Here is a 144179-nt window from a genome sequence, read left to right on the forward strand (position 1 = left end):
CTCAAATATGCAGTCATCTTCTTTCTCTGCAGCCTCTTGATGGGTGGACTGTACAGTCCAATGGAAGTTATGCCCTATACCAGAGGTCATCAACCATGTCCTCAGGGCCCACTAACAGGCCTGGTTTGCAAAAACCATGTGGCCCCTAAGGCTGCATTCACACGTAGGTCGTTCGGTCGTTTTTTCCGGCATTTTTTTTCGGCGTTTTGTCGCGCGTATTCATGCTTATTTGCGCATTTGCATACAGCGTCGTCTGACGTTTTTGTACTTCAACGTTTTTCATTTTAGCCGATAGGAAAAATGATCATCTTTTCATCACTTGTTGCTATGTTGGTAGATTTTTTTTATCTTCTGCCTGGGTGAAATGTTCTATTGATTAAAGCGACAAAACGCCCGTAGCAAACGCTCGTTGTCGCGCTAGTCGCTTGAATCGAGCGTTTCCATTACTTTCTATGGGAAATAGAAACGCTCAAAAATGCCCAAACCGCCCGATTCGCGCAAAAAAAAAGGGTCCGGAACTTGTTTGAGCTTTAGGCGTTCAGTGTCAGGCGTTTTGGAGTGGAGATGTGAACCACGTATTTTTTCCTCTCTAGCGTTTTTGAGCGTCGTGCTTCAGGCGACAAAACGCTCAGGTGTGAATGCAGCCTTAGGGTCACCACATTAGAATCTGACCGTAATATAAGCACCTTTCTAAACTATCCAATCGGTTTGCACTATTAAGGCAGGCCCTTGTACTACACAGTTGTAGAGCTAAAGGAGGTTGTACAATCAGTTTTTAACGTGTGGTGTATTTTATGTACACATCCTAACATAAGATACAGTGCATTTTTTTTGTATAGACCGCTCCATCTCCAGGCCAATAGAAGAGCTAATTCATATAAGGGACTACTCCGTGACTTCTATTTCATGAATGGTGTATAAAAAGTGCTTGCATTTATTTTCAAATTTGTCCAAGAAGAGTGACAATCTCTTTTGGATACTGAATAGATTTTTGTTTTCAATAATCGAGCCATCAAGCCTCTTTCTGTTATAAATGTCTTGTATTCAAGAGACCTGATGACCATTCATTAATCATAAATACTCAAAACCTTTCAAAATAATAACATTTGTGTACCCTTTGAGTGAAATGTAATCAGTAAATAATAATGAAAAGTGCAACATTATGATTACCTTCAGAGTCGGTTAGACAACTAATGCAAATGGAGAAGATTGGGCCGAGATTTTCTGTACATTTTGTAAACAATCAAAAATCAATGACAGTTATGTTCTTATTAAAAAGAACACAACACAATAGCATCAGTGCAGCCAGCCTTTGCCCTCAACCTACCCTTGTTTGGCTAGACATCTAAATGCTATTCATAAATGATCCTTCCATTCTCAATCTATACAACTGCTCCTCCAAGTGGTGAAATAGTGTATAACATCTTTTAAAGCATGCATTTATTTTATAGTGGGTATCCTTTGTTATGAATTAAAGGACTGCAGCACCTACAAATCCATCCTCCTGACTCCTCTAAGTTAAAAGTCATCAACCCTCTCCTGCCAAACTGCTAACTTTCAGAGCCACAGCCTTCTCTGATCTTTAAAAAATTGGCCAAACATCTCTTCACCTCTGGCCCCATTGATTGAATGGAGTTGATGAACAAGGCTCTCCACTGTATAGCTCTATTCAAGTCAATGGGGACACAGTGTGCAGGTGCAGCCAACGCTAAAAAGATTTTTGATTTTATATACAGTAAAACCTTGGATTGCGAGCATAATTCGTTCCAGAAATAGGCTTGGAATCCAAAGCACTTGTATATCAAAGCAAATTTCCCCATAAGAAATAATGGAAAACTCAAATGATTCGTTCCACAATCATTTATTCATAAGTCCTTAAGTTTATAGTCCATATAAAAAGATTATAGCAATGTGATAGGTTGTGTAACCATAAAATGTCCATCCACAAATGGAAGCCTCCACAAGGGGATTAGAAGAAAAATCCAGCAGGAGCTACAGAGTATAAAAGTGAAAAGAGGCGCCTCTAAGTGTAGCAATATATGGCTAAATGTTGTACCTTCATTAAATGTAACCATATTGCTACACTTAGAGCAGGGGTGTCAAACTCAATTTCATTGTGGGCCGCATCAGCATTATAATTGCCCTCAAAAGGTCCTGTCGTATCTGTAAGATTAGATGTCCAGCGCATCCCCTCCCCTTTACATTAGATGTCAAGAGCCACCCCACCATCAGAAGGTGAGTCCCCCACTCTCCCGTACATCACAGTGCACCCCCCTTACCTTATTACATTATGCTGCTGCTGGGAAGATGGATGCATTACTTGAAAGCAGAAAGTACAGGGTCTAGAGAAGGACTAGAGGAGAGCTGGAGCTCTCCTGCGGCTGCAGGAGAGGTGCGAGGGCTACATGAAATGGCTTTGAGGGCCGGATCCTGTGACTTGGAGGCACCTCTCTTCTCTTTTATACTCATTTGTGACATGATGCTACTTGTATATCAAGAGATATATGTAGGCTGGCTTCACACTACTGCAGCTGCAATTTGATGAAATTTTCAGTGAAATTATGTGGTGTGAATTCATTGCGTTTACCAGATTTTGTTGTGATTTTGATGCAATTTTCATGCCTCTGCATTTTTGGTTTTGACCAATGATATGAATATATGCTGTGACAAGTAAAAAAAAACCCCACTGAAATCGCATCAAAACTGCATCAAATCTTATATGTGTTTTTTTTTTCTTGTGAATCCAGAATCACGCTGGAATCGCATCATAGTACTACAAGGCCCTTTTCCAAAATCGCTCTGTGGTGAGTTGCGTTGATGTGAATGGATGCCATTGAAAACAATGTGACTTCCATTGTCATGCGATTCTGTCTGACTCAAGTCGCATCTGAAATTGCACTAGGGGTAACCAGACCTGCAACTGTTCAGCTAGGTACCAGGTCAGATAACTACGCCAAGGTGGAGACCTCCCTTTTGTCTTAAGCCTCATACACACGATCGGACTTCCAACTGACTTTTCCATGGATTTTGCTCCAAAGGGTGTTGGGCGTGAACTTGGTATGCATACACACTGCAGGACTTTTTCCGTCAACAAACACGAACGTAGTGACGTACTATGTGTTTTTTTTGCTCTTTACCGCCATCCTTTGGGCAACTTCTGCTATTGTTGTCTGATCTTTTGCATTGGTTCTGAGCATGCGTGTTTGTACTTTGGACTTGTGTACACACGGATTAGCCGACGTAGGTCATTTGTTGCCGGAAAGTTTGTCTGTTCACACAGCGAACATTTGTCCGATGAAAACACGAAAAAGTTTGTTCGATGGAGCGTACACACAGTCGGATTGTCTGCAAAAAAGATCCATTGGAGGTTTGTTGTCAAAAAGTCAGATCGTGTGTATGGGCCTTAATACTAAATTAAAGGTATAGTCTTTTTAAAAAAAAAATGATATAAAAATATGCTCATTCTACTTTTTGATTAATTCATACAACGTGGTCGCTGGCCTACGGATTGAGCAGTGAGGGAGCAGCAGCACACAATGAGGTCATCTCTCTGCTCCGTTTAATTTCCCCTGCAAACAAACCCATTGTTAGGCCTCGTACACACGGTACGAAAATCAGAAGAGAAAAGTCTGAAGATGAGCTGTCTGCGAATTTTCAGATAGTGCGGTGAATTCGACAGACAATTTGACTTTTACATCAGACAAAAGCTGCATATGCAGGCTATAAAACTTTTGTCCGATGTGAACTTAACGGCTGATTTTCGGATGGTCAGTACACAAATCCGTCACACAAAAGTTAAAGTACAGACGCATGATCGGAATTAAGGAACAACTGGTCTGTAAACGAATGTTCGTAATCTAGAATTAAAACCTGTAAACATACACTAAGTTAAAAAAATAAATTGAAAAAAACCTTGGCCCACAAACTATGCAATAAATGGGTAATCACATAATGTAAATAGTGCAAAAAAATCTACATAAATCTGTGCACACACGAAAAAAGTCCAAATAACAGGAACAGAAAAGAGAAAATTGCATTGAATTGATTGAAAGTTGAGAAGTAATTCCACCGCCACCAGGATGATAAAGGGAAGGTAACTCCTTGAGGAATACACCAGAGTAAAATGGACACCCTTACCAGATGTGGTGGACCTCCTATAGTGGCAAGGTCATTGGCACCTGCAGATATAATCCTCTGCAGGGTCTTGCTGAATCCCAGATATGGGTGTCTCCCGCTCCTACCTCACCATGTCAGTTTTCTGTGTTGTAAGGAGAGGATCCTTCCTTCTGATAGAATGTTGGACTCACTCTCGGACTTAAAACAGACGTGTAGGAAAAAAAAAAAGGAATACTCCAGATAGTGTGTTATCCTTAAAACACTACACGGTTTATTCATAAAAACTTGTGGATTACAAGAATTGGTATACAAAAATTGAGTTTAAAATTGCCAGCAATAAAATACAAAAGACTGCGAACGCCCGTGCTTCCGGGGTCACGTAAAGCGTGATGACATCAGTGTGTAGCTCCGCCCTGACATGTTTCGTCACACGTGATGTTTTCAGAGGGTGCCCTTCACTTTTAGCGCAGTATAGGCCCCCTCCCCCTTTGCATTGTAATCTAGAATTAACATTCGTGACGCAGTAATTGATGAAATGTCAAATTTCTCATCTTCTTTAATGGGATAATAATGAAGCTGCTTTGCATTTAGTTTAGCATTTACTCAAGGGAGCCGAATACAAATGCACGCCACACTTTTCACATATTTATTTGTAAAACATTTTAAAAAAACATGTATAATTTACCTTCCACTTCACAATTATGTGGCACTTCGTGCTGGTCTATCACATAAAATCCCAATAAAATACATTTACATTTTTGGTTGTAACATAACAAAATGTGGAAAATTTCAAGGGGTATGAATACTTTTTCAAGGCACTGTAACTGTGTGTTGTTTATCTCTGTCTACAGTTCAACTTTAACACTTTTTACATTATTCACTATCTAGTTATCTCTGTTTCTGGTATCATAAAACTGCAGAAACCTGTACTAAGAGAATTAGAAAGACTGCCATTGCTGTCCTCTCTCTACAAGTACCAGGATCTGTCTTGACCAGGAGCAAGTATGAATAACTTTGCTTTTACTGGCTGAATGCTTGGTCTGGGTCAGCGACTCAGCAAGACAGCCAGGCAACTGCCATGTCAGAAAAAGCAGCTTTCCTTTATTATAAAAAGAGGTCTTCTGACTTTCATGCATGCACCACTTTCCTTCTAAAACTGCTGTGCCAAGGTTTTCAATGTGGCGCTGCTGTTTGCACTGTTCAGTTCATTGTACTTTGAAGTAAAGATGACAGAACAAATCTAGTTGATTTTAAGAAGACTTGCTTTTATAATATAATAGGATGGGGTAGTTGTAAGCGTGCAACCATGACAGTGATGTAACAATTGTTTTTTATGTGCAGTGAAAACATAGAAAGTAACCCTCAAGAAGTTCATGGCAGTTTATCTTCTGTTGATATAGTGACATCTGGTGGCTACACTTGGCAAAACATTCTTACCAGTAGTTACTTGGGAAGTGATATATTTATTACAGGTATTTATATTACAGGTACTTATATAGCATCATCAATTTATGCAGTGCTTTACATATACTCGCACCGGCCACTTTATTAGGTACGCCTGCTCAATTGCTTGGTAACAGAAATTGCTAAGCAGCCAATCATACGGCAGCAACTCAATGCATTTAGGCATCTATTTTTTAGAAGAAAGTTAGGCATCTAAATGTGGTGAAGTTCCAACTGAACATCAGACTAGAGAAAAAAGGGGATTTAAGTGACTGTGAACGTGTCATGGTTGTTGGTGCCAGACGGGCTGGTCTGAGTATTTCAAAATGTGCTGATCTACTGTGATTTTCACGCAAAATCATCTCTTAGGTTTACACAGAATGGCCCGAAAATGGTCCAGTGCGAGGCAGTTGTGTGGACGAAAATGCCTTATTGATGTAAGAGGAGAATGGGCAGACTGGTTTGAGATGATAGAAAGCAAGCAGTAACTCAAATAACCATTCGTTAAAACCAAGGTATGCAGAATACCATCACTGAACACACAACACATCGAACCTTGAAGCAGATGGGCTACAGCAGAAGAAGACCACACCAGGTGCCACTCATGTCAGCTAAGAACAGGAAACTGATGATACAATGCGCACAGGATCACCAAAATTGGACAATAGAAGATTGGAAAAATGTTGCCTGGTCTGATAAATCTCGATTTTCAGCTGTGACAATCAGATTATAGGGTCAGAATTTGGTGTAAACATGAAAGCATGGATCCATCCTGCCTTGTATCGATGGTTCAGGCAGGTGGTGGTGTAATGGTGTGGGGGATATTTTCTTGGCACACTTTGGGCCCCCAGTATCAATTGAGCATCGTTTAACCACTTGCAACCAGTTATACTGCGGCAAGTTGGCTCGGCTGTACGAATGGGCGTAGCTGTACGTCGGGCAAGTTCGCGGCTTTCTGTGGGCGCCATTTGGCCAGTGGGGGAGCTAATCAGCGGGTCCAGCGGACATGGATGTCCGCCAACCGCCGCAATTGTTCCCTGCAGAGACGGGGGATCTGCCGAAGAAAAAACAATGCAGATCTCTGTTCTGAGAGGGTATCACAGAGATCTTGTCTTTCTGCTATGCAGGGAACACAGTTAACTCATTGATTGCCCTTAATGTTAACCCCTTCCCTGCCAGTGTCATTAGTACAATGTCAGTGCAAATTTTCAGCACTGATCACTGTAATAGTCTCACTGGCTCCCAAAAAAGTGTAAAAAAATGGCAGTTAGGTGTCCGATCTGTCAGTCGAAGGATGGAAACAGAAACCAGCATCCGTGCTCCATGTGGATAAAGAGCTATAAGTGAAGAGGGAGTGACATTCCTTCACACCAGAGAGAATTTTGCTCCACACCTCGTGAAAGTAAGTATATTCTGTTTACCAGCTGCCCGTGACCACTGAAAAATGTTCTCACCAAGCGCAGGGAATTGGGTTTCCCCAGAAACCTTATTGCTTGCTGGAATCTCCACTGTTCACATGGAAAAAATATAAAACCGGAATCAGCTTGTAATCGAATCCAACGAGTAGCGGAATCACTACAAGCTTAACATCCTGGTTAGCTTGTGTGTCAACCTCTTGGGAGATATAGAGTTATGCCGTCACCGTCCTAGGCTTCACCCTATGACAGTGACATCATCACCGATGCACATTATGACATTACCTTGCAGGTAAGAAAAGAAAAAACAAAAAGTTCAGTGGTTTACAACCACTTTAAACGCCACGGCTTACCTAGTATTGTTGCTGACCATATCCATCCCTTTATGACTACAGTGTACCCATCTTTTAGTGGCTCCTTCCACCAGGATAATGCACCATATCACAGAGCTCAACTCATAACGATATGGATGATCGAGTTTGGGGGTGAGGAACCTGACTGGCCTGCACAGAGACCTGACCTCAACCCAATAGAACACATTTAGGATGAATTAGATCGGAGACTGTGAGCCAGGCCTTCTAGTCCACATCAGTGCCTGACCTCACAAATTTGCTTCTGGAAGTATGGTCAAACAATCCCATAGACCAGTGATAGCAAACCTTTTTTTTTGAGCCCGAATGCCCAAACTGCAACACAAAATCAACGTATTTATTTCAAAGTGCCAACACTGCAATTAAACATAAATAATGAGGTTTTATTTTAGAAGACTGCTTTGGCAGATTTAAGCAGCTAAATATATTCAAGGTTTCACTATAATAAAAAGGTGTGAAAGAGTTAATTTCCTTTTTAGAAAGCAGTCACAGTCACAGCCTGAGTAAAAGGCCTGTCTCCTGCCAGCAATCTGTTGAAGCAGTGGTCTCTATGCAGATGTCAGAAACACCGCCTGCTCATTCAGAGTTAGTGCTCTCCAATCAGCAGGGAGCATGAGCTTTTGTAGGTGTGACATAGTAGGGTGTGTTAGACCTCTGCAGAAAAAAAATAGGATTTTATGCTCACCGTAAAATCTCTTTCTCTGAGTTAATGGATGGACACAGCCTTAATCTTGACATAGTGGGAATAGCCTATCTATCTTTAGGAGTGACTAGGTCCCACTGACTATATCCCCTCAACCTGCACCAAGCAATTCAGTTCGTAGCAAGCAGTACAGACAAAGGGGGGTGGGTGCTGTATCCATCCATGAACTCAGAGAAAGAGATTTTTCGGTGAGCATAAAATCCTATTTTCTCTTTTGTTCATGGATGGACCTTAATATTGACATTGTGGGACGTCCCAAAGCAGTGTCAAAATGAGGGGTGGGAAGCATAAAAATAAACTTCACCCCAAAACAGAGCTCCTCCACTGAGGAGTTGTAACTCTTAACAGCCACCTGCAAAACTTTGCGGCCGAAGAAGCATCCGAAGATGCACTCACATCAACTTGTAAAGTTTAGTGAAAGTGTGGCCGGGCGACCAGGTCGCCGCCTTACACACCTGGGAAACAGACACTAGATGTCAGAAACCCCAAGAGGCACCATTGCCCTAGTCGAATGCATCGTGATAGGGAGTCGCCCGACCCTTTATGGCATAAGCTTGATCAGGATCTGTCGGGTCCACCTCAAAATGGTTGGCGATGAGACTGCTGGGCCCTTCTTGGGACCAGCCACCGAAACAAACAATGAGTCTGAACTCCGGAACGGAGCAGTAACAGACAAGTATCTTCTTGGAGCTCGGACAGCGTCCAAGGAATGCCACGTCGTCTCCTTAGGATTCGACGGATGAGGACACAAGTATGGCAGTACAATGTCTTCCTTGAGATGGAAGGTCGAAATGACCTTAGGAAGAAAAAAGGCTGCGCATGCAGCACCACCTTATCCTTATGGAAGATCAATAGGGGGCCTTTCATGACAAGGCTGCCAGCTCAGAATCCGTCTTAACTGACATAACAGCCAGCAAAAGGACCACTTTCTGAGAAAGTGTCAACAAGGGAACTTCCCTAATGTTCTCAAACGGTGGTTTCTGAGGCACCTAGAGGTCATGCCGTTAAGGCCATTGACTGTAAGCAGGATCCCGTATGGGACCTTGCGACAGCAGGTACTCTCGTAGTGGTAGACGACAAGGGACGTCTGCTATTCAAATCCCTGCAGGGGTAGTGGAGGACATTCTGCTGTTTGGACATTCCTTTACTCCATCATCATCCCTAGACACATCACCGAGGTAACATAATCATGCCGTCCCAATCTAACCAGCGGCTCCTGAGGGGGTAGCGCTACACATGGGGGCTCGTCCGCAATACCGCTGTTACCACTAGCAATGGAACTATGAGTTATTTCATTATTGAGAGCAAGGAATTGTCATGTGTCGAACTGTGTGGTGAAGAAGGAGTTAACCTCAGGTAACCAAAGTCTGGGCGTACGTGCAGCGGAGTGCGTGCCTGCTCCTTGCTAAGAGTAGATCTGTGGAATTTCTGATCAGAAGTGGGATTTTTGAATACAAGTGATGAGTTAAAAACCAGGATTTGCTGTTAGCTGCTTTTAACTGTTTGTGCTTGAAAGTGTTGAATTGTTTGTCTTATTTCTCTGACACTTTTTAAACAGCTTTCTTTTTTTTCTTTCTGCTAATTAAGGGGAGTGTTTAATTGGTAACAGGTGAGTATATAAGTGTCTGTAAAAACTCCATAAGAGCTGGCTCCTTGCTAAGAGTAGATCTGTGGAATTTCTGATCAGAAGTGGGATTTTTGAATACAAGTGATGAGTTAAAAACCAGGAGTTTAAAACAAGAGTTAAGACAGGAGTCTTCTAAAACTGTAAGTAACTTCTTAAACTTCCTACAAGTAACTGGGAAATGAGTGCTAGCAGGGTTGAAGGGCTTGCTCAGTGCACAGTGTGTCACATGTATGCAAAATTGGTGCAACAGCTCCAAGATGGATACCGCTGTGACAGATGTGAGCAGGTTGCCCTTCTGGAAGCTCGTATTAGAGATCTGGAGGAGCAAGTTGCAACACTGGGTAGAAATGACAACCTTGAAAGGGGTTCTCTGCTCGCTGAGCAGGTGGTCAGTAAGGTTGATGTGGAGGGTGGAGGGGCAAGTCAGGATTATCAGATAGGGAGATGGGTTAATGTAGCTAGAGGGAGTGGAAGGGGCGTGCAGAAAGGGAAGGCCAGTCCTGTATTTGTGCATCAAAACAAATTTGCCAATTTGGGTGATGATGTGGAGGTGGCAAACACAGAGGTGGCAGCCCTAGATGTTACTGCTACCCCTAACAGCCGGGAGAGCAACCCATCTAGTAGAGGTGGGGAGTGGAGTGCAGGTAGGCCTAGACAGTTGGTGGTAATAGGGGATTCTATAATCAGAAGGACTGATAGAATAATTTGTCGCCAGGATCGCTTCAACCGAATGGTTTGCTGTCTCCCTGGTGCCAGGGTTCGGCATGTGGTGGACCGGGTGGATAAATTACTGGGAGGGGCTGGGCATGACCCAGCTGTCTTGGTCCACGTTGGAACCAATGACAGTATACATGGAAGGTGGAGGCTCCTTAAGAATCAATTTAAAGAACTAGGCTGCAAGATGAAGGGAAGGACCTCCAAGGTGATATTCTCTGAAATATTGCCTGTGCCATGCGCAACACAGGAAAGGCAGGGGGAGATTAGAGAGCTGAATGCATGGCTAAAGACCTGGTGTAGGAAGGAGGGATTTGGGTTTCTAGAGCACTGGGATGACTTTTCATTGGGGTGCAACCTATATGCTAAGGACGGTTTGCACTTGAATAGAAGGGGGTCTGCTGTGCTAGGGGAGAGGTTTATGGGAATGCTGGAGGAGTATTTAAACTAGGATTGAGGGGGGAGGGTGAACTAGAATTACATCGGGTACACAGGTCAGCTAGGGGTCAGACATTAATGGAGAGTGGAATGGGGATAGATGGGGGGAGGGTCATGGCAGGTGACAAGAAAGTTCCCATGTTGCAAACAGCCATTGGAAATAATAGTGCCATTTGTACTACTATAAATTATATGAAAAACACTAGAGAAAAATGTAACAATACATTTAAGTGTTTGTTCACCAATGCCAGAAGTCTGCCAAGCAAAACAGGTGAGTTGGAAGCTCTGGTGCATGAGGAGAGCTATGATGTAATCGGTATTGCTGAAACTTGGCTTCAATCCTCACATGACTGGGCTATTAATATTCCTGGCTATGCTCTCTTTCGGAAAGACAGGGTAAAAAGGAAAGGTGGAGGGGTCTGTCTCTATGTGAGAAGTGACCTCAAAGCAAGCGTGAAAGAGAACCTGGTTGATGGAGAGTGTGATGAGGCTGAAGCATTATGGGTGGAACTGCATACAGATGTGCGTAGTTCAAAATTAATCATTGGAGTTTGTTATAAACCACCCAATGTTAATGAGGAGGTGGAGACTCGGCTCCTTGCACAGATGGAAAGGGCTGCAAGGGCTGGGACGGTGATAATAATGGGGGATTTTAACTACCCAGAAATTGACTGGATTAATGGCACTTCTGGGACAGTTAAAGGACAACAATTTAAAAACCTATTGCAGGACAATTTTATGGTGCAGTTTATTGAGGCCCCAACTAGGAATGATGCTCTGTTGGACCTGATAATCTCAAACCATGCAGAGCTTATTACTAATGTTCAGATAAAGGAACACCTGGGTAGCAGTGATCATAACATGATTTCATTTAATGTTAACTATAAGCAGGAAATACATACAGGAAATATTAAAACACTAAATTTTAAGAGAGCAAATTTTCCAAGGATGAGGGCTGCTCTCCAGGACTTGGACTGGGAGGGACTATTGACACAGATGAACACAGAACAGAAATGGGAATTTTTCAAAAAGACTGTGTGGAACCTCACTGCAAAGTATGTTCCCATGGGCAATAAGTTTAAAAGGCTAAAAATAAAACCTATGTGGCTCACGGGCAAAGTTAAAAAAGCTATAAACAATAAGAAAGTAGCTTTTAAAAAATATAAAAATGAAGGAACACTAGTGTTGTTTAAATGTTACAAAGAATATAACAGGATATGTAAAAAGGAAATCAAGGATGCAAAAATTCAAAATGAACGACAGATTGCAAAAGATAGTAGGACAAACCCCAAAAAATTCTTTAAATATATTAATAGTAAAAAGGTGAAGTCTGAGCATGTAGGCCCCTTACAAAATAATCTAGAGTGGGTGACTGGGGACAAAGAGAAGGCAAATTTATTAAATGCTTTCTTCAGCTCTGTGTATACAATGGAGCATGGGGGAGCTCATGTCCAAAATGGGGGTGGGAGTGACACAGCCCCAAATCCACAATGGCTCAAAAGTGATATGGTCCAGAAATATTTAGACAGAATAAAGGTGGATAAAGCACCTGGACCAGATGGCATCCACCCACGGATCCTAGGTGAGTTGAGCTCTGTCATTTCAAAGCCACTGTATCTAATATTTAGGGACTCATTAATGACCGGAATAGTACCACTGGATTGGCGTAGAGCCAATGTGGTGCCTATATTTAAAAAGGGAACAAAGTCTTTACCAAGTAACTATAGACCTGTTAGTCTAACTTCTATAGTTGGGAAGATACTGGAACGTTTAATAAAAGACCACATTGATGAGTTCTTGCAGGAAAAAAACTATTTAAGCAGCAGACAACATGGATTCATGAAAGACAGAAGTTGTCAGACAAACCTGATTTCCTTTTATGAAGAGGTAAGTAAAACCCTGAACAGAGGCGTGGCTGTGGACGTGATATATTTGGATTTTGCAAAAGCGTTCGATACAGTTCCGCACACACGGCTCATGTGTAAGGTAAGGTCTACAGGATTGGATATATCAGTTTGTAAATGGATAGAAAATTGTCTGAAAGCCAGAATTCAGAGAGTCGTGGTTAATGATTCTTACTCTGAATGGTCCAATGTTATCAGTGGTGTACCCCAAGGTTCAGTGCTGGGACCCTTACTTTTCAATATATTTATAAATGATATTGGTTCTGAGATCAAAAGTAACATTTCTGTCTTTGCAGATGACACCAAGCTATGCAGTGGAATAACGTCCTTACAGGATGTCTCCAATTTACAAGCCGACCTCAATGCTCTGTCTAATTGGGCGACTGAGTGGCAGATGAGGTTTAATGTTGATAAATGTAAAGTTATGCACTTGGGGGCTAAGAATATGCATGCATCATACATACTAGGGGGAGTACAACTGGGGGGATCTGTAGTGGAGAAGGATCTGGGGGTTTTAGTTGATCATAAGCTCAATAATGGCATGCAATGCCAAGCTGCGGTTTCCAAAGCGAGCAAAGTCCTTTCTTGTATTAAGAGAGGTATGGACTCCAGAGACAGAGATATAATTTTGCCCCTGTACAAATCATTAGTAAGACCTCATCTGGAATATGCAGTTCAGTTTTGGGCACCAGTTCTCAAAAAGGATATCGGAGAACTGGAGAAAGTGCAGAGAAGAGCAACCAAACTGATAAGAGGCATGGAGGAGCTCAGCTATGAGGAAAGATTAGAAGAACTAAATCTATTCACTCTTGAGAAGAGGAGAATTAGGGGGGATATGATCAACATGTACAAATATATAAGAGGTCCATACAGTGTACTTGGTGTTGAGTTATTCACTTTACGGTCAACACTGAGGACAAGGGGGCACTCTTTACGTCTAGAGGAAAAGAGATTTCACCTCCAAATACGGAAAGGTTTTTCACAGTAAGAGCTGTGAAAATGTGGAACAGACTCCCTCCAGAGGTGGTTCTGGCCAGCTCAGTAGATTGCTTTAAGAAAGGCCTGGATTCTTTCCTAAATGTACATAAAATAACTGAGTACTAAGATTTGTAGGTAAAGTTGATCCAGGGTAAATCCGATTGCCTCTCGGGGGATCAGGAAGGAATTTTTTCCCCTGCTGTAGCAAATTGGATCATGCTCTGCTGGGGTTTTTTGCCTTCCTCTGGATCAACTGTGGGTATGGAGTTGGGTGTATGGGATTGTATTGTGTTTTTTATTTTGTTTGTTTATTTTTTTGTGGTTGAACTGGATGGACTTGTGTCTTTTTTCAACCTGACTAACTATGTAACTATGTAACGTGTCCAGACAAGTCCTTCGAGTGGGAGGAGTTACCCACCCCTGCGTGAGACGTAGGGCGAAGTTTCGCGCCAAACCAGCAATTGCTACCCGCCTGCGAGAGAGAGACCACGTGTGAGATGTCCGCTCCCTCGTTGCCGTTAGTAGCTTCCCAGCGATTGAGACCCCCAATGACTGCCCCGGGAGTCTCCACCATGTCTGCTATTACCGGAGTACCCCTCACTGACACGGGGATCTGTATGAAGACGGATGGCAAGTTTGTTCTCTACACCATTGGAGGCCTTAGGACTGTCCTGCCCTCATTGTACGGAGCTGGCCGTATGGATCCTGCCTTTTGCCCGGTGCCATAAATGCCGGGCCTACCTTTTTCAAGTCCAGCCACCCACTGAGGCTCCTCGGGAGTACCAGGTGGACTGGATCTCCGGGACTGTAACCGCGGAGGAGGAGACCCCATGGCCGGAACCCTCCCCGTCTGTGGAGATCATTGAGCCAGAGGCTATTGACGCTGAAGTTTTCACTGTCTCGTCCACTCTGACTTTGCTTTCCGCTACCTCGCCATCTCGCTGTACCTGAGGCCACCCCTGTTAATGTAGTCTCGGTGTGGCGTGCTATTCCCTGTGAGGGCCCTACACACGTCTCCCGCGGCCGCGGTCGAGACCTGTCTGCCCGTCATCCGGATTGGCCTACCGTCCCGCCCAAGACATCCAACTACCTACCTGCGGAGGAGTACAATTCATCCGAGTTGGAGTCCTTGTCGGATGACGGAGAGATGGAACACTGGTTCGAGCCAATGTTCCCGGAGTCCCAAGGCTATGGGGGATTTTGGGCCGTCTGGGCCAGAATAAGTGCTCAGGCCGGAGTGCACCGAGTGTGTCCAGCATTCCGAACCAGAGCGTTCCACACACATCATACCCGTGCATCCCGCAGCTGACCTGGGGAGTTGGTGAGTCTGTTCCTGTTTCTTCTTCTCTCACCAACCCCATTCCCCCTACCGTGCCTGTACTCAGACGGGCACCTGACGCTATCGTGCTGCCGGGACTCGGAGATCCTCGGGGGTTGCCTAAGTTGGCCCGTCTTCAGCGGGTTGTGATGCGCAGAGTTGCTGCCAAATTATGGGTGGGAGTACCCGTATGTGCCCCCTGCTCTTCTCTGGCAAATAGACCAGGAGAGAAAAAGGTGGCATCGAGATGCCGTCTGGGAACGTCTGAAGGTCCCAGAGAAGGAGCGTGAGACGACGTACGCTCTCGTTTGTGTTGAAAGACTGTCTTAGAGGGTGGAGCCCAGGACGCTACATCTTTTGCGACCGAGTGGTCTTGAAATGCCCTGGGACAGATGATCAGGTCTTTTCTGTCGCCTCTACAAATGCAAGAGGTGACATTGTCTCACTGCCTGACCCACGGTTTTACCGATAGGCCTCATGCCTGTATTTCCATGCCTGCTGCATTTTAAGAAGACTTGGACAAGAGTTGTTACCCCTATTCGAGTTGTGTTTGATTTTTCTTTTCCTTTTTCCCACCGGATCCACATTTTGGCGTATGTGCAGAACTTCGGGCTGGGTTTCTTTTAGTTATTTAGAATAGGGTCTTGCCAGTTTCTTCACAGCATTGGAAAAAAAATTCAGCGAAGGAAATGCCATCTTTTACATTTCTCTTCTCCTACTTTACATTCTGAAATTAATGTTGGACTACTGTGTAGTACCAGCGCACTGGCCACAAGGGGAAGTGTTCTCTAACTTTTTTTTTTCTCTCTATCACTGTATATATGTACATTGTTTTTTTTTTTCTCTCGCAATTCAGAGAAGGAAAATTGGAGGTGTATAGCACTTACTGATGTCTCCCGAAATTTCACACTTGACTCTAAGTGTGCAGTTTCAGTTCTGACCTGAGAGTTTGTACATAGGAATATCTAACATAGGAGGGTATATATATATATATATATATATATTTTTTTGCTTGTGTATATGTTCTTTGTGGTTTTTTTTACAGGTTGTGCTATCAACGCTGTCGGAGACTGGGGCAGATTAGATAGATAGGGCCTTGTAATGTCATAATCCTTATTGTAGTGTTGTGTAATACCATAGTTCTTACTGTAATATTCAATGAAGCTAATATCTGTTTCTCCAAGTTTAAGTATTTATTTTCCAACTTTTCTATTGCTTTTGCGCAGAATCAGGCCGGCACTCAGGCTTGAATGCCTTTAGGACACTGGGGACAGTGTCATTTCGAATGTGGGGAGAGGTGTTCGACGGACCCGAGTGACACCCGTCGGCGCACTCGAGAATCTGGGCCCTGGTGTTTGCCTTCAGTTCCTCACAGGAAAGTCCTGCCTTTGTTAATAAAGTTTCTTATTGAACAACATAAAGTTTTTACCTCAGTTACAGAAGCCATTTTAGTTCTTTTTTTTTTTACCACGTCAGCTTTTAACCAAGCACTAGAGACCAGCTCATAGTTTTATGCTTGCCTTTGTCTCTGTTTACAGTTTTGCATCATCTCTGGTGTTATGCATTATCTTTGTTTACCTTTTTTTTTTTTTTTCCGTTGACAAAGTATTTATTTCTTAAAGGGGATTCGATAGTGACCTCGCTTTACTGAGGTCTAACCAAGATCGGGCCCCCAACACAGAGTAAAAATTTACACCCCAACCCACGCCCCCCCCCCCCCCCCCCCCCCAGGCTCTCAGGGCTCTATTAACGTTGTGATAGAGTTGATTCCGTATTTGTTTTTATTATTATATTTTACGGGTTATGGTGTTCCTTTCTATGGGGATACATGATTGTTTGGGTCTAGGCTCGCTATATTCTCCACTTGTTAATCAACATACTCTAAATTTTTCCGCATAGCTCAATGATTTTTTATATTCTCGACACTTTTTCCATTTTTCCCTAAAGTCTTTATTCATCTCAACAACCCTCTCCTTTAACTCTTCCATCCTATGAGTTTCCGCTACTGCGTCAATCCATTCCCATACCTGCGGGCTTTCAACTTCCTGCCACCTTTTGGGTATAAGCCTTTTCGCAGCATTAAGCAGGTGGGGTGTGAGTGATTGCCTATACCTTTTGATTCCCTCTTGAGTACCATGGAAGAGGACAGCCCAGGGATCTTTTTTAATCTCATTCCCTGTGACCTCTTTTATTGGACTCAAAATAAGATCCCAATACTTTTGAATTTTCGGGCAGGTCCACCACAGATGGGCCATCGTTCCCCTTTCTGGGCAACCTCGCCAACATTCAGCAGACTGGCCGGTCTTAAACCTGCTAATTTTGTCAGGTGTGGTGTACCAGCCAGAAATACATTAATAGTTTGTCTTGGCGGTTCTCATGTCGACTGCAGATCAATGGGTCAATTGCATCAACCTTTCAAACGTGTTTTTCCCTCTATCTATACCCAACTCCCTTTCCCATTTCTATTTCTATTTGTTTTTATTTCAAAAGGTTTTTTTAAAAACATACACAATTCACATTAAATTACATTTATGTTAAATTTATACAAAAAAATTTCATCTTTAAATACACTCAACATAACTTAAATATACATGACAACATTAAAGACAACATTCTCGATTTGGGTCTATCTTACACCTTTTTATCTTTCTCCCTCTCCTTTATCTTCCCTCTTTTCTTATACTTTCCCTCCATCCTCCAAAAAAAAAAAAAAAAAAAAAGGGGGGGGGGGAGGGAGGAGGAATTAAATACTACGTGTATCTTTATCCTCTTCTCCCTTTTGTGACACCTATCAAAATATCTTTATGTGTTTTTATTTTATATTTATCCCCAGTGATTAAACCCATTTATTTTTATTTTCCCTTCCTTTCCCTTCCTCTTAAGGGGGAAAAGTTAGTTAACCTTTCTCTCCTTCAAGTCCACTCGTGTGATAAAAAAAAAAAAAAAAAAAAAGGTGGGGGGGGGGGGAGGAATTAAATACTACGTGTATCTTCATCCTCTTCTCCCTTTCGTGATACCTATCTAAATATCTTTATGTGTTTTATTTTATATTTATCCTCAGTGACTAAATCCATTTATTTTTATTTTCCCTACCTTTCCCTTCCTCTTAAAGGGGGAAAGTTTAATTAACATTTCTCCCCTTCTAATCCACTTGTAAAAAAAAAAAAAAAAAAAAAAAAAAGGGGGGGGGGGGGGGAGAGAGGAATTAAATACTTCATGTATCTCTATCCTCTTCTCCCTTTCGTGATACCTATCAAATTTCTTTATGTGTTTAACTTTATATTTATTCCCAGTGACTAGATCCATTTATTTTCATTTCCTCTTCCTTTCCTCTTAAGGGGGAAAATTTAACTAACATTTCTCCCCTTTAAATCCACTCGTGCAAAAAAAAAAAAAAAGGGGGGGAGGGGGGGGGGGAGGAAAGGGAGGGAGGGAAAGAAAAAAGAGAAGAAAAGTCATTAATATTAATAAAGGAAAACCTTTAGGGAGTGACCTCCCTCTCTCTCCAGAGGTACTAAACCCACATGCATACCTACATCCTATCTTCCCTGCTCATAAGATCTTGATAGAGCTGTGATTGCTTAAAGTCCACCCAGCCTCTCCAGATCCCTGCTTCTCTCTGGTTTATTTCCCAGTGCTGATCTTCCTCCATGTTTCTAACTTTTTCGACTTCCTTTAACCATTCTTGTATTGACGGGGCCTGTTTTTCCTTCCATTTTTTCGGAATCAATAATTTTGTTATATTTAGTAAAATAGGCACAATTGATGTTTTATATTTTTTCCTGGGTATGGTTGTTACATGGAACAAACACTGCCAGGGCTCCAAAATAATCTCTACTTTACTAATCTCTTTTATTATTTCTCATATTTGTTTCCAGTATTGTTGGATTTTGGGGCACTGCCACCAGATATGGGCATGGGTTCCCACCTCCCCACACTCCCTCCAACACAGGGGTGAGACCTGGGGGTTTATCTTATGTAGTTTTGCTGGGACGTAGTACCACTTAACCAATAATTTAAAATTAATTTCTTTTATCCGGGTATTTATTGATGTTGAGTGTACATAATCTACCACTTTATTTCTCATATTTTCTGATACTATTTGGTTTAATTCCCTTTCCCAACTTCTTGTTGGGCATATAGCTCCAACTTCCTGTTGTATTATCAGAAGCTTATAGATGGTTGAGATTCCGTAACCCCCTGTGTCCGTTTGATCCACTAGTTTTTCCCATACATTTAATTCACCAGTCCCCCTGAGTGGTCTAGGAAGGGAGTCTAGAAAATGTTGCAATTGTTTATATCTCCAGACCTCCCAAGGGGAGGGCCCATATATTTCACGGAGTTCACTTAGTGAGCAAAAGACATTCCCCTTCATTACATCCCTCAATCTTAAATAGGGTGCTGTAGTCCATCTTAGAAATAATTTGTTGTCCTTCCCCGGAGGGAAGTAGTTGTTTCCCGTTAAGGGCATTAAGGGACTATTTTGTTGTAACTGTGAACCTTTGGCTAGTTTGTCCCAGGTGTTAAAAACCACCGAAGTAATTGGTGCCACTGCTTCCGTCATCCCTCTAAACTGCCTCGGGATCCAGAGAATCTGCCCCAACATTACTTTAGAAATGTTCTCTTCCAAATCTACCCATTTTTTAATTTTTCTCCCCTGGGAAGCACATGCCCAATCTATCGCTCGCCTCAAGATCGCCGCCTCGTGATATTTTTCAAAGTCGGGGAAAAAGACCCCCCCTTTTCTTTAGTCTTTGTTAGTATCCGAAAAGCAATACGATTTTTTTTATTATTCCATACAAATCTCTGTATTACTGATCGTAGTGTTTTAAAGAAGGTCCCAGGAATATCTATTGGTAAACTCTGAAAAATATATAGGGCCCTTGGGAGGATCATCATTTTGACTACATTTATTCGTCCGAACCATGATAGTCTATGGGCAGGGTATCCTTTGAGTTCACTATTAATATTATTCAGCAGGGATATATAATTATCTTGGTATAAATCTGTATTTGATTTTGATAGTAACACCCCTAGATATTTCAACCCCTTTGTCTTCCACTTGAATGGGTACACTCTCTGAAGGTCCCTACTGTGATTTGTTGGTACCGAGATATTCAAGATTTCTGTCTTATCCATATTCACTTTTAGATTTGATACTAAACTGTATTTTCCCACTTCCTCCAAAGTTTTTGGGAGAGTTTGTTCAGGGTTTCTTAGATATATTATAATATCATCTGCAAAAGCTGATATTTTGTATTCTTGTCCCCCCACCTCTATCCCCTGAATTTCTTGGTTAGTTCTTATCGAAGTCAAAAATGGTTCCAAAGACAACACAAAGAGCAGGGGGGACAATGGACAACCCTGTCGCGTCCCATTAAAAAGCCTGAAGCTTTCAGATAAGGTCCCATTAACTTGAATTTGCGCCGTTGGAATAGAATATAGGGCCCCTATCCATTTAATCATTTGTGGGCCTAAACCATATTTCTTTAAAGTCTGTAGCATAAAATCCCAGTCTAGTCTATCAAAGGCCTTCTCGGCATCTATTGATAGAAACAAGGCTGGTCTTCTGCATTTTTTGGCTTCGTGTATTAAGAGAATAGTTTTTAAGATATTGTCTCGAGTCTCTCTACCCGGTACAAAGCCTGCTTGATCTTCCTCTATGAGATCTGGCATAAAGGGTTTTAGTCTTTCGGCCAATATCCTCGCATAAATTTTCATATCCTCGTTAATTAAAGATATTGGCCTAAAACTAGAACACATTGTGGGATCTTTTCCCTCTTTTGCTAAGAGGGATATATAGGCACCAAGGGCTTCTCCCCGTATTTTCTGTCCTTCCCCTATTGAATTCATATATCGGTGAAAATGTGGGCACAGGATATCAACAAATGTCCTATAATATAAAGATGTGTAACCATCAGGGCCGGGGCTTTTTCCCAATCTACTGTTTTTTATGGCCAGCTCTATTTCTTCTCTTGTAATATTTTTATCTAATCCTTTTGAGTCATCTTCAGTTATCTCTGGTAACTTAATTCCCCTTAAGTATTTATTTATTTTATCTTTTCTATCTTGGATATCCCCTGGATCCTGTACGTCATTTACTTTATATAATTGTTGGTAATATTCCATAAAAATCTTACTAATATCTCTGGTGGAATGTTTGATTTCTCCCAGTTTATTTTTAATCTTAGCTATATAATTTGGTTTTCTCCTGGGTTTAATCTGTCCTGCCAACATTTTCCCTGGTTTATTGCCCCATTTATACTGTTTTTTAGCCATTTTATTAAAAATAAGTTTAGTCTCTAATTGTAACATATCTCTCAGGGCTTCCCTTTTTTCCAGCAGTTTATTCAGTACGTCTTTATCATTTATTTTTTTATGTTTCTGTTCTAAGTCCTGAATATCCTGTAATAATTGTTGTTTTTGTGCTGTCCAGATTTTTTTCCTCTTTGCTCCCTCTGCAATCAATCTCCCCCTCACATATACCTTATGTGCTTCCCATAGAACAGATGGAGCAATATTCTCTATGTTGTTCTCTATAAAAAAGAAATTCATTTCCCTTCCCAAATCCTCTACTATACTATGATTATCCAGAAGTGTTTCGTCCAGCCTCCAAGATCCTTGCCTTTCCGGTACATCTTCCAGCTCTAGGCTGATTATGACCGGTGCATGATCAGAGAGGGTGATCGACTTCACCTCTGCCTTTTTCAATCCCTCTAATAACAAATGGTCTAAAAAAATGTAATCTATTCTTGAATATGAAGAATGCACCTGGGAGAAGTAAGTAAAGTCCTTCCCTTTTGGGTACAGGACTCTCCAGGCATCTACCAGGTGCTGCTGATGTAATTTTTGTTTAACTGACCTTAGATGTTTACCCTCTGATCGAAGAGAGATGGGTTGGGTATCTAAGCATGGATCAAACACAAAGTTTAAATCCCCCGCCATGATCACTTTTCCCTCCCTAAAATTCTCTAGCCTTTTCAGTACATTTCTTAAAAATAAACTAGGATGAACATTAGGGCAATAAATATTTACCAGCGTGTATACCTTATTAAATAGGTAACCTTTTACAAACAAAAATCTCCCCTCCGGGTCTGATTCCATCGCTTTTAAAATAAATGGGGTGTTCCTATCAAAACCTATGGCCACTCCTCTAGATCTCTTGTCCGAGGAGTAACCATGCATCCACATTGGAAAACCAATAGTATTCAGTCCTACCTTGGTGGAGTGTTTAAAGTGGGTTTCTTGCAAGAAGACGACATTTGCTGTCCAACTTTTTAATTCTTGCAGTATTTGATGTCGTTTACTAGGGTTGTTTAGACCTCTGACATTATAACTAATTATTTTTAGAGGGGTCATTTCTCAAATATAAGCAATATTTTCCTATTGAGGGATTAGCTCTTTTATTTCTATCCGGGTTGACCCAATCGACTAACAACATATAAACAAAAATTACTAAACTACACATTCCTCCTTCCCAATATCCCCTCCCTCCCCCCTACATTGAATATCAATGTCATATCCCATCCGGCTGTCGCCAAAGACAGGCGTCCAACTGGTTGGGGTTGGCTCCTAGGGGTCTCAGTATGACCTGCCGGTCGCCGGGTCCTCATCCCCGCTACGGGAATGGTCCACGGAGACCGGCAGAGCATAAGCCATCCCACCGTTCCCTCACCCAGAGGACACTCCCTTACTCCCACCCCCACCTGCAGAAAACTAACATCCATTCATTTTTTATTCCTTTATTTAACCCCTTTGTTAATCACTTAAAGAATAGATAGAACTCTAGACCCTCACCCACGGCTGCTCTCTCAATTGTTTCCACTCTGGGGCTTTTCTTTCCCAATTTTCAATTTGTGGTACTGGTATATCCAGTTTACCACAAAAACTTTTTAAATCTTCTGGAAATCGCAGTATGGCTGAAATCCCCTGGTTATCTACCGTTAAACAAGCTGGGAATCCCCATCGGTAAACAATTTTTTTCTCCTGTAGTAGTTTTACCAGGGGCTTTAATGCCCTCCTGCGAGCCAGGGTCTCTTGTGATAAATCTGTAAAGACCAGGATCTCTGTACTCATATATTTCACCGGTTCTGATCCTCTCAGTCCCTGTACAACTTCCTGTTTTACCTTAAAATCCAGAAACCTTGCTATTACATCTCTTGCTATACCTGTTGGTGGGTTAGTTAATCTTTGGACTCTGTGTATTCTTTCAAAATTAATCGGTGCTGTTGCTTCTCTCTTTAAGATTTTATTAAACAATTCGAGGATCGTGGTCTCTAGCTTACTATTGTCTACTGATTCCGGCAGACCACGTATCCTCAAATTGTTACGTCTATTCCGATTCTCTTGATCCTCTAATTTATACCGGATATTTCTCATTTCAACCCAATCTGAATCGATTCTTTCCCTTAGTTCCAGAATCGCATCTTTATGTTCGTCTAGATGGGCTTCTGATTCTTCCACTCTATGTAAAACGTTTTGTATATCTGTTCGAGTAGCACTCAGTTCTCTTTTAATCATGCCCTCTAAGTGGGCCATCATTTCCACCATATCCTGCTTTGTCGGTAGTGCCTGAAGCTTATCTATATCTTTTTCCATCTTTTTTTGTAGTGGATCATGTTGTATTCCTATATCCGTATCCTTCCCCTGTACTTCTGCTAACTGAGTTATTACCTCTGGGGTTGCTACTCCTTGGTCCTCCCTCTGGTCTAATTGTCCCGGAACCAGATATGATTTTATAGAATTACTACTGTCAATTGGGTTTGTTTTTCCTCCCCTTCTCCCCCTTCCCCCCATCCTTCTACCTTCTCTAGAGTTACTAGGGCTTGTTTGAAGTATTGAATTTTAATTCCAATTTAGATCTCGCTTCTCCTTAGAAAACTCTCGGACACTTTAAGGCCTCCTCCTAATAAAGGGGGGACAATGGGGGGGGGACAGTTGGCGGAAATAGAAGGCAATAGAGTGGTATTTACCACTTACAATTTTTATACTTTTCACACCCTTCTACTTTAAATCTTAAATAAATATTAGATGTCCTCGTTATTACATACACACTGAGAAAAGGCGGAAAAAATTGACAGACCGCCCTCCCCTATCCACCTCTATCTCCTCTGTATTCAAATCTCAATGTCCGTTCCAAAAAAAAAAAAAAAGGGGGGGGGAGACAGAGGGGGGAGATGCGGATTACTTGCCACAAAAGTCCCTGTGCGATTTTTAGTCAAACCAACATTCCAACAATAGCATTATTTACCCCCAAGAGAAGATATCCCTTTAAATTACCAGTTACCAATGATACCAATGATTACAATAATTGTCTGTATTTTGAGGGCTGGATCTAGCACCTCAAAAAAAAAAAAAAAAAAAAGGGGGGGGGAAAGCAAAAAGGGGGGGGGGGGGTGGGAACTCCAACCTCCAAGCCTCCGGACGGTCACTTTTCAATATTCAATATGTCCCATATGTATGTGTGATCATTTAGAAACTCTCATTCAGCGGTACATAGGAGATATAGCTAAAGAATCAAGTAGTTCCTGAAGAGTCCAAAAAAGAAAATAAAAAGAAAAAAAAAATTTTTTTCTCCTCTTATACTTTATAATGCTTAAGTCATGCTGTGTCTTTATAGCTTTATATTTTGTACAATATCCTTTTCCCCGTCCAGCTTACCCCTCGGCTGCTGCCCGATCTTATCCTTCTTTCCTTGTCTTCTCACGCTGTGAGTCACGCTGTGAGTCTTAAGATACAATCTGCCTTGTTCAAGCTCTCGTCTCCTTGTTCCTCCTCACAATACAAGCAGACGGGACTCCTCCTTCACCCAGCCATGTGACACATCCACCGGCCAATGGGAGGGTTCAGTTCTCGATGCGTCCTGCACACCCCGGACCTCGAAGCGGGGTACACAACGGGTCACACGGGGTACACAGAGGACACAGAGGGCACGGAGTCACAGGATATGCAGCTAAACAGCCCAGGGGACTGGCATCCGAGCACCGGACCACCAGGACGGAGCAGCGAGACAGCGGGGTAGAGTAGCAAAGCAGCAGCAAAGCAGCGGAGACAGCAGCAGAGCGCCAGGCAGCACAATGCAGCACGGTATGTCACAAACAACCCGGACAGGGGTGTACAGTTTTTACTGCTTTTCTTCCCAGGTTTCCAGTCCTATTTCACAGCTGATCGATAGCAGTAACAAAAGCCAGGATAGTATTGGTAATGGTAACGATGAGAGCGGGCGTGGAAACAGCTGAGGATAAGACTATAGTGATAGTGGTATTAGTAACAGCTCAGCTCAGCTCAGCGGCGAAAACAGCAAGACAGCGGCATCAGCAGCATCAGGAGAATAACAGGATTAGCATTAGCATTAGCATTAGCAGGACGTTAGCGGGACGTTGGCCGGCAGACAGAGCGAGACCCAGCTAAGAGGAACAGCCGCATATGAGGGTCAAACATCGGCATAGGCAGGCAGGTCAGGCATACCAATTGTGCTTAGCAGCTATTACATGTCCACTTCAGGGAGAGACGGCGAGACTCACGGCCTCTCACACTTTGGCGCCATAGTGTGGCTCCTCCCCCTCTCTTTTCCCCTTTCCCATTTCTGAGCAAAATAGGGTTCACCCCGTGCATCCATCTTTATAAGTAATTTATATAATTTTGAAACAGTACCCTTTGAGTTCTTAGTTTTAAATAATTTCTCTAAAGGTGTCAACTCCTCACCCGTCCGTAATGGGCGGGGGAGGTGACGCACAAAATGATATAGCTGAGAATACCGGCACCTGTCAAGATTCCAGATATCGGTACGAGATTTCAACTCTTCATAGGTCCTGATTTCACCATCTTTTATTATATCCCCCAGGTGTAATTCATTTTTTCTAATCCAGTTGCCCCCAATTTTTTTTCCCCCTGGTGCAAAATATGCGTTATCTTTTAAATTGATTAGTGGAGAATTAAATTTCATGTTCAGTTGTGCCAGTGTCCTATCCCACACTCTAAAAGTGTCTCGTGTTAAATCAAAAACATTATTACTTAAAGCTCTAAATTGTGCCGGTATCCAAATTATACTACTTAATTGTGCCTTAGCTTGTGCTTTTTCTATTTGAACCCATCTCTTCCCTTGTCTATCCCTGGCCCATTCTACCACTCGGGACAGAACCGCTGCGTTATGATATTTCCTTATGTCAGGCACAGCCAGACCCCCCAGTTGCTTATCTTGTTTTAAAATTGAAAGAGAAATCCTATGTTTTTTATTTTTCCACACATAATTCAAAAGTAATGAGTTTAAGATTCTGAAGTATTGTTGGGGGTAAGGCTATAGGAATCAATTGGAATTTATAGAGTATTTTAGGTACAAGAATAATTTTGTACGGTATTTATACGTTCAATCCAGGAGATAGGCCTATTTATTATTTTTTTTATGTCATTTTTAATCTCATTTAGCAAGGGTACGAAGTTTATTTTATAGATCTTCTTTACAGAATTGGCTAGTTTAATGCCAAGGTATTTTAATAATTTTGTCGGGGGAAAATCACAGCACCCTTTCAACATCCTCTCTTCTTTTTTGTTTACATTTATATTTAAAATTTCAGATTTTGTTACGTTTATCTTGAAATTTGAGATGGCGCCATATTGTGACAGTACCTTAGTTAACTTGGGGATTGTATTTAAGGGATTAGTAACCTAAAATAGGATATCATCGGCAAAAGCCGACAATTTATGTTCTTCCCCCTCCACTTTGACTGTTAATATCGGGGTCATTGCGGATGGTAGCTAATAATGGTTCTATAGACAGGATAAAAAGGAGGGGAGACAGAGGACACCCCTGTCTTGTCCCGTTCTTCATTTCGAAAGACTCCAAGAGTTAGCCTTGATTTTAATCTTTGCAGAGGGATGATGGTAGAGTGATTTAATCCATCCAATCAACCTCTGCCCTAACCCCATCGCTTCAAGGGTTTGCATCATGAGTCCCCAGTCTACCCTGTCAAATGCTTTTTCGGCATCCACTGACAGGAATAGACCTGAGGACCCATTCTCCCTTATTTTCTGGAGTAGGAGAAGTGCTCTTATCCCGTTGTCTTTGCCTTCTCTATCGGGGACGAACCCCACCTGGTCAGGATGGACCAATAAGTGTATAACCTCTTTTAACCGCTCTGCTAAAATTTTAGCAAAAAGCTTAATGTCGGCGTTTAACATCGAAATTGGTCTATACCCTGAGCAGAGTGAGCCGTCCTTCCCCTCTTTTAAAATTACTGTTATCGCAGCGGCAAGTGCCTCCTTACTCGTATCGAACTCAGACCCGAGGCCATTAAAGTATTTACACAATTTTGGTATTAGAATACTACAGAATTTTTTATAATAAAGTACGGTAAATCCGTCGGGGCCTGGGCTTTTCCCACCTGCTGTATTTTTCAAGGCATTTTTGATTTCCTCCTCCGTTATTGGTCTGTCAAGGCTTAATCTATCAATGTCCCCAATCTTTGACAGTCCTGCCTTTTTCTAAGAAGTCTCGGGTTTTAGCCTCTTTTTCTCCTGTTTGCCACCTTTTCTGGCTGATCGTATATATCTCTTCGTAATAGTTTTTAAATGTTTCTGCGATCATCTTATTAGTGTATACCAACTCCCCATTTTTCCCTTTAATTCTCTCAATATAGTTTCTAGTTTTCTTTTTTTTAACCATTTTAGCAAGATGTTTGCTGGGTTTATTTCCCCAAAGGTATCTCTCTCTGTCAATGCTGTTTAAGCTTTTCTTTGCTTCCTGTTCTAAAATTGCCTTAAGTTCATCTCTCTTGAACGTTAAATTGAGGTATGTCTCTTTTAATCCCCGTTCTTTATGTTTTTGTTCCAGTTTCGCTATTTCTTTAACCAAAGAGTTAAACTTCCTATTTCTCTCTTTTTTAACCCTTGCGCCCTCGGAAATTAGTATTCCTCTGATATACACTTTATGTGTTTCCCAGAGAGTGGCACTTAAAATCCCTTCTGTGTCATTTGCTGAGAAAAATTGTTTAAGTTCCTCTTCCACCCTTCTAGCCCCTTCCTCATCTCTTATCAGCTCTTCATTTAAATGCCACGGGGGATGTTGATTCACTTGTGATTCACCGATGTCTTGATTTTCATCGTTATCGGGGCGTGATCCGATATAGTCATAATTTCGATCCCAGTTCCCGTGACCTTTTCTAATACCTTGTGATCAACCAAAATATAATCTAACCTAGAGTACTGTATGTACCATGAGGAGGAGAGAAGAACGTGTAATCAAATGTATTTGGGTGTTGGGCCCTCCATACATCTACCAGCTGACAAATTCAATCCTGCATCTTACGCTTTAGCTGTTTAAGCTGAACGTTACTTGTCTTCTTCACTCGGGACGTACTGTCGACACTCGGATTCATACACAAGTTAAGATCCCCCATCAGGATCATATGGCCCTCCGCACAATTTTTTAACTTTCCAAGGATTCGCTCAACATAGGAGATTGAGTTTGTATTAGGGGCATAGATGTTTGCTAGTGTATATACAGTATTATCTAGTTTCCCTTTCAGGAATAAGTACCTTCCTTCCGGGTCAGTCAGTCTCGCCTCTAGGGTGAACCCTGTCCCTCTCGCAAACCCAATCGCCACACCCTTGGCACGTTTAGATATAGAATACCCATAATACCACGTTGGAAACATGTGAGAGTATAGTTTAATATTTGAATCTAAAGGCAAATGGGACTCCTGTAAGAAGACTACGTGCGCTCTATATCGATTAATCTCTTCTAGGATCTTGTGTCTTTTTCCCGCGGAATTTAACCCTTTGACATTGTATGACAAAAACGTTATCTCAGCCATAACGTCCTATTCGACTACATACACATTGTTTACTTTTAGAGTCCCTGAGAGCCCCCTTCCCATTCCCATCCCCGTTACCCACCTCCCGCTGCCCCCCCCACCCACACCCCCCCTCCTAGGCCTAGACCTGGCCTCTGAACCGTGGATGGTCTTGTGACCCATTTTCCTCCGGTTCTCTTGTCATGAGGTAGGCCGTGGACCGCACCAACCCCCTCGCCAGATCCCCTTAGAGAGGGGGGCCTGAGGATCAAGGGAGAAGGTCCCACCTCCCCCCACCGCCCCCGTCACCCGCCCACACTTCCCCACACCCCTCTAATCCTGTCTAAACAGATCATTACATTAGGCTCTACTCTATCCATTCAGGTAATTCTAACACCGGTGTCATGGATCTTGAGATATTAAAGTGTTTCTACTTGACATCTGTTACACAGGAGAGGGACATTCAATGCAAGGACACCGGCTATTGAAATGCTAAGTGGAACCAGCTAGAGAAATACCTTTTATTGTGCTCTGCAGGCTAAGAGCGGGTGTCGGAGACACTCCGTCTGGCTAAAAACTATGGATTGAAGGTTAATTGAATCTAGAATGTATGTGTGAAGATGTATGTGTTTATTGTTCTAAAGGTCAGAAGCCTCCTGTCAGCTGTATTGAATTAGCATTCTATTGTCTAAAGCAATGTAACCTCTCAGAGGTAGTAATTAAGTAGACCGGGTTATTGTGTACATTGATTACCCCCTGGGGCTTCTGTCTCAATACACAAGTCTTTCTATCCAAGCTATTGGACCAATCCCTGTTGACAATTTCAAGTCCTCATTTGCATGGTCGAGTGAAGACTGGATATACTTTACAATTGACCAATAGGAAAGCGGTTGTTGGGAGTGGGATGTTCCAAAATTCTGTATAAAAGTGTGCTGTGTACTTGAAAATAAAGAGTCCTGCTTGAACTTACATACAGCCTGCCTGGTGTTTGTTCTTAATGGGTCTGAATGGCACATAGCTGTAGTTCGGACCCCGGAACCTTGGATGACTGGACCATCAGACGCTGCAATCTGCAAGCTGACTCACTGGGGGCAAGAGGAGTGTCGGGAGAGCAGAACCGGGCGAGAAAGGATCTCGTCACAACCGGGATCCCTAGTTTATGGCAGAATGCTTCGAGATCTTCAGGGAATGTTAATCTGGCCGAAATGGCATCTTTCTTCCCAATAAGACAAGCAGGGAAGCCCCATTGGTATTCGATCTCTAATGATCGCAACTGTACTTGAAGCGGTTTCAATTGCCTCCTTCGCGCCAAAGTTTCCCAGGCCAAGTCTGTAAAGATCCGAATTTCTGTTCCATTGTAACTCAGTGGAGGTTTGCGTCTTAGGCTTGACCAGATTTCGGCTTTATCTTCGTAAAATCTGAATCTGACTATAATGTCCCTTGGCCATTCACTCTCACGATTCTTTGCCCTTCCTATACGGTGGACTCGCTCAATTTTAAGATGATCCTCGGTATCTTTTCCCAACATGGGAATAAAGAGGGTGTTCATAATGTCCCTCAGATTTTCCCCTCTTTCTTCTTTGAGCGGATTCTTAAATTTTTTCTCCTTTTACGGTTTTCCTGATCTTCTAAACGATACTGTAACCTCCTCTGATTTTGTTTAATTACGAGATATTGCTCTTTTAATTGATTCAATTCCAACGCTTATTGTTCCACCTTTGCCTCCGACTCCTCGACCCGTGTCAGGAGATGGCCTATGTCCACTCTCAACATACTGATTTCAGTTTTAATTGATTCCTCCAGTTTCCTAAGCATAACGCTCATTTCTCCCTTTGATGGGGCTTGAGTATCTGTCCTTGATTCCTCCATATGGCTCGTATCTTGTTCCCCCCTCTGTTGAAGTGTCAGTATTAAAGGGGATTGGTTCCCCAACTCCTTTTTTAGCCGTCCCCTTTTTTCTTTTTTTTTTACGGTGCCCCGACTTTTCGCAAACCCTTCCTGTGTCAAATATTGTCTTATAGTCGTGGAGGCAGCTTTATCCTTAGGGGCCTTCGGGGCGGCCCCCCTCGTAATCTTACTCATATTATCTTTTTTCCTGGCTCTTATACGTTTCCCCAGTTTTGAAAATAGTTGAGGGTAGATTGAGTGTGAACCAGTAGGGTGTTCCAATGCCCCCCAAATTTACATTGTCCCCCTTTGGGATCCAACGGGCTTACTACCACTCTAATTGGGAGATATCAGAATGCTAATCCCACCCCCAAGAGCCAGAGTAACTCCCGTCTAGGGGGGGGGGGCGCTTCTCTGCTCACGGCCTCCGGGGCTCCCAACCTAGAGACAGAACTCTCACCCCAAAGTCTCTTGTCCTCTGGCCTTAGCTCTCTGTTATAGACAATATTTCCCCATATTGCCCGGCAAGATTACAGCTTCCAGTCCGTAGTATATTGAGGGGGTAACCGTAAGGGGGAGGGAGAGAGATGCAGGGAAGAGGGGCATAGAGAAGAACCCAGTCCTACCCCCTACCTCTCATCTCTCCTCACACCAGTCCTCTAGTCCCTGCATATATGCAGGCTTTTTCTAGCTCCAAATGTAATAACGGATGTAGATACGAGCCGAGGGGGAAGCAAAAACACAGAACCAAACAATAAATTAGAGCGCAGCCAAATGTTGGTGATCCTCGTGTATTATACCAGCATGGAGAGTTAATTGAGGCTCATCTCTCCTAACACAGCCCTGGGCTTAGGGTGGTAAGCGCAGACCATACCAAGCCCAGGGAACAAAAAAACACAGTTTTACCAGCCTGGAGTTGTACTGATAGAGGCGTCTGACCTATATCACATCTCCCATTTATCCATCTATGAGAACATTTCTGAAGTATATAAGTTGGCCACAGAGACATCAAAGAAAGGAAAAAAAAAGAGCAAAATCGTCCATCCACAGTGAGAAGCTGTTTGATTTATAAAGTTCAAATCGTTCTTACCATCTGCTGATCTAATATTCATATTCTTATCAGAGGGAGTTGGACCTTGGTATAGGTCACAGTATTCCTACAGGGCCATACTAAGGTTACCTGAGCCGCCCGAGACGCGGTGCGGGGATGTGGTTCCGAGGGTGCAGTGAGAGCGTGCCGCTCCTTAGCTACTTGAAGTATCCATCCGTCGCCGCTAACATCGTAGCTCGGGAGTCGCTCCAGACGGCGGCGGAAGGGGGGCGAGGATTACCGCGGGGTCCCTCCAGGTAGGCGAATGGTCCGTCAGACGTAGCAGCCGCTCTCGCCATGCTGACACACCGCTGGCTTGCCGTCTGTCCTACGGAACGCTCCATCCTCCCGACCTCCAGCGTGGCGCGGTCCTCACCTTCCCTCAGCGTGCGCGCGTCACATGCCGCACGTCAGCGTGAGTATTAAGAAGCCATTTTAGTTCTGATGCAGATAACTGAAGATCTTCAAATTTGCCTCTAGATACACAAATGCCTGTAAGTCTATTTATTATTTCCTAAAGTTCATTTTACACTTGGACTGCACTGTTATGTGTTTTGATATATGATTTAAATATAAGCTTTCTGTATAGTAATATTTAATGTTGTATGTATTGCAAAGTGTCACATGTTAAACATATTGTAATTCTAAGTTTCTCTCATTGTATTGCAGTTTACAGAACTATTAATAGTAGTAAATTTCATTTTAGAATAAAACACAATGCTATTTCTGTCTGTTTTGTTAACTGGATGCCAGCTAAGGGATAGTAGGAGAGCACAGAGCCCTTAGGATGAACAAAAGTGAGTTCATTGCTCACAACAGTAAAATGTAGGGGGACAGGGCACAGGACACCCTAGGGCAGTACTACTGCCGACTACAAAAACAAAACAGCCAAGTAGAGACCGCAATACAGAACAAGGGCCTTGGGCCTGCACCCACATTCTGTATCTATGTAGCAACAGCTTTCTCCCTATAGCAATCCAAAACTTTATGCAGCTGTTCCTCACACATCCACTCCAGACTGAGGTCTGAGTGGGAGGATCCCAATCACTTGACCTCCCCAAATATTTATACTCTCTCCCAGCATGCTCAAAATACTACTGATTGGCTGAGAGAAATTTGCATGTTCATAGCTTTACTGCAGCTCATCATACTAATGCCAAAGGTAATAGTGCCACCTACTTACAACAGGGAGGAACCACAGCCACTCCAGGCTTAGGAGAAAACCCAAATGAACAAATACTACAAATCAGCCAGGTTAACTACAAACTAGCACAACTAAATTTACTGATAGCCCCTGTTTAAGACTAGGCTTCTACAATTGCAAGTGGCTTCCTTTCTGCACACTAACCACAGTGGGGGGTGCTTGTTTAGCACCTCCCCAATTCATAGAATACATTGTATTCTTTTTATTCTAATGAGTGCAAGGCATTCTCAGATAGGACGAGATGGAGACGGGTGTCTATGTCACAATATTCACCTCCTCCAATCAGAGAAACAGGAATTACAACCATGCAAAGGAAAATATTTTTGTTTTATGAGTGAATAATGTAACTGTTGTGTACAGACCTTGCTCTTCATATACACAAAGGCTTACCTGTTCATTAAATCATGGAGGAGATATACAAGACAAATTAGGTAAACTGATCCTGTTTATTAGGAAATTCAATTGTGCAAACAGTATTTAACCTCCAAACACAAAGTACATCATTAATTACATCTTATGCCGCGTACACACGACCGTTTTTCATGACGTGAAAAATTCAATTTTTTAAAATGGTCATTAAAAATGATCGTGCGTGGGCTCCAGAGCATTTTCTCAATGAGAAAAATAGGCATTAAAAATTTAGAACATGCTCTAAATTTTTTGCGTAGTTTTTCACGTTGTCGTTTTTCACATCGTGAAAAACGGTCATGTGTAGGCTTTAACGACGTGAAAAAAACGTGCATGCACAGAAGCAAGTTATGAGACGGGAGCTCATAACTGGTAAAACTAGCGTTTGTAATGGAGATAGCACATTCGTCACGCTGTAACCGACTGAAAAGACGAAGACTGAAAAGCGCAAAGTGTCTTAACCAAACTTTTACTAACACGAAATCAGCAAAAGCAGCCCAAAGGGTGACGCCATCTGAATAGAACTTCCCCTTTATAGTGCCGTCGTACGTGTTGTACGTCACAGCGCTTTGCTCGAGCATTTTTTTTCACGATCGTGTGTAGGCAAGGCAGGCTTGACAAGAATCACGGCGAAAAAAAAAAATTCTAGGACATTAAAAATGGTCGTGTGTACGCGGCATTACAGTGCATTATTTGACACTGGAGAAGGATGAGGTATTTGAGGATCATGTCACAGTAGAAATAGAAAGGGGTTGATTTACCAAAGGCAAATAGACTGTGCACATTGCAAAGTGCAGTTGCGCTCTGCAAGAGCAGTTGCTCCAGAGCTTAGTAAATGAGCAGAAGCTTTACTGATTTCCATCATCCAATCATGTGCAAGCAACAATGCATTTTCTTTTTCTTTTTTCCTTCCACTGATATATATCGGTATAATTTGCAAAGTGAAGCTTTACCTCATTTACTGAGCTCTGGAGCAATTGCACTTGAAGAGTGCAACAGTACCTTGCAATGTGCACAGCAGTGGGGCCGGTGCTAAATATTTCGGGGGAGACATACGGCAGACGTGAAGGCGGCGATCGCCGCAAGCACCCCCACCCCACATTAGATGTATGAGAACACGGCGACGATCCACCGCCCCCCCGTGGGAGACTGACCTTAACTTAGAAAGCAGGGGGAAGGAAGAGCTGGGCTGCTGCTTCTCCTCCCGGCTTAACAGGAAGTGTGTCCTGAGACCCGATTGCCCTGGCCAATTGGGTCTCAGGTAGTGAAAGAAAAATGAAGTGTGGTGGTAATGGCGCTGCTCTGCGGTGATGTAAAGCACAAACCAGCGTGTAAAGTGAAGCGTGCTGTTATACTTTGATTATGGTAATCTTCAATGTCAAGTATCTTGTTAAAAAGTGTAGTGTGACAGGTTTTATAACCCAAATCAATCAGTGTATAGTGTATAGAATGACTTGTGCTAATACATATCAGTGGTTAATATAAAACATTCAATCAATCAATTTAAAGTGACATGTGCTTTTGAAAAATCATATGTGGTACACTAAACGTTAATGAGTTAATATTCAAATCCTAATCTATAACAAACCAAAAAAAAAAAGCAACAAAAATTATAAACAACAAAAAAAACAAAAACAAAACAAAATAGTCCTTCAAAATTAAACCAGGTGACTTATTTCCTCTTGGTGCCTGGTGAGTTAATAAACTTTTGAAAGTGCAAAGCGCTTCGATCCATGCTCTTGTAAAATACTCCTACCAGAGAGCTCTCCCCACTAGGGGGTGTTGCACTTTCACAGCCTTAGTACTGCTTACTGGAACAGACCTCCAATGCTAAAAAAATAAACAAAACTCCATAGTGTAATAACGTTTAAAGTGGTTGCAAACCCACTTTTCAAAAAAAAAAACACCTGCAAGACAAAGGCATAATGAGCTAGTATGCATATCATACTAGCTCATTATGTAATAATCACCTAAGACCAAAGCCCATGTAACCATCCTTGTACACCGCTCGGGCGGCCGACATCTCTCCTGGGGGTTACTTCTGGGTATCGCGGCTCCGGCACTGTGATTGGCCGGAGCCGCGATGACGTCACTTCCGCGCATGCATGCGGGAGCCGTCAGTCACGGCACAATCGCCGTTTCTAAAGTCCGACTGCCCGGTAGAAATCGGTCACCCGTCATTATTGTAAATATCTCCTAAACCGTGGAGGTTTAGGAGATATTTCAAGCACCTACAGGTAAGCCTTAATCTAGGTTTACCTGTAGGTAAAAGTGGTTGTAAAGGGTTAACAACCACTTTAAAACTGTTTTAATTCCCATGCCATGTTGTTTTCCTCCTGCTGTTACTTATCATGGCTCCTCTGTCCATCTTTGTCACTTCCTTTCTAATTATTTCAAATTGTCCTTTCTTACTTTCAATAGATTTTTATTTTTCATCACAGAAGATAAACATAAAACATAATATGGGCACCACAAAAAACAAGACATTTAACATCGTAAAAGGGTGGGATGTAAAACAAGGTATCAGCAACAAGGCCCTATCATGTTTTTCAAGGCGCCAACGTGGGCCTCATGAGAGAAAATTTAGTCATTACCCCTGGCTAGTCGGTATTTAAGTAGTTAAGGAATCAATTGGTCGAGGGGGCAATACCCGATCCGGACACCCCTAATGGGATCATCCTTTGCCAAGGCCAGGCCTCCCCCTCACCAACGTACAACCCGCCCCAAAGTCTCCTAGCAAACAAATAGGCAGAGATAAAGTTGGCTTCAGCGCACCTCTGACTCGTTATTACGAAGGCTGCAAGGCCTGGGTAATAAATGTAGGGGGGGAAAGAAAGTGAAAGGGGGTAAAAAAAGAGAAGGATAGGAAAAGGAGTGCGTGCCTGACATTAGCTTGAGGATTGAGGGTGGTCAGAGTGAACCCCAGTTATGAGGGAGATTCCACGGAAAGCAGCCCAAGGTTCCCACACCGTTTCAAATTTGTGGGTTGTATCCGACAAGATGCTCGCTAATTTTTCTTGGGTCATAATCCATGAAGTCGTGCGCTGTACTGCTATAATGGATATCCTTGGCTGCTTCCATGCCATAGCAATACTGAGTTTTGCCCCAAGGAGCATAAAGTGGATCAGCTTCTGTTTAGGCTTGGAGATATGTGGGATATGGGCATTTAGGAGGGCGACAGTCCCAGACCTGGGGACCGAGCACTCAGTGACCTTGTAAATTAGGTTAAAGATTCCCTTCTAGACTGGTCGGATTCTGGGACATTCCCACCAGACGTGCACCATCAAGCCCAAGAGTTGGCATCCCCTAAAGCAACTTGGATCTGCTGATGGGTAGATGGACGCAAGTCTGGTGGAAGTCATGTACCATCTTGTGAGTACTTTTAAATTTGCTTCCATCATGGATATGTTTAGAATGCCCCCGGAATGATTTAGAGCATGCCGCTTGACAGATCTCCAGGTCCCATTTGTGTTGGACATTGGCCTTCCATGCTGTCAGGTGGATTTATCTGTCGGGCGGGTGAGTGATGAGTAGATTATTGAGATGCCTCCCCTTTGCCCCTAATTTTCCTTTTTTTCATATCCTTACTCAGCTAATCTCTGTAATAAAACTTTGGATTGTCATAATCTTTTTGGTTTCTTCAGTTCCTATATATCCTCATAAACTGTCCTTTGTTTTTGTTTTGGATCGTGGAACGCAGAGGAAGCATTACTTCCCACCTTTACACTGCGCAATTGATTTTAATACATGGTAAGTGCATACCCTTATTTTGCATGGGAAAGAAAACAGATTTAATAGGATTGTATTAAGTGTGGTATGTCAATTTTTGATCAGGGTCATTTGGGTAGTTTCTGTTATCAATTATAAATTAAAAGGAGTAAACACAGTTGATAGATAATAAATTGCTTCAGCCAAACACTAACCATGAGTGAAAGAAAAGTTTTTGTGTTATCATTCATATTCTCTGAAAAATGGCAACAAAATCATAAATTCTGCCAGGGTATGTAAACTTATCAACTGTATGTGCTTTGAAGAGCACTACAGGTAAATGGGAAAAAAAACATGGTGATCCTGTTACTAAATTTCCTGTAAAAGAAAAAGTGACTCTGTTACTAATTAAAATTTAAATGAAAATTTAAAAAAATAAAAAATAAATCCACAGAAGAGGACATTTACCGTATTTATCTTGCTATAACGCGCCCCGGCGTATAGCGCGCACCCCTGAACTTGAAGGAAAATTCCTGAAAAAATAAATATTTACAGTTTGGATGCCCCTCGTCGGTGTCTTGCCCATCGTCCATCGCGTCCTGCCCATTGTCCATCGGCGGACTCGTCCGGTCCGGCGTCCTTCTGCGGCCATCGTGGTGTCCTCCCCGCTCGATCCCCGCTTCCCGCGCTGTGTTTGAACCACTGCGCCGACATATTTTTTCTGTTGTGGGATGTAGGGGCTGGGAGGCCAAATCTTAACAGAGAGACAAGACATCGGACAGACTAACATGAAATGTACACTGTACTAATATGAGAACTAAGATAGGTGTACCATCACATGAATGGGAAATATAAAACTCATATACTAATAATAAACAATAAGTCCATGTGTGCAACAATAAATGGGCAATATTCTTCTTCTGTATAATCCAATCACTGTGACTTCCTAAAGTGCAAAAGTGCTTCAATATAAGTGCTTCACCCGAAGTGGTAATTCTAAACGCTCATCATATGGGGTGTCTTTAGGACCTCCAATATGTTCATCCAAGAATCACACGGCAAACAGCATCTATTGATAGATGTGCCAACTTTCCAATCCAATCGATAATGGCATATGGTATAGGTGTTCCTTAGATTAAGCTCATCTCCCAATCATCTGCAAATATTAGCTCCTCCTAATAGAGCCACAAAAAGGCATAGATATTGTAGTAACATCTTTTAATCTTATAAAATGCAGCACTTACTTACATTCATGTGCAGTGTAAGATACAGCAGGATAGCGAAAGCAGCTTAAAGGAGAGCAGAAGGAAATGGCCATTTCCTGATGACGTTTAAACTTGTGTTTCGCCGCGTTTTGTTTACAGGCGTTTTTAATTTTTGGCTATTTGAAAAAATATATATACAGTTGAAACGGTATATGGGGTGTGGGTGCTTTGGGGTGCCCTGCCCCCCCCACCCCAAAGCACCTTGTCCCCATGTTGATGAGGACAAGGGCCTCTTCCCAACAACCCTGGCCATTGGTTGTCGGGGTCTGCGGGCAGGGGGCTTATGGGAATCTGGGAGCCTCCTTTAATAAGGGGGCCCTCAGATCCCGGCCCCCCACCCTATGTGATTGAGTATGGGGTACATTGTACCCCTACCCATTCACCTGGAGGAAAAGTGTCAAGAAAAAAAACACACTACACAGGTTTTTAACCACTTGCCGTCGCCGCACCGTCATAATACGTCCACAAGGTGGCTCTCCTAGGCGAGATCACGTATTATGACGTCCTACCTTTTAGCCGCCACTAGGGGCGCACGCGCGCGCCCCCCGCTCGCCCCCGACTCCCGTGCGTGTGCCCGGCGGGCGCGATCGCCGCCGGGCACACGCGATCGCTCGGTACAGAGCGGGGAACGGGAGCTGTGTGTGTAAACACACAGCTCTCGTTCCTGTCAGCAGGGGAAATGCTTTTCTTCGGTTCATACACTGTATGAACCGAGGATCAGTGTTTCCCCTAGTGAGGCCACCCCCCCCCACAGTAAGAACACACCCAGGCATACTTAACCCCTTCCCCGCCCCCTAGTGTTAACCCCTTCACTGCCAGTGGCATTTTTATAGTAATCTAATGCATTTTTATAGCACTGATCGCTATAAAAATGCCAATGGTCCCAAAAATGTGTCAAAAATGTCCGAAGTGTCCGCCATAATGTCGCAATACCGAAAAAAAAATCGCTGATCGCCGCCATTACTAGTAAAAAAAATATTAATAAAAATGCCATAAAAATACCCCCTATTTTGTAAACGCTATAACTTTTGCGCAAACCAATCAATAAACGCTTATTGCGATTTTTTTTTTACGAAAAATATGTAGAAGAATACGTATCGGCCTAAACTGAGGAAAAAAAATGTTTTTTTATATATTTTTGGGGGATATTTATTACAGCAAAAAGTAAAAAATATTCATTTTTTTTCAAAATTGTCGTTCTATTTTTGTTTATAGCGCAAAAAATAAAAAACGCAGAGGTGATCAAATACCACCAAAAGAAAGCTCTATTTGTGGGAAAAAAAGGACGCCAATTTTGTTTGGGAGCCACGTCGCACGACCGCGCAATTGTCTGTTAAAGCGACGCAGTCCCGAATCGCAAAAAGTACTCTGGTCTTTGGGCAGCAATATGGTCCGGGGGGTAAGTGGTTAAAGTCATTTATTAGGCAGCTCCGGGGGTCTTCTTCCGACTTCGGGACTATCCAGCCTCTTCTCCTGCTCTCCGGGGGCCTTATCCGCGCTCTCTGGTGCTTTCTGCCGGGCTCCTCCGCTATCTTCTTCCAGCTTTTTTACTAGCGGTGGCCCGGTCTTCCCCGTTATCTTCTTCCCTCTTCTCTTGTCCCAATGTTGACATGACGCTCTCTCCCACTGTTATGCAGTGTGCGTGGTGCGCAATGATTTATATAGGCATGAGGCGTGGTCACCGGGTGATGTCACCCGGTGACCCCACCTCTTATGATGTCACAGTCCTGGGGCATGATGGGACTGTGACGTCATAAGAGACCATGCCCCATGCCTATATAAATCATTGTGCACCACGCACACAGCTGAAGAGAGCGTTGTGTCAACATCTGGACAAAAGAAGAGGGAAGACCGCTAGTAAAAGAGCTGGAAGAAGATAGCCGAGGAGCCCGACAGAAGGCAGAAAGCACCGTATAGCGTTGAGAAGGCATCGGAGAGCGGGAGAAGAGGCTGTAGAGTCCGAAGACCTCCAAAGTCGGAAGAGACCCCCAGAGCTGCCTAATAAATGACTTTAAAAACCTGTGTAGTGTTTTTTTCCTTGACACTTTTCCTCCAGGTGAATGCGTAGGGGTACGATGTACCCTATACTCATTCACATAGGGTGGGTGCCAGGATCTGGGGGCCCCCTTATTAAAGGGGGCTCCCAGATTCAAATAAGCCCCCCTCCCGCAGACCCCGACAACCAACGGCCAGGGTTGTTGGGAAGAGGCCCTTATCCTCATCAACATGGGGACAAGGTGCTTTGGGGTGGTGGGCTGCAGGGCGCCCCAAAGCACCTATCCCCCATGTTGAGGGCATGCGGCCTGGTACGGTTCAGGAGGGGGGGCTCTCTCGTCCCCACCCGCTTTCCTGACCGGCTGGGCTGCGTGCTCGGATAAGGGTCTGGTATGGATTTGGGGGGACCCTCACACAGTTTTTTCGGTGAAGGGGTTCCCCTTTAAATCCATACCTGACCCAAGTGCCTGGTATGCTCTTGGAGGGGGAACCCATGCCGGTTTTTTATTTAAAATTTGGCGTGGAGTTCCCCCTCAAGATCAGCAGAGCACAAGTCGCATGCCAAAGTCGGAGCATGCAAGACGGCATTCCGACTTTGATCCGACTTCAATGATATTCAATGGGCTGAAGTAGGATCAAAGTTGGACCACAGTAGTACAGGGAGCATTTTCAAAGTTGGTCCGACATGTGTCAGACCAGTTAAGACAGCTCCCATAGGGAAACATTGATTTTCACACATCATGCGGCATGAGCTCCCAATGTCGGAGCGTTTGTCAGACCAGTGTGAACCCGGCCTCAAACAAGTAGGAAATCATATCAGCTGCTGACTTTGATTGTGATCTGGACTCTTCTTTAAATTGACCAGATCATATGCCCAAACTTGATCCAAACCAGCACCTTCTGTGCATGTCGGCTGCCATTCTGATAATGGGAATCTGCAGACAATCACTCGGGTATCTTCAGGAAGCTCTGCAGATAACTTCTTCTCCAGCTCCTCCACCTTCAGAGACGAGGGCCAGATTGCACAATGTTACAGGAACAAGAACATGTCAGGGAAAATAATAATTAATATGCTATAATAATAGGAAATGTATAAGGCACACAATAAAGTTGAAAAAATTCACATCAGTATCTACAGAGGCAACATTCTTAACCTATGCCAACTAGGGATGAACCGAACACCCCCCCCGGTGTTTAATAATACTTAAAGTGAAACAATAAAAATGAAATATTCCTTTTAAATATCGTGCCTGGGGGTCCCCTTTGTCTGCTTGTAAAGTGGTGCATCTTTCTCAAAACTACGTGGGGTCCCCCCCAATATCCATACTAGGCCCTTCAGGTCTGGTATGGATTTTAAGGGGAACTCCTTCCCAAAAAAATAAAAAATGGCGTGGGGTCCACCACAAAATCCATACCAGACCCTTATCTGAGCAAGCAGCCATTGCAATACACTGCCACTAACTAACCTGCTTGCCTAATCTAGCTCAATATACAGTGCCTTGCAAAAGTATTCCCCCCCCCCCCCCCCCCCCCCCCCCTTGGCGCCAGTGTACCTTTAAAAGGTCAGAAGCTGCAATAGTACATTGCTGTTTGATCTGCATCTTGTAGTGATATAAATGTGTATAGTGGAGTCCGGTTAGATAATTGATATTTAGATATTAGTATGATGACTGTAAATGTGTTGTTCTGCAGCAACACATAGGCTCTCCAGAGAGTGCATTTTATTGACTTCCAATACAGAATAAAGTCCAAAGTCCACAGACGATACAAAATCTAACAGAGCATATAATTCAAATCTCTTCCTAGACCTGTGCCATATTTCTCAGAGAATACATAGGGAATATATTCTGATCACTTCCAGACCAACATATATTCATACAGAGAATACATAGGGAATATTATTCTCTGAGTGACAAGGCTCACCTCCAAGATTATATTCTCTATCCACTGAATAGCTGAACAATTTGATTGTCCGTCTTTGATCTACATCCTGTCTTTCAGAGTGACAGGTAATGACCCCAGCCGGAGTCACTAATTAGTATGCATCCTTGCATACTAATAAGCTCCCTCTAATAAGTAATTAGATTACATGTGGCCTGAGTAATAGTTTGATTGGTTTGATGTGTAAAATAGACCCATCCTGTCTCTTTGCCTATTGACAATCGACAAGCGTCTTTTGATGTGTAACATGCAGGGCCATCTTAATAGCATCATGGGCCCCTGGGCAAAGTAATGCTATGGGGCCCCTACAAGCCTGACCCAATTTACGCACCTACTCTCAAGAATTAAAGTACAATATTTCTACTTTACAGCGTGTCACTTGCCACTGTCACCTGCCCCCAGATTCAGCGTGTCACTTGCCACCGTCACCTGTCATCAAATTCAGCATGTCACTTGCCACCATCACCCGTCATCAAATTCAGCGTGTCACTTGCCAGCGTCACCTGTCATCAAATTCAGCATGTCACTTGCCACCATCATCAAATTCAGCGTGTCACTTGCCGCCGTCACCTGTCATCAAATTCAGCATGTCACTTGCCACCATCACCCGTCATCAAATTCAGCGTGTCACTTGCCACCGTCACCTGTCATCAAATTCAGCGTGTCACTTACCATCCATCCCCTTTCACCAGATTCAGCGTGTCACTTACCATGCATCCCGTCACCAGATTCAGCGTGTCACTTGCCACTGGTTCCTTGTCACCAGATTCAGTGTGTCACTTGCCACGTCGCCTGTCACCAGATGCAGATTGTCACTTGCCAAGTCACCTGCCACACATTGCGGATTGTCACTTGCCACATGTTGCCACATGGGGAGCTGACAGAGAACATGGGGGTTTGGCAGAGAGGAGGGGGGTCTGGCAGAGAAGATGGGGGGTCTGGCAGAGAAAATGGGGGGTCTGGCAGAGAGGAGGGGGGGTCTGGCAGAGAGAAGAGGGGGGGTCTGACAGAGAGAAGAGGGGGGGTCTGGCAGAGAGAAGAGGGGGGGTCTGGCAGAGAGGAGGGGGGGTTTGGCAGAGAGGAGGGGGGGTTTGGCAGAGAGGAGGGGGGGTCTGGCAGAGAGGAGGGGGGGGGGGTCTGGCAGAGAGAAGAGGGGGTCTGGCAGGGAGGAGGGGGGTGGGAAGAGAAGATGAGGACTTGATAGAGGAGAGGGGGTGTCATGGCACTTCTGGAGTGGGGGAAGAACTTTTTACCTGCTGTGCTGGACTCCTGTTTTAAAAGATTTCTGTTTCCTGCTGACATCTGCTGCTATTTCACCCCAGCTTTCTCCTGGTCTCCCCCAGCTGCCGCTGCGTCTCCCTTGGTAGCAGCGCTGTGCATGTGAAGAGGGTTACCCAGGCAACCAGGACGCCTGCCAATCAGGACTCGGCGAGCCCCTCTGTGCCCCTCCGGGCCCAGCCGGTACAGCCTTCAGCCCACTATACTGCTTATACTGCCCTCGGGGCACCTTGCCAGGACTTACAGCCACCATCCTGTTGCGTAACCAAGATACAAAGGTAAATTGCATTATGACTTTAGTCAACTACGATTGTTGAATAATCACATGACCCTACTACCCTTGCACATCTCCACCCTCTGTGCCTCTGAAGGCATAGGGAAAGTTAGATGCCCCACTACGGCACAAACAAGTAACCGGAGAGTCATGCCAAAATCAGTCGATCTCTTACATCTAGCACACCTTAACGTACGGTCAGCCTGGAAAAACCGACACGACATAGAATCTTTAGTTTCTCGGTTGCATCCTCATATTATATCTATCACCGAAACATGGTTCAAAGCCGACTATGTTTGGAGGACATGCTACCAGAGGGTTACAACATTATCACTAAAAACCGCCCAGGCTCCCGCAGGGGTGGCGGGGTCGCACTCATTTTCGACCAATCCATTGCATGTACCGAACTATCCATCCCCTATGCTTCCTCCTTTGAAGCGCTGGCTACCCGATGCCTGATCGATAACAACAACAGTGTCCTCCTCCTTACCATTTACCACCCTCCAGGTTTAGGAGATGCCACTTTTATTGCAGACTTCAACGCCTACATTCTACAGGCACTAACCCTGGCCGACAGGATTGTAGTCTAAGGCGATCTAAACTATTGGATGGAATGTCCCTCGGCCTCCAACGCCAACCTCCTTCTACAGGATATGACGGAACTTGGTTTTTCCCAACTTGTCAATTGACCCACACATAACAAAGGCCATCAGCTCGACGTCTTATTCACATTAAACTGCGCCTATGAGGATCTTACTATCACCGACATTCCCTGGAATTTGTCCCACGCTCCCCTATGTCAAAAAAAAACAATGACTTCAGGCCCCCCTAGTCGAAATCTGAAAAAGATTACCACAAATTTATTTTCCCGAACTTATCAAAAACAGCACGTTTTGTCAACCCGCCTGGACCGCAAAGAAGCCACGCTGGACGACTCAGAACGGGACACAAACTCGCTGGAAAAGGCTATTTCACTATTCGAACAAAAACTAACTACTACACTTAACATCCTAGCTCCTCTGACTATCCATAGAAACAGACCTAGACTTACAAAATCTAGACCCTGGTATAACGATTCTCTCCATCTCAATAAAACCATCTGCCGTCGTCAAGAAAGAAAATGGCTTAAAACCAGATCTACCAAAGATCTTGCGGCATATAAAATTGTTAGTAAAAGCTATGCTAAAAGTATTTGTTCAGCAAAACGAACGTTCCTCCAGACACAGATTAGGAAAGCAAACAACAAGCAATCTGAATTGTTCAAAGTTATGAAGGAACTTTGTGCCCCTAAAAGATTCCAGCCACACATTGTGCCATCCCAAGAGCTATGTAACAACATCTCGTTGGGATTCTCGAGCAAAGTATCAAGACTCCTCACGCAATGCGCCAACAACTCTTTAGGCCTCCCCAATCAAGCCCCTCTTAACACGAATCACTGCCCAAAAAAACTTTTTAGTTTCGAATTGGTAAAGACCCACGACCTGGAAGCCTTGATTTTGAAATTAAAAACTACTTACTACCCCGGAGAAGTCTGCCCTGCTTGGCTCATTCAGGAGAACTTACACACCATTATTGATGATTTACGCTACCTAGTCAACCACTCACTCCAACATGGGATTGTTCCAACAACTCTAAAACACGGCTTTCTGACTCCACTTCTAAAAAAAGCCGTCTTGGACTCGACCGACACTAACAACTTCCGACCCATTTCAGCTTCTCATTTTTTAGCTAGAGTTATCGAAAGATTGGCTCTTCTCCAGCTCCAAACTCATTGTGAGGATGGCCTGCTCTTCCACGATCTACAGTCGGGCTTCCGCCCTGGGAGGGGAACCGAGCTGGTAGCTTTGTCCACTCGAGAGAAGCTCCTTAACGGGGTGGATGCGGGCGGGTCGGCAGCCCTGGTGCTGCTCGACCTGTCTGCAGCCTTTGACACCGTGGATCACTCCATCCTGCTATCCAGACTCGAGTCCTCTTTCGGGCTGGGAGATACTGCCCTTGCTTGGTTCCGTGATTTTTTAACAGCTCGCACCCACCAAGTTAAGATGGGCTCTTTTCTATCCCCGATTACCACAGTGGAGAATGGGGTCCCTCAGGGATCAGCCCTGTCCCCCATTCTCTTCAACATTTATCTTAGGCCTTTACCTGACATTATTGCTAAACATGGTCTCTGGTTCCATTTGTACGCGGACGACGTCCAGGTGGTAGCCGATGATCTAACTTACCCTGACATGCCCTTAAGATTGGCCAATTGTCTGCGCGACATTTACCACTGGATGACCATCAACAAACTGTGCCTCAATGGTAACAAAACAGAGGTCATGATAGTTGGAAAAGGCAAGACCGACTTTCTTCAAATTGGCCCACTGAGTTGGGCTTGACACCAAATCCGAAAGATAAGGTGACGGTCCTGGGGGTTATCCTTGACGAAAAACTAAGTATGATTCCCCAGGTTAGACAATCGGTTTCGAGAACCTCCCATTTTCTACGACTTATCCGCAAGGCAAAACATCTCCTGACCCAAGACCAGAGGAAAGACTTAGTCCAGGCACTATGTATTGCTCGCCTTGACGTTTCAAATGGAGTCCTACTAGGCATTCCAATGAAATGGTCTAAGAAACTGCAGCTGGTGCAGAATCAAGCAGCCAGGCTTATCTACAATCTCCAAAAGCAAGACCATATCAGCCCTGTGCTCAAAGAACTTCACTGGCTCCCTGTTACAAAACGTGCCGATTTTAAAATACTCTGTCTGATCTACAGGGGCTACCACCAGCTGGGCCCACAGTTCCTATCAGATCTGACTCCACACTATATACCTAGACGCTGTCTTCGATCAGCCGACAAAGCTCTACTCATTGGCAATACTGACAGGCTAATTTCTATAATAGGAAAACGGATTGGCTCCGCGGGGGCGACTCTCTGGAACCAAATCCCGCTTAACATTCGCATCTCCCGAAGCCTATATACGTTCAGGAAGAAGCTGAAGACCTGGCTATTCTGCCAAGCATTTCAATCCTAGGCCAATTTTTCTTGGCTGATTTCTTGTCTTTTTCTCCCTTCTCTTTTATTTATGCTCCCCTCGCCAGAACATCCGGGCTATTTTGTCACAAAGCGCTGGTATTTTGTCACCGACCGGTGGTATATGCGCGCTTCCCAAACAAATAGTAATAAATAAAAATAAATAAAGAAGGGGGAGTGTGCTACTTTACTGATCGACGATATGCACATAAGGGGTGGGGGGGATCCGACGATGGGGGACTCTGGATCGCTCACCACTGACTGAAGGCATGGGGTGCTGGTGGCGGGAGAGCATCAGTTCAATCCAGCCACAGGAATGAGCGGGCGATGGGGGGGATCAATGACACCACAGGAGGGCGCGGAGAGTTAGTGCTGCTGTCAGCCGCAGCACTCTGAAACGTACGAGACCGCATCCAGCCCCGGGGGGGGGGGCGGGGGGGTGATGGAGAGCTGCAGTGTGCAGGTACTTCCCACACTGGCTGGAGCCCGGGCAGCTTGTACAGGTGGCAACCGCCACAACCCCATCTCTCACCCGCATTATCGGGGGGGAGACTCGGGAGGCAATTTGTCGGGCTCTGGGGCCCCAGGTGAATGTGGGGCCCCGGGCTGTGCCCAGTCGTGCCCACTCAGTAAGATGGCCCTGGTAACATGTAATTACAGGTTTGATGTGTAAATATAGATCCATCCTGGACCCCTGCACATTGACAATCGACAAGCCTCTTTTGATGTGTAAAATTCTGGACTGAAATCTGGCCTGGTCAATTTTGGACTTATAACACAGCTCTGTACCAGTAACCCGTGTATCCGTCTACTGATTACCTATGTCTGACTACCCGCTGTCTCCATTCCTGAACTTCAGCTTGCCTTTGACCCTGCTTAACCTCCTGTTGTTACCTGCTGCCAAACCTTGCCTGTTATCTGACCACGCTTCAGCCTGCTGTATTAATTACCTGATTACCTGCTCCGACCCGGCTTGTCTGACTCTGCTACTGCCTGCTGCTTTTGCTCTGTGTTGCTACTGAATCTGACCTAGCTTGTCTCACCATGCTCCAACTAGCTACTGATTCTGCCAGCTCATAAGATCACTGACCTGGAACCGCCCTGATGCCTGCAGTCCTAGCCATCCCTGAAGGGTCACCGTCCTGCTTCTGTGACAGCTGCTGCAACTGTTCCAGGCGCTCTCAAGCTCACTGTCCCCACTCCAGTGACTCCTGAGCCAGGGCTGTAAGAGAGGTCTCCTCCTACTAAAGTCAGGCTCAATTATTGGCCCTCACACAAGCTGTGAAAGGTCTACAAGAGGGCTATGTCAGGTTGGAAGGAAAAGTTCAGAGCCTCGCTGACCCTGGTAATGTGGCCTCTGCATCCTCTGCCAGGCCTTTACAGACTGCCACCTCTCCTTCAGTTGTGATGCTTCCACCTGAACCTAGAGTCCCTGTTCCTGAGAAGTTCGCATGGGGACCAAACGAAATTCCGGGCCTTCCGCAAAGCATGACATTTTGAGTTAGTGAAAAGGCATGTGGGAGACTCCCAAAATGTATGGAGGAAGGTGTCTGATGAGACTAAAATGTTACTTTGTCTGGCGCAAACCCAACACATCACATCACCCAATGATCACCATCCCCACAGTAAAACATGGTGGTGGCAGCATCATGCTGTGGGGATATACTTTTGCAAGGCACTGTAAATCAAAAAGTCCACAAAGTGAAAATGCTTTATAACAAGTCAAAGAGAAGTCCTCTAAAAATGTCACTTCCCAGTGCAGCAACACAAATGTATAAAGTGACTTCAGTGCTCATCCCTCACCAATACGTACTCACCAGAATGCCACTGATAAACAGCATTAGATATCAATCCAATATAGAGAAATTCCCAGCAGCCATTCGATTAGTCCTCCAGATAGACAGTGCTCAATCAAGGGGAATCAATGATGGCCGCTGAACTGAGCCTTGGATACGGTGGTGTGATGTCAATATGTATGGCCCCTGCCAGAGCGCTTCATGCGCATACGCGTCTTCAGTGGATACGCCTGAAGCCGTATCCACTGAAGGCGTAGGCATATCCCCTGAGGACGCGCATGCACATGAAAAGCATTGGGAGGGGCCTTTACGCGCTGACGTCACGCCGCCATATCCATGGCTCGATTCAGTGACTATCAAAGTTTCCCCTTGATTGAGCACTGTCTATCTAGAGGACTGATCGAATGGCTACTGGGAATTCCTCTATATTGGATTAATACCCAATGCTGTTTGGAATTCTGGTGAGTGCATATTAGTGAAGGGATGAGCACTGGAGTCACTTTAAATTCAAGAGCACTAGAGTCACTTTATAGATTTGTGTTGCTACACCTTTAGAGAACTTTTCTTTGATTTATTAGAACACATATTTAGCTAGATTTTTTTATATTTATGGGATTTTTTTATGAACACGTTAGGCCTCGTGTACACAGGGCAGTTGAAAACCTCTTCTAAACCCTGGAAACTGACAGCTGATAAACGACAGTGAAAAACCTCAGTTTAACAGCTTACACACTGAGTTTAGCAAAAGTTATCAGTAGTTGAGGTTAGAAGCTTTTTTTAAAGATAACCTCAGGAGACCCTCCCAAATGTCCACAATGCAGGGATTAAAGTATTAACTATTTCAGCCATTTTGTGAGAAGAGAGAGCAGTGTGATTTAACTATGGAGTCTCTCTCTCTCTCTCTGCCCGTCTCTCTCTCTCTCTCTGCTGTCTGTTTCTCTCTGCCTGTCTCTCTCTCTGCCTCTCTCTCTCTCTCTCTTTCTGCCTCTTTCTCTCTCTCTCTCTCTCTCTCTCTCTCTCTCTCTCTCTCTCTCTCTCTCTCTCTCTCTCTCTCTCTCTGCCTCTTTCACTCTCTCTTTCTGCCTCTCTCTCTCTTTCTGCCTCTCTCTCTTTCTGCCTCTTTCTGTGCCTGTCTCTCTCTCTGTGCCTGTCTCTCTCTCTGCTGGTCTCTTTCTCTGTCTGTCTCTCTCTCTGTCTGTCTCACCCACTTACCCCCTTGCAGACAACAGCATGTGGTGAAAATTGTGTTTCTCCCATATCTTATATGTTCCTCTTTAGGAACACTTATAAACTAAAATGTGGCTAATCTCAGGTTACAGCTTTTACACGAGTTTACAAGCAGTTACAAGCATTTGGCATTTCAAATGCCTCTAATGTACACGGGACACTGCTAAACGTACGTTCAGAGGCAGTTGGATGCTATTTTCAACTGCTTCTGAACTCATTCAATGTTCTCCTATGACCATGTACACAGTCTCGTTTATTGCCATTTTTAGGCAGTTGGGATTAACAGCGTTTCTTTGAAAGCAAAAAAATGGGTTCAGACGCAGAATATTTCCACGTTTCAGACACAAAGCGTGACTAAACGCGGTAACCCGCGTTTAGCAGTGTTTTTGTTTATAGGCGTTTTTCTTTTTGGCTATGCTAATGCATAGCCAAACGTGGCATGTAAACACGGCAAAACTGCCTTTTTAAACGTGGGTTACTATCTGTCAAGTTTAATCATTTAGGAGCAGTTGTAAAAACGTCCTGTGTACATGGAGCCTAAACACAGCTTCTGAACGCATTTTTTTGGGTTCCAGAAAAAAACTCTAAACTCAACTGCCTAGAAACGACTATAAACAACCCTGTGTACATATACTGATAAGATAACATAGAGGAGAGTTCAGGGGCAGTTAAAAAAGGCCTTACCCATGTGCATGATGTTTTGATAATACATTTTTTTTCCACGTCTATGTTTGGTATATGATTGTTAAATATTTTTAGAGCTGCACTTTTTACATTTTTTATTGTTTATTTGGTTGGCCATCTTTTGTGCTAGCAGCTCTGCCTTGCAAGCGTTCACTGATTTCTTAACACTGTAATTTCCATTCTTTAAACTGACAAATGGCAAGAAAAAACAAAAACATTATATATTGTGCCCTATACATAATTATGTAGTATGCTTCTGCTGAGTTTTCCTTAAAAAATGGTTTTGATTGTTTAAAAATTGTTTGGAAAACAAACAAGCATACAGTATTACCGCTACAAAATAAATGACTGCGAGTAGCTGTTCCAAGCATTTGTACTGCTTTGCAGGTACATTAATCTGTGCAGAGTAATATATTTTGAGAATGAACAACATGCAGCATATGACACAACAATGTAATTGCATTTCCAAAGTTAAGTTGAGGGTTCATTTTGTGCTTGTAAACGACCTGTTACGCACAATTAGAGTTTTCGGTGCAGGACATAAAGTGAACGAAGGACAGAAATGAACGTTTCATGCGCATACCGATGTGGATGGAAGAGATTGGAGGTAATAAAAAATAATGTCATTCTAGCCCAGACCACAGCTGACTCTAATCAGAACACGGGTTGTATCGGCCTTGCTTACACTCTCTATTATTGTAATTTTCCTCCAGGAGGGGTTAATCGAGGACACAAGTGTTATTTTTGTTTCTTTTCAAACAAAGAGTGGTACTCACCACACTTGGGGCCAGGAACACCAACACATTTTTGTATTTTGAAAGGTCCGCCTACAAAATAAATGTTTAGCATATATTAACTTGTGAAAAGGACCGGTAACCTTATTGTAGTCATAAATATTCATAAGAGAATCACGAAGGGTGGACTAGACAATGATATTTATTATGACGTTTTTAAGTTTGTAAACAGTGAAATTAGGACTGCCCAAACCTATGGACTCACTTCCTGTATGTAAATTATCTTGAGAGCATTAAAAAGTTGGGTTAAGAAAGTGGTAAGAATAACAAACTTGTGATCTGCTGAGAATGTAGGGTAAAAGTTGTAAAAAGAATTTGTGAAAAGTTAAAAAAACAAGTGAAGAAGAAAGATTGGCTAATGCTTGGGGGTGGCGGGGGCGGTAGGGATAGCCAATGAGTGTAACTGCTTCACACACATTAATCCCTTTGTTCTCCCTGGGGCAGAATGTGGCCCTTTGCTTGCCTGTATCTGACCCTTGAGGCCCCGTACACACGACCGAGTTTCTCGGCAGAAGTCAGCAATAAACTCGATCGGAGCCGTATTCTGCCGAGAAACCCGGTCGTGTGTACACTTTTGGCCGAGGAAACTGACGAGGATCTCGTCGGGCCAAATAGAGAACATGTTCTCTATTTCCTCGTTAGTCAGTGAGGAAACTTGGCTCGCCGAGATCCTCGGCGGCTTCACAAGGAACTCGACGAGCAAACCGATGTGTTTTGCCCGTCGAGTTTCTCGGACGTGTGTACGGGGCCTCAGGCTTTATTCCTTTCACTGACATAAACAATGGGCACTATTCCTCCCACTGGCACTGACACCAACTATTGCTCCCCTAATACCAAAGATTGGGCATTGTTTACCCCCACTGGACACGGTATGGCCCCCCTAAAGTCTTGAGTACAGTAAATCGGCCCTTTCTTTAAAAATATCCCTGCTCTAGCATATGAAGTATTCTACAGGTGTTTAGTTACTGCAGATTAGGAAGCGGCAAATGTGGGCAAACCGAAAGAGGTTTAGTATTAGACTGCCAAACCTATTAATCTGAAAAAGCAGCTATATAAAAAAGACACAAATTTGTAACTGTATTTATCAATATGACCCAAGTGTAAGAGATATCGGAGCTGCTCAGTATAGAGGTGCAGTCCAAAGCCAACCCATGGGAGTGCTGGTCAGGATGATACACACCCTAGTCAGCTGCTCTCCATCTACTCATTAGCACTTGTATGCCTCTACTGAGGAAACTAGAAAAATTTAGTTAGGACCACAGGAATGCAGAGAGCCTTGTAAGCGGCCTGTGGCTTATCCATATATTTGCAAATGTGTGCAACCAATCCTCTGCTTTTAACATACTAAGTTAGACAGCTGAATTCGGCTTGCAATTTGGTTGGTAAGTTTGAGCCTGGTTATTACGCTATACAACTTTATTTATTTACTTATACATACTGTTTGCATCAACACGCATCTCATTTAAAGTCCCAACCCTTTCTTTCTTTCAATTTTCAGGGACATCCACATGCCTCATTTAAAGTCCCAAATCCAGTTCCATGTTTATCAATAGGGATGGAGATGCGGTTTTGATGCTTATACATTTACCCTTATGCGTTTTTTCCAGTGCTCTTTATTGCTACACCAATTTTAGATGGAGGCTGGCTGGTGACACACACCCCTTGTCACCTGCTCTCCATCTACTCATTAGCACTTGTATGCCTCTACTGAGGAAACTAGAAAAGTTTAGTTAGGACCACAGGAATGCAGAGAGCCTTGTAAGCAGCCTGTGGCTTATCCATATATTTGCAAATGTGTGCAACCAATCCTCTGCTTTTAACATACTAAGTTAGATAGCTGAATTCGGCTTGCAATTTGGTTGGTAAGTTTGAGCCTGGTTATTACTAGTGTTGAGCAGAATACGCCATATTCGATTTCGCGATATATCTCGAATATATAGTCGAATATTCGAGATATATTCGCTAAATTCTAATATTCGTGATATTTTATCGAAATGAAATGATTGCGAATTTTCGCTATTGCGAATGCGAAAATAATTGCGAAATTTCGATAACTGCGGTAGGAGCACTCTGGCTCAGAATATTCGTGATATTTTATGGAAATTTCGCAAAATGCGAATGCGATATTGATGGCGAAATTTCGACAACAGCGCTAGGAGCACTCTGATTGGCTCAGAATATTCGTGATATTTTACAATACAAAATAATTGCGAATATTCGGCAAATGCGGAAGGAGCACTCTGATTGGCTCAGAATATTCTTGATATTTTACAATACAAAATAATTGCGAATATTTGGCAAATGCGGAAGGAGCACTCTGATTGGCTCAGAATATTCTTGATATTTTACAATACAAAATAATTGCGAATATTCGGCAAATGCGGAAGGAGCACTCTGATTGGCTCAGAATATCAAACACCTTGAAGATTGAACACGTTCATGCTGCATGCTTTGGACTTTTTTTCACTTCACATATCAAAGACATTTTTATGAAAGATTATTTTTCTATTATTGGGACTATATTTCTTTATATATTTGTTTCACTGTGTATTTCACAAGTTATTTGCGCTTGCTTATTTTATAATTTGCCCACATGTCTTGTCACTAGACATATTTTTTATTCTTGTAGAGCGACTCCATTTTCTGTCTTGTATTAATTTATGTTGTATAAAATTTTTGAGTTGCTGCTGTATTCTCCCCTTTTTTTAAGGTATGCGCAATTTTTTCCTTCTTACAAAAAAAAATAATATCAAACATACAAATATTCATAACAGAAACATACACAAAGCCCCCCCTTTTGCATCAGAGACAATCAGAGTTCTCCTACCACAGTTATTGAAAATTCGCAATCATTTTCTCATTCGCATTAGCGAAAATTCGCAATTTTTTTTTGTTATATTCGGCAACATAAAAGGATCGCCTCAGCTTAGCTACTCGGCCCAGGGTCTCTAATCATACCAGCAATGCTTTTAGACGTCGATAGGATGTGATCCGTTTAAAAAATAAAATTGAAAAAATGAGAATATTCGGAATAGCGAATATTCACCGCGAAATTCGAAATATATCGCGAATACTCGAATATGCCATATTCGAGCCGAATATTCGCAATACGAATATTCGTGAGCAACACTAGTTATTACGCTATACAACTTAATTTATTTACTTATACATACTGTTTGCATTAACAGTAGGAGGGGTGGGGCCCATTACAGATATGGGTGTACTTTAGTGGTGGCTGGTGATTGGCCGTGAGGAGGATCAGTGTTTTAATAGCGAATATTTATTCGCTATTGTAACACACCTGGGTGGACTTGGTTCGCATTTTCTGCGCCAAGCCCATCCTATTTTGAAGTCTATTAGAGCCTCTGGCTCTAATCAGGTGCTTCAAAAACACACCACCCCCATTGGAATGGGGGGCGGGGGGTGTGGAAGGCAATGGAATTCATGCATCCGGCGTCCTGCAAGGGGTCGGATGCACAGATGAAGGGGGCGGTGCCCGTGCATCCTTAATGGACAGGCTGCCCCTGGTGTACCTACCCTGCTAAATTTAAGGAATAGTTTAATGTGTCATTTGGCTGTATCGCTGGTATCTTAATAGTAATAGTCCTTGAGCCGGTGTAGTTGTGGCTGAGGTCCTTGAAGTCTAAATTGATGGTAGATACAGCCAGTCGGTTAAATAAAAGTTGCCTTCTACAGTAAGATCATAACCACTTATGGACCACCCGCAGCAGTTTTGCGTCAGCTGTTTGAAGTGGAATACCATTGTTATGGTAGCAGCTAGCTACCATAACCCCAGTATCCTCTTCTTCAGCGAGCGGTCCGCTACAAGGAAAAAGTGGTCTCTGCAGTGGATATGCCGCAAGATCACTTTTATCAGCGGCGGCAGAGGGCCCCCCCCTCTTGCCGCTCTTCGGTGCCATCTGCCGCTTACCGGAACCGACAGCAGAGCCGGAGGTGATCCAGTCCTTTCTGTTGCTGTGTATGGAGACGAGTGAAGACCTGTCTCCATATCACTGCATGGCCGAAGCGACGTCAAAACGTCACTTCCGCCCATAGGTCTTAAAGGGACATTTTTCTTTTTATTTAGTTTTTTTTAGAATGACAATTTTTTTTTTATTATTGCATTTTAGTCCAAATATGAGACCCGAGGTCTTTTTGACCCCAGATCTCATATTTAAGAGGACCGGTCATGCTTTTTTCTATTACAAGAGATGTTTACATCCCTTTAACTATTTGCCGACCAGTCGCCGTCATTCTACGGCGGCAGGTCGGCTCTCCTGGGCGAGAGCCCGTAGCTCTACGTCGGCTCTTTTAGTGGCCACTAGGGGCCCGTGACTCCCGTGCGGGTGCCCGGCGGGCGCCATTCAAACCTTTTTAACAAGCTGGTTACTTTGGCATGTGCCTTGGCTAGATTGCTAAGCACTTTCTTCCTCTCTTTTCTTTGGCCATTATGTAGATTTTTTTGAAACAGCAATGCTGCAGCACAAATGTCTCTTCTGTTTAAAGCTTTCGCAGCAAGATTGACTGTATAACTAACAAAACCAGGTAACACTTGCTTTTCTCATATAAACTTTAAAATTGACAATTTAAAGCTGTAAGCACCTGTTTTTGAATTCTTGATCTAGTAAGTCTACCTGACTTATTCATACTTCCTAATCTTTTCTTGTTATGTGGCCAATTCTATTTGATATTACATACTATATACTTTCCAGCTTTTCAAGTATTTCCTCTGTCTAATATTAAATGAGTGTTTCTATTCAGCCATAGACTGTTCAGGCACTTCAGCATTCAGTTTCACTATGGTGTGTCATATATAATTACCCTATATACCAAAATGCTGTTTAATTAACAGTGTCTTATGCTTTAACTTTACAACAATACCCTTTCATTACATATTATGCATATCGTTTTCCTTCTTTTTATTTATTTTCTATTCGCTTGCCCATGTATGGATATGCAAACTATAGGCTTTTTTCTAAAATCTGATCAGGTTAGTATGCCCATACCCATTCTATTATTATTACTTTTTCAGTTACCAGTGGTACCCCCTAGCTTGCGGAACGGCCCAATACGGCCCCCCTGGTTTCTGCTGGTGAGTGGTGTGTATTCCTGTCTGACCCAGCCGGGTCTGGTCAGGAGAAGGCTCTCTCTCTGGATAGCGTTGTTTTGAGCTGCAGCATTCCATTTAATAAATACCATCCAAGTGGTGAGTATATTCTACATGAATCCTTATACCAGACTGACCCAAAGTCTGGCTTCGGTTTCTTATATTACCTTATGTCATTTGTTTTGATACATATACTCTTTATACTTTAGTTCCAAAGCTCCCGATGAAGCGGATAAGTCCCGCGAAACTAGTCGAGCTAATCGTGGAACTCCCTACATGTCAAGGATTGAACAGTGTGGACCAAGTGTGAACTGAAGTTCCCCATTGATCAACAATAACACAAATCACTCCATATGGTCCATTTATCTGGTTCTATATATCCCATAACATGTTTTAATATTTTGTATTCATTGATATGTTAACATTTTGTCTTGTGATTTTCTATTATTAAATTTTGTATTTTTATATAAAAAAGTGCCTACAAAGTCAATTTTCTCCTTTTCTACAAATTCCAATTAATCCAGGATGTGGCACTATTGTATTCAAGGATGTTGATTGCCATCCAAGGGCAAAGCAATCAATCTTTAACATTTCAAAGGGCAATGACATCTTACCATTAACCTTGACCATTGCCGTTGGTCTACTGTACAAATTTTGTATCCAATGTCTGATTTTAGGTCCCATTCCCAAATGTTGAAGTGTGTCCATCATAAATCCCCAGTCTACCCTGTCAAATGCTTTCTCGGCATCTATTGACAGGAGTAGGACTGGGGATTTTCCACTCTTATTTTTCTGCAGTAATAATATCATTTTTAAACTATTGTCTCTACCTTCTCTTCTGGGTATAAACCCGGTCTGATCTGGGTCTACTCAATCTGGCATTAGGTTCTTTAATCGGGTGGCAAGGATTTTTGCATATAGCTTTGTGTCAGAGTTTAGTAGTGTTATAGGCCTATAACTAGAGCATAATGTCTTGTCTTTTCCTGGTTTTGGTATTATAGTAATATGGGCCATTAAAGATTCACATCTTATTTCCTCTTCTTCCCCTATTTTGTTAAAGTAGTCGCATTGTCTCGGGATCAGTTGGCTCTGAAATTTTTTGTAGTATTTAATGGTGAACCCATCCGGTCCAGGACTTTTCCCAGTGGGTGTCTCTTTCAATGCTTTTATAATTTCTTCCTGTGTAATTACTGCTTCCAAAGCTGTCAGGCGTTCATGTATTTTTGGCAGTTTTGCGTCTTTAAAATCTTCTTGTATTTTTTCTTTCCTCTTCTCCTTATATGTGTCTTCCTTTCTAATTGTATATAATGCACTATAGTATGTTTGAAATTCTGTTGCGATATCGGCTGTTTTATTCACCATTTCTCCTCTTCCATTCTTTATCTTCTCTATATAATTTGATGACTTATTACACCTTAACATTTTTGCAAGGTATTTTCCAGGCTTGTTTCCTCCTTTATATCTGTCCTTTCTAAGTCTGTTAAACTCCTTTCTTGTTTCCTGCTCCATAAGATCTTTCAATAGTTCCCTTTTTAATATTAAGGCATGTTGAATTTCCTTTTCCGCATATCTTTTATGTCTTTGTTCCAGACCATGTATTTCTTTTAAGATTTTTTGCATGTTGATTTCTCTTTCTTTCTTTTTTCTAGTCCCAATAGCTATCAGTTGGCCCCTTATAATGGCCTTATGTACTTTGCCACCCCTTAGTATTCTGTTTTTCTATAGCCTGGTTATTTCCGCTTGCTCCTAGTGTCACATATTTGGTCATGGGACCAGGACTTAAGCTTGAACGGGGTGACTTTGCCACTGCTCCCCCTCTTCCTGATCTTCCCCTCATACTGCCTATCATCTCGGACAGCAAGAGAGAAAAAAAAGTGTGACATGTTGAGTATAAATTTAATCGGCATAACATTATCTTTCACAGTATACAAATAATTGGGATAACTTTACTGTTGTCTTATTTTTTTATTAAAAAAAATGTTTTTTTTCCCCCAAAAAAAGTGTGCTTTTAAGACCGCTGTGCAAATAAGGTGTGACAAAAAGTATTGCAAAGACTGCCATTTTATTTTCTAGGTGTTAGAAAAAAATATATATAATGTTTGGGGGTTCTAAGTAATTTTCTAGCAAACAAAATGTTTTTAACTTGTAAACACCAAATCTCAGAAAGAGGCTCAGGGCTTAAGTGGTTAATGAGGTTAGTTAATGTACTGAGAGTGGGTTAGTAATGTTCAGGTATTTAAATTAAAGAAAATATGTATTTTGATAATAAAGTTGTATTTTATTTGTTCAACCACTTCCCGCCCAGCCTATAGCAAAATGACAGCCGGGTGGGGGTTCAGTTATCCTGACTGGGCGTCATATGATGTCCAGCAGGATAAGCCGCGATCGCTCGCCCGTGAAGGCGCACTGAGACAGAGGAACACTGCGTGGCACGTACACCATGGCCAGGTAGGCCATAACACCGGGGGCGCCGTTATGAGGCCACCCTAAAGGTGAGAGCCACACTGGACAAATAAGACCCAGAACCAATGGTGTCTGCCTCATAAATACCCCTCCCAGCATGCACAGCAAGGTCAAACTCTCCTGATTGGCTGCTGGGAAAGAGCACCCAAATCTCGACTGCCACCTGCAGCACCCGGGGCTGGAAGAACACCCCAGTGCAGCAGAATAAGCCCACAGCACAGCCAAGCTGAGACAGAGACCCTGTTTTGCACTTAACAATCTGGATCAGAGTCCAACTACACTCTGATCTACCCTTAAATTTAAACTAGCACCGGTACCATAAAGTACACAGGTGCTACATGTGCAAGAGCGCTAATGTAATAATTGTATATGGGGCATTCCTTGGTCTGGGCTCCTGAGGTGCTTAGAACATTTCTCAGGAAAAAAAGCTGTGATGTCAACTAGATGTATAGGCAATGATGTCAGGGTAATAGGTATGGCAAAGTGACAGGTTTAATAGCAGAGGAATGAGGATTGACTTCAGACTTCCATGAGTTAAATAGTATACATTAACCTTCACCTGTGCAGCATTACATTTTCTACAAAAGGGACAGGTCCATTTTAGACCTGTATGCCTAAAGTGGACCTGTTCCTATACTCTGTAAGTGTGCCTTCATTTACCGGCTTCCTTGATAGTGTGCACCTTTTATTACATCAGACATGCTTTGAGATATTTAATTTACAGCTTCTAGTCTCTTGAGTTCCTTTATTCATGATAAAATTGATTCTCAAAGTACTTGCCTGCTAAGTTACGGCGGCGTGGCCTAAAGCGGGCGGGCGTAAGGGCGCCTAATTTAAATGTCTGAGGGGGCGTGTTCTATGATAATGAGGCTTGACCCGATGTGATTGACGATGTGATTTTTTTTTAACTGCGCATGACAATTCCCAGTGTGCATTGCGGCTAAGTCCGCCGCACAGGCCTATTGATTTCGACGTGGACGTAAACGACGTAAATCCCTATTCACGGACGACTTGCGCAAACCACGTAAAATTTTAGACTTTCGACGCGGGAACAGCGGCCATACTTAACATTACTATTCCATCTATTTGATGGAATAACTTTAGGCGGCCTATCTCTTACGTAAACGGCGTATCTGTACTGCGTCGGCCGGGCGTACGTTCGTAAATAGGCGTATCTAGTGATTTACATATTCTACGCCGACCGCAATGGAAGCGCCACCTAGCGGCCAGCCTAAATATTGCAACCTAAGATAGGACGGTGCAAGCCGTCGTATCTTAGATAGGTTTAAGTGTATCTCTGTTTGAGAATACACTTAAACCTAGGTCGGCGCAGATTCTGAGTTAGGTCGGCGTATCTACTGATACGCCGACCTAACTCTTACTGAATCTGGCTAAAAGTCATCAGTACAAAAGAGAACTGCAGGCAATGCACACAATAAGGCAGAAAAATGAGTAGCTAATTACCTTTGACTGGGTTTCACTTTTGAAATATACTGGTTGGGAAAAAGTAATCAGTACCACTCTGGTATCCTCCTCATTAAGAGGGCTGGGAATCTGCAGATTCCCTATGTCATTTCAAGCCCCATTGCCCTTCTCCATCAGGCAGTTGCATTATTTTTAGCATATTTACTCACTTGGTAAATAGGGTGTAATACCATTTAAAATAAAGCTTTTTTGGTATTTTTTTTTAACTTCATGACAGTCCAATAGGTAAACCTTTGCAAGTTCACTTAGCCAGGAGTCTTAACCTTGTTCCCCTCACCTGCATGGAGGTGCACATAAATCCCCCATCTGCATTCCCACACCGGTGGTTCTCTTGGGTACCAGCATTGTAAAGCACCAGTGTAATACTGAAGGGCACATTGGGCTAGTATGGCATAGCTGAGGGCCCACATGTTTGTACATCTTAGTACTTGGCAGTTTTTATTCATTGCAGGTAATGCTGCAGTTCATCGCCAGATAAACGAAGCACAAAATGCACACGACTTTAGGGAGAGGCAAGAGGGGATTCAGAGGACACAGGGGGAATCGCCCTTACAGAGGGGGACCCTCTACAGATAAGCCAACCTAACTCTGAATCTGCACCGACCTATGTTTAAGTGTATTCTCTAACAGAGATACACTTAAACATATCTAAGATAGGACGGCTTGCGCCGTCCTATCTTAGATTGCAATGTTTTGGCTGACCGCTAGGTGGCGCTTCCATTGCGGCCGGCGTAGATTATGTAAATTAGCTTTTACGCCGATTCCCGAACGAACGCGAGCCCGCCGCAGTCGATTAACGTCATTTCCATACAACACGCCCCCCTCCAACCAATTTGAATTAGGCACCCTTACGCCCGCTCGTTTGAGGCTACGCCGCCGTAGATTAGCAGGTAAGTAGATTGAAAATCACTACTAGCCTAGTTAATTTACGGCGGTGTAGCCTAAACAGGCTAGGCTAGGCCGCCCTAAAGTTAGTCCAATCTCTTTGAATCCACCTATAAATATTCTGAATTTGGGCCTTAAGTGTGCCCCTAAGAAATCTGTCAATAAATTTGATGTATATATAGATATCCACAAATATGTTCAGAAATTGAATATTAAGAAATATTTTCTGAATAATGGACCTAGTAGTAGTAATACAGCCAAGACCAATATTGTAGGGGTGGATAGCTCGCTCAAAAATAGATCGCTGTTCAATCCCCTAATTTCTGCTAATCATCATGTGGAAGTATTTAAAAACCTAGGCCCGGATTCACGTAGCACTTATGCCGACGTATCTCGAGATACGCCGCGTAAGTGTCAATGTGCGCCGTCGTATCTATGCACCGTGCCCATAGAACTAGATACGCCTGAAAATAGGCTTCCTCCGACCGACGTAACTTTCCTACGCCGGCGTATCTTGGGCGCATATTTACGATGGCCGCCTCATTGCAAATATGCAAATGAGGGAGATACGGCGATTCATGAACGTAGTTGCACCCGGCACATAATATACGCGGTTTGCGTAAGGCTTACGTCCGGCGTATAGTTATTCCCCATCTATGAGGCGCAACTCATGCAAAGGTATGGACCAGGGAACAGTCGTCGTATTTTACGTCGTTTACTTAGTAGTACGTGAATAGGGCTGGGCGTAGGTTACGTTCACGTCGTAGGCATTGAGCCATCGTATCTTAGGGAGTATATTTGACGTGATTCTGAGCATGCGCACTGGGATACGTCCGCGGGACGGCGCATGCGCCGTTCGTTCGGCCCATCATTTGCATGAGGTCACGCTTCATTTAAATGGATCACGCCCACTTCCACCTACTTTGAATTAGGCCGGCTTACGCCTATGATTTTACGTTATGCCAGCTCAACGTTGGGAGCAAGTGCTTTGTGAATACTGTGCTTGCCTCTCTGTGTTACGTCGGCGTAGCGCATATGAGATGCGCTACGCCGGCAGAAATATGCGCCGCTGTCTGTGAATCTGGCCCCTACTCTTAAAAGATTTGAATAAAGTGGTTGTGAAAAAGAACATTAATTCTTCACATATCCAGGATGGCATTGAATTATTACAGGACAGGAAAAATATAGTTATACGGCCAGCCGATAAGGGTGGAGGGGTGGTCATAATTGACAAGCTGTATTATGACTAGGGATGAGCCGAACAGCCCCGTGTTCGGTTCGCACCAGAACCTTCGAACTGACCTAACGTTTGCGCGATCGTATAGAACCCCATTGATGTCTATGGGACGCGAACGTTCGAATTTAAAAGTGTTAATTTTAAAGCCCAATATACAAGTTATTGTCGGAAAACTGGTTTGGGGACCCGGGTCTTGCCCCAGGGAACATGTATCAATGGAAAAAAAACTTTTAAAAACTGTTGTTTTTTATGGAGCAGCGATTTTAATGATGCTTAAAATGAAAAAAAACAAAATGAAAAATTCCTTTAACTATCGTACCTGCTGGGTGTCTATAGTAGTGGTACGTTTTTAGAACTGTCCCTGCACAAAATAAGATTACTATAAGAAAAAAGTAATTTAAGACTGCTTGCGGCTTTAATGTAATGTTTGGTCCCTGCAATATGGATGAAAATCACTGAGAAAACTAGCATGGCTTTCCCCGCCCCCCTCCCCCCAGGTCATTACAAGCCCCTTTGGCCCTATATACTTTGAACAGCAGTATACAGGCGGTGCAAACAAGACAGGGACTGTAGGTTTGTTGTTTAGTAGAATCTGTTTGTAATTTTCAACTGGTACTTCTTTAAAGTGTAGCTTCAGACATAAAGGCCTAGATTCACGTAGGGTGGCGCAAGTGTGGGCGGGCGTAGCGTATCGTATTTACACTACGCCACCGCAACTTAGAGAGGCAAGTGCTGTATTCACAAAGCACTTGCGTCCCAAGTTACGGCGGCGTATCGTAAATGTGCCGGCGTAAGCGCACCTAATTCAAATTGTGAAGAGGTGGGCGTGTTTTATGCTAATGAATCGTGACCCGACGCGATTGACGTTTTGAACGAACGGTGCATGCGCCATCTGTGGACGTATCCCAGTGCGCATGCGTCGGATAGAATGCCTAAGATACGTCGAACACTGCCTACGACGTGAACATAACTTACACACAGCCCTATTCGCGTACGACTTAAGCAAACAACGTAAAAAGATACGCTTGTTCCGACGTCCATACTTTGCATGGGCTGCGCCACCTAGAGACATGCTTTATCTTTTCCCCTGGCGTATGTCTTGCGTACACGGCGTAACTAAATGCGACGGGCGCACGTACGTTCGTGAATCGGCGTATCTAGCTCATTTGCATATTCGATGCGGAAATCAACGGAAGCGGCACCTAGCGGCCAGCGTAAATATGCACCCAAGATACGACGGCGTAGGAGACTTACGCCGCTTGTATCTTGGCAGAATGTATTCTATGAATCAGGCGCATACATACAACGGCGCTCATTCGGACTTAAGACGGCGTATCTGGAGATAAGCCATCGTAAGTCTTTGTGAATCTGGGCCAAAATCTTTTTTTAAGCTTTTCTGAAAATATAGAGAAGGGTTATCACCCATGTAACATTTGTTTTGCTGTCTGTGTGCATCTGTTCAGAAGATTGCACCTCACTTTCTGTCCCAAAGACAAATGATTTAAAAAAAAAAAAAAAAACTGCTCCCAATTTGTCTCCATAGAGATCAATTCTGCAGTCTTTGTGTAGGTATTCCATTGTTCTATTCTTATTCATTACTGGGGTGCTAGAGTGGAGAAATGCTGAGATGGTGTAGACCAGCCTTTTCTCAACCTTTTTAACATGGAGGAACCCTTGAAATAACTTTCAGATCTCATGGAACTTACTATTTCTACAGGTCATGGTTACAGATAGCTAAAAAGCTCATTGCTGTCAGCAGTTACATATCAGAGAGGCGCTGATTGCTCAAGGAACCCCTAGCAACCTCTAGAGCAGTGGTTCTCAACCTGGGGGTCGGGACCCCCTTGGGGGTAGAATGTCAATTTGCCAGGGGTCACCGAATCCTGAGCTGTTCCTGAAGCCTGCACCACTCTCCCAGCCTTTTCACGGCCACCCAGCAGGGCTGTCCCTGGAGCCTGTGGCTACCCAGCTGGGCTGTTCCTGGATCCCGCGGCCACCCACTTAGCCATTCTGCAGCCGCCCATTCAGTTCACGCCATGAATGGGGGGCAGAGACTAGAGGTCAGCTAACTAGTGAGGAATGTGAAGTCGGATGGAGGAGACCCCATGTCCTGATTCCAGCATAGGTGTCACTGCTGCGGGACACCACAGAGCTGGGGACACAACAAAGCCAGAGACACAGTGAGTAATGCTACCTGTGATTAGAGTTGCCATTAAAAGTCCCTACTGCAGTTCTCAGATCAGCAGATGACCTGGATCAAGAGCACCTAAGCTGGCTGATCAGAACTCCCCGCAGGTACTGCCATTGATGCCACCAGCACTGCCACTCATCCCAACTCCTCGCCAGCACTGCCACTCATCCCACCCCCCTACAAAGGAGTAAGAGAAGGAATAAAAATAGAGAATACATGGAAGGGAGAGTAAAAGAGGGGGAGGCACAAAGAAAAGGGGAGAGAAAGAATAAGGGAAAGAACAAGAAAGACTGCTAGAGGGAGGGATGGGGGGACAAGAAATTAGGATAAAGAGAGATAAAAGGGAAAGAAAGGAGAACAAAGAGAAAGAGTGGTACATCCTAAAATGTACCATAAGGGGTTTTAATACTGTACGAGTTGAAGGAACTCAGGGAGCGCTAATAACTTGTACAACCTACACTACGCAAATAATTTTTACTGTTGGGGCTCCCCACAACTTGGGAAATTTTATCAACAGGTCACGACACTAGGAAGGTACAGAACCCCTGCTCTAGAGGAAACCCAGGGTTTCATGGGTTAAACCCTTATTAAGAGATACTGGTGTAGACAATCTCTTCAACAGCACATGATGTCACAGTATATTCTTGGTGAACGGATACACAAATATGCAAATTCCATGTTGTCATCATTAGATGGTATTGCTATTGATGAAACTTTATCATGGTGAAGGTTCAGAAAAGAGGGGGACAATAAGGAACAGTGGTAACTGTGTTAGGCAGTGTGAACAGTATAGCCATTTTTTCCTGGTTTGTGCATTTATTCACAGTTTATAATATTAAACTATACAGGTGATACTCGAAAAATGTGAATATCGTTCAAAAGTTCATTTATTTCACTAATGCAACTTAAAAGGTGAAACTAAAGCCCCATACACACTTTCAGTTTCCCTGCAGTTTTTTCTCTTCAGGTTTACCAAAACCATGTAGTGCAAGGGCCTGCCTGATTGAATACAAATTGAAACTCTTGAGGTTTGACCTCATATTAGATGGTTTTGGTAAACCCGAAGAGAAAACCTGCAGGAAAACTGATAGTGTGTATGGGGCTTAATATATGAGATAGACTCATTACATGCAAAGCAAAATAGTTCAAGCCGTGATTTGTCATAATTGTGATGATTATGGCTTACAGCTCATGAAACCCCCAAATCCACAATCTCAGAAAATTTTAATATTACATGCAATCAATAAAACAAGGATTGTACATAGAACAACATTGGACCTCTGAAAAGTATAAGCATGCAGATGTACTCAGTACTTGGTTTGGGCCTCTTTTGCAGCAATTACTGCCTCAATGCGGTGTGGCATGGAAGCTATCAGCCTGTGGCACTGCTGAGGTGTTATGGAAGACCAGGATGCTTCAATAGAGGCTTTCAGCCCTTTCCTTTATTCTTCCGTCTCATGTCTCTCATCTTTCTCTTGGCAATGCCCCATAGATTCTCTATGGGGTTCAGGTCAAGTGAGTTTGATGGCCAATCAAGCACAGTAATCCCACGGTCATTGAATCAGGTTTTGGTGCTTTTGGCAGTGTGGGCAGGTGCCAAGTCCTGCTGGAAAATTAAGTCAGCATCCCCATAGAGCTCACCTGCGGAAGGAAGCATGAAGTGCTCCAAAATCTCCTGGTAGATTGCTGACCACGGACTTAATGAAGCACAGTGGACCAACACCAACAGATGACATGACAGATGACATGACTCCCAAATCAACACAGACTGTGGAAACTTCACACTGGACTTCAAGCATCTTGCAGTGTGTGCCTCTCCATTCTTCCTCCATACTCTGGGTCCTTGGTTTCCAAATGAGATGTAAAATTTGCTCTCATCAGAAAAGAGGACTTTGGGCCACTTAGCCCAGGTAAGATGCTTCTGACGTTGTTTGTTGTTCAGGGGTGGCTTGACAAGAGAAATACGACGTTTGAAGCCCATGTCCAGGATCCGTCTGTGTGTGGTGGCTCTTGATGCACTGACTCCAGCCTCAGTCCACTCCTTGTGAAAGTCCCCAACACTTTTGAATGGCCTTTTCCTGACAATCCTCTCCAGGCTGCGGTCATGCTGCTTGTACACCTTTTTCTTCCACGCTTTTCCCTTCCACATAACTTTCTATTAATGTGCTTTGATACAGCACTTTGGGAACATCCAACTTCTTTTGCAATTACCTTTTGAGGCTTTCCCTCCTTATGGAGGGTGTCAATGATGGTTTTCTGCACAACTGTCTGGTCAGCAGTCTTTCCCATGATTGTGATTCCTACTGAACCAGACTAAGAGACCATTTAAAGGCTCAGAAACTCTTTGCAGGTGTTATGGCTTAATTAGCTGATTAGAGTGGGACACTTTGAGCCTAGAATATTGCACTTTTTCACAATGTTCACATTTTCTGAGATTGTAAATTTGGGGTTTTCATGAGCTGTAAGCCATAATCATCACAAAAATGACAAATCACAGCTTGAACTATCTTGCTTTGCATGTAATGAGTCTATCTCATGTATTAGTTTCACCTTTTAAGTTGCACTAGTGAAATAAATGATTTTTTGCACGATATTCAAATATTTCAAGTTTCACCTGTACAGTAAAACCTTGGTTTGCAAGCATAATTTGTTCCAGAAACATGCTTGTAATCCAAAGCACGTATATCAAAGCATTTTTTTTTACAGTGTATAAAAGAGAAGAGAGGCACCTCTAAGGCCCCATACACACGATAGAATCTATCCGCAGATAAATCCCATCGAATGGGTTTCAGCGGATAGATTCTATGGTGTGTACACTCCGGCGGATATTTATCCGCGGATATTTATCCGCGGATATTTCCGAATTCCAGCAGATAAATATTTGTCGACATGCACAGAATATCTATCTGCTGGAATCGGATCCCACGGATGGATCCGCTCGTCTGTACAGACTCACCGGATCCATCCGTCCAAAGGGATTCCCCGCACGCGTCGTAATGATTTGACGCATGCATGGAATTCCTTATATGACAGCGTCGCGCCCGTCGCCGCGTCATAATCGCGGCGACGGCGCGACACGTCATCGCCAGAGGATTTCGGCGCGGATTTCAATGCGATGGTGTGTACACGCCATCGCATAGAAATCTGCTGAAATCCTCGAGAGGATTTATCCGCGGATACGGTCCGCTGGACCGTATCCGCGGATAAATCCTCTCGTGTGTATGGGGCCTAAGTGTAGCAATAAGTTGCTAAATGTTGTACCTTCATTAAATGTAACCATATTGCTACACTTAGAGGCTCCTCTCTTCTTTTTTTATACTCAGTTGTGACATGATGCTACTCTTATATCAAGGCAACATTTATTAAAACATTTTGATTGTCTTGCAAAACACTCTCAAACCAAGTTACTCTCAAACCAATGTTTTACTGTAATTGGTGTAACCCAGTTCTGCTTTGACAAGTATGAATTTACTCCTCTGTATGTAGTTCCCCAAAAACACTGCATACTGGACAAAGAGCTTTTCTTACCGACCAAAAATCCTCCCTGAGGAAAGTGGCCTGGTCTTTAGAGAAGCCTTTCCACCAAGCCTTAGCGTTTGCCCAATTTGTCAAGATGGGATTTAACTCATAGCCTGTACCTTGAAATCCCAGAGGCGCAGCTGCAAGAACCTGTAATAATAAACACTACTTAAGAATTGACCCCCTGCATTGGACTAATTAGTAGTATAACGTTACTGTAAATCAACAAATTATGCTAATCTTGTCTAATATGCTTTCTACATTGATTATACCATTCTTATATGAAACATCCTGATGGAGAAACAAATTTTCTCCTTTAATTGTGGACATACATATGGCTTTATTTTAACTGACCTTATGCAATAGGAATGTCATTGCAAACTGACTATATGGCCGAGCCTGCTATCTTCCCTAGAGAGAGTGATATCACTCTCCAAACAATTATGATTGGTCATTTACTCACACCACTAATCCTGTATATACAGTATCTCACAAAAGTGAGTACATCCCTCAAAATTTTTGTTTATAATCTTAATACATTTTTCATTTTACACAAGACAATACAGACATCACAATATCTGACATATACCATTACTCATCCATTCCATATATATATATATATATAAATATCTATTCACATCTGGTTACATAAGCATTAATTGGGAGAATCCTTTTATAGTTTATCACACCCATTCAAATACGTTATACACAACAACATTACCCATGAAAAAGAGAGAAAAAAGGGGGGGGGGGGGGGAAGGGAACTTCCCTGACATGGAACTCTATATGTATGTTGATATAGTGTGGAGGCTCTAAATTCTACCCATTGCTGTCATGTCCTTAAAGTGGATGTAAACCCCATTTTTTTTTTTTTTTATGTCACAATGTAGAGTATAAGATTTCCTATCATCTGTGCCCAGTCTTGCCACACAGAGTTAATCCAGCTCTGAGCAATCCTCTCTTATTGTTCAGTGAAAATTAACAGACTTCCAGATAAAAAAACTGTCTAAATAAAAAGTCCTTTCCTCTCTCCTTGCTTTGAGTGACAGGTTATTTACATATCTAACTTGGACATGTTTATCACATGTTATGTTATGTTTATCATAACATAACATAACATAACTCTGTGTGGCAAGACTGGGCACAGATGATAGGAAATCTTATACTCTACATTGTGACATCAACATTTTTTGGGGGGGTTTACATCCACTTTAAAGTTATTTCTTTAAGACCTGCTTCTGAATCTATTGTCATCTCCAGAGTATGCATCTCACTCCTTTCTCATATCCATTCTCCGATTGAGTGTCCCAGTTTTCTTCCAATTTTGGGCTATAATTGTGCATTGTGCTATCAACATATGTCTAAGGCTGGATTCACACCTTGCAGTTTTAGTGCTTTTTGCATTTTGCAGATTTGCACTACAGTCCATTTAACATTGTTTCCTATGGAACACGTTCTGTAGTGCAAATCTGCAAAATGCAAAATGTACTAAAAATGCATAGGTGTGAATACAGCCTTAAAATACCCTTCTTTATAGCTTTTATAGATCCAGGAATCAGATAAAAGAGCAACTAATATGTTTGGTTGCATATTCATCCCTGTGTTTTTGTGATGTATATTGTAGATCTTAGTCCAGAATCTAACCCCCTCACATTTTTGTAAATATTTTATTATATCTTTTCTTGTGACAACACTGAAGAAATGACACTTTTCTACAAAGTAAAGTAGTTAGTGTACAGCTTGTATAACAGTGTACATTTTGTTGTCCCCTGAAAATAACTCAACACACAGCCATTAAAGCGGAGGTTCCGCCAATTTTTTTTTTTAAAAGCCAGCAGCTACAAATACTGCAGCTGCTGACTCTTAAAAAATGGACACTTACCTGTCCAGCGCGCCTGCGATGACTTCAGCCGAGGACAGAGCCGCGGCACTGGTGCCATCTTGTCCCCACCAGTCCATGGGCTGGTAGTGAATTCTGTGAGTTTTTGTGGCAGTCTTTCTTCCTTTTGTTTGGCTGCCATGACTCAGCTGAGTAGGGGGATCGTTCAGGGCTCTTTCCCAGTGTTGGGTTTTGGGATCAAAAGTAAAATTTCTGTCTTTGCAGATGACACTAAGCTATGCAGTGGAATAACGTCCTTACACCTCAATGCTCTGTCTAATTGGGCGACTAAGTGGCAAATGAGGTTTAATGTAAAGTTATGCACTTGGGGGCTAAGAATATGCATGCATCATACATACTAGGAGGAGTACAACTGGGGGGATCTGTAGTGGAGAAGGATCTGGGGGTTTTGGTAGATCATAAGCTCAATAAAAACATGCAATGTCAAGCTGCGGTGAGAGAGAGAGAGAGAGAGAGAGAGAATATTTTGCCCCTGTTCAAATCATTAGTAAGACCTCATCTGGAATATGCAGTTCAGTTTTGGGCCCCAGTTCTCAAAAAGGATATCAGGGAACTGGAGAAAGTGCAGAGAAGGGCAACCAAACTGATAAGAGGCATGGAGGCGCTCAGCTATGAGGAAAGATTAGAGGAACTGAATTTATTCACTCTTGAGAAGAGGAGATTAAGGGGGGATATGATCAACATGTAGAAATATATAAGGGGTCCATATAGTGAACTTGGTGTTGAGTTATTCACTTTACGGTCAACACTGAGGACAAGGGGGCACTCTTTACGTCTAGAGGAAAAGAGATTTCATCTCCAAATATGGAAAGGTTTCTTCACAGTAAGAGCTGTGAAAATGTGGAATAGACTCCCTCCAGAGGTGGTTCTGGCCAGTTCAGTAGATTGCTTTAAGAAAGGTCTGGATACTTTCCTAAATGTACATAATATAACTGAGTACTAACATTTATAGGTAAAGTTGATCCAGGGAAAATTAGATTGCCTCTCGGGGGATCAGGAAGGATTTTTTTTCCACTGCTGTAGCAAATTGGAGCATGCTGGGGTTTTTCACCTTCCTCTGGATCAACTCTAGAAATGGGTATATTGGATTGTACGAATCGCATCCAGGGGCGTGATCAGGGCAGTACCAAGAGACTTGGTACCGCCCTGACCACGCCCCTGGATGCCATTCGTGCATACTAGGGAAGCGATTACCTCCATGGTTGTGCTGTGATTGCGTAATTCCCAGGGAGCTTTGGTTTAAGAGGATTCCAAGCATTTTGAGATATCTATTGCTGTGATTATACAATGCTTATATTCCAGCCTTGTCTGGTAAGAGTTTTCCCCTGCCTATCTCACAAGTGGTGGTGTTAGTAACAGAAGGATAGTATTGGTGTTGACCAGCAAGAACTACTTTCCTTTTCTTTAAAGGAGTTGTAAAGGAAAAACATTTTTTGCCTAAAATTAATGGGCCAGATTCAGATAGAGATACGACGATGTATCTCCTGATACGCCGTCGTATCTCTGAGTTCCGTCGTTCGGATCTATGCGCCTGATTCATAGAATCAGGTTCCGCATAGATCTCCCTAAGATCCGACAGGTGTAAGTGACTTACACCGTCGGATCTGAGGCTGCAATCTCACGCTGGCCGCTAGGTGGCGCTTCTGTTTGTATACGCGAGGAATATGCAAATGAGGAGTTACGCCGATTCAGAAACGAACGGCCGCCCGGCGTTTTTTTTACGTCGTTTGCATTCGGCTTTTTCCGGCGTATAGTTACCCCAGCTATATGCGGCGTATCCTATGTTAAGTATGGCCGTCGTTCCCGGGTTGAATTTTGAATTTTTTAAGTCGTTTGTGTAAGTCGTTCGTGAATATGGATGGACGTAATTTACGTTCACGTCGAAACCAATGACGTCCTAGCGACGTCATTTAGAGCAATGCAAGCTGGGAAATTTAGCGCATGCGCAGTTCATTCGGCGCGGGGACGCGCCTGATTTAAATTTTACACGCCCCCTAGCCGCGGAATTTTACAGGCTTTACAGGCAAGTGTTTTCTGAATAAAGCACTTGCCTCAAAAACTTGCGGCAGCGGATCGTAAATCAGATAGGTTACGCGGATCTAAAGATCCGCTAACCTATCTGAATCTAGCCCAATGTCTGCAAGTTAGACAGACAGAATAGTGTAATGATTCTGTTAAAAAAACAAGTAAATACCTATTAAATTCCTTCATCTATATCACCTCCAGCATTCTAGTTTCTGTTCTATCATTCACTTCCAGGTTTGCATCGCTCGTTCATGTAAGAACTACATTTCTCAGTATGAATTGCGGCACGCCCAGTAATTCACACCTCCTTGAGGTCTCTAACACGTAGAGAGCGTCCTGCCGCACAGATGTAGTTCCCAGGAGGGGGTGAGCACGGCACTGACACCGCAGTAAAGCCTCCCGTCACGGTTGTCAGTAAAATCAGACAAGCAGGAATTGAACAGAACAGAGAAGAAATAGAGCAACTTCTGAGCAAAAACGAACAATGAGGAAGTGAAAAGAGGAATGTCTGCAGGTAAAGGATGCTTATTATGAAAAAAGTTTTTTTCCTTTACAATCCCTTTAATCACAGACTATCTCTAGGAGTTTTTCTCTGAATACTTTGGACTTTTATATACCACATATCATTTAACTGTATTTAGGAGCGCTGCTTGAAATATATATTGTTTATAATATGTATTGTGTTTTCTATGTTTAAACCTGTCTACGGATAGGATATAGTAGCAGCTCCAGCTGTCACCAGCTATTTTGACTATAGAGGGAGGTGTATTGTAGATCCAAACACTTATCTCTATATACATATAGATTTTCTTTATATATATTTTTCTATATATATATATTGTTTTCTATATATATAATTTTTTCTATCTGCCTCCATAAGCGATGAGTTTTTAGGAAGGGCCGCTCATATTTCTGTTTATATTTCAGCAAAGGTATACTGTTGTTATATTGCATATTGTGGGGTTATCCTTACTATTCGCTTCACACCAAAATTGCGCCACAGCTGTGTCAAGGGGTTTGAGCCAAGTTAGTGGGGTTTAATTGCAGAGTACGGGCCCAATCAAATTCATCAGCTCCTTCGGGGGTAGGGCTACATAAAGAAAAACTTTTTTATTTTGGACAGAGTATAACCCTGCTGGAACCCTAGGGACTTATGCGTTGTCATCAAACGCCAGCCTTAGAGATAAGCATCAGAGTGTATAGACAGCATATGTCCCTCTGTATCGAGTTTACTGCAATACTTTGTTTTTCTGGTCCTTGAATGCCCCCAAAGGGTCACCCGTAGCACACGGTTCTTCTGACGCAGATAGACAACTGTGACCCTGTTTAATGATTTGATTAACATCTCAAGAGACCTAGAAGGCTTGTACATCTAATTGGACAGCATCCAACATGTTGGAAACTCCATTCTACATTGCTGTATCCATAAAACCTTATTGATATGTACTTGCCAATTGTTATCTTTTAACAATTTTTTATTTTCTCTTTAAATAAAAAAAATCTTACATATTATAGCTGATACTATCTCATCTAATTTTGCACCTTAACCACTTAAGACCCGGACCAAAATGCAGCTAAAGGACCTTGCCCCTTTTTGCGATTCGGGACTGCGTCACTTTAACTGACAATTGCGCCGTTGTGGGACGTGGCTCCCAAACAAAATTGGCGTCCTTTTTTTTCCACAAATAGAGCTTTCTTTTGGTGGTATTTGAGCACCTCTGCAGTTTTTATTTTTTGCGCTATAAACAAAAATAGAGCGACAATTTTCTTCAGCTCCGGGGACCGATCGCGGGACTCCAGCGGCGATCGGGTCCGTGAGTCCCGCGGTCCCGATCACGGAGCTTCAGACCGGGTCGCGGGCGCGCGCCCGCGACACACGGCTGAACACTAGTACAGGACGTACCTGTACATACATGTGCCCAGCCGTGCCATTCTGCCGATGTAAATGTGCAGGAGGCGGTCCTTAAGTGGTTAAATTAAAAAAAAACTTACATATTATAGCTGACACTATCTCATCTAATTTTGCACCTTAAAAATCCCAATGAACCTTCTTGTATCTATACAGCCCCTGTCAGTTTTTTTTTTTTTTATTGTGCCATTTGTGTCACAATAAAAAATGTGTTGGAGATTTTCTTTCACTTCCTGTCCCATAACCAAAACAGGACATGATGGGAAATCCCTCCAAAGTGAGGGAACCCCTATTTGTCACCAAGTTTACCAGAACTAGTGTTCACATTACTATTCTGGGATAAAGCCAAAATTCTGCATTTTCTTTCACTTTAGCTCTCAGTGATAATGGTCACCACAGGGTGAATATCCCTAACGTGGACAAAGACGGCAATTAAAACCTGATAGGGGTTTTAATCAATCTTCACTCTACCCAAAACAAAAAAAAACAGTTGTCACTGCAACAGAAAGTATGGTAAAATCTTTCACAAGGGACAATTGGCAAGCATGAATCCCTCAAGCAAGGGACACAGACAGCTATATTAACCACTTAAGCCCCGGACCAACATGCTGCTAAATGCCCAAAGGCGTTTTTACAATTCGGCACTGCGTCGCTTTAACAGACAATTGCACGCTCGTGCGACGTGGCTCCCAAATAAAATTGACGTCCTTTTATCCCCAAAAATAGAGCTTTCTTTTGGTGGTATTTGATCACCTATGCGGTTTTTATTTTTTGCGCTATAAACAAAAATAGAGCGACAATTTTGAAAAAAATGCAATATTTTTTACTTTTTGCTATAATAAATATCCCCCAAAAACATATATAAAAAAAAAATTTTCTTCAGTTTAGGCCGATACGTATTCTTCTACCTATTTTTGGTAAAAAAAATCGCAATAAGCGTTTATCTATTGGTTTGCGCAAAATTTATAGCGTTTACAAAATAGGGGATATTTTTATTGCATTTTTATTATTATTTTTTTTTTTTACTACTAATGGCGGCGATCAGCGATTTTTTTCGTGACTGCGACTCTATGGCGGACACTTCGGACAATTTTGACACATTTTTGGGACCATTGTCATTTTCACAGCAAAAAATGCATTTAAATTGCATTCTTTATTGTGAAAATGACAGTTGCAGTTTGGGAGTTAATCACAGGGGGCGCTGAACGTGTTAGGCTTCACCTAGTGTGTGTTTACAACAGCAGGGGGGTGTGGCTGTAGGTCTGACGTCATAGATTGTGTCTCCCCTATAAAGGGGATGACACGATCGATGCGCCGCCACAGTGAAGCACGGGGAAGCCGTGTTTACATACGGCTCTCCCCGTTCTTCAGCTCCGGGGAGCGATCGCGACAGAGTGGCTATAAACGAATAGCCGCGCCGTCGTCCCGGATCGCTCACCGAGGGAATACGCCCGCCGCACGCAGCGGGGGGGGGGGGGGGGTCCTTCTGCCTGTCCGTGCCATTTTGCGGACGTAAATAGTCGTGCGGCGGGCGTTAAGGGGTTGTAAAGGTAAAAATGTTTTTCCCTAAATAGCTTCCTTTACATCCTTTTCTTCTGTCTGTAACTCCACACAGTAATGTGAGTCTTTCTCAGAAGAAATAAGGACATTTAAAAGCAAACATGGAAGGATGGGATAAGTGAAAGAGGACTGCACTAAGGTAAAGGAAGCTATTTAGGGATTTTTTTAACCTTTACAACCCCTTTAAATCAATGTCACAGCCCGCTTTCATCAAGGTGATAAGGTGGACTGTGACTGGCTTGTCGCTGTCCTTTGTGTACATACTATACCTGCTTTTGTATTACCCTTTTTGCATGATGTAGGGGGATTAGTCATTTACTGAATGAAGATAAGTTTGTTTGCGCTGTCAGTTTTGCGCACATTAATTTTTTTTGCACTTGCTGATAATGTTCTTAACCTGAAAAATTAAAACAAATGCAGCCACCGCATGTAAGGACCAGAAAGCTGCAACACAAAATGTTTTTGTTTATGGTTTTAGATATTATTTAAATGTGCAATGCAGTGCAGCTTTATCTCTCTGCCCATTTTCAAGGAGACCGTTTAATCTCACAACTCCATCTTGCATCTCAGGCGGCTGTACCTATTCCACCAATGTGCAACACTATTACCTAATCCTATAGAACAAAAACCATACTTAACCAATCTCCCATCTCCTGATCCCAGGTCAACCAATCGGCCTTTCCGTCCTTGCAAAAGTTTCAGCACGTTAGCTGTCTGAGCTTTTCCAGAAGGTAGGTATGGAACCTGTGTAAAAAAAGCAGGCAAATTACAAAAATGATGAAGGGAGCCTGGTTACAAAGCATGGTGAAATGGCAAAGGTATTGAATTTATTCTTCTCCTCAGTGTTCACTAGGAAATCGGGGGGCTTCATTAACCAAAACTGCTATGTTTATCCTCATGACGTGTCACAGGAAGCACCCTCATGGCTAACAGAGGACAGATTTAGAAATAGACTTGAAAAACTCAACATTAATAAGTCACCAGCACTAGATGGCTTACACCCAAGGGTCCTTAAGGCACTCAGTCAACTAATTGTTAGACCATTGTTCCTAATTTTTACGAACAGTCTACTGACTGGAATGGTACCAGCTAATTGAAGAAAAGCCAATGTAACACCTTTTTTTTTTTTTTTTAAAAAGGGCCAAGATACATCCCTGGGAACTACAGACCAAATAACCTAACATCGATAGTATGCAAGCTCTTGGAGGGGATGGGGGGGTGATAAGGGACTATATATAAGAGTTTAGTAATGACAACGGTATCATCAGCATGGAGGCATGTTCTTGCCAAACCAATCGATTAACCTTCTATGAGGAGGTGAGCTGCCATCTACAGTAGATAAAGGAAGGCCGTAGACGTGATGTATCTGGATTTTGCAAAAGCATTTGATACAGTTCCCCATAAACGTTTACTGTACGAAGTAAGGTCCGTTGGCATGGGCCATAGGGTGAGTACATGGATTGAAAACTGGCTACAGGGGCGAGTTCAGAGGGTAGTGATAAATGGGGAATACTTGGAATGGTCCGTGTAGAAAGTGGGTTCCCCCAGGGTTTCTCTCCTGGGACCAATCCTATTTAATTAATTCATAAACGACCTGGAGCTCAATCTCTTTAATTGTGGATGATACTAAGCTAAGCAGGGCAATAACTTCTCCGCAGGATGTGGAAACCTTGCAAGAAGATCTGAACAAATTAACCACTTGCCGACATGGCTGCGCAAAGTAACGTATATTTACATCACTTTGAATTATATATTTGTTGGGGATATTTATTATAGCAAAAAGCAAAATTGTCGCTCTATTTTTGTTTATAGCGCAAAAAATAAAAACCGCAGAGGTGATCAAATACCACCAAAAGAAAGCTCTATTTGTGGTAAAAAAGGACGTCAATTTTGTTTGGGAGCCACGTCGCACGACCATGCAATTATCAGTTAAAGCAACGCAGTGCCGAATTGCAAAAAGTGTCTCGGTCATTTGACAGCCAAATCCTCTGGGGCTGAAGTGGTTAATGGGGTGGACTACTACATGGCAAATGAGGTTTAATGTAGATAAATGTAAATAATGCATTTGGGTGGCAAAAATATGAACGCAATCTACTCACTAGGGAGAGAACCTCTGGGGAATCTAGGATGGAAAATGACCTGGGGGTCCTAGTAGATGACAGGCTCATCAATCGCATGCAATGCCAAGCTGCTGCAAGCAAAGCAAACAGAATGTTGGCATGCATTAAAAAGGGGATTAACACCTGGAGTATGCTGTCCAGTTCTGTGCACCAGTTCCCAGGAAGGATGTGCAGGAACTGGAGAGAGTCCAGAGAAGGGCAACAAAACGAATAAATTGACTAGGGGACCTTAGATATGAGGAAAGGTTACGAGCACTGAACTTATTCTCTCTGGAAGAAAGGATATGATTTCAATGAACAAATATTGTACTGGTGGTGACCCCACAATAGGGATAAAACTTTTCTGCAAAAGGAAATTTAATAAGTAGTTATGCTAATAGTTTGTGTTTAGACTTGAATGCTCATGCAGCTTTTCTAATGAAGTCCATATACTGTCAGGGCCTTACCTCCCAGCCTCATCCATCCTGTTTCTGAGGAAACAACAGTGTTCCTCCATGTTGACGCGCCGCCGCGCTTCCTGCACGCATGCGCAACTGGGGTGGGCGCGTGCACAACGGGCGCACGATAGCGGGTTACTGACTGAACCTTGACCCGGCTTGTTGACTATCCGTATCTCTCTAATCCCTGACTCTGGCTTGTTTGACTACCCTTCTGATTGGACCCACCGTTGCCAGACCCACCTGCTTGCACCACGACTACGCTTCAGTTACCTGCATCTGAACCATCTGATTATCCGTTGTGACCCGGCTTGCCTGACCCTGCTGTTTCTTGCTTCCTATTTATCTGCTTGCTTCATCAGCTTGTTGCCATTGCAGTCGTATCACCTGTCAGGGTCGCTGACCCCCACTTCTGCCTCAGTGCCGTCTGCACCTCCCCGCCAGAGAGACTCAGCCACCTACATCTATTCATCACTGCATCGGCACTCCTACCCCTCTGTGCTCCGAGTCCGCTGTTCCCACTTCAGCGGCTCGTGAATCAGAGCCGTAAGAGAGGCCTCCTACAACCAGACTCTAAACATACCAGGTACGTAACATATACCTTTGGCTGTTTTCTCTGTTATTATTTGGATAAGCTGGCCATCTTCCACTAATAAGTTTATGGTTGCTTTTGCCTGTCCATCCTTCCTGCCCCAGTCCTCCGTCTTTCCATTTGTGGGTCTGTCTGTATTCAGCACTTGCCACAAGTCATCCTTGTTCAGAAACATTTCTAGTTTAATCTTCCACGGCTGATAATTGGCATTGTTAAGCTTTGCAATTGCATCTTTCATCTGCTTGCATACAGTATTCAAAGATTCGCTGTACTCACTGTCTTGCAGAATTCTCATTTTTTTTAGTGCCTGGGGTGCTGCTGGGTTTTCTGCTGCTTGTACTATCCTCTCCAATGCCTGGATGTGCCTGGACCCATAACCTATTATGCAAAGTACTGAAACATTCACTAGAAGCTTCTTGTATACAGTAGAACGGCTTTACTTGTATGGAGGATGTTAGAACATGTCTTACAGCATTAAAAACATGAAACAGGAAGAGAGCACAAACAAATGCATATAACATTGTGAAAGATGGTACTTCCTCTGATTACCTTACCATAGATAACACACTATAATACTGCAGCGCCACCTGCTGGATAGATAGTTATAATGCATATACACAGTTACAGTTTGTAAGCATATTGCTGCTGCTTTTCCAAAAGGAGCAGGGGTCAAAAGACACAGACAGGGTGGCTCGGGAGCAAGTCTGAAGCAGTGCCCCCATAGAAAGTGGCTTTCTATAGGGGCACTTGGTGGGGATGGGGAGCCAGGAGCGCAGGCAGGAGATCCCAGAAGAGGAGGATCGGGGCTACTCTGTGCAATGTCATTATACAGAGCAAGCAAGTATAAAGCACAAACAAAAAAAATTATAAAAAGCAATAAGCTTTACAATCACTTTAGGCAAATAGACCCATCAAGCAAACAGCACATACCTTTAGTTTCCAGGGAACTTTTCGAAAGCCTGGTACGACAAACATAGTCCATACTGCATACACTCCAGCCGTCATACCCATTGCAATCCATGACAATTTGGAGTTATCCTGGTCACTGAACACAAACTTAGTTGACTTGTGGAATAAAATGGTGTCAATATTATCTTCCATTTTATAAATACTGTCAAGGAGGGAAAAAAAAGAGAGAGAGAATACACTTAAACTGTATCCAGAAGAGGGAGAAAGGGATTACCACCCCCCAACCGCAAGTAAAGAGAAGGCCATAGAATTTCTGAATCGATCTTGTACACACTAGTCTATTTTCACTAAACTTATCTTCAGTAAAGATGAACTAACCACTTAAGCTAGCTATACACAAAGATTTCTCAAATCCATGTAGCGCTACCCCCTCAGGAGCCGCTGGTTGTTTTCGGGATCGGCATATTAGGTTACCTCTTACCGTTGTCTAGGGGTGAAGTCGATGAGTAGATCAGTAAGCAAATGTCCAGTCAGCAAATAAAGGTTTTCTGAATGCTTTACCCCTCGGCCCAACACAACCAACATCAACAAGAGGGAAAGAGAAGGTTGATGAGGTAAAGGAACTTTGCAGTATCAGGCCCCTGGACGAGAAGAAAGCAGTCCTGCTTTCAGAGTTAACACAGTTCGTCGCCACTCCAGCCAGAGTGGGCGAAGTGCCTCCGGACAGACTCCTGCCACGAGCCTGGCAGCCGAAGCGCCACTTTAAGGTTGCTGGGAGGAACAGGTTTCTGCCACAGACCTGGCTCTAGGGACCTCTGCCACAGGCCTATTACTTGAATGAGCTAAATGGATTGAGCGAATCCTCTCAGTAAATTAGATTAGGGTCACCGGGTGACAGTTGAAGTGTACCTGTCAATGTCCCGATCACCAGATCCCTGATGGTTCATTCGAACCCCTCAGATAACCTGCCTCCGAGTTTTCCTTGAGCCGATCCCCCACCGCACAGCATATAGCTTGGGATCTCTTCAATAGAGCCGGGGACCCAGTAAGTCATTGGGGCCCCTTTCAGCAGCATGGAGCTCAGCGTAGCATGCGACCCCGGCCTGGTAGGCCATATCGACAGGGTCCGTTGGATGCGCACACCCTAAGGGTGGGTGCCGCACCTGGAACCTGCGAAGAACCAAGAAAAATGGCGTCTGCCACAGATATACTCTCCGCCAGCATGCCCCGCGAGTGAATACTCTTCTTATTGGCTGCTGGGGAAAAGCGGCTCTGCCAGAACCCCTCTAGCGCCAACTGTCGCCCAGGGGTGGAATCGGCACCCCTGGAGAGCAGACTGACCTACAGGACAGTTCAGGAATGACAGCAACCAAATTTAACAAATTATGAATGGGAGCAAAATAACTCTCCCAATCCCCACTAACTTTAACGTAGTGCCCATACTAAAAGTAAGGGGGCGTTACATATAATTTCTCCAGTCTGTGCAAAACTGCATGTATGGGCAGATCTCTTGCTGCTGGCAATTGTTTTCTAACAGCTGACACCAACAGATGTTAGAATACTTGAACAGTACTACAGCTGATTGGCTGAAGTCACTATTAATCAACTTTTTTTTTATCTGGCTTCATCAATTTCTTAATTTAAGTTTTTCAATGCATTTAGTGTAGTTTTTAAGGCATTTAGGGGTTCGAAGTAGATGTAAATGCACTGTCTGCAAGAGGTGCACATTCTTGTTTAATTTAAGGTCCATACAGGGCCGTCTTTAACGCAGGACAAATGAGGCACCTGCCCTGGGCCCAATCTTGGTTGGGGGGGCCATAGCAGCTGCTGCTTGAGCCCCGCTACCTGCAAATTAGGGCCCCAATGATGGCATTGCAGAGCACACGGAGGACACAAGAGGCTGTATTTCCGAGCCAGCCAATCAGAGGGGGTGAGCTCCACTGACTTTCTGACCCCGCCCCATGCAGCCTGTATGCTCTGAACAGAGCGGCTGTAGGGAGAGCAATGATTGGAGTGGGAGCCCTGCCCCCAGACCTCTGTATTCATGAGGCGGTATAGAAAAGGTGAGGCCGGGAGCTCCACTGATACCCTAACTCCACCCTATGTAGCCTGTATGCTCAGGAGGGAGCAGCTGAAGTATGAGCAGAGATCAGAGTGGGAGCCCGCCCCCGAATGGCTTGCCAGGTATGTCCTTACACCCATAGAAAACCTGACTGCTATCCTGAAACCCTGAGCTGTGTCAATTAACTGTAAAGGTGTGCATTGCTGAAAGTTTTCTGGTCATCTCCTGTAGTATGTCTGCAGTCATAGATTGTCTCCTGTAGTATGTCCACAGTCTCTGACAGTCTATTGCAATATGGCCACAGTCTCTGACAGTCTCTTGCAGTAAGTCTGTAGTCTCTGACCCTCTCCTGTAGTATATCTGCAATCTCCGACCCTCTTCTGTACTATATCTGCAATCTCAGTGGTAATGATGTGCAGTAACCTGTAGCAACCAATCGGTGAACAGTAGTGATCTGCTGTAACCTCTGGCAACCAATTTCAATGCATGATCTGCTGCAGTAAACTGATTCTGAGTCTACCTGCTTTTTTTTTTTTTTGTCTCAGAATGAAGGGGAGGGGGCCCAAGAAAGTGTTTGCCCAGGTCCCAATCAATATTAAAAGACGGCCCTGGGTGCATAGCTGTAGGCCATGTTGGTCTCCCCTTAAAGCAGAACTTCACTCCTAAGTGCAGCTCTTCCTCCACCTCCCTCTTCTCTTTTACATTTGGCACACCATTTTCTTTTTGGGGGAGATGAAAAATATATAAAAAAAAACACACTGTAAACACACTAAAAATACGCACAAACTTGCATACAGGAATGCACAGTGAACGCAGAGATTGAGGTGTAAATGAGCCCCTGGAAAAGTTTAATCCAGGAGTGCCAATGTACATGAAGCCTTCAAGCGGTATTTGATCCTAATCCAAATATGTAATATGTTGCAGCTTATCAATCATTAGATGTGACTACTTTACATTTTTTTGGGGGGGGGGGCTTTTTTCCCCCCTCTGTTTTTACCTGGTTATCTGCCCAATAACACACCTCCTGTATTACAGTGCCTCCACTCTAGGTGAAGGAGCACAGGGGGCACCTTTGGACAGCAGCATTGTTAGTCTGGGGGGAGGGGAGTGTTAGGCCCCTTTCACACGTGTGGATCCCGGGAGGGATCAGTTTTTGGACATCCGCTTGCTCAGCGGGGATCACTCTGTTGATCCCAGTTCAGCTGGTGAATGACTAGTCTGTCTCTGCACACTGTGTAGAGATGGACCAGTCAGATCTCCACTCTCCTCTATGGGGGATCGGATGAAAACTGTCCCTTTTCATTTGATCTCATCTGCCATATGGATGCAAAATAGGGTTTGCATCCGTCACACGTTAGCGGAGAGGATCGGATCAGGGCTGATCGGATGTCGGCGGACATGTCACCGCTGACATACGACGCTCCATAGAGGTACATGGAGTGCCCATTCAGATCCGCCTGAAAAAACTGACAGGCGGATCTGAATGGTCCGCACGTGTGAAAGGGGCCTAAGATGTACCAGTAGATTTAGATACACTAAAAGCTTGAAGCTAAACTCCAGATAACACTTTATAAGCAGTTACAGCAGTTTTGTTCATTTTGAAAAAAAAGGCTTTACATGAATAAATAAAAAGCTGATCATTGGAAGCATCCCTGTCAGTCATAAATGGTTTCTCTATTCCTGTAACTGTAACATCTGTAGAAATGGAAAGAGGTAGCCTGGCCGCCACACACCTCACCCGACACAAGTGGTAAGCAGGCAGATGCAAATAAAAGCAGCCTTGGCTCAATTCATCCAGACCATGTCTACAACATGTTTCGCCCCACCCATTATTGAGATGAGGGTCTGTTGGTGGCAAAGAAATAAATAAAATCATTAGCCGCCTAAATATTAATGTAGGTAAACCAGCAAATTATGCCATTGTCTTACAATTTTTTTTTTATTCTTTGCATTTTAAAAAATAAAAAAAAAGCTTTGCCTATAGTTCTACCACTTGCCGACCGGGCTATAGACAAATGCCGGCTATAGCGCTGCCGGCTAATTCTGGGAGAGCATAAAATGATGTCCTCCATGAACGAGCTTCTTGCGCTCCCCCTGGGGCGCGCATCTGGCAGTGTCTGTAACAGCCTGGTTCTCGGGATCCGGCGCGTCACATATCGGGGTAAAAGGCCATTTGTCAGGCCTTTGGCCTACAAGGAAATACAGTAATATCGTCTGGACTTGTAATTCAAATATTGTCCACTAGATGTCACTCTTAACAAAGGACTGTTGATGGGCAATGTTCTAAGGTAATGTACATTTCCTGTCGTGTTACTGAAAACTGTCTTCACTTCCTATCACAACTCTTTCATATTTTTCCACTGGACAGTCCACATGGAGTCAGCTAAGCCTGCACCACATGTTTCCTAAGTCTTGATCCTCCTGGGACAGCATCGCTGGTATGATAATGACTGTTTATGCCTAGTAGACATTTGTTTGTGTTCATATAATTCTTATATGTTAATTTATTTGTTTCACCATTATTCATACGCATCTTATATGGCCACCATCTGTTCATCGTAATAAAGATCCAAAGTTACAGACAGTGGCCCAGATTCTCAAAGGACTTACGAAGGCGTAGCGCCATGTACGCCGTCGTAAGTCAGAATGAGAGCCGTCGTATCTATGCGGCTGATTCTTAGAATCAGTTACGCATAAATTCGGCTAAGATACGAGCGGCGCAAGTCTCTTACACCGCCGTATCTTAGGGTGCATATTTACGCTGGCCGCTAGGTTAGGGTGACCAGACATCCCCAGTTTCAGGGGACAGTCCCCTGATTGAGGACACTGTCCCCGGGCCAAGTCTGTCCCTGGTTTTGTCCCCAGATTGGATTTAATAGGGGGCAGGGGCAATTTCAAAGACAGTCAGTGCAGAATTAAAATAAAAAAAATAGAATTACACCCCCCAGCTCCGCCGTGCCTACTAGCATAGGGGGGTTGTATTTTTCCCATTTTCTGTGCCCCTTTCTGATGATCATGTGCTGGTCGGAGCGGAGGGAATATTTCTTCAGTTTCGAGCGCATGCCCATTCAGCTCCGCTCACATGTTCCTCCGGCTTGGCTCAAATCTTGGCCAGCCACCTGCCTATCTCCTTGCCTTCCCTGGCGGAGTGATCTTCCTCCGCTCCCCATCCAGTAGTAGCCGGGCCAAAGAGTAAGACGTGAGAGGCTGTGAGGTGGGCGGCGACGGGCAGAGAGTCGCTGATTGTTGCCATTACTAGTAAAGAAAAAATATGTCCCCGGATTTAATTTTAAAAATCTGGTCACCTTACGCTAGGTGGCGCTTCCGTAGATTTCCGCGTCGAATATGCTAATGAGCTAGATACGCCGATTCACTAACGTATGTGCGCCCGGCGTAGCAAGATACGTCGTTTACGTAAGACATATGCCGGCGTTAAGTTACCCCTCATAAAGCAGGGGTAAGTCATGTAAGGTATGGACGTCGGAAACGTCGGAACAGCGTCGTGTTTTGCGTCGTTTGCGTAAGTCGTCCGTGAATGGGGCTGGACGTAAGTTACGTTCACGTCGACTAGGCATTGAGCGGGCGTAATTTAATTAAAAAAATTGACGTTAAACTGAGCATGCGCCGTTCGAAAAAAGCATCATTTACGTGGGGTCATGATTAGTTTACATAAAACACGCCCCCCTGTTCCTCATTTGATTTAGACGCGCTTACGCCGGCACATTTACGCTACGCCACCGTAACTTTAGACGCAAGTGCTTTGTGAATACAGCACTTGCCTCTCTAAGTTGCGGCAGCATAGCGTAACTACGATACGCTACACCTGCCTTCATTTACGCCGCTGACTGTGAATCTGGCCCAGTCTGGTTATTTAGGATGATCCAAATCGGAATATAATAGTGCAAAAATCCAAAGGGTGATATCCAGAAGGAACCTCTACCAAATAGCAGGAATGGCCTCTCACCTTACAACTTCGACCTGCAATAGGTCACAAAGCATAATCAGAGAACCACCTGTTCTCAGAGGACAGCAAGCAATGCAGCAGTAGAACCACAATATCAGTCAGACTCAGGATCAGGACATGGCAATCAGGGCATAAAAAACAAAGGAGAGGAAATCTAGTGCTCTCTGAAGCCAAAATACATTTATTTAAGAATAAAAAACGAATACACTCACTGTATAAGCACTCTCAAACGAGTGCAGCAAAACAGCATAAAACATCCATAAGAGCATGGGTTTCAGTCTAGGTCGGCGATCGCGGTTGACGTCACATGTGGCCCCTTCCCCTCGTACGACGTTACGTCCCTATGAGCGGGACTTCATCAGCGTGGGGTGAAAAAAGGCAGCATGATGAAGTCCCGCTCATAGGGACGTAACGTCGTACGAGGGGAAGGGGCCACATGTGACGTCAACCGCGATCGCCGACCTAGACTGAAACCCATGCTCTTATGGATGTTTTATGCTGTTTTGCTGCACTCGTTTGAGAGTGCTTATACAGTGAGTGTATTCATTTTTTATTCTTAAATAAATGTATTTTGGCTTCAGAGAGCACTAGATTTCCTCTCCTTTGTTTTTTATGCCCTGATTGCCATGTCCTGATCCTGAGTCTGACTGATATCGTGGTTCTACTGCTGCATTGCTTGCTGTCCTCTGAGAACAGGTGGTTCTCTGATTATGCTTTGTGACCTATTGCAGGTCGAAGTTGTAAGGTGAGAGGCCATTCCTGCTATTTGGTGGAGGTTCCTTCTGGATATCACCCTTTGGATTTTTGCACTATTATATTCCGATTTGGATCATCTTTTTGCACTTGAGCACTTTATATGGACTTTATTATATAATTTTTAATTATATATCATATATCATATGTTTTAACTTTCTGTATGTATAGTTTAAAATTGTTTGTTTTGCGCTGCACTATTATTATTAGATGTCAATGTGAGGTGTTTTATTTGAATTTACCTTAGTGCTGGCTTGCATTTTTTAGTTTATATTTACATTCCAGCGCTGAATAATTTTTCTTTATTGGTTATTTAGGATGCAAGGTTTAAGCTGTGTGTTGAGCTACATACACGCCAGGGGCAAACGTGTAGCGAGAACAGAAAACCAATCCCAGCGACACTTTACCACGTGATCGCTCCGTCCAATGACTGAGCGATCACTCAACAAACCGGCGTTGTTTCTGGTTCTCTCACCAATCGCGAGGAGAGGTATGAGGTTTCTTGTGTTTTTTTGTTTTGTAATTCCAAGTGCCCAGCAGTGCTCTACAGTGCCCACCAGTGCCACTTCTGTGCCACATCAGTGCCTCATCAATGCCCAGCAGTTGCCTACAGTGCCACATCAGTAAGTGCTCATCAGTGCCACCATGTCAGTGGATCCTCACCAGCGCCCATCAGTGCTGTAAAAACTGTGTAAAAAATGTGTTTTCATTTTCTTACCACATTTTCCAAAAACGTGTGAAAAAAATGACACGTTCAAAAGACTCACGTGTCTCATAAATTATACGTTGGGGTGTTTGCTTTCCAAAATAGGGGCTATTTTGTGGGCGTTTCCATTGTTCTGGTGCTCCGGGGCCTTCAAAAGTGTGATAGGTGTGTAATTTGTGCTTTTAGCATGCGTGGCGGTGCTCCCTGCATGTTGGGTCTCTGTATGTGGCCAGGCTGGGAAAAAGTCTCACGTGGTATCGCCATACTCAGGAGTAGTAGTAGAATGTGTTTTGGGGTGTAGTTGCAAGTACCAATATAACCTGTTAATATACTTACCTGGCAGGGGAGACACCATGATCATGAAGGCGGTTCTCCCAGGGCGAGGCACGGCTATTGCACACTCTAGGCCGTGCTGATCGTGGTTGTCTTCCCTGCCGCTTCTCGGCTTTTTGGCTGGGACTGGGTGTGGTATCTGTCCTTATCAGTTGTCAGCGGAGCGCTGAAGCACCTCCTACATGGGGAGGGTGGATGCAATCCAATGACGTCATTGCACCTGGAAGGATGGTTTCAGCAGGGACTTACGCTGTGCTGCCCGACAGAATACTGGGGGCCGGCCCATGGTTGAGTCTGAGCCATCTGGAAGGGTGCTCCTGGTGAGGATGGGTGCTGCGCTTGGTCTTGGTCTTTTTGCCGAGTTCTAGTCTGGCTTTCTGGCTGGCTGGTGTAAGTGCTATCTCTGTCAGCGATCCGGTAGGAGGAGCTCGTAATGCCCTGGGGTACGACGGGGTAGGACCGTGCAAATCCGCTGGGTTGGTTGGCAGGGGTGGAGGGCTGCACTGGCCGGTCGGGGGGTCGGATATGGAACGAAAAGCCTATGGTGCATGTGCCCCTGGAGTGGCAGTCCAGGGGTATCTGAAGATCACTGTGTGTGAGGGACACATTGATTTAAGATACCACGGTCACTGCACCAGATACACGCTTTTTTTAGCACCTGCCTCCTGGGCCGGACCTTTTGGCTAGGACCGGAGGAATTTTTTATTCCTGGCCGGAGGGCCTGGTCATTGTTTCACCACAATGGCCACTTCTTTCACTCTCCTCTCCACTATCCCTTCCCCCACTTAATTTTATTTAAGCCTGTGTTTGTCACTTTTTTGTCTTTTTTTGTTGTGCACGTTTTGTCACTGTGTGATTAGTAGGGTGCGGGTCCTCGGGCCAGCCCTGAACGTCTTGGGAGTGGGTGGACATGGCCTTCTGGCTTAGTTCGCCTGCTCTCATGGGGTCTCCCTTCGGGGGAGCCCCACCTAATACTGGGAGGGTTCTGTTTCGGCAGTCCCTCCGAGGAAGTTGGGTCCGTGTCGGCTTCGGTTGCTCGGACCACAGTACCTCAGTCCCCGTCTGGAGCCTAACGCCCCGGGGGATCAGGGTTTGGGTCCCTCTTCACAGGAGGACCACTTGACGTTGCACCCGTCTGCACGTTTTTGTGAACACTCTTTATGTGTGTGCACATTTTTTCTGCACCGGGTGGAGTTTTTTGGGTGTGTTCACACGCCATAGGCTTTTCAAAAAAAATAAATAAAAAAAAAAATAACCTGTTAATATAAAACATTTAGCAAAAAGTTGTGGGAAAAAAATTACAACATGAAAAAAACTCACCATGCCTCTTACTAAATACCTTGGAATGTCTACTTCATGGTCATTTAACCACTTAAGCCCCGGACCATTTTGTTGCTAAATGCCCAGAACAGGTTTTGCTATTCGGCACTGCGTCGCTTTAACAGACAATTGCGCAGTCGTGCGACGTGGCTCCCAAACAAAATTGGCGTCCTTTTTTCCCCACAAATAGAGCTTTCTTTTGGTGGTATTTAATCACCTCTGCGGTTTAAATTTTTTGCGCTATAAACAAAAATAGAGCGACAATTTTGAAAAAAATGCAATATTTTTTACTTTTTGCTATAATAAATATCCCCCAAAAACATATATAATATAATAATGCATTTAAATTGCATTGTTTATTGTGAAAATGACAGTTGCAGTTTGGGAGTTAACCACAGGGGGCGCTGTAGGAGTTAGGGTTCACCTAGTGTGTGTTTACAACTGTAGGGGGGTGTGGCTGTAGGACTGACATCATCGATCGAGTCTCCCTATAAAAGGGATCACTCGATCGATGCAGCCGCCACAGTGAAGCACGGGGAAGCCGTGTTTACATACGGCTCTCCCCGTTCTTCAGCTCCGGGGAGCGATCGCGACGGAGCGGCTATAAACGAATAGCCGCGCCGTCTTCCAGGATTGCTCCCCGCGGGTATCTGACCGCCGCATGTAGCGGGGGGGGTCCCGATCGGACCCCCGACCTGCAGAAAGGCAGGGACGTACATGTACGCCCATATGCCTGTACGTGCTATTCTGTGGACGTACATATACATGCGGCGGTCGGCAAGTGGTTAAGGGGTGTTTGTACTTTCCTGGCTTGTTAGTGTCTCAAGAAATTAGATTGGCCGTCAGTACATCAGTGTGATCAATTTTCAGTGATTGGCACCATAGCGTGTAGACTCTATGGGTAGATCCACGTACCTGGGCGCATTAATACGCTGGGCGCAGCGTATCTAAGATACACTACGCCGCCGCAACGTAGTGTATCTCTGGCGGCGTAAGGGCGCGGAATTCAAATGGATGTAATGGGGGCGTGTTTTATGTTAATACGTCGTGACCCGACGTAAACTAAGTTTTTTTTTTTTTAACTGCGCATGCGCCGTCCGTGGGGGTATCCCAGTGCGCATGCTCAAAATTAACCCGGAACAAGCCAATGCTTACGACGGTGATGTCATTCTACGCAAATCCCTATTCGCGAACGACTTACGCAAACAACGTAAAAATTTCAAAATTGTACGCGGGAACGACGGCCATACTTAACATTGAGTACGCCTCATAACAGCACCTATACGCCGGAAAAAGCCGAACGAAAACGACGTAAAAAAATGCGCCGGCCGGACGTACGTTCGTGGATCGCCGTAAATAGCTAATTTGCATACTCAACGCGGAAAGTGGCCGCCGAAAAATTGAATCTAAGATCCGACGGCGTACTAAGACGTACGCCTGTCGGATCGATCCCAGATGCCGTCGTATCTTGTTTTGTGGATACAAAACAAAGATACGACGCAGGAAATTTAAAATTATTTTGTGGATATGCCCCTATAACTTACACACAGACCAAATAATATAGACTGATTTTGGTTATTTTTACCAGAGATATGTAGCTTTATAAATTTTGGCCAAAATTTATGAATAAAAATAACAAATTTGCTATTTTTATTAACAGAAACAAAGAAAAATATATATATATATATATTTTAACGTCTTTTTATTTTATTTATACCACAAAAAATTAAAAACCCAGTGGTGATTAAATACCACCAAAAGAAAGCTCTATTTCTAATTTAAAAAATGTCATATGGGGACAGTGTTGCATGACTGAGTAATTATCATTGAAAGAGTGACAGCACTGAAAGCTGAAAATTGTCCTGGGCAGGAAGGCTCCATTTACAACGATGCGTTTTTTCATGCTTTTTGCCTTTTGCAGAAATGCAGGATATTTTTTAACATATTTTTTAACATGGATTCCTATGGAACATGTTCACATCAATGCATTTTTGTGCCTCCGTTTTTGGAAAGGGTCGGGGACTTTTTTAAATGCAAAACTGCTTTTTTTGGTTCAATGGACTTCAATGGAGGAGCTGCAAAAAAGCATGTAGAGTTTTTTACCATGTTTTTACCGCGATTTGTGTTTAAAACTGCCCAATAAAAAACAAAAAAATGCACAAAGCACAACAAAAAGCACTGCACAAACTCTTAAAATTTATGAAGAAAAATAACGAAACTAATTTGCTAATTTTTTTAATTTTGCATAGATGTGAACCGAGCCTAATGCGGCGTACACACGACGGGATGTAAAAAATGTCTTTTTTTTTTTATGTCGTTAAAAAAGATTGTGTGTGGGCTCCAGAGCATTTTTCACAACGTAAAAAATGGGCATTAAAAATGTAGAACATGCTCTAAATTTTCACGTCGTTTTTTAACGTTGTCGTTTTTAACGTCGTCAAAAATGGTCTGGTGTGGGCTTTAACGACATGAAAAAAACGCCCATGCTCAGAAGCAAGTTATGAGACGGGAGTGCTCGTTTTGGTAAAACTAGTGTTCGTAATGGAGATAACACATTCATCACGATGTAACAGACTAAAAAAAGCGCGAATCGTCTCTCAAAAACTTTTACTAACACAAAATCAGCAAAAGCAGCCCCAAGGGTGGCGCTATCCGATTGGAACTTCCCCTTTATAGTGCCGTTGTACGTGTTGTATGTCACCGCGCTTTGCTAGAGCATTTTTTTTCACGATCGTGTGTAGGCAAGGCCGGCTTAACAATAATAGGGTTGAAAAAACATTGTTTTTTCTAGACCATTAAAAATGGTTGTGTGTAAGGCTGCATTCAAACTTCAACGTTTTGAATCGCAAGCAGATTTGCCGTGAATCTGCCCACGATCTGAATGCGATGATGTGTGAATGACAAATCACGAGACTCACATTTGAGATGTCATTTATTTAAATGACACCTCAAATCGTGGCACAAGTCTGCAATCATTGCAACAAGCATTGCGGGAAGCATGTCACCCAATAAAAGTTCAGGAGCTACTTTTGGGCGACATGCTTCCCGCGATGCATGTTGCAGCACGATAACCCGTGTCATTCAAATCAATGGCATCTCAAATGTGAGTCCTGCGATTTGCAATTCACGCATCAGCGCTTTCAAATCATGGCCAGATTCGCAGCAAATCTGCCCGCAATGCCCAATGGGTAAGTGGTTAAGTAGTGAGGATGGTGAATGTTACATAATAAAGAACCTGTGTGGTCAACCACGAATGACAAAAAAAGTCCAAGGTTCACAGAAGGAAAAACAACGACCCCATACAATGTCTCTCATGCCAACCATAATATTCCATACACAAACATTGGGAGAATTACAGTGCGAGATGGGGGTCAAATCTATCACAATCTAAGCAAGCTGATAGATTAACCTATAAAGACATAATAAACTGGGATGAGTGTATTTACAGGATTCACTAAAGTGAAAATATGGTCTCCAACAATGCCACGAATGTGACATAATCCACAGGAACAAGTGACCTACATGTGTGCTACATCTGCACAACAACTTACTGGTCAGATCACCAGGTAAAAATAAAGGAAAGAAAGCTTAAAAAAGAAAACCAATGCAGCCACCATATCCAATAACTGGTAAGCTGCAATACAATAAACGTTTGCTTTTGGGTTTAATACTACTTTAAACACGCTGCAATAACAGAAGACGAGGCAGTGTCATAGAGATAAAAGTACCTCTGACAAATGTTACTCCTCAGTTCAAACTGCTATTCACAAGAGCCCCCCTCTGCTCTTCGTAATCTCTCTGTCCACTATCCAAGCGTTGCTCCCAGTTCAGCCTTTTTCCAGGCCTCACGCTGACACCCGTCCTCCACTCCCTCCCTGCAGACACGCACGCACGCATGGATTTTTCTCTTAACCATTTCCTCTCTGGAGCAATTGTTCCTTTTCCTTATTTTTTACACACACATTAAAATCTGCATCTTTGGCTATAAAATGACATAAAACCCATACCTCCCAACTGTCCCTGTTCTGATCTATAGAGATGTATATAAAATGCACCTTTTATCTATCAAAAAGTGTTTCCCAGTGCTAAACCTTTCATCTGATTTCTAAATTGCTGCATTTGTAAATTCCAAAAGCCAATATAAAGAAATAGTAGTGGTAAAAAAAGCACTTGTGGATTTAACCAATCTTATTTTTTTGTACAATTCTCCTTTAAGGGTGGTGGCAAGGGGTGTGTCTTATGCCTACATACTTTTGCTGATAGGTGTCCCTCATTCCCATCTCAGAAAGTTGGGAGGTATGAAAACCCCCAGAACATAATATATTTCTGAACGTAGAGGCTCTGTAGAATAAAAAGATGGTAGTTGCAAGTTTTTGTCTTGTACAATATTCACGCAAATGTTTATCGGATCTAAAATTCCAGTATTTCCTTCAGTAGGTGACACTTTAAATGCCTTTACAGCTCATCAGTTGTTAACTGTAAATGAGGGATTTAGAATTGCTACTCTCACTGATGTGCACCCAATAAGTGTTGAGCAATCGCTGCTAAGCATGTGTTTAACATTCATGTGTGTGACCAGGATGAAGGGGTGCTTTTATTTATTTTTCATTATATTTTACATTTCTTTTAAAAAGTTCACTTAATTTTTTGCTGTCATCAAGGGGGTAATAAGCTCCTTTATGTGGTAGCATTGGGCAGGTGACAAGTACTCTTTATGGGGACATAAAGGATCTATTAGACCCCTAATGTCTACCATGTCTTCTGCTCAAGCCGTTAAAGCACAGACAGTAGGATGGCACTCAAGGGCTTGTTCATGCGATCGGCCAGGGGTAATAGTTGAATTGTGGTTTCACTGCCCCCCTGACTGCCCATCTGAACACTCTCATGCAGCCACTCAAGACTGTACACATTAATCACAATAAGTCTGGTGCTGTGGGACCAGAACACAGGTTCCCTTGATGACAATGTATGGTGCCTTGTGGGAGACCAAGAAGCAGCTGTGCTAAGCTTCCACACCAGGAGCGGTGTCGGAAATGAAACAAAAACAACACTCTGGTTGTGGCTATGATGCTGTGCTTTACGGGCATTTTAAATGTAGAAATGTGGACTACAATTGCAATGTACAGTGATCCTCAAGTATTTCTATGAATCGCATGTCCCTTTAGTGCCCACTGTTACCAACTGACATCATATTTGTGAGCCAATCTAAAGGCATTGTGGGACGAGAAGTTCCTCAGACTGGTAATTGCTTCACATGAATATGCACCTAGACTACATATCCCAGGGATCTTTGCTACCACCAGGGTAATTGCTGGGAGGAGCTATAAAATTAGCCAGAGACCCGGGCTATGCTCTCTTCCTTCTGGGCCTGATGGGAGATGGATGCATGGAGAGAGAGATTGCGGCCTACCACGTGGTATACGACATTCTAAACCGAATGAGAAGGGCATAGCACTGCTAGCTGTTCATCAGACATCCCTCCAGCACCACCTCAGTCACTCGACAACCTGTGTTTCAAGCTTTGCATCTGGAAATCGATACAGCGGATCTGCTGCACGAGCGTCGCTACATGAGCTGCTGTCCAGAGGGCACCGAATCGGCCTGGTTGTTAGTGAGAGGGCAACTGCCCACCCTTTCAAATCTTTTCCTATGGTTTCACTGAGACACTGTGCACAGACATCTTTACCTTGGAAATACTTTGCTGAACACTGTCCATAGACATCTCTAGCTTATACCATTTCAATAAATCCCATTGCTTGCAACTACACCTGTTTTGATATAGTTAATGAGCTCTGACTCCCAGTGATGACCATCCGATCTGCAACGGGGGACACTGTTGTTATTACTGCTATAATGGGCCCACTTACCATTTCTATTAAATCCAACCTCTCACTAGGGTTAAAGGTTTATAGGCCGGCTGGGGTTCCCCCTTTAGAAGTTGACAGTATAATTACTTAAATTCTTGTTTATCCTTTCAGGTGCAAGCAGTACTCTACTGTACTGGCTTCAACTGGGAAAGGAGTCCTTTCCCAGTTGAAGCCAGTTATGGAGAAACATGTCGGGTGGAGCTATTCTTAAAACGCCATCACACTCATATACTCCAGCTCTTTGGTTCGTTCCTTGGCTGTATATTTTATTTACAATATATTTTTTTTGATGCTGTTTTTTTCTTTTCTATCCTGAGTTTTTTATGATGAAGTGACTTGCTGTGAGAATTTTAAAAGTGGATTAGTGCCTGCTGTGAAGTTTTTAAAGTGTTTTTTTAATAAATTCTTTGGATATACTACACTATGAGGATCTATTTTTTTCTCCCTCCATTTCCACTGAGTCTACGTGTTCAGAATTTATTATCCCGCATCTTCCAAGCTGAAAACTGAAATCTGACTACCATTCTTCTTGTGTCATACGGCCTGGAAAGACAGCTGAAGCCTTTTCTCTTTCTTCTTGCAAGATAGAAGCACTCCTCCCCAAGATAGTTGATTATACACCTGGGGCCGGCAGGCTAATGCACAAGCTCATCTGACCTCCTTAAAACCGGGGTCTAACGATTGGGTAAGAGTCAGTATTTATATTTCTTCAGCTGAATATAAAGATTCAAGTTTCTTCAAGATTTTGGGTTAAAGTCTGCAGTGATTAATGAACTATTGCTTGGAAGTATCTGGTGGTCAGGATTTTCTTTGATATATTTTTTTGAGGACTTTGATCACTCAATTACCCCTTCTTTTTTTATTCATTTGGGGTTTATTTATATATTTTTTGTTCACCTGGTACAGGGTGTATCAACACATCATTTTTTTTATCACTTTATGGTTTTGATATAACATTATTTCACTCCCTTGTGATTGCAAATTTAAATGTTTGGAGTTGCGCACTTATTTCTTTTTTGTATGTATGTCTTTGAAGTTTAAGTATTTGAGCTTTTAATACCTGCAGCACTCCCCTATTTAAATTCATTTTTCACTCATTTTTTTATTCCTTCCTCTATTTAGAGGTCATATATCAATTTTTACTCACTTGTAAGTGGGTTTAGCGCAGAGTTTTCCCCCCTTTTTTTATTTGGATATTACCAGATACCCATGCATCCAGATGACTGAGAAAAGATGGTCTTCATCAGCCCTCTAGGTTTTTTCGAGTTTGACCAAATACCACAGGGATTCACAGGGGCCCTTGCTACTTTGGTGAGACTGATGGAGAACACTGGGTGATATGAACTTGGTAGAAGTACTAGTGTATCTTGATGATATCATTGTGTTTGACAGAAAGTTGAAGGAGCCTGAAGCTCGGTTGGAGAAAGTTTTCCAGTGACTACACACTGAGGGGTTGAAGCTGTCGTTGGAAAAGTGCCAGTTCTACCAGACCTCAGTCACATACCTAGGGCATGTAGTGTCAGCCGAGGGAATAGCATCTGACCCTCAGAAGTTGGAGGCTGTTACTTCCTGACCTTGCCCGAATACTGTCACTGAGTTGAGGTCATTCTTGGTTTTCTGCTCTTACTATAGAAGATTTGTGAGAACTCACAGATTGCCTGGCCGTTGAACGAGCTGTTACAGAAGCAAACAGAGGGGAATCAACAGAAAACCTGGAGAGGAGGTCCCAGGAAGCCCCATGAGTCCATTCAAGAACAATGGATGGTGACGCTACTAAAGCATGCATTCCTCTTAAGTGGAGATCCTCACAACCCCCGACAATAGGGTTGTGGATTCGTAAAGTAGGGGAAATAAGCAAACTGGAAGACTTAGTTCTTTCAGCGCGCCACCAACAAGAGCGTTACTCCAAGACCTGGTTGCTCTGGAACATTTTTATCTTTTCTGATGAGGGGAGAGCCCTCCTTGACTATGATCCGGTCGACTAAGTTAATCCTGTCAAACACAACGGCATCGGTAAAGACACTCGCCGACTCTCCCTTTCGGTGCGACTGTGAGCAAAATGCTGAGGGGGCACCCGGATTTGAACGGAAGACCTCTTGATCTGCAGTTGAATGCTCTACCACTGAGCTATAAACCCCTTGATGGCATCTGTAAAGACATGCTGAGGGGGCACCTAGATTTCAACTAAGGACCACCTGAGCTGCAGTTGAATGCTCAGCCACTGAGCTATACTATACCCCCTTGCCTTTTTCTCACGGTTTAAAATTTTCTAAAACGGCTCAACAGCATTAGTAAATATGCTAGCTGGCTCTCCCATTCTGGCGAGACTGCGGACAAAACACTGAAGATGCAACCGGTTTTGATCTGAGGACCTCTTGATCTGCAGTCAAATGCTCTGCCACTGAGCTATATCCCCTTGTCTTTTCCTCATGGTTTGAATTATTTTTCTACGGCATTGGTAAAGAGACTCCTGGCTCTCCCTTTCGGCGTGCGGGCAAAATGCTGACGGGGCACCCAGATTTGAACTGATGACCTCCCAATCTGCAGTTGAATGCTCTGCCACTGAGCTATACACCCCTTGCCTTTTCCTCAAGGTTTGAATTTTTTTCCAAACCGGCTCAACGGCATCGGTAAAGACACTCTGTGATGGAAGTTACTAAAATGAATATTTTTGTATTATGCTATTTCTTTTATATAACCACTGAAATTTTGTTTTTCTTTCCTTATATCGTTTATTTGTTTTATTTCCTTTTATTTCTTGATCTTTATAAGATATGTATACATATTGTAAGGGGTTAGCTCGGTAGCGGGGTGTGTGACCCCCCTGGATGGGTTCACTACACACTGAATTTATTCAGAAAGGCAGTCGAAGACGGTTTAAAACAAAGATTTTGGTCTATTCTTCCATCTTGCTGGAAACAAGTGCAAGCATCCAAACAGCATAAACAAAATCAAACATAAAATAAACCCTGGCCACTTGGGGCGTCTACCTTCACCACGCAGGAACCTATCTATGGAGTCTGGCACAGCTTAGTGCTGGGCAGACACTGCTGGTCCTACAGCAGAAAACAATAGTCTCTTTTTGATTTTTATCACACAGAAACATCAACAGCACCTCACCTCTTTAGAAGTATTTCTGCTACTGCTCTCCTTCACTCAAAAAGCCTCAGGATGCAGCAATCAGTGGTAATCCTCTGGATTACTTATAGAGGCCTTAATTGCCTCATTCTGAACAGATGAAGTTTTCCAACGCCCTTAAACCTTTCTGGCTGCTTCTGCAGCCGACACCTGATAATTGGTATATTGTCTAAACAAGGCAGAAATGTATCTCCCATCTGTGACAACACCAACATATTTACCTAACTTCCTGTCACATACCCCTCCTCTTGTTTCAACCCTAGGGTTGCGACACAGGTTGCCAGGCAGGCATGCACTCGGGACAACCCATCTGCATTCCCCATTTTAGCACCGGGGCGATGCGTTGCCACAAAACTAAATTCCTGGAGGGCCAGGAACCACCTATTTATTCTCCTATTGGTCTCTTTGTTTTGTGCCATCCACTTCAATGGGGCATGATCCATCACCAGTTCAAACTGTCTACCCACGAGGTAGTACCGGAGAGAATCCAAAGCCCATTTCACCGCCAAACATTCTTTCTCAATGGTTGCATAATTCTCCTCATGGGCCTTCAACTTTCGGCTGAGGTACATAACACGGTGTTCCTCCCCCTTGATAATCTGGGACAGTACAGCTCCTAACCCCACATTTGACGCATGTGTCTGAACCACAAAGTCCCGTGAAAAATCAGGCGAATTTAAAACTGTCTGACTACATAAAGTCTGTTTTAAAGCCTGAAAAGCTGTTACTGCTTCGGGAGTCCATTTGGTCATGACAGACTCCTTCCCTTTGGTCAAATTGGTCAGGGGAGTAGCCTGTGAGGCAAAATGGGGGATAAATCGGCGATAATACCCCGCAATCCCCAAAAATGCATGAACCTGTTTCTTGTTGGTGGGACGTGGTCAATCCTGAATAGCCTCAACTTTTTTTATTTGGGGCTTGATTAGACCTCTTCCAATGGTATACCCCAGATACTTCGCCTCTTCTAGCCCAAGGGTACATTTTTTTGGATTGGCTGTAAACCCGGCTTTCCAGATGGAATCCAACACAGCCTGAACTTTTGGCGTGTGATTCCCAATCCTCACTGTGGATGAAAACGTCATCCAGGTATGCAGCAGCATAGGCTCGATGAGGCCGAAGGGTCTTATCCATGGTGCGTTGAAATGTGGCGGGAGCATTCTATAACCCAAAAGGCATCCTCCGATATTGGAAAGATCTGTCTGGAGTTACAAATGCTGTTTTTTCCCTGGCCGACTCCGAGAGAGGAATTTGCCAATAACCCTTGGTCAGGTCTAATGTCGTCATGTACCGGGCAGTGCCTAGGCGATCAATTAGTTCATCTATGCGGGGCATAGGATAGGTGTCAAACTTAGTGATTTTATTCAGGCGGCGAAAGTCATTACAAAACCGCCAAATTCCATCTGGTTTTGGCACTAAGGCCCCGTACACACGACCGGATCGATCTGCTGAAACTGGTCCACCGGATCAGTTCCAGCGGACAGATCCGGTCATGTGTAGGCCCGAGCGGACAATTGTCCCGCGGATCGGACAGTTTCCAGCGGATAAAAATTTCTTAGCATGCTAAGAAATCTGTCCGCTGGAAACCTGTCCGTCGGACGTATTCGGTCGTCTGTACAGACTCACCGGACACGTTCAACCGACCGCCATCCCTCACATGCGTCGTACTGATTCGAGGCATGCGTGGAAGCTTTGAACTTCCAGGGCCGCCCACGTCGCCGCGTCATCGTCGTGGCGACGGCGCGGCCACGCCCCGCGTATTGTTTACGCGCGGATTTCAGTCTGATGGTGTGTACAACCATCAGACAGAAATCCGGCAGCGGTCGCAGCGGATCGATCCGGTCGTCTGTACGGGGCCTAAGACAATGGGACAGGACCAATCACTATTTGATTTTTCTATCACCCCCAGCTCAAGCATTTTTTTTACTTCCTGGCGAATTGCCTCTGGCCAGGCTTCTGGAATTCTATAAGGCTTCAACTTGACCTTATCACCTGGTGTGGTGATAATGTCATGTTCAACTCCGGAGACCCAACCTGGCAGGTCTGAAAACTTCTCCTTATTACGGAGCACAAATTCTTTAACCTCCTGTTGATGAGTTTTGGATAGAGTCTCCGCTATCCCAACTTCAGGGACAGCCAGGTTAAATGGAGCAGAAAATCGGGTAGTCTTAGCGACCAAGGACTCTCTATCCTTCCATGGTTTCAGCAAGTTCACGTGATAGAGCTGCTCAGGTTTTCATCTTCCCGGTTGGCTAATTTTATAATTCACCACCCCCATTTTCTCCAACACTTCATAGTGACCCTGCCATTTGGCTAGGAATTTACTTTCGACCGTGGGGACCAACACCAACACCCTATCACCAGGTGCAAAGGAACGGACCTGGGCCCCACGATTGTAAATCCTTTGTTGAGCCAATTGGGCTTGGGCTAAATGTTCCTTCACAATCGGCATCACTTGGGCAATTCTATCTTGCATTTGGGCCACATGTTCAATCACACTTCGATGAGGGGAACTCACTCTCCCATGTTTCCCTGGCAATGTCCAGTAGGCCCCGGGGGTGCCTCCCATACAGTAGCTCAAACGGAGAGAACCCTGTGGACGATTGGAGAACCTCTCTTATGGCAAACATCAGATAAGGGAGCAGATAATCCCAATTCTTTCCGTCTTTATCCACCACCTTCCTCAACATTTGTTTTAAGGTTTTATTAAACCTTTCCACTAACCCGTCTGTTTGAGGGTGATATACTGATGTACGTAATTGGGTCACTTTCAGGAGTTTACAAAGTTCTTTGGTCACCCTAGACATAAACGGGGTGCCCTGGTCAGTTAGGACTTCCTTAGGAAGACCCACACAGCTGAAAACCTGAAATAACTCCTTGGCAATGGTTTTAGCAGAGGTGTTTCGGAGAGGAATCGCTTCTGGGTAATGGGTGGCATAGTCCATTATTACCAAGTTGTGCTGGTGCCCTCCAGTGGACTTCAGTAAGAGGCCAACCAAGTCCATGGCGATCCTCTCAAAAGGGACCTCGATAATGGGCAGGGGTACCAACGCACTGCGGAAATGTGGCATGGGTGCAGTAATCTGACACACTGGACAGGAAGAGCAGTACAATTCCACTTCCTTAGTGATCCCAGGCCAATAAAACCTCTGGGTGATCCTCTCCTGGGTTTTTTCTGCTCCCAAATGTCCCCCAAGAATGTGCCCATGGGCCAGTTCCAAAACCATCTTGCGGTACGGTTTAGGCACTACCAGTTGCTCAATGGTGTCCTCTATCCTCTGTGACACTCGATATAACAGGTCCCTTTCAATATTGAAGTAAGGGAGGGCAACCCTCTCGTCAGGGTTAACTAACTCCCCATTTATCTTTACTACATTCTCCCGGGCTCTTAGCAATGTGGGGTCCCTCAATTGCTCAGTGACAACATTTTCTCTGTGCACCTCGGGGTCATCAAACCCTATCGGCCGCTGTTCCTCTTCTGAGGTAGCAGGCTCCTCCCTAGGGACTGGTGTTTCCCCTGCTAAGACTGAGAATGGAAACTCAGGAGAATCCTCACAGTTATAGGTTTCTGGAGTAGATGGTTCAGACTCAGAAGAACCACCTACTGGGGAATCTGGGCAGTCCCAGAGTTCCCTGAATTTTGGGAAATCCCTTCCCACAATGGCGTCATGTGGCAGTTTGGGAACTAAACCCACCTGGTGACACAAGTTACCGAGGGAGGTTTCAAAGGAAACCGTAGTCACCGGATATTCTCGAGTGTCCCCATGTACACAAACTACAGCCATTTTCCTAGGATGTAAGGTTTTTCCCACCACTAGATCACTTTTCACTAAGGTGACCACGCTACCTGAATCCAACAATACCACAATATCTTTACCATCTAAGCACATTCTTTATAAAGGTTTCTCATTTCCCTTTTCTGCAGTGCATGTGGTTGCAAAAAGGGACTGTCGTCTCTCTGTCAGAAAGTCACACTGCATGGGTTCATCACCCGCTGGGCAAACCGCTGCTACATGTCCCTCTTCCCGGCAACCGTAACAAATCAACCTTCTGGTCCTCTCCTGTGGGATGAAAGGTCTGTGCGTTTCTAGTGGAAGAGGACAAATTCTCTGTTAAGTACCTTTCGACCAGGTCTACAAGTTTGTCTGCGGTTTCCAGACCACCATGGTTCACCCATTTCTGCAGGGTGTTAGGAAGAGACCTAAGAAATTTGTCCATGACTACTCGCTCCAAAATTTTTGGTCCGTAAAGAGTTTCTGGCTGCAGCCATTTCTTAGCCAAATGGATGAGGTCATACATCTGCGACCGAGGTGGCTTCCTCTGCTGATAACTCCAATTGTGGACCCGCTGAGCACGGACATCCAGGGTTACACCAAAACGTGCCAATATTTCCAATTTTAACCGATCATAGTTTTTTGCATCTGCAAGCTCCAAATCAAGGAAGAATTTTCTCCGGAACTAAGTGAGAAGTTAGCAGAGTATTTTAAGCAAAAAATTATAGACATAAGAGAGAATATACCTCACTCTTGTTATACAGAAAGTTCTCCGGTATACAAAGGGGTACGTTTTACCTGTTTTTCGGCGGTAACGAGTGTAGAGATATTGACTATTCTTAAGTCACTCAGAGCTTCGTCTTCAGCGCTCGACCCCTGTATTGCGCAGCTGGTGAAAGACTCTGCTGTTAGCTTGGCACCGTTTATAGCAGACATTGTTAATATGTCGTTTGCTATCGGAACGGTGCCGAGTATTTTGAAGCAGGCGGTTATAATTCCCTTATTGAAGAAGGCCAACGTGTTACGGTCTGAGTTAAGCAATAATCGACCAATTTCGACCTTGCCTTTTTTAGCTAAAATTATGGAGAGAGCGGCTGTGTGGCAACTTCAGCCACACCTGGAGTCCAATGATATTTTCGATGAGTATCAGTCTGGATTCCGTCCTGGTAGAGGCACAGAGACGGCCCTGATTAAAGTGAAGGATGACTGCCTATGGGCCATGGACAGCGATGAGGCTTCAGCGTTAATACTGCTGGATTTGTCGGCTGCATTTGACACTATAGATCATGCCAGACTTTTGGAAAGGCTGGTGTCTGTGGCTGGGTTTGAGGACATGGCACTGACATGGATGGCCTCATTCCTACAGAATAGGACTCAGAGGGTAAGACTAGGGACGTATTATTCATCTAATAGCTCCTTGTCCTGCGGGGTTCCTCAGGGGTCGGCGTTATCGCCAATATTATTTAATATCTACATGAGGCCGCTGTTGTATATTATTCGGCGGCATAATCTTAGATTTCATGTTTATGCAGATGATACGCAGATTTATTTTAAGCTGCCTAAAAAGGAGGAAGTACAGGTGGATCTGGCATCCTGCCTGGAGGAGATACAGTCCTGGATGGGAGCCAACTATTTAAAACTTAATGGCTCTAAAACGGAGTGTATTGTTATTAGCAATCAGAGTAAAACCAGTCTGAATGATTTTCCTTCCTGGCCGGCTTCGTTTATGCCATCCCCTACCCCGGCTACCCAGGTTCGGGACTTGGGAATCATTCTGGATTCCAAATTGTCATTAAAATCGCAGGTGAATCAGGTGGTGAGCTTATGCTATTACCAACTGAAACTTCTGCGTTCTACACTGCATTTTATTGACGAGGTGGACAAAGTGCACGTGATTAATGCTTTTATTGGTAGCCGGCTTGACTACTGTAATGCGCTATACATGGGGTGTCCAAAAATCCTTCTGGATAAGCTTTAGCTGATCCAAAACGCTGCAGCTAGGTTATTAACTGGTGTGGGTCGTCGGGAGCATATTACACCGTCTCTGAAAGCCCTGCATTGGTTACCGGTTGCTGATCGGGTTTTGTTCAAAGTGGGCTGTATCGTCCACAAAGCTATCCATAAGATAGGCCCAGGGTATCTACAAGAAAAATGTACCTGTTATGTTCCCAACAGAGCGTTGAGATCTGCTAATCAGGTCAATTTGACTGTCCCCAGGTTTAGAAAGACTACATGTGGAGGGAGGACACTGGATGCACAGGGATCAATATTCTGGAATTCTCTACCTCTATACATAAGATGTGAGACAGATTTATTAAAATGTAGGAAGTTTTTAAAAACTTTTTTATTTTCTCAAGTGTATGGTCCTAATTAGGGTAAGATATTAGTACTTCAGTTTTTAAATGGTTAGTATGTGGTTTTATATAATTATCGTACAGTAATAAGAGACTGTTTGTATTTGTATATGTCGGTTCTATGAGCACATTGAGGCCTTTGGGTAATGACTGCACTCCCAATAAGCATTTTTATAAATAAATAAATAAATAAAATATGCCTTTTGGGCTTCTCCAGATAATAGGGGGGCCACTAGTCCAGCCCACTGTTCTTTAGGCCAACTCTCTCCTTCCGCTGCTCTCTCAAACGTGGTCAGAAACATCTCAGGGTCCTCATCTGCAGTCATCCTTGGCAATAAATGTCTTACCCGAAAAGTCGGCATGTTACTGGCCTGACTCCCAGCCTTGGTCTGCTGTCTCTGAAGCTGTGTCACGATGGCCTCCATTTGCTGCTGGTGTCTCTTTTCCAAGCCTGCAATGCTCTCTCTGTCAGCTGCAAGGCTCTCTTGGTAAACCTGTTGTTGAGCTGCGTGAGTCTGTTGCTGAGCTGCCATGCTCTCTTGGTGAGGCTGTTGTTGAGCTGCGTGAGCCTGTTGTTGAGCTGCAAGGCTACCTTCACCACACAGGAACCTATCTATGGAGTCTGGCACAGCCTAGTGCTGGGCAGACACTGCTGGTCCTACAGCAGAAAACAATAGTCTCTTTTTGATTTCTATCACACAGAAAAATCAACAGCACCTCACCTCTTCATAAGTATTTCTGCTACTGCTCTTCACTCAGAAAGCCTCAGGATGCAGCAATCAGTGGTAATCCTCTGGATTGGTTATAGAGGCCTTAATAGCCTCATTCTGAACAGCTGAAGTTTTCCAACACCCTTAAACCTTTCTGGCTGCTTCTGCAGCCAACACCTGATAATAATTGGTATATTGTCTAAACAAGGCAGAAATGTATCTCCCATCTGTGACAACATCCACAGATTTACCTGACTTCCTGTCACAATATGTATGTGTGAAAATATACTACAAGTGTTTTATTATCCTTAAATAAAGAAACAGATTATAATGTTTATCTTGCTATTAAATATAATATGGTTTTACACTATGTGAGTTTTTCCTTGCTTTATGGACACTCTGCTATCCCATTGGTGACCATCGAGGACCATAACATCAAGGACGCTCTGGTTTTCTGTGCTGGATTATGCCATTCCCCGCATTGTCTGATCCCCATTTGGGATCATAGGCTCTGGTAAGGGTCAGTGTGTGCGTCGGTGGTGGTTATCCTTCTATCTATCACAACTGTCCGTCATCTAATCACTAGGGGCTGCTCTCTATTTTTGGGTGGTTTCATTACTGATTTACACTATGTTAGTTTATCTTTTTCTTTGGATGTTCCGTACCATGATCAGTAATTACTGAGGACCCCGTTTACATCAGGAAGGACGTTCTGGTATAGCCATTGGATTGTGATACCCCCTGCTTTATCGGATCCCTATAGGGATCGCAGACTCTGGTAAGGGTCAGTATTTTTGTTTGGTGGTGGCCCATCATTTTATTCATCTATTGTAGCTGTGTGTCATCCCAACACTGTGAAGATTGAATACGTTCACATTGTTTTGGACATTTTTTTTACTTGTCAAAGACTTTTTATGAAAGATTTTCTTTATTCATTTGGACATTATCTTTATTTTCATAATTATTCACAGATATTTAGCACTTGCTTATATATTTATTTTTTCCACATATGTCTCGTCACTAAGACACATCTAACATTTTTTAGCGCGACTCCATTTTCTGTCTTGTATCATTTATGTTGTATAACATTTTTGAGTCGCTGCTTTATTTTTATTTTTTTATTTGCTATGCGCAATTTTTCCCTTTTTTCATATAATGTTTTAAAGTTACAAGTACATCTCAGCTTGAAATGGAGACAAAGAAGGATTAATAATAGCAAACAGCTGTCACCCTCCCCCTTCTTTCACCAAAGAAGCGAATATGTCTCTGAGTGAAGAAAGCCCCTGTGAGCTTGAGTGGGGGGCCCTGTGTGACACGAGGACTGTTTGTGCTAATAAAAGACTCTTGCAAGGAGAACCCACCATATATGGACTGAACCAATCAATTGTGCTCATGTGAATGATATCATGTTGTCTCTAAAAAGCCAATAAAGGTTCAGCCCCTTTCTCTTGGACGCTGGAACAACGAAAGAAGCAGGGCTCCCTCTCAGCTTTCTGCATGCTTTCATGATTTGGGTCATAAGTAGAATGGTTGATCTAAAGCTAAATGCTCTGCTACTGTGCTATACCCCCTTGCCTTTTTCTCTTGGTTTTATTTTTGTTTTCTAAACCGGCTTGACGGCATCAGTAAAGACACACTGAGGGGGCACCCAGTTTTGAAATGAGGACCTCTTGATCTGCAGTTGACTGCTCGGCCACTGAACTATACTATACCTCCCTTGTCTTTATTTCACACTTTAATTTTTTTTTCTAAAACGGCTTGACGGCATCAGTAAAGACACTCGCTCTCCCATTCTGGCGTGACAGTGGGCAAAATGCTGAAGAGGCAACCGGATTTGAACTGAGGACCTCTAAATCTGCAGTCAAATGCCACTGAGCTATATCCCCCCCTTGCCTATTCCTCATGGTTTAATTTTTTTTTCTAAACCGGCTCGACGACATCGGTAAAGAGATTTGCTGGCTCTCCCTTTCCGTGTGCGGGCAAAATGCTGAGGAGGCACATGGATTTGAACCAAGGACCTCTTGCGCTGCAGTCAAATGCTCTGCCACTGAGCTATACCCCCTTACCTTTTCCTCAAGGTTTGAATTTTTTTTTCTAAACCGGCTCAACGGCATCTGTAAAGACACTTGCTGGCTCTCCCATTCGGCGCGACTGTGAGCAAAACGCTGAAGGGTCATCTGGATTTGAACCAAGGACCTCTAGATCTGCAGTCAAATGCTCTGCCCCCATGCCTTTTTCACATGGTTTTAAATTATTTTTGTTTTTTTTTTCAAAATTGGCTCGACGACATGGGTAAAGACACTCTCCCTTTCGGCGCGACTGCAGGCAAAATGCTGAATGGGCACCAGGATTTGAAGCAAGGATTGCTCTGCCACTGAGCTACAGTCATGACCGAAATTGTTGGCACCCCAATTTTTTTCCAGAAAATCAAGTATTTCTCACAGAAATGTATTGCAGTAACACATGTTTTGCCATAAACATGTGTATTCCCTTTCTGTGTACTGGAACAAAACAAAAAAAGGGAGGAAAAAAGCAAATTGGACATAATGTCGCACAAAACTCCAAAAATGGACAGGTCAAAATTCTTGGCACCCTTTCAAAATTGTGGATAAATAAGATTGTTTCAAGCATGTGATGCTCCTTTAAACTCACCTGGGGCAAGTAACATATGTGGGCAATATAAAAAATGACACCTGAAAGCTTAAAAATGAGAGAAGTTCACTTATAGGTAGATTCAGGTAGAGTTAGGCCGGCTTATCAGTAGATAAGCCGACCTAACTCAGAATCTACGCCGACCTATGTTTAAGCGTATGCTCAAACAGAGATACGCTTAAGCCATCCTATCTTAGATTGCAATATTTTGGATGGCTGCTAGGTGGCGCTTCCATTGCGGTCGGCGTAGAATATGTAAATGAGGGGATGCGCCGATTCACGAACGTACGCCTGGCCGTCGCAGTCGATTTACGCTGTTTCCGTAAGGCATTAGCAGGCCTAAAGTTATTCCACCTATTAGGTGGAATAACAATGTTAAAGTATGGCCGCCGTTCCCGCCGCGAGATTCAAATTTTTTACGTTGTTTGTGTAAGTCGTCCGCATGCGGCATACGTAGCCACAATGCACACTGGGAAATGTAGGCGCCCGGCGCATGCGCAGTTATAAAAAAACGTAAAAAACGTGAGGTCAAGCCTCATTACCATCAAACACGCCCCCCTCCAACACATTTGAATTCGGCGCCCTTACGCCCGCCCGCTTTAGGCTACGCAGCCCTATATTAGCAGGCAAGTATATTGAGAATCATTACTAGCCTAGCTAATTTACGGCGGCGTAGCCTAGACAGGCTAAGCTACGCCGCCGCAAGTTTAGGCAGATGTACTTGAATCTACCTATTAGTCTTTGCATTGTGTGTCTGTGTGTGCCACAATAAGCACGGACAACAGAAAGAGGAAAAGAGAACTGTCTGAAGACTTGAGAACCAAATTGTGGAAAAATATCAACAATCTCAAGGTTACAAGTCCATCTCTAGAGATCTAGATTTGCCTTTATCCACAGTACGCAACATTATCAATAAGCAGGGCCAGATTAAGAACATCATGGGCCTGGTGCTGAGGATTTTGGTGGGGCCTTTTATAAATAATAAATAAATGCGTGGGATTGACATCAACGCAGCCTGGCCAAGGCAAGTGACCAAAGGCACAGAACCCAGAAGGAAGACTGGGTGAAGATGAAAGCGCCCGGGCCCCGAAGGGATTCATCACAGCGCAGCACTGGAAGGCTCAGTCTGAAAATGTAAGTGTACCCTAATGTGCTAATATGCTGTGTATACTTGTACGTTGTGGCATAACCTACCCCAGGGCCTCTAAAAAGTAGTAATGTCAGAAAAGTTTACTACCGCTTTAATATCACAGGATCCCAGGAGCCTCTCATGGGGCCCCCTACTGACCCGGTGGGCGGTGGGCCTTGGGCAGTGCCTAAGTGCATAGTTGCCAACATTTAAAAAATATTTTCAGGGACACTTTTTTATACAAGTGCTATATTTAGAGTAGCTGAGATCCCCAATGTTCCTCTATACATCACAGTAGTAATCACAAAATTAAATGAGTACTAATAATGGGGCAGAACAAATATGAGAACTGAGATTTCCTTTAGTTGAACTATCAAAAGTGTGTCCATTCTAGAGCTGGTAACATTGAGGGTATTCAGTATAATTTTAAAGAACTGTTTTTGTGGGTAAGCGACATAGGGGAGGACTGTATATAAGTGGGAAGTATGTGCAGGTGAGGGAGAGGAATGTGGAGGGTCTAACAGTGGGCATTATGTACAAAAGAGGAGTGCAAAGGGTATGGCAAAAGGCACTATGTACAGGAGAGGAGTGTGAAGGGTATGACAGTGGGCAGTATGTACAGGAGAGGAGTGTGGAGGGAATGACAGTGAGCAGTATGTACAGAAGAGAAGTGTGGAGGGTACGACAGCAGGCACTATGTACAGGAGAGAAGTGTGAAGGGTATGACAGTGGACAGTGTGTACAGGAGGAGTGTGGGGGTATGACATAGGGTAGTATGTAACAGAGAGAAGTGTGGAGGGTATGATGGGGCAGTATGTACAGGAGAGGAGTGTGGAGGGTATGACAGTGGGCAGTATGTACAGGAGAGGAATGTGGATGGTATGATAGTGGGCACTCTGTATAGGAGAGGAGTGTGAAGGGTATGACAGTGGGCACTATGTACAGGAGAGGAGTGTGGAGAGTATGACAGTGAGCACTATGTACAGGAGAGGAGTGTGGAGAGTATTACAGTGGGCACTATGTACAGGAGAGGAGTGTGGAGAGTATGACAGTGGGCACTATGTACAGGAGAGGAGTGTGGAGAGTATGACAGGAGTGGAAGGATGTTTAGGAACTGCATAGTGGTTAAGCGGGTCATACATAGATTGAAATTACGCCAATTATGCAGAGACCAGCCATAGTCGATCTATGTATGGGCTAGCTGGTTTTACACAAGTCAATCTATTAATCAACTTGAGTACAACCAGCCTGTTAGGTTTTTCCCAAAACAATCAGTGCTGCCAGCTATAGTTAGCAACACTGATCATTGTACGCACTGGCAGAACACAATAACACTGCAGGAGTGATTCCCCTATCCACAGGTCAGCAGGTGAGAGGGTGTGTGGGGACAGGCTGGGGAGAGATACTAGTCAGTGGCTGGGTAGGCACTGGCTAATATCAGAGCCAGATACACACAGGTTACATACGCCACGATCGTTAGAGCGAGAACAATAATTCTAGTACTAGACCTCCTCTGTAACTCTAAACATGTAACCTAAAAAAAAATTAAAGCATCGCTTAGGATACCAAAAACCGGAAAATTGTATACTCACCTTTCCATAATTTTCCTTTCCTGACGCATCTTCATGGCAGCACACACTGGGTTGTGACTCCGCCCCCACAACCTGACAGGATTGGTTAGCTATAAATTCGAAGAGGAGACACCCGGCATCATTCTCCGTAAATATCATCATTGAACAACAGGGTGGGCAGTTGTGTGCTGCCATGAAGATGCGTCAGGAAAGGAAAATTACGGAAAGGTGAGTATACAATTTTCCGTTTTCCTGACGCATTCATGGCAGCACACACTGGGAAATAACTCGCTAGTCGGGAGGGTTCAATGCAAAAGTATTTTATTCCTATAGAGCAGAAGAATTGGCCCTGAAGATAGATCTTCCAAATTCAGAAGTAGCCAACAGAGCGGCGTCCACCCTGTAGTGGGTGATAAAGGTATGCCTGGAAGACCAGGTTGCTGCTCTGCAGATGGCTTCCGAAGAAACTCCACAATATGCTGCCCAAGAGGTTGCCACTGCCCTGGTCGAATGCGCCTTGATGCCTTCTGGGATCTCCAGCTGTTGAGTGGAATATGCTTTTTCAATAGCCTTAACTAGCCAAGAGGCGATGGTCCGGGAGGTGGCTGCTTGGCCTCGTCTGGCTCCGTGAGGTATAATGTTAGATTTTAAATGTATTGATATTATGTTATAAAGGTCTCTGAATCAATGCTTAAACATGGTGGCATTTGAAGGTTTGTTAAAGACAAACGAAGGTCAATGTAGGACAACAGAACAGATGGTAGGTTAGGCCATATCTATTCTTAAAAAACATACGTCAAGAAGATGGGTGGAGATGATACTTAAAAATACCTAAGTGGGTGTGAACGATCATCGCAACCTTCTTTGGAAACGAGCCAATTGTGCTTAGTTAGCTGTTAAACCTGTATAAATGTACACGTGGTAAGCATAGTAAGGTAGGATCTCCAGGGTCACCCCTGGACGGAGGGACCTCAGGGTCACCCCCGACCCAACGGGGGAAGGGACTCTGCTGATGAGATGGAAGTTTGGAAACCAACCTGCTCGGAGAGGCTCTATAGCCAGCATAGAAGACGTACCATCTATTTCCTCCTTCTGTAACTTTGTGATGCCTACCTGCCATGATGTTTGACTAAGCTGTAACAACGTAAGCATTAATCTGTTTGCTGTCATATCGTTGGAAGAATAAAACATCGTAATAATGAAGTAATCCAATGTCTGAATATTTTGGAAGCAACGCCTGGAGTGGAAGAGGTTTTTGACAACACATGACACCTGTTAGAGGCATATGTCCACTATGTCCTCTGTTCTATCTCTGTCACTCTGTCATCCCTCTTCCCCCTGCCCCCCGGCATTTAACATATAATCAGGAGGGCGTCCGTTGACCGAAGGTGGATAGTGGCCGACAGGTAGTTGGAAATTGTGGACTTAATGTCCAAGGCATGAGGCTCACCCTCTTCGTTACAAAGGCATGGTAAGACAATGTCCTGGCCGTAATGGAAGGCCGAAGCAACCTTGGGGAGGAAGCGATCTGAAGGCCTCAGCCCCACCCTATCGGTCAGGAAAACTAAGTATGGTTCCTTTGACATGAGAGCTTGTAACTCCGACACTCTCCTAGCCGAAGCAATGGCAATGAGGAAGGACAACTTTAGGGTCAGGTCCCATAAGGGGATTGAGCTGAGTGGGAAGAAGGGTGGATTGGATAGTGCCGCTAGAACTCCTGAAAGATCCCAAGCCGGAAAGGATGGTCTCCTGGGAGGTCTGATTTTAATACATGCCTTCATGAACTGGATTATCAAAGGGTGCAGGGCCCATCTAGTGCCCGTTTTTTGCAGACAGAGCAGAGATCTGTACTTTTAGGGTGCTTGAGCTCAGGCCCTTGTCAATTCCCGTTTGCAGGAATTCTAGGACTTGGTAAGGATCCGGCGAGACGTGATTCCAACCTCTGAGTTGCGCCAAGTGGGCAAATCTTTCCCAAACTCTGGTGTAAACAGTGTTCGTGGTGACCTTCCTGGCCTGCATTAAGGTTGCTATAACTGCCTGGGAACATCCTTGTTCCCTAAGTCTAGCCCTCTCAACCTCCAGGCTGTCAAGTGGAGTCTGTCTGGAGCCGGATGGAGGAGCTGACCTTGGTGAAGGAGGTCTGCTGAGACCGGTAGGTGGATTGGAGGTCGGGTATTGAGCTGCAGGAGAGTCGTGAACCACGGTCTCCTTGGCCAGAATGGTATTATTGCGATCACTGTGGCTGATGACCTTCGGAGCCGGGATAGAAACCTTGCTATCAAGGGAGTTGGGGGAAAGATGTACCCCAGATTGAAGTCCCATGGATGAAGAAGGCAATCTGTCCCTTCCGCTGTTGGAAAGGGTACTCTGGAAAGAAACCTCGAGCATTTGGCATTTGCTGGTGTTGCCGCCAGGTCGATCTCTGGAGTCCCCCATGCCTCCGTCAGAATGGAGAACTCCCGGAGGTTCAGAGACCACTCGTTGTTGGAATGAAGTTCCCTGCTCAGGAAGTCGGCTAACGTGTTCTGTGCCGCTGGAACGTGAACTGCTCTCAGGTCTAATAGGTGAGCCTGTGCCCATTCCATTATGGGGTGAACCTCCTCTAGTAGAGTGTGGCTTCGGGTACCGCCCTGTCTCTGGACATAAGCTACCGCCACCCTGTTGTCCATCCGGATTAGAACAGTCTTCCCCTGTAGCAGAGGCAAAATTACAACTGTTTGGGCCCATGGATCAATGCTATGTTTGGAGGGGGAAGAACAAGGCCTATGATGAAAAGAACACCTTGCCTACTGTGAAGCATGGTGGGGGGTCAATCATGCTTTGGGGCTATTTTGCTTCTGCAGGTACAGGGAAGCTTCAGCGTGTGCAAGGTACCATGAATTCTCTTCAGTACCAGGAGATATTGGATGACAATGTGATGCAGTCCGTCACAAACCTAAGGCTTGGGAGACGTTGGACCTTTCAACAGGACAATGATCCCAAGCATACCTCCAAGTCCACTAGAGCATGGTTGCAGATTAAAGGCTGGAACATTTTGGAGTGGCCATCGCAGTCACCAGACTTAAATCTGATTGAGAACCTCTGGTGGGACTTAAAGAAAGCAGTTGCAGTGCGCAAGCCTAAGAATGTGACTGAAGGTGGAAGCGGCGGTGGAGGAGGAGGAGGAGGTGGTAGCCAACACAGCAGGTTTTGGTTTTTAATTGATTTATTTTTTAAATTAGGGTAAACCCCAAACGAGTGAGACAGATCTAGGGTTGCTACCTCATCCCTTTAAACCTGAACACAGAGTAATTACACAGGTTCTGGGACTAATTTAATGTCGATAAGGCACCAAGTGAGTTTAATTAGCAGCACCTTAATCAGCCACAGAACCTGTGTAATTAATATGTTTTTGCTTTGAAAGGGATGAGATGGCAACCCTAGAAAAAACAATGGCTGGGTAAGGCCGGCCCGGTGTCTATTCTGCACAAGGTACGGACAACTCCTCTGGGATCCATGCCTGGTTCATTTTAATGAACGTGAGCTTGTCCACATTGGCTCTGGACAGGCGGCTGCGCTTGTCTGTGATAACGCCCCCTGCCGTGCTAAATACACGTTCAGACAATACACTGGCCGCAGGGCAGGCCAGCACCTCCAAGGAGTAAAGGGCAAGCTCAGGCCATGTGTCCAATTTGGAGACCCCCGAAGTTTAAGGGGGCATAGCCGTCATTCAGTACGTGTAGGGGTGTGCTCACATACTGCTCCACCATGTTGCTGAAATGCTGCCTCCTGCTAAAACGTTCCATATCAGCTGGTGGTGCTGTTTGTTGTGGCGTGCTGACAAAGCTTTTCCACGTTTCGCCCATGCTAACCCTGCCTTCTGAGGTGCTGGCGGTGCCCCTGCTGCATTGGCGACCTCTTCCTCCTCCTCTGCCTTCGCCTTCTGCTTCCACTGTGCCCCCGCTGCCAGGTGGGAATTGCACCAGCAGCGCGTCTACCAGCGTGCGCTTGTACTCGCGCATCTTGCGTTCACGCTCCAGTGAGGGGATTAAGCACAGTACATTGTCCTTGTAACGGGGATCCAGCAGCGTGGCCACCCAGTAATCAGCACCTGTCATAATGTGCGAAACACGCCGGTCGTTGTGGAGACACTGCAACATGTAATTGCTCATGTGTGCCAGGCTGCCCAGAGGCAACGAAAAGCTGTCCTCTAAGGGAGGTGTATCATATGTGTCCTCTGTATCCCCCCAGCCATGCACCAGTGATGGCCATGAGCTGGTCTAGATGCCATCCTGCTGTGAACATGGTTCCTCCTCCTCCTCCATGTCTTCCTCCTCCTCATCCTCCACCGCGTCATCCTCCAGAACTGTGCCCTTGCTAGACAATTGTATACCTGGCCTTTGTTGGTGCACAAACCCACCCTCGGAGCCACTTGTGAATGACTGCCCTGAAAGCCTTGCAAATGATCCCGATTCCTCCTCCTCCTGTGCCACATCCTCTTCCATCATCGCCCGTAGCGTTTTTTCAAGGAGGCATAGAAGTGGCATAGTCACGCTGAGAGCGGCATCATTGGCACTGGCCATGTTGGTGGAGTACTCAAAACAGCGCAACAAGGCACACAGGTCTCGCATTGAGGCCCAGTTATTGGTGGTAAAGTGGTTCTGTTCCGCAGAGCGACTCACGCGTGCGTGCTGCAGCTGGAACTCCACTATCGCCTGCTGCTGCTCGCACAGTCTGGCCAGCATGTGCAAGGTGGAGTTCCACCTTGTGGGCACATCACATATGAGGCGGTGAGCGGGAACGCCGAAGTTACGCTGCAGCGCTGCTAGGCGAGCAGCAGCAGGGTGAGAACGCCGAAAGTGCGCACAGACGGCCCGCACTTTCTGCAGCAACTGTGGCATATCGGGGTAAGTTCTCAGGAAACTCTGCACCACCAAATTCAGCACATGCGCCAGGCAAGGGATGTGCGTCAAACCGGCTAGGCCCAGAGCTGCTACGAGATTTTGCCCGTTATCGCACACCACCAGGCCCGGCTTGAGGCTCACTGACGCCAACCACTCATCGGTCTGTTGTTCCATGTCCCTCCACAACTCCTGCGAGGTGTGTGGTTTTTCCCCCAAACAGGAAAGTTTTAAAACTGCCTGCTGGCGTTTACCCATGGCTGTGCTGAAGTAGGTGGTGAATTTGTTACGCTGACTGGATGAGGAGGCGGTAGAGGATGAGGAAGCGGAGTAGAAGGAGTTAGGAACAGGAGGCAAACAAGCGCCCTGCAATCCTCGGTGGTGGAAGGACATGCGCCAAACTGCTTTCCGCCTCAGGCCCAGCCGCCACTGCATTTACCCAGTGCGCTTTTAGGGAGATATAACGTCCCTGACCGTGCTTACTGGTCCACGTATCCGTAGTTAGGTGGACCTTGGCACAGATGGCGTTGCGCAGTGCACACCTGATTTTGTCCTCCACTTGGTTGTGCAGGGAAGGGATGGCCCGCCTGGAAAAGTAGTGGCGGCTGGGCACGACGTACTGTGGGACAGCCAATGCCATCAGGCTTTTAAAACTCTGCGTCTCCACCAGACGGAATGACAGCATTTCAAAGGCCAGTAATTTTGAAATGCTGGCATTCAGGGCCAGGGATCACGGGTGGGTAGAGGGGTACTTCCTCTTACGCGCCAGTGTTTGGGAGATGGAGAGCTGAATGCTTCCATGGGACATTATGGAGATGTTTGGTGACCCAGGTGGTAGTGTTGCTTGCCGGTACTCTAATTGAGGGGTGGCAGGTGGCACTGTCACTACGGAGGTGGATGAAGAGGCAGAGTGGCCCGAGACTGATGCAGAAGAGGAAGCAGGAGGAGCCAGAGACCTTTCTTGGTTTTTGAGGTGTCTACTCCACTGCAGCTTGTGCTTTGCACTTAGATGCCTGGTCATGCAGGTTGTGCTCAGGTTGAGAACGTTTATGCCTCGCTTCAGGCTCTGATTGCACAACGTGCAAACCACACGTGTCTTGTCATCAGCACATTGTGTGAAGAACTGCCACGCTAGGGAACTCCTTGAACCTGGCTTTGGTGTGCTCAGTCCCTTGCTGCGTTGGGCAGTAGCAGGCGTACTGTCTAGGGGACACACGCTCTGCTTTGGCACCCTGCTCCCTCTTCTGCTGTGCTGGTGGCTCTGTGCGACCACCGCCTCTTCCTCCGAACTACATGGGTCACCTGCATGAGGTTTATTCCATGTCGGGTCGAGGACATCATCGTCCTCCACATCATCTTCCACCCAGTCTTCACCACTGCCCTCCTTGTCGGTCTGCACAATTGCAAAAGCACCAGCAGTTGGCAACTGTGTTTCATCATCATCATGCAAGACGTGCTGTGATGGTCCCCCCATGAACTCATCCTGAAATATAAGTGGTTGGGCATCTCTTCCCCTTCTGGGGCTGGGCTAGGTGGATGGCCCTGGGAACACATGCTAACAGACTCATCAAAAAGAAGAAGAGACTGCTGCATGCTTTGGGGCTCAGACTGCTTGGCTGATTTGCAAGGGGGTGAGGTGAAAGACTGATGGTGGACATCGGCTGCAGGTGCCAACTCTGAGCTTTCAGCACAAGACTGGTTGGAAAACAATGTGAAGGAACTGGAGGCACTGTCAGCAACCCAATCTACTACCGCCTGTTCTGCTCCTGGCCTCAACATTCGTAGAGCTGGATTAGGCCCGACCAAATACCGCTGCAGGCTCTGTCGGCTTCTCGCACCTGAGAAAGGTGTTTCACTTGTGCTTGTAGCTGGCACAGATCGACCACGTCCTCTCCCTGTAACAAGAGCTCCACCAGCAGCACCACGACCGCGGCCACGTCCCTTTTTTGACGTTTTCCTCATATTTCTCAAATTTAGGGTCTTGCCCTAATTTTGAGAAATTTTAAATACAAAAATAGTGTAAGCTGGTGAAATAGGCAGAGATTCACCTATATATTTCTCCACCTATAGCAAGAAGCAGGAACCCAGCCCTAAACAATGTACTGCACAGACAGTATATCACAGGGGACAGGTGCAGTGCTGTTTAAATATTCAGAGTCACCTATAGAGTGCTGACTGCCCCTATAGGAAAAATATTTCAGGAACCTGTGCCTGACTATGTACTTGACAGAAACACAGTATATCACAGGTGCACAGGTGGTGTGGCAGGTGTACTGCTGTTGAAATACTCAGTCACCTATAGATTGCAAACTGCCCCTATAGCTGAACAAAATTCCTAAACTATATGAAGCACAGCAGATGTCACAGGAATAGAGTGCTTGTTGATATTTCTGAATCAGCATACACCTAGCACTGTCCCTGTCCCAGATTCAGCAGCCTTTCCCTCACATAAGTGAAGCAGTGACAACGAGCCAGATGCCATAAGATGATGCAGATATCACAGAAATAAAGTGTGCTTCTTGATATTTCTGGAGCAGCATAGCAGCATAGACCTAACACTGTCCCTGATCAGATTCAGCAGCCTTTCCCTGACATAAGTGAAGCACAGTGAAAACGAGCCAGATACAACTAACACTTTCCCTAACCAGCAGATTCAGCAGCCTTTCCCTATCATGAGTGAAGCAGAGTGACGATCTGTGCTGTGTGCCTCTATCTAATATAGAGGCACGTCACATGATGGGTCACATGCTGCACTGGCCAATCACAGCCATGCCATAAGTAGGCATGGCTGTGATCAGCTCCCAGTCACAGTAGTAACACGAATGGCGATTGGCTGCCGTGCAGCGCGCCAAAACATACCCGAACTCCGAACCCGAACCCAGACTTTTTCCAATTATTCGGGTTCGGGTCCGGGTTCGGGAAAAACCCAAAGTCCGTACCGAACCCGAACTTTACACTTCGGGTTCGCTCAACCCTAGTCACGATCTCCGGGCTCGGAGGAGCTATAGGTCTGGATCTCCTGAGGTTGGGAGGATAAGTCCACCACAAAAGAGCGTGTTTCACTCGGCTGGGAATCCTGATGTGTTGGTGCATTGAAGCTCCGTCCCACTGTTTTAGAAAGGTATTCTGGAAGGCTCTCATGTTCCATTGGGACCACTGTATCATGGGAATAGTTGAAGACATCGAGCCCAGTATGCTGAGGCAGGTTCTGGCTGACGCGAGTTTGGAGGACAGTAGATTTCGCACCTTCCGAACTAGAGGTTCCATCTTCTCTAGGGGCAGCTGTACCCTGTTCCATTCTGTGTCCAACTCTGCCCCCAGGAATATCATCACTTGTGAAGGTTGAAGGCTGCTCTTCCGCCAATTGATCAGCCAGTCGAAACTCTGAAGGGTAGAGATCAGAATCTCCCGCTGGAGGAGCAGAGTCTCCTGGCTCGCTGCTAAAAGCAGGATATCGTCCAGATAGTGATGCACCCGAAGCCCCTTCTCCCTGAGGAGTGCTATGAGAGGTAGGAGGACCTTTGTGAATGTCCTGGGTGCCGAAGAGATGCCGAACGGTAGGCATCGGAATTGGAAGTGATGTTGGCTGATGGAAAAGCGTAGAAACTTCTGGAATGCAGGATGAATTGGTACATGAAGGTAGGCGTCGGAAAGATCCACTGACAGCATCCAATCCCCTAGATTCACTGCCAGAAGAATAGACTGGAGACTTTCCATTTTGAAAGCTTCTATCTGAATTCTCCTGTTGAGTCGCTTGAGGTCCAGAACGGGCCGAAGGTCCCCTGATTTCTTTTGGACCAAAAATAGAGGGGAATAAAATCCCCTGCCCCTTTGGTGCGAAAGAACTTCTATGACTGCTCCCTTCAGAATCAGCTCTGAAACATATTGAACGAGAAGCTTCCCTTTGTCCGGAGAAGATGGAATCTTGGTGGGTTGGAAGACGGTGTGAGGCAATGCCCCCATAAAGTTCCACTTGTGACCCTGATCGATCGTAGAAAGAGTCCATGGGTCCTTTATGTGCTCTGACCAAACTTGTGCAAAAGCCCTGAGCCTGGCGCCCACCTGAGCTGGGTGGGCATGCAAAACTTCAAAAAGACTTTGGTTGGTCCCCCGCGGTAATGGCCTTGGTCTTCTGAGCCTTTGCAAAGGGAGGGCGAGTAGTTCTCCAATCTCTCCTAAACTCCCTGCCGGGGCGATAGGTTCTGGCCTCCCTGTATCTCTCAGGCAGATTACGCCTGAAGGTAGAACCCTTCTGAGGCTTGGGCCTCCTGTCCGAGGGAATAAGCCCCGACTTTCCTCCAGTGACCTTGGAGATCGCTGAGTCCAATTTAGCACCGAACAGGTTTGTGCCATCGTACGGTATCTTGCACCAATTTGACTTCGATGCTGTGTCAGCGACCCAGGGCTTCAGCCATAAGGCTCTGCGGGCCATCACTGAGGCTAACATGGATCTAGCCGAGGAGTGAATGGCGTCTACTGAAGCCCCTGCCACAAAGTCGCCCGCCAGTCTGATTTCCTGTAAAGTGGATATCACCTCCCCCTGGTCGGTACCTTCTAGGAGGGCCTTTTCAGCATTGGCTGCCCATGCGGAAATGGCTCTGGCGACAGCCGCCGTGGTAATGGCTGGTCTGCATGCTCACCCTGCCGTAGAGTATGCCTTCTTTAGCTCCAAATCAATCTTGCGGTCGAGAACATCTCGGAATGAGACCGCGTCTTCTATAGGCAGCGTGACATGCCTGGCGAGCCGCATTAGGGATGAATCAACGATGGGAGCGTTGATGAGGGAAGAAACTTTAGACTCCTTCAGAGGGTACAACTTAGCGAGTTTATTGGACAGACCAGGCCGCTTGTCTGGTTTTTCCCACTCGTCCTTGATGAGGTTTTCCAATTCCTCAATGAAGGGGAACAGTTCGGGGTCCCTCCCTAACTCTGGAAAGTATTTCCCAACCTTTGGTGGATCCGCCACAGGTTCTTCCCAGCCTATGGCCTCCTTAACAGAGCGTGCAAAGGGTTTGACCAAGCTAAAATCAAACCCTGACATCATCTCATGTTCCTCAAGATCGGGAAAGGTTCCTGGTAGCTGGGCATACGGACCGAAGGCTGAAGAGGTGCCCGGGGTGGGGTCATCGCAGGCCAGAGGGGCCACGGTCCAGGCTGCTTCCTGCGCAGGCTCTCTTGTACGATCAGAAGCGCCTCTAGCATCCGTCTCCCTTTCCTTCGTTGCTTTATTAAAGCAGGAGTGACAGGCTAGCTTCCCTGGCATTGCAGTAGCACCGCATACCCAGCAAGCGTTTGCTGCAGGACTGGCATGGTAATGTTCACGGTGCGATGAGGGAGACTGTCTGCGGTGGGAGCGGCTGTGGCGTGATCGGCTATGCCTTGATCGGTGGTAACGGGAGGATGATCTTGACCGACTCTTGTGGGACCTCCTGCTTGATACATGCCTGGATCTCTCCCTGCGCCGTGGGCTTGCGTCTCTAGGCCTGATGGGACTGCAAAAAAAGGCAGTGTTCAGTGGCCGACTCTCTTTTGTCTCTTCAGTACTTACCCGTCAAATGATGGCCTCCATACCTCGTTTGTTGGTAGTGGTCTGCTAGGGAAGTGGGTTCCATGGAGTCAGCAGTGACGTCATCGCGCAAGCGCAGAAGCACCGCGCGCTTCCCGTCGCCATCTTGGATGAGGGCGAGGGAGACTGCCAGCGTCATCAGAACGCTGCGCGCATGCGCAGAGCGGACGGGGGGACGCGGCGAGCGGGGGGGAAGCATGGGACTACACAGACCAGCAAGCCTGCCACTGGATAAAGGTAAAAGCATAACGATAAAAAACGAATTAAAGGCATACAGGATGCAGCTAGCAAGAATACCTGATTAAGAGGGAGACCCATGCACTGCCAGTGTTCTAAGCTCATTTAGAGCTTGTAGATGCCAGGATACTGCCGGGATTTAGCCCCTGAGACCACCAGAGCGGGGATCCCCCCATAAAGCTCTATTAGAGACTGTACAGGGGGGACTTACAAACAGGAGAGGCTGAACCTGCTGGGGCGATAGCGGTAGGAGGCAAGCTGTACGTCCACGTCCTTGTCAGGTGAGGATATTCCGTGTTGTATGGAAATGAGGCTTGACCTCACGTTTTTTTGGCGTTTTTTGACACTGCGCATGCGCCGGGCGACTACATTTCCCAGTGCGCATTGCGGCTAAGTAGGCCGTACGGGCCTATTGATTTCGACGCGGACGTAAACGGCGTAACTCCCGATTTGCGGACGACTTACGCAAACGACGTAAAAAATTCGAACCTCGCGGCGGGAACAGCGTTCGTTTGGGAATCGTCGTAAAAGCTCATTTACATAATATACGCCGGCCGCAATGGAAGCGCCACCTAGCGGTCAGCCAAAACATTGCAATCTAAGATAGGACGGCGCAAGCCGTCCTATCTTAGATATGTTTAAGTGTATCTCTGTTAGAGAATACACTTAAACAAACGTCGGCGTAGATTCAGAGTTAGGTCGGCTTATCTACTGATAAGCCGGCCTAACTCTTTGTGAATCTACCTAATTGTAACTAACGCTTCCTTCTTAGATCAAAGGGATAAACTTCTGTGTGTAAAGAACAAATCCCCCAAGTTTGTAACAACATGAAACATTGTAACCAACTATCTTCTTAGATCAAACTTCTGTGTATAAATGCAGGAAATGTAACCACTTAAAGTCCAACACTTGTTTCTTAAGTTAAAAAGCAATATTTTATGCTAGAAAATTACTTGGAACCGCCAAACATTATATATATTTTAGCAGAGACTCTAGGGAATAAAATGGCTATTGCTGCAATATTTTATGTCACACTGCATTTCAATGAAAAATAAAAATCATAAAAACAAAACAGTAAAGTTAGCCCATTATTTTTTTGTTTTAATGTGAAAGATGATGTTACGCCGCAAGAATCGCGAGAGAATCGTGATCTATCTTCTAAGCAAAAAAATTGCAATTCTCATTTTAGCCAGAATCGTGCAGCTCTACACCGTGCAACATAAAAAGTTGCAAAGACCACCATAGAGTAATGTTCTAGCAAAAAAACAAATGAGGATTTTTACATGTAGTAGAGAAGTGTCAGAATTGGCCTGGGTGGCAAGGGGTTTATTACCATGAGTAATATACAAATAATTATTATAAGCACTGTGATCCTATCAGTCTGCTGCAGTGTGTCAGCTTGTATTTATATTGGCCGCTCTGAATGTAGCTTCTGATAGGCTGTGCAAGCAGGCCCGTATCTCCGGAACCACAAATGATAGCCATCCCATATTTTGACCAGTTGTGGGGTAGGTCTTCATCTGCCTACCCCCCAAATGTGGTTTTTCTGTGACCTCTGGTCGTCGAGCTACAACTCCCAAAGTCGATCACCCTTTTTTTTTTTTTCTGATTTTTTTTTTTTTTATTGGGGCAAATGGGCCTATCTTGAGAAAGGGGCCTGGAGCTGCAGCTCCATCAGCCCCTATGTTAATCCGGCCCTGTCAATAAGTTTGCAACCCATGGCACTGTAGCTAAGGAAGACAAATGGATGGAAGAGAAGAGAAAAATGGATGGAAGAGAAAAATTGATGAAAGGTTGCAACGCAGGATAGTCCGGATGGGGGATAAGTGTAGTGAAGTAATATAGTGTAGTCCGGTTAGATAATTGATATTTAGGTATTAGTATGACGACTATAAGTTATGTTCCACAGCAACACCCAAGTTCTCCAGAGAGTGCAATTTATTTGACTTCCAACACAGAACAAAGTCCACAGATGATACAAATCCAACAGAGTACATATAATTCAAAGTCCCATTTGACTAGATCAATTCTAGACCTGTGCCTTCATATTCATAGTGAATATTCTGAGAATGACTAGACTGACCTCCAGAATTATATTGCCTATCCACTGAACGGCTGAGCAATTTGATTGGCCAGCTTTGATCTACATTGTATCTCTTAGAGTGACAGATAACGACCCCTAATCCGGAGACGGCTGTAGTCATTACATGCCCTAATTTGCATTCTTGCATAATAACATTAACAAGCACATCAGAGTCATTATCTGTCCCCCTTTGATATGTGTAGTAAATCTTGTTTGGCCACTAACCCCTTTGGTCCACAAACACCCTTTGATGTGTAATCTTGAATGCCTGTATGTAACACATATATATTGTGGCATATATATAACACAATATATAAAATACCTACACACATATATTAATATTACAACATATACCCCCACCTGGGTCGGTTCTAACTACTAGAACTGACCCATAAATCAAGCAACAAATATATAATTATGATTTGAGGTACTGGATGCTTTACATTGGCTCATATGAAATATGAAGTTGAGACAGGTTACATCTCTCTTCACCAACCTCTAAAATATCCCCATGAAACAGTTATGTAATATAACTTTAGACCATGACTGGGAAAGGATTCAGTAAACATCTGTGGCCTGTATAGCTGTTAGGCCTCATTTCAAAGCGTGCTCTTTCTTGAGTAAATCACATCAAGATATTGTGCAAAAAAAACTAGCTGATGTCACAGTCCATTCTGACTTCATCACATCACTCACCATCTCACTGAAAGTAAAGCTTGGTATGTTTTGGGAGCTCCAATCCACATGTCCAGGATTCTCTCATATCCAGGTTCAAAGTTTTCAATTTTAAAGATGCTTTTACACAACCACCAGCAAATCCTGAAATACCAGCAGTCACTTTCAAGGTCAAAAGGTTTGGATACGGCAGTAAAAACTCTGTGCTGCAAACTATTTCCTTGCACTTGACATTCATGAGGTACACCTTCAATCATTAATCCACCAATCAGGACCCTCAGTTCTTTTAACATCAAACCCTCAATATTTTCTGACAATAAAGCTGTAGTCCATCTGCTTCTTTCCATTTCCTATTTGAGCAATGATGACTTGTTGTGTACCTGTCAAGTACCTGAATTTGTTGATTGCCAGCAACAATTTGCTTACGTAATTTGCTGTAGGTCGACCCCTCATTGCCTTTAATAGAGCCGTTACTTGTGTCATTCAGTCCATAATTCCACCAGAATGGTATTTCAACATATATATACCCCCACGCGATGGTTCAGATAGAATCAGCTTGACATCAGCGCCTATCGGATCTTCTGTCCAGACAAGGCGGCAGTGGAAATTCTTGCCAATATTTTTTATGAAAGGTAGAAAGGTCTTTTTTCATTCATATATGTGATAGCCTTCAGCATATTATAAACAACGGATTCAACAATGTTTCAAATCATGACTGGAGTGATGAATTTCACTCACCACTCTTATAAATTTAGGAAAACCACCCAACCTACTATAATTTGTTATGCCAAGCCATTGTGCAGCATCACCTCAGATGTCAAATATATTGATATCAATATGCATTATGTCATATGTACAGATGTTATAAAAAATTATTTTAGGTTTAAATGCGTTGCTCTGGTTTTGAGATGAAGTTCAAGAAATAAAACATAATAAAAAAAATTAAAAAATTAAAAATATATCAGGGAAAGGGAGACAATGAAAAAATAGGGCGTTGGGGAAGTCCAAGTCAAAAAAAAAAAGTCCATTGCTTGATGAATATTGAGAGAGTGTCCATGAATTCTTAATAATTTCTTGTATAGTGATATATTGTTCATTCAGCCCCAAACAAGTTCCAAAGAAATTCAAGCTGTCCTGCAGGCTCATGGAGAATCAGTGTCAGTGCGAACTATCCGTCCACATTTAAATGAAATGAAACGCTATGGCAGGAGACCCAGGAGAACCCCACTGCTGACACAGAGACATAAAAAAGCATGACTATAGTTTGCCAAAATGTACTTAAAGCGGGGGTTCCACGGGAAAAAGTTTTTTTTTTTTTTTAGGTGCATCTACCGCTCTTCATATAAATCAGATTGTACTCACATGTCTTCTTTTTGTAGCCTTCCGCATCGACATTCGGCCTCATATAATGATTTATAAAAAATTGTGCTGTGGGGATCCATCTTGCTTGTGGGCACTGTGAAGCCCACAAGCAAATACTTTCTGGATACAGTGTTTTGCCAGCAATTAAAATCAAGGATTAGGATCCGCCTTCGTCACGTGACCAGCTGCATGAGTCACGCGACAAGTAAAATCACAATATGCAGTCTGAATCGTCTCCTGGGAAGCATGACGCTGAGCTCCCAGGAGACATTGCTATATCAAGCGATACGCCCCCTCCCGCGGGAGCAGAACCAGGAAGTGACTGCTAAACAATGCCGATCTAAGGTATGGGATTAATATGGCAAAGAATGGATAGCGATTTGTTTAAAAACACATAAAGAACGTCCGATTTAGCAATACAGAAGATTTAGGGTGAACCTCCACTTTAATTAAGCCAAAATCCTTCTGGGAAAACGTCTTGTGGACAGATGAGACCAAGATAGAGCTTTTTGGTAAAGCACATCATTCTTCCGAAAACGGAATGAAGCCTACAAAGAATGGTTCAATGATGTTTTGGGGTTGTTTTGCTGCCTCTGGCACTGGGTGGCTTGAATGTGTGCAAGGCATCATGAAATCTGAGGGTTACCAAAGGATTTTGGGTAGCACTGTTGAGCCCAGTGTCAGAAAGCTGGGTTTGCGTCCGAGATCTTGGGTCTTCCAGCAGGACAATGACCCCAAACATACGGCAAAAAGCACCCAGAAATGGATTGGCAACAAAGCGCTGGAGAATTCTAAAGTGGCCAGCAATGAGTCCAGATCTAAATCCCATTGAACACCTGTGGAGAGGTCTTAAAATTGCTGTTGGGAAAAGGTGCCCTTCCAATAAGAGAGACCTGTAGCAGTTTGCAAAGGAGGAGTGGTCCAAAATTACTGGTGAGAGGTGTAAGAAGCTTATTGATGTTATAGGAAGCGACTGATTTCAGTTATTTTTTCCAAAGGGTGTGCAACCAAATATTAAGTTAAGGGTGCCAAGAATTTTGACCGCCCATTTTTGGAGTTTTGTGTGACATTATGTCCAATTTGCTTTTTTTCCTCCCTTTTTTTGTTTTGTTCCAATACACAGAAAGGGAATAAACATGTGTATAGCAAAACACGTGTTACTGCAATACTTTTCTGTGAGAAATACTTGATTTCCTGGAAAAATTTCTGGGGTGCCAACAATTTCAGCCATGAATGTATACCACACTTGCCTTTTTCTCATGGTTTGAATTTTTTTTTTCTAACTTTCGGTGTGTGGGCATAATGCTGGGGGCCGACCGGATTTTAACCGAGGACCTCTCGATCTGCAGTTGAATGATCTGCCACTGAGCTATATCCCTCTAGCCTTTTTCTCATGGTTTGAATTTTTTTTCTATACTGGCTTGACAGCATTGGTAAAGACAATTGTCGGCTCTCCCATTTGGCGTGACTTGGGGCACCTGGATTTGAATCAAGGACCTCGCGTTCTACAGCCAAATGCTCTGCCACTGAGCTATACCCCTCTTGCCAATCCCTTATGGTTTAAAAAAAAAATTCTAAACCGGCTCAACAGCAGCGGTAAAGAGATTCACTGGCTCTCCCTTTCGGAGTGTGGGCTAAATGCTGAGGGGGCACCTCGATTTAAACCAAGGACCTCTTGATCTGCAGTCGAACGCTCTGCCACTGAGCTATACCCCCTTGCTTTTTTCTCATGGTTTGAATTTTTTTTTCTAAGGCGGCTCAACGGCATCGGTAAGGACACTCGCCGGCTCTCCCATTTGACTTGACAGTGGGTAAAACACTGAGTGGGATTCCAGATTTAAACCGAGGACCTCTCAATCTGCAGTCGAATGCTCTGCCACTGAGCTATCCCCCCTGGCTTCCTTTATATGGTTTGAATTTTTTTTTTTCTTTTCTAAATTGCCTCGACGACATGGGTAAAGACACGCGCAGGCTCTCTTATTTGGCACGACAGTGGGCAAAATGCTGAGAGGGCATGTGGATTTGAACCAATGAACTCTCGAACTGGAGTCAAATGCTCTGCCACTGAGCTATACCCCCTTACCTTTATCCCATTGTTTGAATTTTTTTTATAATTTCTTAATTCTTTACCTTTTTTTTTCTCTTTTATACAAGGGCAGGAAAAGGATAATTTAAATAAACCATCTTTACACAATTTAACATTTCATTTGTTTAATTCCCCCTAGTCCTAACTTCTCCCCCTAGTCCTAACTGCTGGTATGACGACATGGGTAAAGACACTCGCCGGCTCTCCATTTCGGTGCGACTGCAGGCAAAACACCGAATGGGCACCCGGATTTGAACCAGGGATCTCTCGATCTGCAGTCAAATGCTCTGCCACTGAGCTATACCCCCCTTGCCTTTTTCTCATGGTTTGAATTTTTTTTTCTAAACCGGCTCAACCGCATCCTTAAAGAGACTCACTGGCTCTCACTTTTGGCGTGCAGGCAAAATGCTGAGGGGGCACCCAGATCTGAACCAATGATTTCTCGATCTGCAGTTAAATGCTCTGCCACTGAGCTATACCCCCTTGCCATTTTCTTATGGATTGTTTTTTTTCCTTTTATACAAGGGCAGGAAAAGGAAAATTAAAATAAACCATCTTTACACAATTTAATATTTCATTCTTGGACATGTACAACAAAAGGTAAATCGATACGTTCAATTCACCCTTGTCCTAACTGAAGCCCTCTTTCAGGATAGTATCCACTGGGGGTAGAGAGAACAAAGTGAGGCAATTAGTCAAAACCATAACAAAATGGTTTGAATTTTTTTTTCTAAACCGGCTTGACGGCATCTGTAAAGACACTCGCCGGCTCTCCCATTTGGCGTGACTGCGGGCAAAATGCTGAGAGGGCATGTGGATTTGAACCAATGATCTCTCAATATGCAGTCAAATGCTCTGCCACTGAGCTATACCCCGCTTGCCTTTTTCTCATGGTTTAATTTTTTTTTATAATTTCTGTATTTTTCACCTTTTTTTTCTTTCTTTTATACAAGGGCAGGAATAGGATAATTTAAATAAACCATCTTTACACAATTTAACATTTCATTCGTTCAATTCCCCCTCTCGATCTGCAGTCGAATGCTCTGCCACTGACATATACCCCCCTTGCCTCTTCCTCATGGTTTGAATTATAATTTTTTTAAACCGGCTCGACGGCATCGTTAAAGACACTCGCTAGCTCTCCCTTTCAGTGCTACTGCGGGCAAAAATCTGAGGGGGCAACTGGATTCGAACCAAGGACCTCTTTGATCTGCAGTTGAATGCTCTGCCATTGAGCTATACCCCACATGCCTTTGTTTCAGGGTTTGAATTATTTTAGTTTTTTTCTAAATTGGTTTGATGACCTGTGTAAAGACACTCACCGGCTCTCCCTTTCGGCACGACTGCTTGCAAAATGCTGAATGGGCACCCGGATTTGAACCAATGATCTCTCAATATGCAGTCAAATGCTCTGCCACTGAGCTATACCCCGCTTGCCTTTTTCTCATGGTTTAATTTTTTTTTATAATTTCTGTATTTTTCATCTTTTTTTTCTTTCTTTTATACAAGGGCAGGAAAAGGATCATTTAAATAAACCATCTTTACACAATTTAACATTTCATTCGTTCAATTCCCCCTTGTCCTAACTGCTCCCCCTAGTCCTAACTGCTGGTTTGACGACATGGGTAAAGACACTTGCCGGCTCTCCCTTTCGGCGCGACTGCATGCAAAATGCTGAATGGGCACCTGGATTTGAACCAATGATCTCTCGATCTGCAATCAAATGCTCCTCCACTGAGCTATACCCCACTTGCCCTTTTCTCATGGTTTGAATTTTTTTTTCTAAACTGGCTCGATGACTTTGGTAAACAAACTCGCTGGCTCTCCCTTTCGGCGTGCGGGCAAAATGCTTGAGGACCTCTCTATCTGCAGCCAAAATGCTCTGCCACTGAGCTATACCACCCTTGCCCTTTCTTTCTGGTTTGAATTTTTTTCTAAACCGGCTCAACCACATCCGTAAAGAGACTCACCGCCTCTCACTTTCCGTGTGCGGGGGGCACCCGGATTTGAACCATGGACCTCTCGATCTGCAGTCGAATGCTCCGCCACTGATCTATACACCCTTGCCTTTTTCTCATGGTTTTATTTTTTTTTCTTTTATACAAGGGCAGGAAAATTTAAATAAACCATCTTTACACAATATAACATTTCATTCCTGGACATGTACAACAAAAGGTAAATCGATACGTTCAATTCCCCCTAGTCCTAACTGCTGCCCTCTTTCAGGATAGTATCCACTGGGGGTAGAGAGAACAAAGTGAGGCAATTAGTCTAAACCATAACAAAATGGTTTGAATTTTTTTTCTAAACCGGCTCGACGGCATCTTTAAAGACACTCGCCGCCTCTCCCATTCCGTGCGACTGCGGACAAAATGCTGAGGAGGCACGTGGATTTGAACCAAGGACCTCTCGATCTGCAGTCAAATGCTCTGGCACTGAGCTATACCCCACTTGCCTTTTTCGCACGGTTTGAATTTTTTTTCTAAACCGGCTCGATGGCTTTGGTAAACAAACTCGCTAGCTCTCCCTTTCGGCATGCGGGCAAAATGCTGAAGGTGCACTTGGATTTGAACCAAGGACCTCTTTGATCTGTAGTCAATTGCTCTGCCACTGAGCTTTACCCCCTTGCCTTTATTTCTCATCAGTAAAGACACTTGCCGGCTATCCCTTTAAGCACAATGGAGAGGGGGGCACCCGGATTTGAACTAAAGACCTCATGATTTAGGGGGCGTGGCCTGGTGAGCGATGGAGTAGGAAGTGCGGTGTAGGAGCTCCTCTTGCTGGAATATCCTTCTTTACCAGCCTGACCCACAAACAGACCCTGAACTTACCCAGAAACCTGCTGAACACCTCCGGGACCGGAGCGACAGATGTCCCCGCCGAAGAAAGCATCTGCCGCGGCGGACAAGCTGGCTAAGTTCCGTCATGATGGAGCGGAGGAGCAGGCCAAAGATGGCGCGGACAAGGCCCAAGGGGAGGATCGCCATGCGGCAGACACTGCAAAGGTACTGGAGGCTATAGCCGCTCTTCAGGGCACCCTCACCTCTAAAATTGACGAGGTGAAAATAGACATATCCCTCCTGAGACAGGATCTGTCCTCAGTCCGGGGGAGAGTCTCAGAAGCGGAGGCCCGCATAAGCGCCGCTGAGGACATACTGAACCCCATGCAGCATGAGGTGGAAGACATGCAGAGGCAAATCCACCAGCTACACTCACACCAAGACGAAATGGAGAATAGACTCCGCCGCTGTAACTTGCGCTTCATAGGCTTGCCGGAGCGGGTGGAGGGCAGAGAGCCGGCTGAATACTTGGAGAACCTCCTAATTAAAGTGCACAGAAGAGAGGCTTTCTCGCCGATGTTTGTTTGCAGTGGAAAGAGCGCAAAGAAAACCAGCAAAGCCCCCGCCTGAAGGGGCACCCCCCATACCTTTATTGCCAAATTCCTAAATTTTAGGGATAGGGATAAAATTATGCGCTTATCCAGGAAAAAGGGGAACATGCGGGTGGAAAATGGTCAAGTGGCAGTGTTCCCGGACTTCTCCAATGAGGTGCAGAGGAAGAGATCACAGTACCAAGATGTGAAGCGCCATCTGCGTGTTCTGAACCTCAAGTATGCCATGCTGTTCCCAGCCAGGCTGCGAGTGGAAGAGGATGGCCGGGGAGCAGTTTTTTGATACACCTGCGTCAGCAGCAGCCTGGTTGGATCGGAAGGGGAGGCAAGCGTAGAGGCGATTTTGGGTGCAAGTGAGTACTGTTTCCAATAACCCTTTTTTTTTAAACGGCAGCCGCTTATACAGATGTAAGAGACAATACATGGAGGCCCAGGGCCCGACGAGTACTGTTGCATTTTTTTATGTTTTTTTTTCTTATTTTTTATCTGGGCAAGGTTTTGGCCTAACCGCATGGAAGGGTTGTGTCATGATTCTCCAATATCATATGAGCAAACTTATGGAATGGGGGAGGCCCCCTCTGCGATCGGAGGGGGATCTAGGCCCCCTGTTGGACTGTGGATGCACACAGCGGCGGATGTGATGGAGATCCGTGAAAGATATTGGAGCAGAACTGGGGAACAACATGGTGGGCTATGGGTTGGACAGCAGGAGGAGTGAGTCCCTAACAATCTCATGGGAATGATACCTGGTTCCCACTTCAGTTCCACGCGCAGCTCAGTGAATAACCGCCCCCACGGGATTGACTGTGCTTGTCATGTTTTGAGACACACAGAACAGAAGTTATGTGCCTCCAGTCAGGTTTTTGCACCACTGGACGTTTTTTTTTTCTAAATCTGGTTGTACTTTTTGTGGAGGTAATGCTCACACCAGGTTGGAGAGGTGATGGACTGGGAGGGGGAGGGAAAGTTGCAGGGCCACCGTTGTGACCCTTTATGGTTGATGCTATACTGTTTGTGCTGTAGAGATGTAGTAGAAATGACTGGGTATGAAGATGCATATATTTGTGCTGCTTTACGGGGAAGAATGTTTATAATGTTATACCGGTCTACCACCCGGATTGCATGGCCGAGTAGATTTCAACAGGTGACCTCATGTCCTCGGTTAAGGTATTGACATGGAATGTGCGGCGTGTGAGGGATAAAATTAAGCGCACGGCCGCCCTGGCCTATCTTAAGTCTCAGAGGGCCAATATAATGGCCCTAACGGAGACACATGTCACGGGCCACTTGCAATCTGCTCTGAAGCGCCACTGGATAGGGTGGGCGTACCACAGCATGCATACTAGCTTTTCAAGGGGTGTCTCGCTATTGATGTCCAAGGCCACTCCATTTGAAATGGTGTCTTTGGAGTCTGACCAGCAGGGGAGGTATTTGTTCTTATGTGCTCGCATTGAAGGACTGCCGGTGCTGCTGATTGCTTGCTATGTCCCCGCTCCATACTGCTCGGAGGTCGTCACTATGGGCCTGGCATTTATGGCCAGACACCCGACGGTTCCGGCAGTGTGGATGGGAGATTTTAATATGATTTTGGATCCCTATATGGATCGACCAGAACGTCCCGGGGCAACAACAGGGGGATCCAGACTGACTAGACTGGGCCACCTGATGAGGGAATTTGCCCTGGTGGATGTGTGGAGGCAGCAAAACCCGATGACCCGGGCATATACTTGCCACTCCACTAGCCATGCAACTATGTCGCGCATTGATTATGTTATGGTATCTGCTTCGCTCGTGCCAAGGGTGAGTGGGGCGGGATTTGCACCTAGGGCCCTATCGGATCACTCACCATGTTGGGTGCAGCTGTCCTTACTGGGGGAGGCTCCGAGGAGGGTGTGGAGACTAAACCCGTTCTGGTTGACGGCCCTGACGAACCATGACAGTATAGAACGAGAACTGCAGTTTTTCCTTTCTGACGCACAGGGGTCTACAGACATTAACGCCAGGTGGGATGCATTTAAAACACATGCGGGCAGACTGCTGGACATTAGGATAAACAGACTTAAAATGTCTTCAAAGGTAGTGGTGAGTAAGGCGGAGGAAGCGTTACAGAACTTAGAAGTCATGTATACAGTACAGCCCACACCCGAGAACTTAACGAAGGTACAGTTACAGTCTAGACTGGTATCACAACTGCATATGGAAAAGGCCAAACCGTGCGTATTTTTCTGTAAGACACGGGTGTATGAACATGGGGAGAAAGCCGGGAAAATGTTGGCATACTTGGCACACATGGAAGATAGGCCACCGGTGGTGGTATCTCTGGCGGAGCCGGACGGCTCAGTGGTCACAGATCCTCCGATAGTGGCAGATAGATTTATGAAGTTCTACAAGGACTTATACAGTTCGCAGAGTAGGCACACTTCACGGGATATACGGGCGTATCTGCATACACTTCAGTTCCCGAGGTTGAGTGTGGGCCAGGTCCAGATGCTTGACGCTCCCATTACCACACAGGAAGTTGCCACAGCCATATCACAATTGGCCAAGTCCAAAGCTCCGGGTCTGGATGGCCTGCCCCTTGAGTTTTATGCCACATACTCGGAAACGCTTGTTCCTAAGCTGAGGGAACTGTTCCAGGCCATATTTGACTCGGGCACACTTCCCACCTCCATGCAGGAGGCACAAATTATAGTTCTCCCTAAGCCGGGCAAAGACCCCAAATATCCGGAATCCTATAGACCTATCTCCCTCTTGACAGTAGACATTAAAATAGTAGCTAAGATACTAGCATCCAGACTAAACACAGTCATTCTCTCTCTGATTCACGCAGACCAAACTGGGTTTATGCCGGGAAAGAACACAGCCATGAATATTAGGAGGTTGTTCATGAACATCCAAGCCCAACATGACAACGGTGGGACCAGAGTGGTAGTTGCATTGGACACGGCCAAGGCTTTCAACTTGGTCGAATGGGTGTACCTATGGGAATGTTTGGGATGTTACGGGTTTGGCCCGAAGTTTATCAGGTGGGTGCAGCTCCTGTACCAGACCCCAAAGGCCAGAATATTTGTGAATGGGTGGCTGTCAGAACAGATTTCCCTGGAGAGGGGCACAAGGCAGGGTTGTCCCCTGTCACCGCTGTTATATGCGTTGGCAGCCGAACCGCTGGCTATTGCAATCCGGACGAGTCCGGAGGTGGTAGGCCATAAAAAGGTAAATGAGTGGGAAAAAATAGGTCTATATGCAGATGACACGATCTTATATCTAGAGAACCAGGGTCCATCGCTACAGGCCGCTTTGAACATTATTGAAGAGGTGGGCAGATACTCAGGCCTAAGGATTAATTGGGACAAGTCCCGAATCCTCCCGCTAGACCAGTTCCCCCCATCGGAAATGTCACAGGAGTTGCCTCTGCTAAGAGTGGCGGAGGTTAAATACCTAGGGGTGCGAGTAACCAGGAACTTGAGAGATTACGTCCCCCTGAATGTAGAACCTCTGTTTACTATTATTAAAGATAGAACCCAGGCATGGGCACGACTGCCTCTGGGGGTTATGGGGAGAATCAACTTAGTGAAAATGATTTTACTGCCTAAAATTCTATATATGGTATGGCACGCTCCCTTATACATACCTCTTAAAATATTCAAACAGATAGAGGCGATTTTGAATTCTTTTGTGTGGGGTACGGCTCGTCATAAACTAGCGTGGCATACACTTAAGAATCCTACTACTGAGGGTGGATGTTCTCTTCCTGATGTCCAAGATTATTATATAGCGTCACAATTGTCGCATGTGTACTATTTTAACATGACTGAATCCCAGGTGTACAGGGCGTTGGTGTGTAATAGGCCGAACAGCCCTTTTCATACCCCCACACAGGCAATATTTCGGAGGGGTCATGGGGGGGAGTAGGTCATCCTGATTTGGTGCTGATATCCTTATTCATCACTAAAAAATATGGGATATAGCTCTTAAGAAACAGGGGCGAACACACATGCACTCGCACACCCCGTTATGGAATAATGTTTTTTTGCCCGAGTTACTTAAAGTGCCAGATCAGGGGTTATGGGCGGCGTATGGGGTGCTATATATATCACAGGTTCTGACGAGCTCTGGTCCCAAGCCGTTTGCGAATCTCAGAGAGGAATTTTCCCTACCACCACAGTTCTTCTTTAGGTATCTACAGCTTAGGCATGCGCTTAGAGCGCAGATGGAGAATGTTGAGGTTGACCTGAGGACCCCACCAGTGCTGGATGTGGTCTTTGGAGCGGAACCCAGCAAAACTCACATGTAACCTGTACTGCATTGTTCGACAGCGTGGGATTGACAAGGTATCACAGTCAGCAAAGACGAAGTGGGAACAGGATGTGGGCCCTATAGATGACGCTGACTGGGGGGAGATTCTGGAGGGGGTTAAGACTAGACATGTGCACAGAAAAAAAAATCGTTTTTTTGTTGTTCTGTTTCGTATCGTTCCGTAGGTTCGTTTCCGTTCGTTTTTCGTAAGACGCCCGTTTTTCTGTTCGTTCCCGTTCGTTTTTCGTACGACGAGATTTTTTAGTATTCCGATCGTTTCGTATTTTCGTTACCGTTTTATTTTCGTACATGCGGGATGGTTCGTTATTCTGTTTAATTCATGTTCGTTACTTGTTAGACAATAATTTTCGTGAATTTTCGTCAATGATTTGCATTCTGTGTTTTGGATTCCTTTTTCTGTTCGTGTTTTCGGTCGTGTGTTCGTGTGACATCTATGACAATTTGTTATAGATGTCATGTGGGCATGCGACTGAAGATACGAACAGAAAAAGGATTTTCGTCATTTTGTACTTTCGTAAATATATTGTGGGATTCGCGGCACTTTCAACACGCGGCTCATCCATATTAACGATTGTTAAGCCCCATACACTTGGTCAGACTTTTTTAACAACAAACATAAAAACGATCGTTTTCCGTTCGTTCTCAGAAAATTTGTTCGTTTTTAAACTCCATCAGAAAACCATTTTTGGGCTCAAAAGTCTTGCCAACTGATCTCAGGGGAGGGCTGGCAGGGGGGGCAGGGTGTAAATCTCCCCCCAGGCTGGTGACACTATGCACAGCCACCGGCCGCCACTACCAAATGCTGTTTATGCAGAGCAGATATATGCCGCTGTTCACCTCCGACAGTGCAGGACTGTGATGTAAGGGGAGGCTCCGTGCGGACTCTGATGTAAGGGGAGGCTCTGTGCGGACTCTGATGTAAGGGGAGGCTCTGTGCGGACTCTGATGTAAGGGGAGGCTCTGTGCTGACTCTGATGTAAGGGGGGCCTCTGTGCGGACTCTGATGTAAGGGGAGCCTCTGTGCGGACTCTGATGTAATGGGAGCCTCTGTGCGGACTCTGATGTAAGGGGGGTCTCTGTGCGGACTCTGATGTAAGGGGGGCCTCTGTGCGGACTCTGATGTAATGGGAGCATCTGTGCGGACTCTGATGTAAGGGGGGCCTCTGTGCGGACTCTTGTGATCATGAAAAATTTTAGACTGTTTTCCTCGATCCATCACTTTTCCACACTCTATGGGCCACTTGACTGAACTTGCCCCCCAGGCCTAAGGCTGCCAGCCCTCCCCTGACTGATCTCCCTTCAGATGAAAATCCACAGAAAAGTTTATTTGGCTTTACTGTACTACTCAGCACAAAAGAGAAGCTGTTTTACTAACTACACTCACTGCCCATTCAAAAAAACAAAAATTGCATCTGTGGCAAGGGATTTGCATTCTGTGTTTTGGGTCCTTTTTCTTTTGGTGTTTTCGGTCGTGTGTTCGTGTGACATCTGTGGCAAAAGATTTGCATTCTGTTGAATCCAAAATGCGAACAGAAAAAAGGAATTCAAAATACAGGGTGCGGGTCTTTTGTTGTGGATGTCATATGAGCATACGACTGAGGGTGCGAACAGAGAAGGGATTCAAACAAGATACAGAGTGCAAATCTTTTGTTGTGGATGTCGTGTGAACATACGGCTGAGGATACGAGCAGAGAGGGGATTCAAACAGGATACAGAATGCAAATCTTTTGTTGTGGATGTCGTGTGAACATACGGCTGAGGATACGAACGGAGAGGGGATTCATACAAAATACAGAATGCAAATCTTTTGTTGTAGGTGTCATGTGGACATGCGGCTGAGGATACGAGCAGAGAGGGGATTCAAACAGGATACAGAATGCAAATCTTTTGTTATAGATGTAATTTTCGTTCTCTTGCCGTTTTCGTTTTGTTGTATTTTCGTCAGATCGTTCGTTCGTATTTGCGGTTGTTCGTTATGCGACTCATTCGTAATCCTGTCGTTTTTGTATTTTGGTGCTTGAATAATGTACACATTATTCTGCGGGTACGAAAATGAAAATTTCCGTACGAAAATAACATTCGTACGAACAGGAATGCACATATCTAGTTAAGACTGCTTCCCCTAAACTGTCGGACATGCTGACCCAGCTGTACATAATTCACCAGGCATACATCACACCCATGAGACTGGCGAAGTTCCAAGCCACAAGAGGCCCCATGTGTCCTATGTGCGATTCTGCTATGGGATCGTTCTATCATTTGATCTGGCACTGCCCAGATATGCAGGCTTTCTGGCTGCAGGTAACGCAATTCCTCCATGACAATATGGGCTCCCCGGTGGGCATGGACCCTAGACTGTGCCTGTTGGGACTGCTACCGGACTTGGATACAGACAAATACCAAGCCATTTTTATCTGTGAATCGCTATTTATGGCTAGGAAAGTGGTGGCTAAGGCTTGGATGCAGACGAGGGCTCCGACTTTGAGGGACTGGAAAAGGGAGGTGAATGCTACTCTCCCATACAGAAAGATGATATATGTGCACAGGGGACGACCACAAAAGTTTTCCAGTGTGTGGGACAGATGGCTGGAGGACGGCGAGACATGCACGGTCTAGGTTGACATTTAAACATGTTTTTTGATATAGGGGAGAGGGGGGGAGGGGGTCAGAACGCCTAAATTCAACAGATTGCTGGTATCTATTATGTTCAGCTCAAATGTGTACTGTTGACTGTATGGGCGATGTTGGTCCACAAATGGTTTTATGTATTCTTTTACTTTTGAAATGTATGCATGTATACTGTTCTCTTTTGCATCACAATAAACTTGGTTTTTCTGGTTAAAAAAAAAAAGACCTCATGATTTGCAGGTGACTGCTCTGCCATGGTTTGAATTTTTTATTTCTAAATTGCCTCAACGGCATTGGTAAAGACTAGGTTTGTACTGATACTAGCATCGGTAACGGTGGCGATACCGAGTATTTGCACAAGTATCAGTTTTTAGTATTAGCTGACTACCAAATCAAAGGTATCAGTCCTTGTGACTCTTTGAGTGTCTGCAGTGATTTCCATTCTACCAAGTTTTCCAGTGGGTCTGAGGGTGTTGTTGGAGTCGAGGCGCAGAACAGTCAATCCAGGTTACCAAGCGGCTCCTTCGGGGAGGGCGCTACATGTGGGGGCTCATCCGGGAAATCTCTTTTCTGAGTGAAAGTAACAAGACAAAAAGCCAGAGACTGAGAACATGGACTTTTACATGGATGGATCCAGATTTTTGGACATTAACAGAGTGGGATATCCAAGAGACCATAAAGAAACAAAGAATAAGTGAGAGCCTAAAGGGGGCCTGCCGCTGAAGTGATTCATAATTTAAAGCTGGGAAAACAAGACTATGTAGCCTCAGACTATATCAAAGCCTTGTATGCCAGAGGGGAATATACTTTTCAATACCATCAGGCAGCTGTTCTGACAATGGGACTGCCTAGAGCTACGGGATAGAGTTTTTTTTTTACTGTTAAGCCCTTATCATCACAGAGCAGAGTGACATCTATGAACAAGTGATACCACAGTCCACCACCTTAGGGGTCTATCAAACTCTACACAACACAAATTGACATTTAGGTGCAGATCATGTAGAGGCCTATGCTGGGCATGTCATTTACCAGCCCCTTCCTTTTCTGAATTGGACACAGTGAGCGATTGCTCCTGTGTCCAGTAATCACTGAACAGAATAACCTATGATAGGGGCGTGGCTTGCATGCATCGTGATGGATGCCTGAGCTAACAGCTCTGACTGGCATCTGGGGATTTCAGATGCTACTAGGAGAATGGTGAATGTGATTCACAATGTGGGACTGATGGGAACGCCTTCTCTGCTTCTTTCTCTGGATGCAGAGAAGGCGTTCGACTACTTGAACTTGACTCTTCGGAAATTTGGATTTGCTGGGCCTATCCTTGAAGCAATACTGGCTCTGTATACTACTCCTACAGCCAGAGTCTTTACCTCAGGTCTTTTATCTAAACCTTTTGATATTTCCAACGGAACTCGACAGGGGTGTCCACTTTCTCCCCTGATTTTCAACATGTTGATTGAACCCCTGGCAGAACATGTTAGAACTAATTCTAAAATGTCAGGAATTAATATTGGCAATCAAGTGCATAAAATAAGCTTGTTTGCGGATGATGTCATCTTAATGATAACTAATCCATTCTCCTCCTTACCCGAAATCCAAAAACTTCTATCCTGGTTTGGCGAGGTTTCATTTTACAAGGCTAATGCCTTGAAGTCACTCATCTTAGACATTGGAGTTGCTGCTGTTAATACAAATTTGTTGCAACATCAATTCCCCTATGTTTGGGCGGATTCCACCATCCCATATTTGGGTGTTCATCTCACAAGGACCACCGAAAAATTATATGAACACAACTACCTTGCCCTTAGAAGTAAACTACAAACTGACCTTCAGATTTTGAGCAAATTCGAATTTTCTTGGTGGGGTAGATTATCAGCCTTCAAAATGGTACATCTTCCACAAGTTTTATATTTTTTCAGGACTTTGCCCATTCCTGTTCCTGTTATGTTTTTTAAGTCCATGCAATCTCTCTTGTCTAAATTTGTCTGGAATGGGAAGAAATCCAGGTGTACTCATGATAGGTTAATTAAACATAGAATGAGCGGTGGAACTGGATATATTGATTTCCAGGACTATTATCATTCCTCCATCTTGTCCCAACTGAAGGAGTGGTTCTATCATACTCCTACTACTCAATGGGGGCTGATAGAGGCTAGTTACTGTACGTATGGTTCTACCAACCTCTGGTTGTTTGGTTCTCTATTGGGTGTTAAGACCCCAATACACTTACCTCCTACGATGCTTGCATCCATACGAACTTGGCAAAAATGTATAAGCTCCACTGGTCTAGCAGGGCCCGGAGTCGAAGTTAGAATTCCCATCCAAACATTATACTTTGTTACTAACAGGATGCCGATTTCCTTTTGGAACCAGAAAGGTATTAGGTATCTGGACGACTTTTATTCGAATGGATACATCAAGACCTTTTCTTCTATCCAATCGGAATATGACCTCCCTCACACCAACGAGTTTCAATATACTCAATTAATGCATTGTCTATATAAACTTGGCAATATTTCCAAACAAGTTAATGCTTTAGCTTGGACCTATTTTTCTTCGCCAATACGACAAAATAAGGGCATTTCTTTATTTTATCAATTAATGCAACAAAAACGAGTTTTTAATAAATCTGCCTCCCATCTTCTTTGGGGAAAAGATCTTAAATGCTCTTTCACGAATGACCAATGGCGCTTGGCCTGTAAGGCCAATCAATCTGCCACTCGTTGCACCTCCTTGTGGGACTTTGCGTTGGTACCTTACTCCGGTAATAGTGTCTAAATTTGACCCCCAAACCCCTGCAGCTTGTTGGAGACGTTGCCCAACTTCAGTCAGAGGAGACATATTCCATATCCATATTCCAGACATATTCCATATATTATGGAGTTGTCCAAAGCTCACAGTCTATTGGGCAGGAATCTTCAATATAATATCTGACCTGACTCAAACACGAGTGGCTCCTGATCCAGCATTAGCTATTTTATCTTTACTAATAGACAGGTTTTCATTTAATCTTCGTAGAACGATAACCCATCTACTCTTGGCAGCTAGATTGTCGATTACAAGAAAGTGGAAAGATCCCGATCCGCCTTCCCCTGATGACGCCATTGACCTCTTGGATTTACATAATTCCTATGAAAGGATTTTAGCGTCATCCTTGGGCTCTCTTCATAAATACTCAATCCAATGGGACCTCTGGAACGTCTGGTTCAAAAACAGGACATAATTCTGTTTACCTTATTTCCTCCGACACGTTGTTTACTAGGGTTGTCCCGATACCACTTTTTTAGGACCGAGTACAAGTACCGATACTTTTTTTCAAGTAGTCGCCGATACCGAATACCGATACTTTTTTTAAATGTGTCCCCAAATGCAGCCATGTCCCCCCCATATGCAGCCATGTCCCCCACATATGCAGCCATGTCCCTCTAGCCATGTCCCTCACATATGCAGCCATGTCCCTCTAGCCATGTCCCTCACATATGCAGCCATGTCCCTCTAGCCATGTCCCTCACATATGCAGCAATGTCCCTCTAGCCATGTCCATCACATATGCAGCCATGTCCCTCACATATGCAGCAATGTCCCTCTAGCCATGTCCCTCACATATGCAGCAATGTCCCTCTAGCCATGTCCCTCGATGCGGCGGCGCGATGCGGCGGCAGCGGCGGGGGGGGGAAAGGGGGGGAAAGTATTCTATTTAGGTATCGGGGGTATTTGCACGAGTACGAGTACTCCCGCAAATACTCGGTATTGGTCCCGATACCGATACTGGTATCGGTATCTGGACAACCCTATTGTTTACTATTCAGATAGGAAATATGAGAGGAGATAGCTCTGGAACACTATGATTCCCATATGGAAAGCTAGTTCCTTTATTTTTATTTGTTTGCTAATGTATTTCTTTCTTTTTCCTTTGATATTGTGATTTGATCTCTTATTGACTTGATACTATTGAGAAAATATTCTACAGAAAATACTCAAAATAACAATTTTTCTTATGATGATTGGTAGTATTATATTGCTTAGCCAACACATATCTGTATGTTAGATAATGAGTATTACTTTGTCTCCTACTGTTACGATGCATTGTGTACTATATGCTATTGTAATGCATTATTTTGTTTGATTGAAAAATATCAATAAAAAACTATTGAAATATAGAATAACCTATGATTACTCTGCTTCAGTTTATAAATGGACAGGAGAATGTGTTTCCTGTCCATTCATCTTCAGTGCTGAGAAAGGGACTGGGACATCTGTGTCCTAAGTCCTTTTCTCTGTCTCAAAAGAGAGATGTACTTAGACCCCCGACATCTCACCAAAGCCCCACAACAGGGCTGAAAAAACAATAAATATAAAAAGAAAATTGTAAAAAAAATTATAAAAAATGTAAATTGTAAAGAAAATATATAAAATAAAAAATTACTGACACCACTCCCCCCTGCCCTACCAACACTGTGTATCTACTGCCCCAACCCCCTCCCCCAAAAAGCATTGTGAAAAAAAAAAACGAATTAAATTGTAAAAAAATCAATACATAAAAATAAAAAAACTACTAACACCAACCACTGCCTTACTGACCCTGTCCACTGCCCTATTAACACAGTCCACTGCCTTACTGACACTGTCCACTGCCCCATACTCCACACCCCCTTCCCCAGAGCACTGTGGGGAAAAAAATATAAAAAATGATTTAAAAAATAATAAACAACAAAACTGTAAAAAATAATAGATAAAATAATAAAAACAAAAAAACACTGACACCGTCCACTGCTCTCCTGATAACTACTCTGATGCCCAACTGGATGACTACTTGACCCAAATGGTGCTTCCCCGACTTTCTGACCAAGTCTGGACTGAATTGGACAAACCTTTCTCTGTTGAGGAGATCTCCCTGCCAATTTCGCAGCTCCCGACTCATAAGACGCCATGCTTGAATGGTATACAAAATGTCAACACCTCTTGAGTCCCATCTTACTCAATACATATAATGAGGCACTGAAAGATGGGGTGCTCCCTCCTTCTATGAGAAATAGGAGAAAATCCGCCAATTGGGACTTTAAGGGCAACAACTCAGGAGTATAAGATTAATAATTTATTCATAATAGAAGTTGATAAAAGCATAAACAGTGCGATGGTGCATGAATTCCCACGAGGATCCAGAAGAGTCCAACGCGTTTCGGGACACTGTCCCTTCGTCAGGGGCTAATATCCAGGCGGGATCACACTATATAATGCAAATGACATCATTGTATGTATTATACATTTACACATTGAGAGGATATATTGGGAATATTATTACAATTTATACATTGTTTATACATTGTTACTTTTTTAGAACTGGAGATCTTTGGTGCTGCGGTTGCGGTGTCTGCACATTTTTTGGACTTGTTTGGATTCTTGGGGACCCCTCTCACCTGTGTCCTGTTTTTTGGATCTTCGGCCATTGACATTGAATAGCGTATATCTCTCTACACTGATGATACTCTAGTCTTGGTGACTTTTCCAGATTCTGGGTGAACTGGGATAAATCTATCCTATTTCCACTGGATCAAACTGCAAGTCACTACCTCTTTTCGATATCTAGGGGTTATAGTTCAGTTACCACTATCCTTGTATATTGCCAATAATCTACGCCCCCCTACTGCTACAACTACAGACACAGACCATACAGTGGAAAGATCTGCCCCTGGATCCCATGGTGAGAACTAATGTCCCTAAAATGGTTTACTTACCTAAACTACTGTATGTTTTGGCTAATTCACCTTGAAAAATTCCAAAATCCATTTTTAAAAGCATTGACTCTATCTGTATTTCTCTCATTTGGAACGGGCAGTCCCCTAGAGTTGCGCTAAAAACTCTGCGCCTCCCCTCACATATGGCAGATCTGGCATTCCCTAACTTCTACCTGTACTACCTAGCATCCCAGCTGGTTAACATTCATGATTGGCTCCACCCTAACTCTGATAATGCCTGCACTACTACTAAGGAAGCCATAGTTTCCTAATTTGAGACACTCCACAACATTGTCTATAGGGGATGCACACCACCTGAACCAGGCATTCTCCCTATTCCAAATGGTTTTTGTGAAAATGTCCACTGATTCATGGCAGACCTCCCCCAACAGTCCTTTGTGATTCAACCCTAACCTTAAGGAGTTATGTTCTATACCTGACCCCATCAGATGGACATCAAAGGGAGTGAAATACCTATGTCTATATACCCCCTCAGGGTTTTTTTTTTCTTTTTCATTTTTTATTGAGATTCAACATAGCAGTCAAATGAAGTACAAAAACATGTGCTTTTCATAATATCATAAAGAACTACATAAACATAAAACATCCCAAATTAATATATATATATATATATATATATATATATATATATATATATATATATATATATATATATATATATATATATATATATATATATAAAATAAAATAAAAATAAACTGAACAAATAAACAAAACAAAATTAAAGAGCCCGTTCTCCTGACTGTTTAAGTTGCTAATATCCCTTGTTTCTTTATTTATTCAAAGTAAATAGGATTAGGCCACACGGGCCCTTGCACCAAAATTATTTAATGGATATGGCTTACCTAAACTGGTATATATTTCCATTAAATACCCCAAAGGGGAAAAGAGACAAGGAAAAAAGAAAAAACATAGTATATAGGGTTACCAATGTTCTCCAGCGAGCCTTACCGGGTTTTACTGGTGGATCATTGTGCCCTATCACTATAAAACTCTCTAGTAATCTTTATTTTATTTCCCTTTATAATCTGGTCCGATACAGCCTATTCACCAAAAACAAAACAAAAAAAAGGAAAGAATTCTCTCCATGGGTGGAAAGCGGGTGTGAGCATGAACCTAATAAGGCACTGCAGAGTCAACTCTCTAC

The 144179-nt window shown here is 44.2% G+C and overlaps 1 protein-coding gene and 1 non-coding gene across 2 annotated transcripts; one reads left to right on the forward strand and one right to left on the reverse strand.

The window, feature by feature from the left end:
• Nucleotides 1–41130: 41130 nt before the first annotated feature.
• LOC120928604 (adenine nucleotide translocase lysine N-methyltransferase-like) lies at nt 41131–92733 on the reverse strand. Its single transcript, XM_040339649.1, has 6 exons — nt 92589–92733; nt 79744–79924; nt 76304–76408; nt 68280–68420; nt 51366–51416; nt 41131–41374 (listed from the first exon to the last, which is right to left on the reverse strand). The coding sequence occupies exons 2-6, from the start codon at nt 79912–79914 to the stop codon at nt 41186–41188; spliced, it is 657 nt and encodes a 218-aa protein (XP_040195583.1). The 5' UTR covers nt 79915–79924; nt 92589–92733; the 3' UTR covers nt 41131–41185.
• Nucleotides 87536–87694, forward strand: LOC120925699. Its single transcript, XR_005746906.1, has one exon. It is a non-coding gene; the product is annotated as a U1 spliceosomal RNA (small nuclear RNA).
• Nucleotides 92734–144179: the final 51446 nt, after the last annotated feature.

The sequence above is a fragment of the Rana temporaria genome, chromosome 1, assembly GCF_905171775.1.
Source record: "Rana temporaria chromosome 1, aRanTem1.1, whole genome shotgun sequence".
NCBI classification, from domain to species: domain Eukaryota; kingdom Metazoa; phylum Chordata; class Amphibia; order Anura; family Ranidae; genus Rana; species Rana temporaria.

Bases quoted from the DNA above. Each gene is read 5' to 3' on its own strand.
- LOC120928604 (XM_040339649.1), bottom strand. From the start codon at position 79,914: ATGGAAGATAATATTGACACCATTTTATTCCACAAGTCAACTAAGTTT. The intron at 68,421-76,303 runs GTTAAGTATGGT...TTATTATTACAG, and splicing joins GATCAGGAGATGGGAGATTG to GTTCTTGCAGCTGCGCCTCT. The intron at 51,417-68,279 runs GTAAGAAAAGCT...TTTATTTTGTAG, and splicing joins TCAGGGAGGATTTTTGGTCG to GCGGACCTTTCAAAATACAA.